This window comes from Pongo abelii, chromosome 21 (assembly GCF_028885655.2).
Source record: "Pongo abelii isolate AG06213 chromosome 21, NHGRI_mPonAbe1-v2.0_pri, whole genome shotgun sequence".
Classification (NCBI taxonomy): domain Eukaryota; kingdom Metazoa; phylum Chordata; class Mammalia; order Primates; family Hominidae; genus Pongo; species Pongo abelii.
In genome coordinates, this window is record NC_072006.2 from 39,274,072 (window position 1) to 39,401,161 (window position 127,090).

Below are 127,090 nucleotides of genomic sequence, written 5' to 3' on the forward strand. Positions count from 1 at the left end.
GGGAGGCTGAGGCAGGAGAACCACTTGAACCCGGGAGGCAGAGGTTGCAGTGAGCCGAGATTGTGCCACTGCATTCCAGCTTAGGCAACAAGAGTGAAACTCCATCTCAAAAAAGAAAAGAATATGTGTGTGTATAGAAAGAGGTTTATCATGAGGAATTGGCTCACACAGTTGCGGAGACTGGCAAGTCCAAATGTGCAGTGTGGGCTGGCAGGTTTGAAACCCAGGAGAGCCAGTGGCACAGATGAAGTCCCAGAGCGGGCTGCTGGAGAATTCCCTCTCATGTAAGGGAGAGGCCGTCTCTTTGTTCTCTTCAGGCTCCAGCTGATTGAATGAGGCCCACCCACATTATGGAGGGTAATCTTCACCAATTAAAATGTTCATCTCATCCAAAAACACCCCTGCAGAAATACTCAGAATAATGTTTGACCAAACATCGGCGTACCCAGTGGTCCAGCCAGGTTGACACATAAAATTAACCACCACCTGAAAATAAAAAGTTGTGTAGAGATGGGCACCTTGGGATAAAATGATACTTTTTTTTAATTATTGTACTTTAAGTTCTAGGGTACATGTGCACAACAGGCAGGTTTGTTACACATGTATACATGTGCCATGTTGGTTTGCTGCACCCATTAACTCGTCATTTACATTAGGTATTTATCTTAATGCTATCCCTCCCGCATCCCCCCACCCCACCACAGGCCCCGGTGTGTGATGTTCCCCGCCCTGTGTCCAAGTGTTCTCATTGTTCAATTCCCACCTATGAGTGAGAACATGCAGTGTTTGGTTTTCTGTCCTTGCGATAATTTGCTCAGAATGATGGTTCCAACTTCATCCATGTCCCTACAAAGGACATGAACTCATCAAAAGGATATTCTTTTTATATACATATATAGAGAGATAGGGTCTCACTATGTTGCCCAGGCTGGTCTTGAACTCCTGGGCTCAAGCAATCCTCCCATCTCTGCCTCCCAGAGTGCTGGGATTACAGGTATGAGCCACCATGCCCAGTCAGAAATGATACCTTTCGATTGAGAGATGTAGCCAGCCTGAAGCAAACCCTGCAAGAAGGGAGCCAGAGGGATAAACGCCCTTGAACTCACTCCACTCCCTTTCACCAATCTCCTGTCTGGGCTCCCCATTGGATGGACCAACTGCAAGCCAGGAAGAACGAGCCCATTAATGTAGCTCATACTGGACCACAAGAACAGAGGATAATGAATTTCTTGGGGCAAAGAATAGGGTGAAAAAGGGTGAAAAGTACATCCACAGGGGGAAATGGAAGATATCCTACACACAAGATTATGCCACAGTAATAAGCAATTCCAGCAGACTCAAAGAAAGTAGAAGGAAGGAAATAAGATCAAAGCAGAAATTAGCACAATAGACAAACATACACTTGACAGCAACAAGTCAGTCCCAAGTTTGTTCTTCAAAAAAGAGAAATAAAATAAGAAATATCTGGCAAGACTAATCAAGAAAAAGAGAAGGCATAGATAATTAATATTAAAAAACAGGCCAGGCATGGTGGCTCACACCTGTAATCCCAGCACTTTGGGAGGCTAAGTCAGGAGGATCATTTGGATGCCAGGAGTTTGAGACCGCTCTGGGCAACATGGCAAAACCATGTCTCCACAAAAAATTTTTTTAATTAGCCAGGTGTGATGGTGCATACCTGGAGTTCCAGCTACTTGGAAGGCTGAGGCAGGAGGATTACTTGAGTGTGGAAGGTCAAGGCTGCAGTGAGTCGTAATCACGCCACTGCACTCCAGAAAAGGCAACAGAGCGAGACCTTTTCTCAAAAAAAAAAAAAAAAAAAAAAAAAAAAAAGAACAAAACAGATAGGACAACTTCGTGCCAATGAATTCATAGAAAAGTACAACTTTCTAAGTTAGGGAAGAGCAGGGTTTAGGAAAGGACTTTCTTTCATCTCTCTGATCTGGCCTGGAATCCAGGGTGTTGACTGATGATCAAGGGTATCGCTGGGTGTGGGGATGAGCTGAATAATGAAGCCTGAATAATGGACTGTGGTTCTAAGAGTAATCATAGCTAATAGTAGCTGTTAGCTAGTAGATGATGTAATTTCCTTCCATTATGCCTCAGTTTTCAGTCAAGACTTCTTCAAAGTTATAGCAGTTCTCGTCTATGTTATGGGGAATTATGTGTAGGCCTGAGTCTCTATTTGAGGCAAAGTAATAGAAGAGAGGGCAGGAGGTATATCCCTGCCTATCAAGGTAGCCAGAGGTTTGCCATGGTACTGAAGAAAATGATCAGCAGCTGAATTAGCCAGGGTTCATGGGCAAAGATGAGGTTGGCAAATAAAGCCAGACAAATTCCTGGTTAAAAGTCACCTCCTGAGCTATTTAGAGAAACAGTTGATTCAGGGCTGGGATAGGAACGGGATCAGCTGAGCTTGGAACATCTTGTAATACCAGAAAGCAGGACACTATCAAAGACTATTGGGGTTGTGTTGACAGGACTCAGGGCTAACTTGAAGAGAGGCTTCCTCTGGCCAGAAATGGGACAATTTGAGCTTTGATAAGAAAAATAATTTCAATGAACTGAAAACCATCAAATGAGTTTAAATCCAAGAGTTCACAATACTTAAAAAACAAAACTTCATTGTCACCATTGGAAGATGCTAGGAAAATGATGCATTATTCTGGAAAATAAAAAACAAAAGTTAAGAATTAAATGTTTATCCTGGCTTTCCTGAATGAACTCTGCCCCAAGGAACCCAAATAGTTGACAAAAGAAAGTCTTTCTTTAGAGAAGTAGTGTAGCCTTGGCTGGGCATGGTGACTCACACCTGTAATCCCAGCACTTTGGGAGGCCAAGGCAGGTGTATCATCTGAGGTCAGGAGGTCGAGACCAGCCTGACTAACATGGTGAAACCTTGTCTCTACTAAAAATACAAAATTAGCTGGGTGTGGTGGTGCATGCCTGTAATCCCAGCTACTTGGGAGGCTGAGGCAGAAGAACTGCTTGAACCCAGGAGGCAGAGGTTGCAGTAAGCCGAGATCAAGCCATTGCACTCCAGCCTGGGCAACAAAAGCATAACTTCATCTCAAAAAAAAAAAAAAAAAAGAGAAGTAGTCTAGACTAATTAAAATCTCACTATTTTGAAATCCCTGTTGAAATAATGGATCCAAGCAATGACCAACAAATGGCTGTTAGTAATAGACAAGCAGACATCATGTGTCTCTTGACCAAAAGAAACAACAGTGCTTATTCTTGAAAAATAAAAACACCAGCCTAGACAACATAGCGAGACCCCATCTAAACAAAAAATTTAAAAATTAGCCAGGCGTGGTGGTGTGGGCCTGTAGTCCCAGCTATTCGGGAGGCTGAGGTGGGAGAATCACTTGTGCCCGTGAGGCTGCAGTGAACTGTGATCACCCCACTGGGTGACAGGGTGAGACACTGTCTCAAAATACATAAATACACAAATAAAAATAAAAACAAAAGTAAAAATCCAAATCTGATGATGCCTCTAGATCTTAATATCAACTTTAAAAAACAGTTATATAATAAATACCTCAGAGATGCAATTAACAAAATCCATAATATGGGAAATCTACAGGACATACAACTGTTGTCTTCAATAAACAAACTGCAATGAAAATAGAGGAGTGGGAAAGGAGGGAGGGAGGGAGAGGGAAAGAATTCCTGTAAATTAAAAGATACTTGAGATATATCATCTAATTTCAAATATATAAATTAATGCTATGTGGGTCCTGATGCAAACAAACTATAATACAAAGTTATGAAACAAAACATTTTGAACATTGGAGAGGATATCAAGGAAAAATGATTTATTTTTATAGGCATGCTTTGGGGATGCATTCTGAAATACTTTTAGGAATAAAATGTTTGGAATCCTAAATAATCTAGTGTGGATATAAATGAAATAAGGTTGGCCATGAATTCATCATCTCTGAAGCTAGTTTGTTGAAATTGGGTGATGAGCACACAAGGGATGATGTCCTGTTCGCACCATTTTTGTTTATTTAAAATTTTACTTAGCCAGGCATGGTGGCATGCACCTGTGGTCCCAGCTACTTGGGAGGCTGGGGTGGGATGACCGCTTCAGCCTGGGAGGTGGAGGCTTCAGTGAGCTCAGATCACGCCACTGCATTCCAGCCAGGGCATGAGTGAGATCCTGTCTCCAAATAAATAAGAAAATAAATAAAAAACAAAACAAAACAAAAAATAAAATAAAATAAATAAAATAAAAATAAAATAAAAAATAATAATAATAAAAAATAATAAATAAATAAATAATAAAAAACAAAACAAAATAAAATAAAATAGTACATCCTGGCCAGAAATGGTGGCTCACGCCTCCCAGCACTTTGGGAGGCCAAGGCAGGAAGACTGCTTGAGCTCAGGAGTTTGAGACCAGCCTGAGCAACGTGGCAAAACCCCATCTCAACAAAAAATACAAAATTAGGAAAATTAGCCAGGCATGGTGGCATGCTCCTGTTGTTCCAGCTACTCGGGAGGCTAAGGTGGGAGGATGGCTTGAGCCCAGGAGGTCAGGGATTGCAAGGCTTGCAGGGCTTGCAGTGAGCCGTGATTGCGCCACTGCACTCCAGGCTGGGCAACAGGGTGAGACCCTGTCTCAAAAAAAAAAAAAACTTTGTGGCCAGGCACCGTGGCTCATGCCTGTAATCCCAGCACTTTGGGAGGCTGAGGTGGGAGGATTGCTTGAGCCCAGGAATTCGAGACCACCCTGGGCAACAAAGCAAGACCCCATCTCTAATGTTTATAAAAATGTAAAAAGAAAAATTAAAGTTACAAGAAAATAAAATTTAAAAAGCAATAAAATTTTACATAATTAAAAGCTCACCTCCTCAGGGAGGCTTTTTCCACCCACCCTATCGAAAGCAGCTTATCTTTCCCCATTATTTTCTAGCACAGCCCCATTTTCTTCATGGAACTGATCACAATGTTACTTTATCTATTTACTAAGTTATTTCTTTCTGCTAGAAATTTAGTTTCACAAGAATAAAAACTGTTTGCCGTTTTGGTTACTGTAGCCTTGTAGTATAGTTTGAAGTCAGGTAGTGTGATGCCTCCAGCTTTGTTCTTTTGGCTTAGGATTGACTTGGCGATGCGGGCTCTTTTTTGGTTCCATATGAACTTTAAAGTAGTTTTTTCCAATTCTGTGAAGAAAGTCATTGGTAACTTGATGGGGATGGCATTGAATCTGTAAATTACCTTGGGAAGGATGGCCATTTTCACGATATTGATTCTTCCTACCGATGAGCATGGAATGTTCTTCCATTTGTTTGTATCCTCTTTTATTTCCTTGAGCAGTGGTTTGTAGTTCTCCTTGAAGAGGTCCTTCACATCCCTTGTAAGTTGGATTCCTAGGTATTTTATTCTCTTTGAAGCAATTGTGAATGGGAGTTCACTCATGATTTGGCTCTCTGTTTGAAAAAATGCTCACCATCACTGGCCATCAGAGACATGCAAATCAAAACCACAATGAGATACCATCTCACACCAGTTAGAATGGCAATCATTAAAAAGTCAGGAAACAACAGGTGCTGGAGAGGATGTGGAGAAATAGGAACACTTTTACACTGTTGGTGGGAATGTAAACTAGTTCAACCCTTGTGGAAGTCAGTGTGGCGATTCCTCAGGGATCTAGAACTAGAAATTCCATTCGACCCAGCCATCCCATTACTGGGTATATACCCAAAGGACTATAAATCATGCTGCTATAAAGACACATGCACACGTATGTTTATTGCGGCAGTATTCACAATAGCAAAGACTTGGAACCAACCCAAATGTCCAACAATGATAGACTGCATTAAGAAAATGTGGCACATATACACCATGGAATACTATGCAGCCATAAAAAATGATGAGTTCATGTCCTTTGTAGGGACATGGATGAAATTGGAAATCATCATTCTCAGTAAACTATCACAAGAACAAAAAACCAAACACCGCATATTCTCACTCATAGGTGGGAATTGAACAATGAGAACACATGGACACAGGAAGGGGAACATCACACTTCGGGGACTGTTGTGGGATGGGGGGAGGGGGGAGGGATAGCATTGGGAGATATACCTAATGCTAGATGACGAGTTAGTGGGTGCAGCGCACCAGCATGGCACATGTATACATATGTAACTTACCTGCACATTGCGCACATGTACCATAAAACCTAAAGTATAATAATAATAATAATAATAATAATAAACAAAAAAAAACTCTTTGCCTTGTTTGCTGCTGAACCTCTGGGGCTGGGGCTGGCACACAAAGATGCCTGCCCAGCCCCATGGCTCACACCTGAAATCCCAATTACTCAGGAGGCTGAGGCAGGGGATTGTTTGAGCCCAGGAGTTTGAGATCAGACTGGGCAACATAGGGAGACACTGTCTCTACAAAAAAATTTTTAAAAATCAGGCAAATTATAGTGGTGTGTGCCTGTGGTCCCAGCTACTCCAGAGGCTGAGATGGGAGGATCACTCGAGCCTGGGAGGTCAAGGCTGCAGTGAGCCGTGATCATGCCACTACATTCCAACCTGGGTGACAGAGGGAGACCCTGTCTCAAAAGAAAAAAGATGCTTAATAAATCTTTGTTGCTTGGAAGGACAAGTGGATAGATGGGTCAACTAAACAGTAAGAAGCAGCCGGGCATGGTGGTTCACGCCCATAATCCCAGTACTTTGGGAGGCTGAGGCGGGTGGATCACCTGACGTCAGAAGTTCGAGACCAGCCTAGGCAACATGGTGAAACCCCATCTCTACTAAAAATACAAAAAAAAAAAAAATTAGCCAGATGCGGTGGCGCACGCCTGTAGTCCCAGTTACTCAGGAGGCTGAGGCTGGAGAATCGCTTGAACCTGGGACGTGGAGGTTGCAGTGAGCCAAGATCACACCACTGCACTCCAGCCTGGGCGACTGAGTGAGACTCTGTCTCAAAAAAAAAAAAAAAAATAGAAGCACATGTTGGAGCAAGAACTAACAAATACATTTATGACAACACTTTCCGCAAAGACACCAGAAAAGGAACGGAGATTCAACTCTCGACCCCCAGGATCTTTGGAGCCAGCTAACTGCATTTAGCCGTCTCTCCAGTTGCATGAGAAAATTAACTAGATTCACAATTGCCCATAGCAACCAATCCTTTCTTTGAATGAAATCTCATAGCCCAATATGTAAAACATGATAACCAAAAGATGATAGCCAAAAGCAATTTATTATAGTTTAGCCTCAAAAAAATAAAAATAAAAAAATTATCCAGTGGTTATGAGGAGTCTAGGAAAACCTGTCCCAGTAATGCCAACTTGGAGGTGAAGGGCTGACTGGGGCAGCTGAGAAGTGGGACCTTCTGTTTGGCAGGCTTCCTCCCCCTTGCCTGGTCATGGTTTTCAGGTGAGAAGAGTGTTCCTGGCCTTGCTGGGGGTTCCCACGGCCCCGAACTCACAGTCTTTTTCTGAAATTTCGACCTGTTCCGTTTGAGAGAGTAGAATTCCCTCATCAAGTCCTCCACCTCCCACTGCTCTTCCTTCAGCCTCTGGCAGCAGTGCAGGGCAGCAGGGTCGATGGGGTGAGCTTCTGTGTTGAAGATGTACCCCCCAGCCCCCAGGATGCACTCCCCATAGGGGGTGATCACCGCGTCGAATGTGGACCCATTGTTGTGGATGAAGTTGGTTGGGTCAAACAGGAGGTAGAGGTATTTCACAGTCTCGGCCAGGAAGAACGACTCCATGCGGTTGTCCAGCTTGTGGTCTCGCAGATCTTTGATCTGACACGTGGGAGAAGGAAGCAAGTTGGAACACCATCACAATTTGGCAGTAAGGGTCAGGCAATCCCTTAAGAATGCCTGTTCTGCCACAAAGCAGCTGAGGGCCTGTGAGCAAATCACTGAACTTTTCAGAACTTCACTCTTTCCCAAGCCACCATCATCTCTCACCTGGATTATCACATCAGCTTCCAAATGGGCTTCCAGCTTCCATCCTTAGCCCTGCAGTTTACATATACACACTATTTTAAAAAGTAGGGACAGGGTCTCACACCATGTTGCCCAGGCTGGTCTCAAATCCCTGGGCTCAAGCAATTCCTCCTACCTTGGCCTCCCAAAGTGCCAGGATGACAGGCGTGAGACACACACCCAGCCCCTACGATATCTGTATAACATAAGTCTTCCTGTCAATTCTCTACTCACAACTTTCTGTGAACCCTCCATTTCATGCAGGATAAAAATGGAAGTCATGACCTGGCCCCTGCTCCCTCCCTGCCCTCACCTCTTACCACTCTAAGAGCTCCAGCTGCTGCCTTTCTGTCCTGAGCTAGCACAGCACCCTCCTGCCTCGGGCTTTTTGCATCTGTGGTTCTTTCAGCCTGGAGCACTCCGCCTCCAGTTTTCCTCATAGCTTGTTCCCTCCCTTCCTTCAGGTCTCTGCTCAAATGCTTCCTCACCAGAAAGGTCTCCTTGCTCTATGACATGACTTGCTAACCTTGCTCTATGATATGACAATCTCCTATCCCCTTTGTCCCACCTTTTTGTGACTATAAACATAGAGCTAATCATCCCTTTTAATGATGGCATAGTATTCCATCATGAAAATGGATCACCATTTACTTAGCTAATCCTCCTTGGAAGAGCATTCAGATGATTACCAAGTTTTTTTTTTTTTAGAGATGGAGTTTCGCTCTGTCGCCCAGGCTGGAGTGCAATGGCACGGTCTCGGCTCACTGCAACCTCTGCCTCCTGGGTTCAAGCAATTCTCCTGCCTCAGCCTCCAGAGTAGCTGGGACTACAGGCGCATGCCACCACACCCAGTTAATTTTTTTTGTATTTTTAGTAGAGACGGGGTTTCACCATGTTGGCCAGGCTGGTCTTGAACTCCTGATCTCGTGATCCGCCCGCCTTGGCCTCCCAAAGTGCTGGGATTACAGGCCTGAGCCACTGCGCCTGGCCAATTACCAAGTTTTTGTAAGCAACTAATAAGGGGTCTTTTTTTCTCCACTCAGACCCAAAGTATCGACACTTACTAGGTTCAACTGCTGTTGATGAAAACTATTGACATTGTTTTAGTAAGGAGTCTTATTTAGAGAATTTCAACTGAGTTTTCAGGCATGGATGACTAAGATTACTTGCTACAAACATTTATTTTAGCTTCTCAAAATTAGTAATACTTCTAAACAAAACATTCTCAGTGAACTCTATCTTACATTTAAAAATATGACTCAAATATGGTCTTGATGTATCAAGATTATTATTTCCTTGCCCTGTTTGACAAAGGTCAGATGCCTGTTCCCATCATTCACCATGGAAGACCTCCAAAGGGCTTCATGTTCATGGAAATGAGCCCAGCATTCCTAGGAAGGCCCCAGTAGGCTTATCATTTTGGTTTTTCACACAATACAGCATATTAGAAACCAAATCATATCAGGGGTTTTTTTCCTTCCACATGTAGGTCTTCTCTCTTCCCCTACACATATCTATATTTTACTTATAGAATATAATCACATTACAAAATTTTGCAAAATAATTATTTTGTTGTTGTTTTGAATTCCATACCCCAACACCAACTCTGTAGGCTTTTCGGGGAATTTTCTTTCAGACTGTTTTCTTCTACGTTCGTATTTATATCTTGCCTGCTTGGTTCCTGTATGGATGTGAGATGGCTCTCACCTTTGACCCTTTCAATCTATTCTCCACAGAGCAGCCAGAGCGATCTTTCTAAAATACAAATCAGATCATGTCACTACTCTGCTGTAAATCCTACCAAGGCTTCACATTCCAAGTAGAAAAAAAATCCAAACTCTTTCCTGTGGCTTACACAAAACCCTATGTGATCTAGCCCCTGCCTACCTCTGGGACCTTATCTCTTCCCACTTTTCTCCTTGCTTGCTCCGCTCCAGCCACACTGGCCTTCTGCCTACCAGATACACATTCATGGTTTTTTTTTTCATTAAAATGTAAGCTCCATGAGAGCAAAGCCACTGCTGTAACCCTTGGGCCTAGCAGAGTGCCTGGCATGTGAAAGACATTCAATAAATATCTGTAAGACTAAGCAGGACTGCTTTGTTAAGGAGTCCCAGGTTTAAATATAGGGCTATGGGACTCCGGATTCCCCTTAAAATCTATTTTAGGGTCTCACAAAACTTATTGCTAAACTCACCTTTTCAAAGTCACCTATTCAAACAGATCAAAGATCTCCACTGTGGGAGGAATGCCAAGGGCCTGGGTCAAGATCCCAAGGAACTAATCCTAGCTCTACCTCTACTAGCTGTAAGATCTTTAGCAAGGCACTTAGCTTCTCTGTTCTTTGGTCTCCCCATCTGTAAAATACGAGCATTATGTATATCTCCAAGGTCCCTTCCAGTGCTGATATGTCAGAACTCCCAAAGCTCTACCCTTAAAGAGGCTTTTTAGCAGCAAGGGAGACTCTTCCCAGTTCTTGGGGCCATGGAAACACTTACTGTTGCAAATCCGCACTCCACTTTGCTGATTTTTTCAATGGATTCCACGGCATCTCTTCCAAGTTCTAGGAGTGTGGGATCCCCCGTGGCACGGTAGAGGTACATTGCGCTTTCAATAAGTTCTGCAAAGTCCAAAGCAGACCCTCCTCACTCAGTGGCTGCACAGAGATGGCCTGGGGCCTCTTAGGGCAGTGAGGGACTACTCCTCTCCGTATCTTGTCCATAAGGCCCCAACTAGCAGGAACACAGGATACCTCACCCAATGCTGAGTTTCAGAGGCAGTATACCCAAAGCTTGAAGCTCAGTGGAGACCAGCATTAAGGCTGACCAGTGACTCCCACCCCAAGGGAGAGAAAGGTGGCCAGGTTCTGGGGTAGCGAAGGTGGCGGAGGTTGTTGCCTATTTCCCAATATCTGTTCCCCCCTTCCTCCTTAGTAGCAGGATTCCTAACTTTAGCTAAGCACAGGCTGCCTGACTGCCAACACTAACAACTATTCTAACAGCTAGGTGGGATTAAGGACACCATGGCGAGCCATATAAGCCCAGAACATGAGAAGGAAATACATTTCTATCCTAATTAAGCTACTAATTTTCTCCTGTCACTCAGAGTCTAACCTAATTCTAAAACTCAAAAGAAGAGTAAGAGCCTGGCATCATAAGGCTCGTTCTAAGATAGGATAGGCCAAAAGAAAAGGCTGAGATATCCAAGAGCAGGCCAGGCATGGTGGGTGGCTCACGCCTGTAATCCCAGCACTTTGGTAGGCCAAGGTGAGAGGATCGTTTGAGTCCAGGAGTTTGAGACCAGCCTGGGCAACATGGCGAGATCTTGTCTCTACAAAAATTAAAAATTATTAGCTGGGTGTGGCATGCACCTGTAGTCCTAGCTACTCAGGAGGCTGAGGTAGGAGGATCACTTGAGCCCAGGAGTTTGAGGCTGCAGTAAGCCATGATTAAGCCACTGCGGCACTCCAGCGTGGGTGACAAGAGTGAGACCTTATCTCAAAAAACAAAAATTAAAAAAATAAAATAAACCACCAAACCGTCAATCTAACAAAGATGTAGTCATCAGTTCACTGTGCCCAGAAAAAGTGATGTTTTGTCTTGCCCAATTCTGTGCCACAACTGGAACCTGATGTCAAGACATGAGCTCTACCTTAAGATGAATATTAGCCAACAGGAGTGGGTCCAGATGAGAATATTTATTCTAGAGAAAAGGAAATTCAAAAAAAAATGTGTTTATTGCTTTCAAATACCTGAAGAATTGTTGTAGAGTTGACTTCAAGGGTGGCCTCAGCTCAATATGTTTTTCTACTTCATCCATCTTTTCTAAGAGACAGAAGAACCCCTGTCCCCTTTCTATACCGTCATCTCCCCCTGACCTTCTCCTGTCCTGTTTCCTCCTGGGCTTGACCAGTGCTTCTGTCCCTTTTGGCTTATTGCTGCAAACTCTAGTTCTTATTTTATTTGGTTAATTATTTTTTTGTGACAGAGTCTCACTCTGTCACCCAGGCTGGAGTGCCATGGCGTGATCTCTGCTCACTGCAACTCTGCCTCCTGGGTTCAAGGTATTCTCATGCCTCAACCTCCCGAGTAGCTGGAATTACAGGCATGCGCCACCAGGCCTGACTAATTTTTGTATTTTTAGCGGAGACAGGGTTTCGCCATGTTGGCCAGGCTGGTCTCAAACTCCTGACCTCAAGTCATCCGCCCGCCTTGGCTTCCTGAAGTGTTGAGATAACAGGCGTGAGTCACTGCACCCAGCCTCTAGTTCTTATTTTAGAGAAAAGGTCTCTGCCTATCTCCCCAGTTTTCTCTTACTTCCTCCTCCTCTCTCCTCACAGGCCTCTAGACAATTGCTAATCTAATTGCTCATATTCTAAGGCACAGACTAGGGTACACTCATTACTAGATGAACACATTCTGTGTGTTCAAAGGCAGAAAAGACAGTGCTCTCATGGGAGGCCTCCTCTTCTGCTTCTTTTTTCGGCTGCTTCTTTTTTTTTTTTTTGAGAGGGAGTTTTGCTGTGTTACCCAGGCTAGAGTGCAATGGCATGATCTTGGCTCACTGCAACCTCTGCCTCCCAGGTTCAAGCAATTCTCTTGTCTCAGTCTCCTGAGTAGCTGGGACTACAGGCATATGCCACCATGCCCGGCTAATTTTTGTATTTTTAGTAGAGACAGGGTTTCGCCATATTGGTCAGGCTGGTCTCAAACTCCTGACCTCAGTTGATCCACTGCCTTGGCCTCCCAAAGTGTTGGGATTACAGGCGTGAGCCACCACACCCAGCCCTCTTCTGCTTCTAGCAGCTGGTGGGCCAGTGCCCTCATAACCAGCCATCGCGCTTCTCTCCTCACATGTGGGCCTCCTAAGCATGTTAGTTATTGCTTTACTTTCCTGTGCATCTGACCAACTCTGTCGAGCAGTGGTCCCCAACCGTTTTGGCACCAGGGACCAGTTTCGTGGAAGACAATTTTTCCATGAACTGGGGTTGTAGGAGATGGTTTTGGGATAATTCATGTGCATTACATTTATTGTGCACTTTATTTATGTTATTATTACATTGTAATATATAATGAAATAATTATACAATCCACCATAATGTAGAATCAGTGGGAGCCCTGAGTTTGTTTTCCTGCAACTAGACAGCCCTATCTGGGGTTGATGGGAGACAGTGACAGATCATCAGGCATCAGCTTCTCATAAGGAGCATACAACCTAGATCCCTCACATACGCAGTTCACAATAGGGTTTGTGCTCCTATGAACGTCTAATGCCACCACGGATAAGACAAGAGGCAGAGCTCAGGCAGCAATGTGAGCAATGAGGAGCAGCTATAAATACAGATGAAGCTTTGCTTGCTCACACGCCGCTCACCTCCTGCTGTGTGGCCTGGTTTCTAACAGGCCATGGACTTGTACCGGTCCATGGCCTTGGGGTTGGGGAATCCCTGCTCTAGAGGAAGGAGACAGCCCAAAGTTCAGATTTGGACTTAGAGGGAGGTAAAAGCCTGCAGAGGCCTTTAGGCTAGGCTCTGTGCTCCAACACTGCTGATCAGAGAGACATATACGAAAGTATAGGGCTCTGGCCAATTTAGTGAAAGAGTAGTCCTCATCTCCTATTTGCCAACGTTTTGGGGTAGGAAGGATGACTGGATTAACGCACTTCTGGATTCCTGACAGTGGTGCCTTATATATTTTTTTTTTTTTGGAGACAGGGTCTCACTCCATTGCCCAGGCTGGATTGCAGTGGCGCAATCATGGCTCACTGCAGCTATGACCTCCTGGGCTCAAGTGATCCTCCCAGGTAGCTGGGATGGGACTACAGGCATGCAACACCACTCCTGGCTAATTTATTTATATTTCTTACAGAGACAAGGTCTCGCTATGTTACCCGGGCTGATCTTGAACCCCTGGGCTTAAATGATCCTCCTGCCTCAGCCTTCCAGAGTGCTGGGATTACAGGCATGAGCCACTGCGTCTGGCCAGTAGTGTCTTACTTTCCATGAAGGCCTTCCTGCCAGCCTGTCCTGCAAATGGAACAGGTTGCCTCTGTTAAGTAGCAAGCTCCTTGTCACTCGTGGTAACTAAGCAAAAACTAGATAACCACTTGACAGGGCCATATTAGGAAAATTCCAATTAGAACACCTCTCAGGTTCCCTCTAACCCTAAGATTGCACAAGCCTATGTCTTACATTTAGTCCCAAACCCTAATCTTTACCTGTTGGTAACACTAGATACGATACCTTCTCAGAGCTTCTTATTTTTAAAATTTATTTATTTATTTTTTTGAGATGGAGTTTTGCTCTTTTTTGCCCAGGCTGGAGTGCAATGGCGTGATCTCAGCTCACTGCAACTTCTACCTCCCGGGTTCAAGCGATTCTCCTGTCTCAGCCTCCCAAGTAGCTGAGATTACAGGTGCGTGCCACCATGCCCAGCTAATTTTGTATTTTTAGTAGAGATGGGGTTTCACCATGTCGGCCAGGCTGGTCTCAAACTCCTGACTTCAGGTGATCCACCTGCCTTGGCCTCCCAAAGTGCTGGGATTACAGGTGTGAGCCACCATGCCCAGCCAAGTTTCCTGTTTTAAAAACATGCCATGAGAACAAATGCATGGGAAACATCAATAACAGTGGCCTCTAAGGAGTCAAAAGTTGACTAATTTGCTTTTTATTCCCTCTCCTGGTCCCCTCTACACCTCCTACGATAATCACTTGAGTTAGAAGAGGAAGGAAATGGGGTAGAGGAAGGCAGGATAACCAGAAGGCCTGTCCCATGGCTAAAAGGCAATTCAGGTGGGAAAGTGGGAAGTGTCTAAGACAATGGGCTCACAGCCTATTTTGGGGTGGGGGATGACTATGTGTGCTGACTAAGCTTCCTTCCTTTGTCTCCCTTTTTCTTCTGCTCCTCACAATTTTCAGCTTCCTTGAAGTGAATCAAATGACATCAGGGCTAGAAAGGAACCTATGAGAGTGTCTCAAATATAGTCCTTTGCTTGATTCTGAGCTGCAAATGGGGAGGTGGAAGAGACTAGGTAATTCCTAAGGTCCGTCCCAAAGTTCTAACATTCCATACACGTAAGCATAATTTATCTGACCCATGGACTTGGGAAGTTTGCCTACACTTCTGAAATCCTGATGGCAGGAGCTCAAAAGGAGTCAACCTTGGCCTTTTCCTTCTCACTCATTTCCTGATTTGAAAGAGCATATGGGGCCAGTCACGGTGGCTCATATCTGTAATCCCAGCACTTTGGGAGGCCAAGGTGGGCGGATCACCTGAGGCTGGGAGTTGAAGACCAGCCTGACCAACGTGGAGAAACCCCGTCTCTACTAAAAATACAAAATTAGCTGGGCATGGTGGCTCATGCCTGTAATCCCAGCTGCTTGGGAGGCTGAGGCAGAAGAATCGCTTGAACCCAGGAGGCGGCGGTTGCGGTGAGCTGAGATCATGCCATTGCACTTCAGTCTGGGCAACAATAGCAAAACCCCATCTCAAAAAAATAAAAATAAGAAAGAAAGAGCATGCAATTTAGTTAGGAGTCCTGGGTTCCAGGACTAGCTCCTGCACTTAAGAGCCAGAGGTGAGCCATTTCATCCCACTAGGCCTCAGTTTCCATATCTGAAAACATGAGGATAATTAACTCCTAGTAAGAAAACCACCCAGAGCCACTGAAAGGAACAGATGGAAAAAAATGAACTTGTGGGCAGTTGTGGAGAATGGAGGCTTGTAAAGGGGATTTGGGGTTTCAGGAACCAGAGCCTGCGGGCAGATGACAAGCCAGAGACGCTGCTCACCTGGCCGAAGTGGGTAGCCCTCTCGCTTCTCCACTGTGTATCCCTGAGGAATGTTGTAGAATTCCGGGAGCCCCCCAAACTGCTTCCATACAGTGTAGTAGTTGAGGAAGGTCCTCATGGCATTGTCAATGTCTCCAATGAGGCTCTGTGGGAGAAAGTGGCTGTCAGGCAGGTAGACACCAGGCATAAAACCCCACAGACAACCTTAAGAAAAGACAAAGTAAAATCTGTGGGGCCAAAAAGGCCTTGAGTCAATCCCTGAGTCTGCCAGTTACTCAGTGTGGTGCTGAGCCAGGCACTGGACTTCTCTGAGCCTCATCTATAAGATGTAAAATACACCACCTATCTCATACATTGTTGGAAGGAACAAAGATTGTATATTAGGTCCCTAAATCTTCAGAGTCAATGTCAGCTAACAGTTTTGGAATTCAGCCAGCCAGTTAAAAATTCTAAGAATAGAGAAAAGTTTGTGCTAAGGCTCACTCCCACACCACACCCCCAAAAGATAACCATTTTTGTTTTTGTTTTTGAGACAGGGTCTCGCTCTGTCACCCAGGCTGGAGTGCAGTGGCACAATCACGGTTCATTACGGCCTTGACCTCCTGGGCTCAAGAGATCCTCTCACCTCAGCCTCCCATGTAGCTGGGACCACAGGTGCACACCACAACTCCTGGCTAATTTTTTTATTTTCTGTAGAGATGGGCGTCTCATTTTGTTGCCCAGGCTGGTCTCAATCTCCTGGGCTCAAGTGATCCTCCTATCTCAGCCTCCCAAAGTGCTGGGATTACAACCACGACCCATCTTGCCTGGCCTCAGATAAACATTATTGGTTTCTTGTATAATCTTCCAGAGTTTCTTTATGCATGAGTATATGTTATTTTCCCCACACTAAAAAATAATCTTTGGTTCCTTATTAATAGGGATATTAATTATCTCCATATTTTCAGATACGGAAATTTGGCTTTCAGATATTTTTATTTGAATTGGTTCCAAAAACTAATGTGGCAATAAATAATTCTGTATATATGTCACATCAAATAGATGTAAAATGTAATGTGTAAGATACATTTTCAGAATTAGGATCACTGGGTCAAAGGATATATGCATTTATAATTTTACCAGCTATTGCTAAGTAGCCATTACTATTAACGTAATCTCACTGGGAAGCAGCTAACCCTGACATCTTCATTGGATGTCTCATGGACAGAACAAACTTGGCACTTCCTAAACAAAATTCTTGGTTCCCTTACTTTCCCACAAAATTGCCTCCCTACTCTGGCCTTTTTCCCTTCTTGGTAAATGACACAATGTCTACCTGGTTATTCTGGATAGAAACCCGGTGGTCATTTTTTTTTTTTTTTTTTTTTTTTTTTGGAGACAGAGTCTCACTCTGTCACCCAGGTTGCAGTGGCATGATCATGGCTCACTGCAGCCTTGATCTTCTGGGTTCAAGCAATCCTTCCACTGCAGTCTCCTGAGTAGCTGGGACTACAGGCATGTGCCACCGCACTCAGCTAATTTTTTATTTTTATTTTATTTATTTTTATTTTTTTTGAGACAGAGTCTTGCTCTGTCACCCAGGCTGGAGTGCGACGGCGTGATCTCAGCTCACTGCAAGCTCCACCTCCCGGGTTCATGCCATTCTCCTGCCTCAGCCTCCGCAGTAGCTGGGACGACAGGCGCGCGCCACCACGCCCAGCTAATTTTTTGTATTTTTAGTAGAGACGGGGTTTCACCGTGTTAGCCAGGATGGTCTCAATCTCCTAACCTTGTGATCCGCCTGCCTCGGCCTCCCAAAGTGCTGGGATTATAGGCGTGAGCCACCGTGCCAGACCTAATTTTTTATTTTTTGTAGAGATGAGGTCTCACTATGTTGCCCAGGTGGGACTACTTTTTCTTAAAACTTTTAAAAATGTAGATTATAAAAACATTTTGGTACATGCACTATTTTGGAACACCAAAGTGGGATAGATCAGATAAGCTCTAAGATCCTTCCAGCTGCAACTCTACCAGACCATGTAATGGAAAAAACAACGAGATGGCACAGCGGCACAAGCTGCTTCCTGCCCTTCCTGAGGCCCACTGTCAAGAATGAGATTGGACAGAAATGCCCAGTGGAGAAACAGCTGTTGCCAATGGCCATTCCTGCCCACACTGGAAATGCACTGTCGACTTTAAGTACTACAACATTCCATGGCAAACTGGGAGCTCAGTTCCTGACACTCAGTTTGGCAGAACTCTAAATCTATCTAATTCACTCTAGGTCTCTCTTCCATCTTCAACCTGTCCCTCCAAAAAAAGTACTCAAGCAACTAACAAAGTACCTTATTTGACTTATACATCAGAATGAGCTCGCTTTGCCAGACCCATAGAAAGATGATCACATTCTTTGATCATTCCTACCTGAAGACCAGGCCAGTAGGCCTCCAAGGACTGGAATACTGGCATGGACACAGTGCCCTTGTACATCTGCACCCACAGGTACCAGTCATCGAAGCGGGTGTAGTTCCGGATGGCTTTGTTATACTCTGCAGTGGGGGAGATGGGATAATGGACATATGAGTGATTAGGGAGAAAAAAGGCAGGCCTGGACAGCGGAAGCGAGGACTTACACTTTGGAAAGAGCACCAGGATGCAATGAGGCAAGGAGGCTAGACAAGAGCATGGATTCTGGAGTCAAACTTCCAGCTCAAATTCCAGCTCCAGCTCTACCACTTGCTAACCGTGACCTGGGGTGGGTTTTTCCCTTTTAAGCCTCAGCCTTATGATCTATAAAATGGGGAGGCCAGGTGCGGTGGCTCACACCTATAATTCCAGCACTTTGGGAGGCCGAGGTGGGCGGATCACCTGAGATTGGGAGTTCCAGACCAGCCTGACCAACATGGAGAAACCCTGTCTCTACTAAAAATACAAAATTAGCCGGGTATGGTGGTGTATGCCTGTAATCTCAGCTACTTGGGAGGCTGAGGCAGGAGAATTGCTTGAACCCAGGAGGCGGAGGTTGCCGTGAGCCGAGATCACACCACCGCACTCCAGCCTGGGCAACAAGAGTGAAACTCCATCTCAAAAAGAAAAAAGCAGAAAGTAATTGATATGGTTTGGCTGTGTCCCCACCTAAATCTCATCTTGAATTGTAGCTCCCATAATTCTCATGTGTTGTGGAAGGGACCTGGTGGGAGATAATTGAATCATGGGGGCCTTTTCCTCCATACTGTTCTCATGGTAGTGAGCAAGTCTCACAAGATCTGATGGTTTTCTAAGAGGTTTCCCCTTTCACTTGGTTCTCATTCTCTCTTGCCTGCACCGTGTAAGACGTGCCTTTCGCCGTCCGCCACGATTGTGAGGCCTCCCCAGCCATGTGGAACTGTGAGTCCATTAAACCTCTTTTTCTTTATAAATTACCCAGTCTTGAGTATGTCTTTATCAGCAGTGAAAATGGACTAATAATGTTACGTATCTGTGGAACTTTTCAGTCATTTATTTATACAACAAACATTTGCTGAGCACCTACCAGGTTCCAGGCTCCTATGAGTTTGTAAACAAGACAAAATCCAGCCTTCAGAGAACTTACATTCTAGTGGGAACTTGAATTTATCCCTCATATCTCTCCCCTAGATTGTAAATCCATGAGGTCTGGGACTTTGTTTTGTTTACTGCAGAATCCCCCACACTAGTACAACAAGCAATAAATATTTTCTGAATGAACAAAGTACCAAATATACATGCAAATAAATAAGATAATCTCAAACAGGAGTTGTAAGGATTATATGAAACAGTCCATGTTCAGAGCTTGGCACAATGCTTGGCACATCCATGGTATTCGATAAATATTTGTTGAATAAATGAGTACAGTAGCCCCCCCTTATTTGAGGAGAATACGTTCCAAGACCCTCAGTGGATGTCTGAAACCATGGATAGTACTAAATAAACTCTATATACAGTCATGTGCCATATAACAACATGTCGCTCAACACTGAACTGTAGAGACGGTGGTCCTATAAGATTATAATAGAGGTGAAAAATCACCACAGCCTAAAGATATCACAGCTGTTGTAATTTTATAATGCAATGCATTACTTACTTGTTTGTGGTGATACTGGTGTAAACACACCTACTGTGCTGCCAGTCATAAAAGTATAACACATACAATTATGTACAGTACATATTTAATAAACAACTATTTACACATTTATGTATTTACTATACTATTATCATTAGATAACTCCTTCCTCTTATATAAAAAAGGTCGGCTGGGTGTGGTGGCTCACACCTGTAATCCCAGCACTTTGGGAGGACAAGGCAGGCGGATCACGAGGTCAGGAGATGGAGACCATCCTACCTAACACGGTGAAACCCCATCTCTACTAAAAATACAAAAAAATTAGCTGGGTTTGGTGGCAGGCACCTGTAGTCCCAGCTACTCAGGAGGCTGAAGCAGGAGAATGGCGTGAATCCGGGAGGCGGAGCTTGTAGTGAGCCGAGATCACGCCACTGAACTCCAGTCTGGGCAACAGAGCAAGACTCCGTCTCCAAAAAAAAACAAAAACAAAAACAAAAACAAAAATTAGCCACGCGTAGTGGTGGGCACCTGTAATCCCAGCTGCTCAGGAGGCTGAGACAGGAAAATCACAGGAGAATTGAACCTGGGAGGCAGAGGTTGCAGTGAGCCGAGATGGCACCACTGCACTCCAAAGCGAAACTCTGTCTCAAAAAAAAAAAGTCAACCGTGAAACAGCTTCAGGCAGGTCCTTTGAGGAATTCCAGAAGGCACTGTTATCATCTGAGATAACAGCTCTGTGAGTGTTACTGCCCCCGAAGACCTTCTAGCAGGATAACATGGGGAAGTGGAAAACAGTGATATTGATGATCTTGATCCTAGGCCTAGGCTAACGTGTGTTTGTAGCTTAGTTTTTAACAAAAAAGTGTAAAGGTAAAAACAAAATAAAAAACTAAAAATAGAAAAAAGCTTAGAGAATAAGGATAAAAGAAAATATTTCTGTATAGCTGTACAATGTGTTTTAAGCTAAGCGTTATTACAAATGAGTCAAAAAGTTTTTTAAAATTTTAAAGTTTATAAAGTAAAAAAGTTACAGTAAGCTAACGTTAATTTATTATTGGAGCCCAGGCATGGTGGCTCATGCCTGTAATCCCAGCACTTTGGGAGGCCGAGGAGGGTGGAGATCACCTGAGGTCAGGAGTTTGAGACCAGCCTGGCCAGCATGGTGAAACCCCATCCGTCTCTACTAAAAATACAAAAATTAGGCCGGGCATGGTGGCTCACGCCTGTAATCCTAGCACTTTGGGAGGCCGAGGTGGGTAGATTGCCTGAGCTCAGGAGTTCAAGACCAGCCTGGGCAACACAGTGAAACCCCATCTCTACTAAAATACAAAAAATTAGCTGGGCATGGCAGCATGCCCCTGTAATCACAGCTACTCAGGAGGCTGAGGAAGGAGAATTGCTAGAACCCGGGAGGCAGAGATTGCAGTGAGCCGATATTGCACCACTGTACTCCAGCCTGAGCAACACAGTGAGACTCTGTCTCTAAAAGAAAAAAAAAATTAGCCAGGCATGGTGGTGGGCATCTGTAATCCCAGCTACTCAGGAGGCTGAGGCAGGAGAATCACTTGAACTGGGGAAGCAGAGGTTGCAGTAAACCAAGATCATGCCACTGCACTCCAGCCTGGGCAACAGAGCGAGACTCCATCTCAAAAAAAACAAAAAATTTATTATTGGAGAAAGAAAAAAAACTTAAATAAATTTAGTGTAGCCTAAGTGTACAGTATTTATAAAGTTTACAATAGTGTAATGTCCTAGACCCTGACATTCACTCACCACTCACTGACTCACCCAGAGCAACTTCCTGTCCTGTAAACTTCATTCATGGTAAGTGCCCTATACAGGTGTACCATTTTTTATCTTTTTACTGTATTTGTACTGTACTTCTTCTATGTTTAGATACATACTTACCATTCTATTACAATTGTCTATAATATTCAGTAGAGTAACATGCTGTACAGGTTTGTAGCCTGGGAGCAATAGGCTACACCATATAGCCTAGGTGTGTAGTTGGCTATACCATCTAGGTTTGCTTAAGTACACCCTATGATGTTTGCACAATGATGAAATCACCTAACGATGCAATTCTCAGAATATATCCCTGTCATTAAGCGATGCGTGACTACTGTTTTCCTATACATACACATCTATGAGAATGCTTAATTCATTAAATTTTTTAAAATTTTTATTTTTGAGACAGGGTCTTACTCTGTCACCCAGGCTGAAGTGCAGTGGTATGATCACGGCTCACTGCACCCTTGACTTCCCAGGGTCAAGCAATCCTTCACCTCAGCCTCCCAAGTAGCTGGGACTACAGGCACGCACCATCATGCCCAGCTAATTTTTTTTATTTTTTGTAGAGACGAGGTCTCACCATGTTGCCCAGGTTGATCTCGAACTTCTGGGGTCAAGCAATTCTCTCACCTCAGCCTCCCAAAACACTGGGATTAAAGGCATGAGCCACTGTGCCTAGCCGAAAAAGTTTAATTTATAAATTAGGCATGGGAAGAGATTAACAACAATAACTAATAATAAAACAGAACAAGTATAATAATATATTGTATAGAAGTTATGTGAATTTGTCTTTTTGGTAAGACAGAAAAAAAAGAAATTATGTAAACTTGGTGTCTCAAAATATCTTTTTTTTTTTTTTTTTTTTTTTTTAAGAGAGGGGGTCTTGCTATATTGCCCAGGCTGGTCTCAAACTCCTGGCCTCAAGCAATCCTCACTTCCAAAGAACTGGGACTACAGGCCTGAGCCACTGCACCCAGCCTCAAAATATCTTATCTGACTGTACTCACCTATTTTCAGACTGCAGTTGACCGTGGATAACTGAAACCATGGAAATGAAAACTGCGGATAACGGGGGACTATCGTAGCTATAATAATAATAATAGTAATTAGGTGCTCAACAATTCCTCAATATTGCTAGTGTCTAAGGGCCTGGAGGGTAAGATGTATTTATTCAACAGGCATTAATCTATTACCTACCACATGTAAAGCACTGTGGGAAACATAAGATGAATAAAGCATGGATTCTGCATTCAATTGGTAGAGCTGTAACTGTTGATAAGAGCTAACTGCAAGAAAGATGCTGAAGGTCCTAAATTCTGAAGAAGGGTCAAGCTACCTCCTGGGCAAGGCGACATTTAAGGTAGGCTTTGAAGGGTGAAAAGAATATGGACACAGGAAGACAGGAAAAAAGACATTCTAGGCCAAGAAGACGCCACGTGCAATGGCCAGGAGATAAGAAATCCAGGGCTACATACACAGAATGCAGCATGCTTCAGTTGGCTTTTGCAAGAAGGCACGAAGTGGAGTAGTGGGTATAAAGTGGGCAGTGTAAGTCCATAGTGACTCTGAATTCAGAACCGATTCTGCAGGCACTCAGGCCGGGCACGGTGGCTCACACCTGTAATCCCAGCACTTTGGGAGGCCAAGGCGGGCAGATCACCTGAGGTCTGGAGTTTGAGACCAGCCTGGCCAACATGGTGAAACACCATTTCTACTAAAAATACAAAAATTAGCTGGATGTGATGGTGTGCGCCTGTAGTCCACACCATCACATGCCCAGCTGCTCAGGAGGCTGAAGCATGAGAATCACTTGAACCTGGGAGGCAGAGGTTGCAGTGAGCCTAGATTGTGCCACTGCACTCCAGCCTGGGAGATGGAGCAAGACTCTGTCCCCCAAAAAAAAAAAAAAAAAAAAAAAGTTTTTAAACAACTCACACATCAACAAGAAAAATCAGGGGAAAAGCTCCCTTACTCTGCCCTTTTTACCTAGGAACATGGCCATGAGCTTCTTATCCTGAAGCAGGATGGCTCCTTTCACCAAGTACTCAAAGTAGGAGTCCACACCAGCCCCGATGCCTGCGTCCTGGGCCACCCACTTGCCAGTGAGCACATCAATGTGGTTGCCGACCTGAGAAAGAGAAAGACACACGGTCCCAACGGGAAGGCCAATGGCCAAAGAAAGATCTACTCACCGCCAACCCTGACTGCCCAGGGAGATGCAGGGCAGGCGCCCCAGTGCTTCTTGGGAAACATGCAGACCCTGAGAGGGAAGGGCAAGGCTGGATCACGGCCAGCCTTCCTGTACATCTGCATAGTAGAGATGCATCTCATGAACATTTATGAGGACTTAATTATACACATTGAGCAAAAAATGAAAAAGAAAAATGATTTGGAGTGTTTATGTCCTGCCTAGAGTGAGTGTGAGATGGGAGATGGGAATTTGCTGTTCCCACAATCTGCCTGATTTCTCAGCACTCAGCATGTGATTCCAGTATCTGAAGACACAGAAGTGCTTTACGTATTTCCATAAATTAACTCAAGAAGAACATCCACCAAGAAGCTGACAGAGTGGTTCTAAGGAAAGAAACCGAATAGCTGGAGACAGGGGCAAAAGGGGACTTCACCAATGTCACTGAGTACCCTTTTTTGTATCCTTTTACTTTTTTTTTTTTTAATTGTTCAGTCTCTGTAGAGACTGTTAAAAATTGCCAATGCTGGCCAGGCGCGGTGGCTCATGCCTATAATCCCAGCACTTTGGGAGGCTGAGGCGGGCAAAATCACTTGAGGTCAGAAGTCCGAGACCAACTTGGCCAACATGGTAAAACCCTGTCTCTAATAAAAACACACCAGGCATGGTGGTGTGCGCCTGTAATCCCAGCTACTCAGGAGGCAGAGGCACGAGAATCACTTGAACCCAAGAGGGGGAGGTTGCAGTGAGCCAAGATCGTGCCACTGCATTCCAGCCTGGGCAACAGGGGGAGACTGTCTCAAAAAAATAAACAAAGATACGTATTTTTCTATTTTATTGTATTTATTTTTTGTATTTTTAGTAGAGACATGGTTTCTCCATGTTGGTCAGGCTGGTCTCGAACTCCCGACCTCAGGTGATACGCCTGCCTCGGCCTCCCAAAGTGCTGGGATTACAGGCGTGAGCCACCGCGCCCAGCCAAAGATATGTATTTTTCATATGGCTTAGACCCTCATGGAAGCTGGTAACTTTATCTGTTACTCAAAGAAATAGCTAACTGTTCTGTGTTGGCTTGGGTCCCCCCAGCAGCACAACCTCATTCTGACTGAAAGTAGTTGATTTGGAAGGTAAGTCCTTGTAAACACCAGTAGAGGAGGGGGAAGTGAGGCAGGGCAAGGGAGGCAGCATTTAAGGGGTATGCCATCAGGCAGGTTTCCACCGTGGGAACTGGAGTTCAATCCTGCTGGGGAGCTCAGGAATTCAGTGTAGAGCTCGAGCTTCGGAGTGATCCCACCCAAGGGGCAGGGAACTGGAATGTTTATCCACCAACTCCCATCAGTATCAGTTACTGGCTTGAGAGCTACTCATGGGTAGCATTTAATCCTGATACCCTCAGCCAAAGGTAAGCAGAGTGGCTCCAGGCACCAGAGGAGACCCACAGGCAAAGAGGCGCAGGTGATAGCAGTTCGAAGACTGGCCTGTGTGCATGGAAATGGTAAGAGTTGAGAGGATATGGGCATGGCACCAACAGAATCTACTACAGTCCCACTGCTGGAGCAAAACCTGCCTGAGATGGACTAAGGGATTTACTACAGGTCTCCAGGGGGGCACCTTTATTTTTTTAAGATGAAGTCTCGCTCTTGTTGCCCAGGCTGGAGTGCAATGGCGTGATCTCGGCTCCTCGCAACCTCCGCCTCCCAGGTTCAGGCAATTCTCCTGCCTCAGCCTCCCAAGTAGCTGGGATTACAGGCATGCACCACCACGCCCGGCTAATTTTGTATTTTTTAGTAGAGATGGGGTTCTCCATGTTGGTCAGGCTGGTCTCGAACTCCCTATCTCAGGTGATCCACCCGCCTCAGTCTCCCAAAGTGCTGGAATTAACAGGCATGAGCCACTGCGCCCAGCCTTAGGGGGGGCACCTTCTTAAGGGATTTTCAAGGAGTCCTCACACAAGCTTTACTTTTCAAGCTGAATTAGCACCAGACTGCGTAAAATGTGCCTAGACCTGAACGCAGTCTTCCTAAGTCAGAGTGACTCAGCAAAGTTGGTATTAATATATTAACGTTACTGCTGAAGTAACTGAGGACCAGAGAGGTTGAGTGACTTGCTCAGGGTCACACAGTTTCAATGTAGCAAGGCCAGGGCCTGAATCCAGTTCTGACTAAATCCAGTGTTATGTCCTGGATGGCTTTGGCTCAATTACTGTTAATCTTATTGAATTATCCCATTTAGAAGCTGAAACTGACCTTAGAGATCATCTGGTCCAAAGTGTGTTCAATTTCCATGGGTTAATAGTACTGGAAGATAAAGGGAAGCTCTGGTGTTAAATAAGTTTGGGAAATGTTACATTAAACAAAGTTGAATAGATTTCTTTACTAGAGGACTTTTATTCTGCTCATGTGCATTCTGACTCTCAAAAAACGGGGGGGATATTATATATAATATTCCCCTAACTTAATTGGCCAAGACTTATTTTTTCACGCAACAGCCATTCAGTATGTCTCAGAACCGATGTCCTAAGAAACACAGCAAATACAGATAGACGCTAAAAATGAAGGCCGGACGAGCTGATGATCTGAAGTCATCAAGTGAGTCAGGGGCATGAAACATACGACCCTCTTCCTAGAAATCAGAGAATCTCAAGTGGTCAAAGCTTAATGCAGCCCCTGCTGCCTGCCAGAAATGTGCTTTCCCATTCTCCTCCCCATTCCAAGCCAAACTTGAATTGGAGGCTTGGTCTATTTTTGGTGTCCTGAGCCCAAATCCTGGACCACTCCCAAGGTCACCCTAAGTTTTCCTTGGCTTGACTGCAACTTATTGCTCAGAGCCCTGGGCCTCGTAAGCAGGGACTCAAACAGGAAGGGCAGCAGCGAACCTACCAGCCCGATATCTGACCGGCTCTCCCAGAGGCGCATCAAAGCCACTCTGGCCACATCTTCGAACACCGGGTCACCAGTGAGGCTGCTCAGGGTGGCAAATTCAACAATGAAGGTCCCAATCCCTGCCGTACAGGTGACAGGGGTCTCTCCTGGGTTCACGCCATGAAGTAAGTTCACCGTTCCATATGGCATGCCAGTGGGGGTCTGAAAGGCTGAACAATTGACAAATTATGACCCCGGACAGGAGCAGGGGGATAGGGATAGTTCTGATACACGCCCAAAGCCTGGGACCTTAGCCAGCACTTCCCTCTTTCTCCTGGGTGTCCTGCTAGAGTCTGAGCCAGAGAAAGATAAATGTCATAACTGGAGGGCCCTGAGCAGCCACCCAGCCCAGATGCTGTCAAACACTGCTCTGCACAACCCTTGGGTTCCTGCTCGTGATGAGGGGGCAGGGAGCAGGCTGTGCTCCACACACATTCGCTTTAGCTAGAGAGCTTTAGCTATTTTTATTTATTTTACACTACGCCTTCAAAGCCCAGGCAGGTAACTTATTGTGATGCAGGCAGGGTTTAAGCCACAGAAAGTGGTGGGGCTTGTGGCACAATGACAAGAGTAAGCCCCGTTCAAAGCCCTTCATAGACTTTTGGCTCACACCTATAATCCCAGCACTTTGGGTGGCCAAGGCAGGCAGATCACTTGAGGCCAGGAGTTCGAGACCAGCCTGGCCAACATGGTGAAACCCTGTTTCTACTAAAAATACAAAAATTAGACAAGCGTGGTGGTGCACGCCTGTAATTCTGGCTATCTGGGAGTTGAGGCACGAGAACTGTTGGAACCCAAGAGGCGTGGGCTGCAGTGAGCTGAGATTGCACCACTGCACTCCAGCCTGGGCGACAGAGCGAGACCCTGTCTCAAAATAATAATAATAATAAACAAAGCCATTCACAGGCTTTAAATAAAGATCTCTGCTTTAAATAAAGAGTATAGGGGCTAAATTATTTTTAAAGGGAAGCAAAATAGGATATAAACCACTAAACCACGGATATAGTATGACCCTCGATTTATAGGTAGGGAAAACCATGCCTGTAAAGAAGTGATTCAGCCACAGGTCACACAGAGAGAGTCAAACAGAGCTGGGATGGGAACGCCTCCCCTGTGCCCACCCCTAGCCCCAGTCCAGTTCTCTGCCCGCCCCACCCAAGTGCCTTCTGGTTCAAGATGAGAACTGGACAACCAGCCAGAGGCAGAGATTTCCTCTCCAGGCCTAAAGGTCAAACAACTCCAGAGCGGCCTATGTGTCACCAAACTGTGAACAAAGGTGTCGACACTTCCAAGAACCACAGGGTCTAGCAACTCTGTCTGCCACAGATAAGAAACTTGCTATCTGGCAGGCACCAGCGGGAGAGCAAGTCACAACTAGGAAGGGCTCTAAGCAATATTTCAGAAAAAGTCAGGCTGTATTAAAAAGGAGTGACAAAATCCTGTTTCTTGACCTTTTTTTATAAAATGACCAATGACCAAAAATAATTAAATTATAAAGGAGGAGCAGCTAGGCAGAGTTTCCAGAGTTTCCTCCAGGGACGAATCACACAGGACACAATGTCTGCAAGGAGACGCTCAAGCCATGAGCCATGAGCCATGAGTGAGACCTGAACCCAGGTCACCCACTATCCTCAGCTCTCCCTCAAAGGAAAGGCAACTGCTATGTGAGAAGGATAAAGAGGCCGGATGTGGTGGCTCACACCTGTAATCCCAACACTTTGGGAGGCCAAGGCAGGTGGATCACTTGATCCCGGGAGTTCAAGACCAGCCTGGGCAACATGGTGAAATCTCATCTCTACAGAAAAAAATTTAGCCATGCGCGGTGGCATCTGCCTGTAATCCCAGCTACTCAGGAGGCTGAGGTGGGAGAATCAACTGAGCCCAGAAGTACAAGAGGCTGCAGTAAGCCATGATCACGCCACTGCACTCTAGCCTGGGCAACAGAACGAGACCGTGTCTCAAAAAAAAAAAAAAAATTAAGAAAGAAAAGGGATAAATAAGTGAGATGGCCAAGAGGCTAATGGAAAGCATAGTGTGACGTGTCTGGGTGTGAACAGTCCTCAGAGCCTCCACCACACCCTGAAGGGAACACAGTGTACAGTTGATGCTACTGAGCCTGGTGTTACTGCCCCACTAGACAAAAACATGGAGGCTTGGCCTGCAGCCCTGGACACAGCTTAGCCACAAAACAAATCTCTCTCGTTTTAAAAGTATTGGAGGTTCTCTAAGCAGTTTCTCCTTCCTGACCTCATTTTAGCCTCCCCAAAACCCGATGTGGTAGGGAGGTGGAAATTATGATTCTCATTTGATAGATGGAGAAATTAAACTGTGGAGAGAGGCCAGACACAGTGGCTCATGCCTGTAATCCCAGCACTTTGGGAGGCCGAGGCAGGCAGATCACTTGAGGTCAGGAGTTTGAGACCAGCCTGATCAACATGATGAAACTTCATCTCTACTAAAAAATACAAAAATTAGCTGTGCATGGTGGCAGGCGCCTATAATCCCAGCTACTCAAAAGGCTGAGGCAAAAGAATTGCTTGAACCCAGGAGGCGGTGGTTACAGTGACCTGAGATTGCGCCACTGCACTCCAGCCTGGGCGACAGAGCAAGACTCCATCACAAACAAACAAACAGCAAACTGTGAAGAGAAAGAGTGGCTTGGTCAAGATGTTGGCTGGCAGAGCTGAGTCTAGAATCCAGGGCTGTTAATGCTCACACCAACACCCTTCCCTGGGCCCCTGTTACTCCAGCAGTGTGTGCAATAACTGTAGAACCTGGGAGGGGACAAATGGGCTCATTCAAAATAAGGGTAATGGCCTTCCCCCCACCAGCTGGCCACCTTCAACCATTCCCTGCAAACAATAATGAGGTCAACTCATCCATCTGGGTCAGGGCCCCAGCAGGCCCTTAAAATGCCCAGGACACTCCTGATTTCCATGGTGGGTGCCTGGTGGGTAGAAAGACCAAATACACCTGGTGAGAAATACCAGGAATTAATTCAGCACTGCCACTCTCATCTTCAGCAAGGGAAGCAGGACCTACTGGACTTCATCTCTGCCCCACCTCTGTGCGGGTCTTACCTGGGAGGAGTTTTCGGGCCGCCTCCTCAGCCATTCTCAGGAGAGGCCCAGAACAGGGCCATCCAGCCTCTACTTCCACCCCAGCCTTCTTGGAGAGCAGATGAGCAGACAGGAGTCCTCCTACGACTACAGATGGCACAGAAAGCAAATGGCACAGTCCAAAGGGAAAGACCGAGGGACCAAGGATCTTTCCCCTGTGCGAGTTAAACCTAAACACTCTATTGTGGGGCGCATGTTCTCAGGACCTCCTGAGGCTATTTCATGGGTAAAAACAAACAAACAAAAAACCTCACTCTATTGGGGTGGCTCACTGGGAAAGAGCTAGAGCCACCTAGCGAAAAAAGAGTCCCTTAATCCCACATATTTATATGGTGTTAAGTTTATGGGGTTTTCTTCTCTTGGTGCCTCACAGGAACAGTGGCTGTTTTTTGTAAGTCCCTATTGTGTACCAAGCACTAAGTACTACTGCCCCCTCTTCATATGAAGATACTGAGGTTCCATGAGATAAAGTGACTTGCCCCAGGTCACCCATCTAGTAGGTGGTAGGGCTGAGTATCTTTGATTCCAAAGCCCATGCTCATTCCATTTGTCACTCTGTCTGTCTCCCAGTCACATGTCATACCCGGGGGGAAGGGGTAATGGTGGTTATTACCTTTATTTAACTAATTTATCTATTTCAACTTATTATGCAATATTTAGAACTTTTTTTTTTTTTTTTTTTTTTTTTTTTTGAGACGGAGTCTCGCTGTGTCGCCCAGGCTGGAGTGCAGTGGCGCGATTTCGGCTCACTGCAAGCTCCACCTCCCAGGTTCATGCCATTCTCCTGCCTCAGCCTCCTGAGTAGCTGGGACTACAGGTGCTCACCACCATGCCCGGCTAATTTTTTTTGTATTTTTTTTTGTAGACACGGTGTTTCACTGTGCTAGCCAGGATGGTCTCAATCTCCTGACCTCATGATCCGCCTGTCTCAGCCTCCCAAAGTGCTGGGTTTACAGGCGTGAGCCACCACACCCGGCCTATTTAGAACTTTTAAAAAGACACAAAGGTTCTTGGAAATACAGCTAAATAGATATCCTGAGTGGCCCTCTCACTGAAAATAACTGGTGACCCTAAGCTTCAAAATTCCACTCTTCCCTGCAGAGAGGGAATAGGAGACCAAGGTCAGACCTGCCCCAAGTGGAAGTCTGATAAAAGTTCCCTATGTAGGCCAGGCATGGTGGCTCATGTCTGTAGTCCCAGCACTTTGGGAGCCGAGGTGGACAGATCACAGAAGTCAGGAGATGGAGACCATCCCGGCTAACATGGTGAAACCCTGGGAAAAGTCTGGGAATGGTGGCTCACGCCTGTAATCCCAGCACTTTGGGAGGCTGAGGCAGGTGGACTGCCTGAGCTCAGGAGTTCGTGACCAGCCTGGTAAACACGGTGAAACCCTGTCTCTATTAAAAATACAAAAAATGAGCCGGGCGTGGCGTTGTGCGCCTGTAGTCCCAGCTACTCGGGAGGCTGAGGCAGGAGAATTCCTTGAACCCAGGAGGCGGAGGTTGCAGTGAGCTAAAATCACGCCACTGCACTCCAGCCTGGGCGACAGAGCGAGACTCCAACTCAAAAAAAAAAAAAAAAAAGAAAAGAAATCTACATGTATGTACATTATCGTAAAACTGCAGAACACCAAAGGGAAAAATGATCTCGAATGCAGCCAGAATCCATGTAATAATAATTATTAATGCTGGGTGATGGGCACATCTGGTTCATTATACTATTTTCTCTACTTTTATGTTTGAAGTTTTCCATAATAAAAAGTTTTGAAAAGGAGGAGACAGCCAAAGTGAAAACCAAAACAAGATTCTCTACAAAGAAATAATAATTAAATTGACAGATTGCTTCTTAACAATAATGAAACCAGAAGATAATGGAAAAATTTTTCAACACAATAAGAGAAAGTAATCATCAACCTAGAACCATACGCCCAGCAAAAATATCACCGAAAGGCCAACCAAAGACAGTGGAATAAAGACATTTTTATATAAACAAAAGCTGGGAATGTTTACGAAGCACACACCTGCATTAAAGGAAATTCTAAAGGAAATACTTTAGAGAAAAGGTCTGAGACATGAAAAGAAAAAATAGTCAAAAAAGTGGTAAATAGGCCAGGCACAGTGGCTCACGCCTGTAATTCCAGCACTTTGGGAAGCCAACGCAGGTGGATCACTCAAGATCAGGAGTTTGAGACCAGCCTGGCCAATGTGGTGAAACACCATCTCTACTAAAAATACAAAAATTAGCCTGGCGTGGTGGTACACACCTGTAATCCCAGCTACTCTGGAGGCTGAGGCAGGAGAATCGTTTAAACCCAGGAGGTGGGGGTGAGCCAAGATCGTGCCACTGCACTCCAGCCTGGGTGACAGAGTGAGACTCTATTTCAAACCAACAACAACAAAAAAGTGGTAAATATATGTGTAAATGCAAAACTTCAACAGTATAGAATAAAAATTATAATGTATGGCAGGTTTAAAACAAATAACTAAAATATGTAACTATAGCATATAGGTCAGGATGTTCTCTAAGCCAGGTTTTGCATTATTCAGGAGAAGAACAAAGATTTTCATTAAATTTAGACTTTGATAAGTTATATTTGTTAAATTTGCTTGGAAAACTATGTAAAAAGCTAGGTATTGTGCATAATTTCCATATTAGTAAGAGGAAAATGGAATGGGGGGAAAAACAATCTAAAGAAGGCATGAAAAAGGACAAAATAAAGGAACATAAAGAAGATGGCACAGGGCCGGGTGCAGTGGCTCACACCTATAATCCCAGCACTTTGGGAGGCTGAGGCGGGCTGATCACCTGAGGTCAGGAGTTTGAGACTAGCCTGGCCAACATGGTGAAACCCCATCTCTACAAAAAATACAAAAATTAGCAGGGCGTGGTGGCGGGCACCTGCAATCCCAGCTACACGGGAGGCTGAGACAGGAGAATCACTTGAACCCGGGAGGCAGAGGTTGCAGTAAGCCGAGATCGCATCACTATACTCCCGCCTGGGCGACAGAGCGAGACTCCGTCTCAAAAAAAAAAAGAAGATGGCACAGAGGGCACAATACTGTAGAAATGAGTGCAAATATATCAGTAATTACAGTAAATGTAAATGGATTAAATGTGTCAGTTAAAGACTGTCAGAATGGATAAACAAAATATAATACTCTATTTGCAAAAGATGTATCTAATCATAAAACTACAGAAAGATGGAAAGGATAGAAAAAGATACATGGGAAAAGGTCAACCAAAAGAAAGCTGGTGTCAATTATATTCATATCAGAAATGAAGGTATAAGAATGACCTTCATTCACAGATGACAAACTGGGCTCAGAAGCTGGGAGACACAGCAACAAGCACAGCCTCAAACTCAGGCCGGATTCCTAAACCAGGATTTTAGACCATGTTGTCCGTCTGCTCTCTTCTCTTTTTTAAACTTTTATGGGTCATATGTCTGGAATATAAGTTTCATTGCAGAAAACATACAAAATAATGGGGAAAAACAGAACTCTGCCATCCAGAGGTGACAGCTGTTAAGTGGTTTAGAGGTTCGATGCAAATAAGGGCTGTGGTAGCTTCACAAGAATCACTGGAAGTCTGCTAAAAATACTGATTCTAGGACCCAACACAGAGATTCCAATTCATTAGGTTTAGGGTGGAGCCTCAACATTTGAATTTTTTAAAAGGTCCCAAGTGGTTCCTATGGGCTGCCAAGTTTGGAAGATTAATGCCCTGGATTTGCACTGTCCAATACAATAATCACTAACCACATGTGACTGCTTAAATTTAATATCATTACAATTAAATGAAATTAAAAATTCAGTTCCATAGTTGTAGTAGATACATTTCAAATGCTCAATAGCTCATGTGGTTCGTGGCTACCATACTGGACAAAACACAGATATAAAACGTTTCCTATCATTGCAGAAAATTGGATTGGACAGACAATAAGTTCCAAGAAGGCAAGGATCATATCTTTCTTGTTCATAGCTGTGTGCCTAGTATCAAATACATATTAAAGAGGTGAGTAATCTGGTGTATTTCTTTCCAGTCTTTTAGTCTCCTGCTCACTTTCACATCTGAAACTGATGGGGAAATCCTGAGACTTCCCCACCTCACCCTCCAGGAGGGAAGACGAGCTCTGTCGGTCAGAGGTTTTGGCCAAGGGTCCTGGCATGGTCAGTCCTGAAAATCCTATTTACCACTTCTTGGTTTACAGAGGCAACTTCACACTCTTTTTTCTTTTAAAGGTCCTAGAGAGCAGCACTCACCTCGAATGTTGGTTTCAAACACAGAGGCGTTCACATCAATATCAAAGTCCACGTTGTCCTGGAGCACTTCAACCACTCTTTGGAATTCTGAGACATTCCCCAAAATCTGGAAATAAAAAAGAGACCTGACAATGAGGCTCTTACATGCATGGAGGCAGATTCAGAGTCTGGGATCCTATGTTGACGTGGCCCTCACTAATTCCACTTAAGACCTCCAGTTTCTGTCCTAGGATTGTTGACAGCAGAAGAAAACACTGAGAGCTAGAAATCATCTAGAGACTTCATACCGAGAGACTGGTTAAGTAAATTCCTAGGTCCCAATTAAGAGTCACTATGTCGTCATTTAAATGGACACAATATAAAGAACGCAAACTACACATAGAAGTCTTAGGTTTTTTGTTTTGTTTTTTTGAGACAGAGTCTCGCTGTGTTGCCCAGGGTGGAGTGCAGTGGCGCGATCTCAGCTCACTTCAAACTCCGCCTCCCAGGCTCAAGCGATTCTCCTGCCTCAGCCCCCTGAGTAGCTGGGATTATGCACCACCATGCCCAGCTAATTTTTGTATTTTTAGTAGAGACGGGGTTTCACCATGTTGGCCAGGCTGGTCTCAAACTCCTGACCTCGTGATCCACCTGCCTTGGCCTCCGAAAGTGCTGAGATTACAGGTGTGAGCCACTGCACCTGGCCAAAAGTCTTAGTTTGACATTTGCAGTAGATATCAGTTGTCACTTTCAACCTTGTGGAAAACAGAACAGGTTGGTTGGCCCAAAACTAATTCATTCCTACTCTCTTTACCTCATGGCCTCCCACCAGAGGCTGGAAATGCAGAAGCTTTCTCAGCCTCCTTTGCTGCTGCAGTTGATTGTGTTACCCAGTGAATTCTGACCCTTGAGAGGTCTACTGGGGGCACTTCTGGGAAGGCTTCTGTTTTCTTAATACCAAGGGACAAACACAGCTAACATGGCTTTTAGTCTCTCTCTTTCTGCCTTGGACTCAGACTCTATTTCTGAAGCGATGGCAGCTATGTGAAACCATGAGGTACTAAGCATTAGAATAAAAGCCAAAACACTAACGATACTGGAATGCAAAGCTACAAAGACCCTGGTCTCTGACGACACAGTTGAGTAGCTGACCCAATGCTAGAAATTACCTCTAGACTTTCTTTTACTTGAGAAAATAAACCCTCTTTATTTAAACCGTTAGCCAAATGCAATCTCAATCTCTCTTCTTTTGATAGTAACATCTCAATTTACCCTTGAGGAATCACTCTTCCCCGGTAGTCACTCCTGTGGTTTGGGAGAGGCTGATCCCATCCCTCTAGCTGTGGAGTGGGTACTTGACCTGGACCAGTCCAAGTCTTTTTTTTTGAGACAGGGTCTTGCTCTGTTACACAGGTTGGAGTGCAGTGGTGTGATCATAGCTCATCACAGCCTCGAACTCTGGGGCTTGAGCAATGTTGGCCTCCCAAAGCGCTGGGATTACAGGCATGAGCCACCACACCTGGCCCTTTTTACCTTTCTAAGTATCAGGTTTCTTTTATATCTTTTTTTTGTTTGTCTGAGACAGGGTTTTACCCTGTTACCCAGACTGGAGTGCAGTGGCGATCTCGGCTCACTGCAACCTCTGCCTCCCTGACTCAAACAATCCTCCCACCTCACCCTCCTCCCTAACAGATGGAGCCACAGACATGTGCCATCATGCCTAATTTTTTATATTTTTGGTAGAGACGGGGTTTCACCATATTGCCCAGGCTGGTCTTGAACTCCTGTGCTCAAGTGATCCTCCTGCCTTGGCCTCCCAAAGTGCTGGGATTACAGGCGTGAGCCACTGCGCCCAGCCCTAAGCATCAGGTTTCTTAGCAATAAGAAGGAGTAAAGGTACTTACCTCAAGAAGTTGTTGGAAGAATTAATACATGTCTGTACTAAGCCCTACAGAAACATACTAACTAGTCACTATTTTTTTATAATTTTTTTTGAGATGAAGTTTCACTCTTGTCACCCAGGCTGTAGTGCAATGGTGCAATCTCGGCTCACTGCAACCTCCGCCTCCTGGGTTCAAGCAATTCTCCTGCCTCAGCCTCTCCAGTAGCTGGGATAACAGACATGTGCCACTGCGTGGGGCTAATTTTTTGTATTTTAATAGAGACGGGGTTTCACCATATTGGCCAGGCTGGTCTCGAACCCCTGACCTCAGGTGATCTGCCTGCCTCGGCCTTCCAAAGTGCTGGGATTACAGGTGTGAGCCACCGTGCTCAGCCTGATATCCTTTTATTATCATTGAACATGGCCCCTAGAATGTAAGCCTCTGAAACAGGAGATGTCAAAGTCTCTGTATCCCCCAGAGAGCTATGCAAGCCTATCACAATTCTCTGTACATAACAGATCCTCTATAAATGTTTGCTAAATAAATGAATCTGCATAAGTTGTAGTTCGTTTTTCCCTATCTAGCTAGGCAACCACAGCCGGACGCTTCAGAATCATGAGATGCAAATAAAAGGCCTAGGAGAGGAATTCATTTTTCACCCACAGTCACGCTGCCAAAAGAGGAAGGATGTTGGTTATGTAACAGTGGAAAGGAAAAGAAACAGACGAGATACTTACCAGCAAGGTGTCCAGTGCATCAATTAGAGTCAGAGAAAAACTGCAAAAGGACAGAAATCCCAGCCGCTTAGTAAGAAAATCAAATACCAGATATTGTGGCTGCCCTAGATCTGATCCCCCTAAAACTAAATGAGGCAAAGTAATGCCTCTGCCTGTCCCACTTACAGTCACAACAGAGAAATCACAGTGAAAATCGCAGGGATCCTCTGACCCACTTAATGCACCTGGGAGGGTTGGCTGATGTAGCTCAATTGTAATTAAATACATCACCTATAGTCTGGCATTCTCCTCTACCATTGGGAGGCAGTATAAGATTGTAGCTTAAAGCACAGGCCTTTTACCAATTTTCACGTCTAGGAATTTACCTCACAGTGAACAGCTGAGAGTGTTCATGGCCGTATTGCTTAGAACAGCAAGAGGCTGGAAAGAACCCAACTGTCCACCCATTAATGGGTGATTAAACTGTGTTATAAACAGTGCAAAACTATGAAGTTATCAAAAAGATTGTTATCAAGACTTCTATGTGCTGATGGAAAGACATTCGAATTGTTTTTAATGAAAAAGACAGGGTGGTTTACTATGTTTCCATCTATGCTTCAAAAAGACATACTGACAGAAAGCAGATCAGCAATTGTTAGGGTCAGTGGTGGTGCAGGGATGAACTATAAAGGGCCACAAGGGAACTTTTTAAAGTGACAGAAGTGTTTCATATCTTGACTGTGATGGTTGTCACTTCAAACGAGTGTAGGCTGGGCACGGTGGCTCATGCCTGTAATCCCCCAGCACTTTGAGAGGCCGAGGTGGGTGGATCACCCGAGGTCAGGAGTTCAAGACCAGCCTGGCCAAATGGCAAAACCCCTTCTCCACAAAAAAATTAGCTGGGTGTGGTGGTGGGTTCCTGTAATCCCAACTACTTGGGAGGCTGAGGCAGGAGAATCGCTTGAAGCCAGGAGGCAGAAGTTGTAGTGAGCCAAGATCACACCATTGCACTCCAGCCTGGGTAACAAGAGCGAAACTCCATCTCAAAAAAAAAAAAAAAAAAAGTGTATTTTATTATATGCAAATTACGCCTTTAAGAGGTTCATTTTAAAAAGATACACATACACACATCTATATATATATATATAATGGTATTAACCAAGAATATTTCTGGAGAGATACAAAGGAAAGTTAATAGTTGGAATTCTAGGGTATGGAAGATATTTATTGTATATAATTTTTTACCACTCGAATTTGCCATTTGCATTTACTTTGTTTCAACTTAAAAAAATAAAAACCATCACAAGTTTTGAGTTTACTTAATTTCTCCCGACCTTAGCACATTCGTGTGTAAAACAGGGATAATGGCACCTAACTCGGGGTATTAAGATACTGAGCTGAGATCTGAATGACAAGCAGCAGCCAGTGATGGGAGGAAAACGGGGAGAGTGTATTTCAGGCACAGGGAACACCAACTACAAAGACTTAAGTTTTAGAAGTGTCACACTCCTTCCTGGATCTGAATGCCCACCTACACAATGAAAGCGTTGGGTTTTCTAATTCTTGGAGCCCTTCCACGGTATCTTGTTACTCCAGAAATTGCCTATGTCCCCACAGCTGATGCCTGTTACTGCTGGGGCTGAGCCCAGCGATCCAGCCCACCCGGCTAATCCAGGACTTTTTTTCACTGCGAGAGGCTAAGTGGATCCTGGAGGTGATAGCAAGAATTGGGGGAAGCGCGGCTCTAGCTCAGCTGGGAGCTTTCTGGTGCCGGTGAGGAGACCATGAAGCCACCAGCCCCAGCTGACCCGCCCGCCTAGGCCCAGAGAGTCAGACCCTGGCCGCCCTTTGCCCCTCCGCTCGCACTACCTGCCCCAGGTGTCGTGCCCGTCACAGGTGAGAGGTCGCAGCTCATCGAAGGGAAAGGCATTCTCCAGGTAGCTGTCGTAGGCGTGGTAGAACATGGCCTTGACTCGCTCCCTGGGCGGGGGACGAGAAATCAGGCATGGGGCAAGAACACAAAAACAAGCAGGGGAAGAACAACATACAGGGCGGAAAGTGGGAATCACTAGCTGATTTCTGCCTGGGACCTAGCGGCTGGGTCGGAGCAAGTCGGGGTCTGGGATGGACGGAAAGGGAAAGGACCCGGTTCGCGCTTCCCATTCCCCAACTGCGAACGGGCGGGAACCTGGCCTCCTTCACCTGTAGTGGGCGGGATCTGGCGCGGAGCCGTCGGGACCTGGCGCACCATGGTGCAGAGGCAGCAGCGCGCACAGGAGGCCGAGCGGGATGAGCAGCCGGAAAGGCATAGAGCTCACGTCCTCTCAGCGCCCCCGCAGCAGCAGCAGCCACTGCAACCAGCTCATCCTGGGAGCTGCTGCGGGTTCTTCCGGGGATCCGCGCCACTGCGCCTGCGCGCTGGGAAATCAGCCTCTCACTTCCGGACTACAAGCCCCGGAATGCAATGGGCAGCTAAACGCGGCCGAAGAGCAACTTGGGATATACGGTTTCGGAAACACTAATCAACGTGTCTTAAAGACAGTGGCTGTTGTTACTACTGTTATTAATTAATGTTTTAATAATAGCAGCTAGCATATACTGAGCACTTGTTGTGTACTAGTACTGTACGGAGCATTTAAAATGCATTCTCTCATTCATTTTTTTCAACAACCTTATTAAGCATGAAGGCAGGGTAAGCATGAGAAATGTTCAGCCTTTACCATTATTATCTAGCAGGACCAGCCGCAGACAAAACTCCTCAGACACCGGGTTAAAGAAGGAAGGAGCTTTATTCAGCCGGGAGCGTCCGCTGACTCACGTCTCAAAAACCGAGCTTCCCGAGTGAGCAATTCCTGTCCCTTTTAAGAGCTTACAACTCTAAGGGGGTCCGCGTGAGAGGGTCGTGATTGATTGAGCAAGCAGCGGGTATGTGACTGGAGGCTGCATGCACCGGTAATCAGAACGGAACAGAACAGGACAGGGATTTTCACAGTGTTTTTCCATACAATGTCTGGAATCTATAGATAATATAACCGGTTAGGTCAGGGGTAGATCTTTAATTACCAGGCCTGGAATACAGCGCCGGGCTGTCTGACTACTGATTTCACTTCTGTCTTTCCTTTAACTCCTACTTTTTCTTTGAGGCAGAAATTGGGCATAAGACAATATGAGGGGTGGTCTGCTCCCTTATTTAGGGATATTGAGTTTCCCAAACCAGTTACTTATTGATTGTATAAGATACAACTCACATTTATTTGTCCAAAACTTACACTCTTTTTTTTCTAAACCTCTTGCATTTTCTGATGCTGTCACTCTTGAGGTTTCCTGAAATACCGTCAGTTCTAGGAATTCATGACATTTCTCTCCTCCCAATTTGAGATGTGGTTACACAATCATGGTCCCTTCAGTCTCCATCTCAAACCGGAAGCTTACCCCTATCAGCCCTGTAGAATGTCTTAGGTTAAGAATGAATACCCTGGTCGGGCGCGGTGGCTCACGCCTGTAATCCCAACACTTTGGGAGGCCAAGGTGGGTGGATCACCTGAGGTTAAGAGATAGAGACCAGCCTGGCCAACATGGTGAAACCCCGTCTTTACTAAAAATACAACAATTAGCCAGGGGTGGTGGCGGGTGCCTGTAATCCCAGCTACTCGGGAGGCTGCAGCCGGAGAATTGCTTGAAACCGGAAGGCGGAGGTTGCAGTGAGCCAGGATCGCGCCACTGCACTCCAGCCTGGGCAAAAGAGCAAAACTCCATATAAAAAAAAAAAAAAGATGAATGACTACGCAGGGGCACTATAGCTTTCAGGAGGTTTGTGATCCATTTCTCCATTTCCCTTATTCCCAAGTTTCTAAAATTTGGTCAGCACCTTAGACCATAGCAACACCCATGACTTTGGTCAGTGTGACATGTGATAGAACCAACCCTGGATTTGAAGTCAGATCTAGGATCCAGTTAATTACAACTCTGTCACTCATCTATAACCTGTGTTTGTGACCCTCTCCTTCTCTGGGGCTAGCATCCTTGTCTATAAATAATGAGGAGTTTGAACAAATGGATCTTTGAGATCCTTTTCGGTCGAGCTTTCTATGATTCTAGGATTGGCTATCTCCTATTTGCTGAAAAAGTCAGATGGAAGTGGTAGCTCAGTTTGTTGAGCCGGCGTGCAGCCAGGTTTGGTCTCCTTTGGTCCCACATCCCTGAGAACATCCCCCAAGTAAGTGTCTCAAAATGCTATCCGTTGATAGAATTAAATCCCTGACAACCCAGAGAGATTGAGGTGATACAGCCTAGAGGCTAAAAGTATGGGCTTTATATTAGGGCAGACCTGAGTTGGAGTACTAGCTTCATCACCTGTTAGGATGTGACGCTGCCAGTTTTTCTCTGAGCCTCAGTTACCTCATCCGTTTAATAGGAATAATATTAGTACCTACTTAATAGGATTGTGAGGATTTGGTGAGCTATTGCATGTAAAGTGCCTGGCATAGTGTCTGGCAGAAGAGACACTCAGTAAATATTAGGATGTTTTTATTTATTTATTTATTTCATTTTATTTTTGAGATGGAGTTTCATTCTTGTCACCCAGGCTGGAATGGTGCTATCTCAGCTCACTGCAACCTCCGCCTTCTGGGTTCAAGCAATTCTCCTGCCTCAGCTTCCCGAGTAGCTGGGATTACAGGCGCCTGCCACCGCACCCAGCTAATTTTTATATTTTTAGTAGAGACAGGGTTTCGTCATGTTGGCCAGGCTGGTCTCGAACTCCTGACCTCAGGTGATCCACCCACCTCGGCCTTCCAATGTGTTGGGATTACAGGCATGAGCCACCGTGCCCAGCCTGGGATGTTTTTAGAAACTCTTCTTGGGGCTTCCAAATGGAAGGGAAAGGAGATGACAGTAAGCTGAGACCTGGATAACAACACAGGAGCACTGTATTCGTTTCCTGTGATTCCTGCAACAAATTACCACAAACCAAGTGGCTTAAAGCAACAGAAATTTATTATCTCGCAGTTTGGGAGGTCAGGAGCCTGAAATCAATTTCACTGGGCTAAAATTAAGTTATTGACAGGGCCACACCCACTCCAAAGGCTCTAAGGGATAATCCGTTCCTTGCCTCTCTAGATTCTCCTGACTGCTGGCATTCCTTAGCTTATGGTTGTATCACTCCAGTATCTGCCCGTGTCTTCATATCGTCTTCTCTGTGGATGTGTCACATCTCCTTCTGCTTTTCTCTTATAAGGACATTTATGATTGCATTTAGGCCCCCCCCACCCCCCCCAACCCAGATAATACAGGATAAACTCCCATTCCAAGATTTTTAGCTTAATCACATCTGGAGAAAAAAAAACCAAAAAAACAAAAAACCACCATTTTTCCAAATAGAGAAACATTTACAGTTTCCAGAGATTAGGACCTGGACTTTAGGGGGCTGTTTCCAGCTTAGCACAGGGAATAAATATTTTTCAGACCTGGGCCTTTCCCTGTTATGAAACTCACCTTCTCCATTTATAAATCCTATAGCTTATCTTTTTGTCTCCCATTCAAAATTCTAGTGTGGACAAAACTTTTGCAGGAAGGGTGGGTTCAGGTTGCCTGGATTTGGTAACGATAGTTCTCTCTTTATAAGCAAGATTGAAACACTCATGATTTTCCTTTATATTCTTTTTCTAGCTTGATGTCATTTTCCACACTGTCACTGAACAAATAAAACCATGACTTACGTTTTCACAATTCATGTGACTAATTTCATAGTTCTCTAATGAGAATAAAAAAATTGTTTTACCCTCTGGAAAGTATCAGGACTCTTCTTTCTCTCACTCTGTGTTTATGATATTGGATTCTAGAAGGTTATGACCCACAAGTGAAATGTCACACTTGAGCATTTACTTGTGAAGAGACTCAGGGTAAGTTGCCTACTTCTCTGAGCCTCAATTTCCTATTGTAAAATATAGAAATTGATGACGCTATAAAGGAATTCTGGGAATTAAATGGGATAATGAAAGTGAACATTCTCAGCACAGTGACTGGTATATATTAAGTTCTTGATACATATTAATTCTCTTCCCTGCCTCCCCAACTCTTCTTTTTTTTTTTTTTTTTTTTTTTTAAGGCAGGGCAGTTGTTTCCATTTACTGAGCATCTGCCCCAAGTCATCCAAGGTGTTATAGGCAATAGTTCCTACCCTCAAAAGTTTGAGGCACAGTGCTGAGCATATAACTAAGATTCCAAAATAATCAAGTCATAGTCCTTTCCCTTGAAGTGCTTGCAATTTTGTTAGAAGGGAAAGATGTCAATTGGAGAATACTTGGAATCATAGGGTGTTCAAGTCTTCCCTGTGGGTGAATAGAGTTTGGAGGGAGCTCAGACCACATCAGTATCTGAGGCCAATGTCCTCGGACTCTGTGTTCAGTGGAACAAGACTTGGACTGGTTGTCAGAAACCCTTGGTCTTGTTACTTGTTTATCCACTATCTCTGTGTGATCTCGGGCAAGTCATTTTCCCTTTTGGGGACTCAGTTTCCATATCTGGAAGATGAAAGAGTGAGACTATCTCTCAGCACAAGGAAAATATTAACAGATCCATACAGAGTTATTGCAAAAAATCAGAAAACAGAATTCAACACACATCAACTGCACAAATTTCCCCCCAGAAACATCCATGAAGCAGAATAAAACAGTGGGACAGCATTCCAAACGGAATTTGACTATTTGCCAACTAAACAAGGAAGAGGAGGGGGATGGGGAGGGGGACAAGAAGAAGGAGGAGAAAATAGTCACAAGTATTGATAATAGCGAACATTTACATAGCAAGTAATGTTCTTTGTACTTTACATCCATCAACACCATTAATCCTTACCACAACCCTCTGAGAAAGTGTCATTATCACCATTTTATAAACCAAAAACCTGAAGCACAGATTCTAAGAATTGAAGAGAGATTTAGCAACTTAATCAATGTCTCACCCAAACAGCCTATACTCTAACGCATTAATAAAAATAATGACAAATATATAAATAAAAGGCCAATACAGAATTTAACAATGGAGATCTGGCGAACTGCTACAGTGTCCTCTAGCTTTAGCTTCATGTGGTTTTAGGGTCAACATTTCCTTCCCTTCTGCTGGAAAGTTAGAGGGAAAAGCTCAATTCCCTGAAGTTGGAAGCCAAGGCATTTTACATCCCCTTTGGCCAAGTACACTCGACCTCTTTTAGCAGGGAAGAATCCTTTTTCTAGCATCTGGAGGTCATTTGGTTCTCCCAAATCCCAAAGCAGGGCTTGCACACTACATACTTTTGACTTGCCAAAAAATAAGTTTATCCCTGGGAAATTTCCCATCTGTTGCTTTGTAGAAATGCTTGAACTTTTGCGGGCAGTATGTCCAAACATTTAGATTAACGACTCCCTGGTTAGAGTCTCAGACCTCGTTATTATTATTATTATTATTTTTTGAGATGAGAGTTTTACTCTCGTCACCCAGGCCGGGGTGCAGTGGCACGATCTTGGCTCACCGCAACCTCCGCTTCCTGGGTTCAAACAATTCTCCTGCCTCAGCCTCCTGAGTAGCTGGGAGTACAGGCATGCGCCACCATGCCCGGCTAATTTTTATATTTGTGGTAGAGACAGAGTTTCGCCATGTTGGCCAGGCTGGTCTCAAACTCCTGACCTCAGGTGATCCGCCCACCTCAGCCTCCCAAGGTGTTGGGATTACAGGCATGAGCCACCCCGCCTGAACTTACACTTTTATTCTTATTTTATTTTTCTTCTTTTTGAGATAGGGTCTCGCTCTGTCACCTAGGCACTATCACCACTCACTTCAGCCTCGACCTCCCAGGCTCAAGTGATCTTTCCACCTCAGCCTCCCAAGCAGCTGGGACCACAGATGCGTGACACTATGCCCAGCTAATTTTTAATTTTTAATTTTTTTGTAGAGACAAAGTCTCACTGTATTGCCCAAGCCGGTCTTGAACTCCTGGGCTCAAGCAATCCTACTGCCTTGGTCTCCCAAAGTGTAGAGATTACAGGCATGAGCCACCACACCTGGCCTCAGACCACGTTTTTATTATGCTCATGTTCTAAGTGAACTCAGACCTGTAGCTAAATCTGCCACAGAATTATGCACTTTAAAATGGTTAAGATGGTAAGTTGTGTCACATGTATTTTGTCACAATTTCTTAAAAATTAAAAAGTGAGGCTGGGCACAGTGCCTCAAGCCTGTAATTCCAGCACTTTGGAGGCTGAGGCGGGTGGATTGCTTGAGCCAAGGAATTTGAGACCAGCTTGGGTAACATGGCAAAACCCTGTCACTGCAAAAAAAAAAAAATTAGCAGGATGTGGTGGCGTGTGTCCATAATCCCAGCTACTCAGGAGGCTGAGGTGGGAGGGTGGAATAAATGGAATGTGATCCAACAAAATTATTATTATTATTATTTTTATGATGTCTACTGCCTTTTTGAAATACCCAATTCTGGCAGGGTGCAGTGGTTCACGCCTGTAATCCCAGCACTTTGGCAGGCCGAGGTGGGCAGATCACCTGAGGTCAGGAGTTTGAGAGCAGCCTGGCCAACAAACCCCATCTCTACTAAAAATACAAAAATTAGCCAGGTGTGTTAGCGAGCGCCTGTAATCCCAGCTACTTGGGAGGCTGAGGCATGAGAATTGCTTGAACCTGGGAGGTGGAGGTTGCAGTGAGCCGAGATCATGCCACTGCACTCCAGCCTGGGCGACAGAGCGAGACTCTGTCTCAAAAAAAAAAAAAAAGAAATACCCAATTCTTTCATAGAAAATATGTTCTTATTGGCTGGCGGGGAGAGGGGTGGTTGGTAGATGGGAAAAGGGTGCTTCCTTTGCTGATATCCAAAGCAGATACTTTCTCTGCCTATTTGATGATACAAAACTAGCCCTACCACACCAGGCTAAGGGAGAGAAGAGGATCCGTGTCCTACAGAATTCCCCCTATTAGCCTACCTTCCCCATAGCCCCCAAACTCTGCTGCTAATCAATTGTGCCAGGTCAGGAGGAGAGAAACTGGAGGGAAAGAATAAGCCTAATAGATTGAAAATCCCTTCAGCAAACATTTATTGAGAGCCTTATAACTGTTAGTGTCTACTGAATTAAACTTATTAGTGTTAAGAAAAATTATCTGAAATGTGTTACTAAGGTAAAAAGATGATTGTGTGACTTTTTGCTGTCATGATAAAGCATTGACTAGCAAATCTACTTGTCATCTGTCCCTGAAAAGAAACATGACACTATTTTCATATTAATTAGGGCCCAGACATTGTACAATTCTGTAAAGTAATAAGATGTGACAATTTCCTTTCCTGTCTGGTAGAGAAGATAATCCCAAAGGTTATGATATTATTACTCTGTAGGACATTAACCCATTTAGTATTTAATTTAGCAATCTTACTTCAATATTTTTCTTTTCCATTGACTATAAAAACTCAAGTTCTTTTTTCTTTTTTTTTTGAGACAGGGTCTCACATTGTTGCCCAGGCTGGAGTGCAGTTCTGTTCAAACACGGCTCACTACAGTCTTGACCTCCCACATCCCAGGCTCAAGTGATCTTGCCTCAGTCCCTCAAGTAGCTGGGACTACAGGCATGTGCCACCATGCCCAGCTAATTTTTGTATCTTTTCGTATAGACGGGGTTTTGCCATGTTGCGCAGGCTCATCTTGAACTCCTGGCTAAGCAATCCACCCACTTTGGCCTCCCAAAGTGCTGGGATTACAGATGTAATCCCACCATGCCCAGCCAAAGCTCTAGTTCTTATATTCTATTTTGAACTGGCTTTGTCGTCCTGCTTGTCCCTTCATTAATGAGTTAAATGAAACTCTGACCCATGCTCACTGTCTATTTCAATGAGAATTATGGTTGGTTTTGTTTGTTCGTTCGTTTGTTTGTTTGTTTTGAGACAGAGTCTCGCTCCGTTGCCCAGGCTGGAGTGCAGTGGTGTGATCTTGGCTCACTGCAACCCCCACCTCCCAGATTCAAATGATTCTTTTGCCTCAGCCTCCCAAGTAGCCGGGATTACAGGCACCTGCCACCACTCCCAGCTAATTTTTGTATTTTTAGTAGAGACGGGGTTTCATCATGTTGGCTAGACTGGTCTCGAACTCCTGACTTCAAGTGATCCATCCACTTCGGCCTCCCAAACTGCTGGGATTTACAGGAGTGAGCCACTGCTCCTGGCCAAGAATTACGTTTTTAACATGCTGACAATTATCGTTGACACTAAGTGTCAGACCCTTGATTAAGTAATTTATAGACCCATGATACTCCTTTGAGATAGCTTTTTTGTCCCCATTTGCCAGATGAGAAAGTGAAGGCACAAAAAGATAAAAGAATTTTTCTCAGTGCCAGTTTTGTGCCAGGAGCTTTACTAAGTTACAGTTTTTTTCTCCTTCCCTGGAAGTCCTGTTTATCTATTCATTGATTTAAAAAAAAAAAAATCTATTGAGTACTTACGATGTGCCAAATACTCTGCTAAGCTGGTAATACAGAACTTTAAAACACATTCTCTGCCCTCTTATGGCTTTTGGTGTGGAAGACAGATGCATAAATAGACAATTATCATTTAAAGAAGTAAAGGAGGAAAACTCTCTGAACTTATTCTGGTTTGGGGGCTGCCTGCAAAAAATTAATTAATTAATTAATTAATTTAAAAATTTAAAAAAAATAAAAAGAACTAAGGGAAAGAGAGGGCTCCAGTAGAACAGAGGGAGCATCTAACCCTGGCTTGTGGACATGAAGTCAGTGAAGGCTTCCTGTAGTAGGTGACACCTGAGTATTCTAATAGGAATTAGTAGGGCTGAAGAAGGTGGTGGGAAGCACCTCAATTCAAAATTTTGATTCCTTTGTGTATTATGAAAGGCTCTTCTTCTGACTCCTGCTTACCTCCTCATATCACTTCTTCCTTCCTATCACCTACTCCTATTTGGCCATACTTAAGTATTACTGGTTTCTCAAGTATGTTATATTCTTTCTCCTTTCCTATTATATTCTTTTGTACCTTCTTCACCCTGTACTTGAAACAACTTTTTCCTCACCCCTACTTGCCCCTTAGGCATTATCGGGGTTTTTTGTTTTTGTTTTTTTGTTTGTTTGTTTTTGAGACAGGGTCTTGCTCTGTCACCCAGCTGGAGTACAGTGGTGCGATCTCAGCTTACTGCAGCCTCAGCCTCCTGGGCTCAAGTGATCCTCCCACCTCAGCCTCCCGAGTTGCTAGGACTACAGGCATGCATCACCATGCCTGGCTAATTTTTGTATTTTTTGCAGAGCCCAGACGAACTCCTGGGCTCAAGCAATCCTCCCGCCTCAGCCTCCCAAAGTGCTGGGATTACAGGTATGAGCCACCGCACTCGGCCTGGAAAGCATTCCTTTTTAAACCAGGAAAATGGCAAGAATATTCTCTTATATTCTCTATCACTTTTTTTTTTTTGGAGACAGAGTCTTGCTCTGTTGCCCAGGCTGGAGTGCAGTGGCACGATCTTGGCTCACTGCAGCCTCCGCCTCCCGGGTTCAAGTGATTCTCCTGCCTCAGCCTCCTGAGTAGCTGGGATTACAGGCATGCACCACCACACCCGGCTAATTTTTGTATTTTTAGTAGAGACGGGGTTTCACCATATTGGCCAGGCTGGTTTCAGACTCCTGGCCTCAAGTGATCCACCCACCTCGGCCTCCCAAAATGCTGGGATTACAGGCGTGAGCCACTGTGCCTGGCCTTCTATTACTATCTCTGTTAAACATTGTACTAGAGGTTAATAAGTTGAAACAACCATTATAAAAATTAAAAAAGAGGAAATAATCTGTCGTTATCAATTGGTGCTATGATTATGCATGTAGAAAATCCAAAAGAGTCTAAAAATAATTATTATAACAAACAAAAGAATTTATTAAGGTTGCTAGACACAAAAGTAATGCAACAAAATCATCAGTACTTCTATATGCTGAGAATAAGCAGACCATTAGATATTAAAAAAATTATTTGCAATAATATTTTAAAAATATGAAGAACTTGACTGGGTGCAGTGGCTCATGCCTGTAGTCCCAGCACTTTGGGAGGCCAAGGTGGGCAGATCACTTGAGGTCAGAGTTCGAGACCAGCCTGGCCAACATGGTAAAACCCTGTCTCTACTAAAAATACAATTAGCCTGGTATGGTGGTGTGTGCCTGTAACCCCAGCTACTCTGGAGGCTGAGGCAGGAAAATCGCTTGAATCTGGGAGGTGGAGGTTGCAGTGAGCCAAGATTGTGCCATTGCACTCCAGCCTGGGCAACAGAGCAAGACTCTGTCTCAAAAAATATATATACATATGTATATATGAAGAACTTATAGGGGAAAATTTAACAGAGGATGAGCCATATGTTCAGAGAGAAAATTATAAAACTCTGAGAGATACCAAAGAAGATGTAAACAAATGAAAAAAAATACACCCCATCATGCACTGGATGATTCAATATTGTGAAGATGTCAATTCTTCCCAGTCATTTACATGCTAAATGCAATACCAACCAAAATTTGATCAACGTGATAAAAAAGATTCCAAAATTTAGGTGCAGACGTTCAAATATTCAAAAATAGCTAAGACACTCTTGAAGAACAAAGAGGGAAGACTTGATCTACAAGATATAAATACATTATGAAATAATATTAATTGAGGGCCAGGCACTGTGGCTCACGCCTGTAATCCCAGCACTTTGGAAGGCCAAGGCAGGCGGATCACCTGAGGTCAGGAGTTCGCGACCAGCCTGACCAATATGGAGAAACCCCGTCTCTACTAAAAACACAAAATTAGCCGGGTGGGGTGGCCCGTGCCTGTAATCCCAGCTACTCAGGAGGCTGAGGCGGGAGAATCGCTTGAACCTGGGAGGCAGAGGTTGCGGTGAGCTGAGATCCTGCCATTGCACTCCAGCCTGGGCAACAAGAGTGAAACTCCGTCTCGAAAAAAAAATTTTAAAAAGAAGAAATAATACTAATTGAGATAATGAGCATTGGTGCCAGGTGAGACAACCAGGCCACTGAAGCAGAATAGACATATTTACTGTAAGTCAGAGATGCCACTGCAGATCAGTAAGGAAAGGCCAACTTTTAATAACTGGTTCTGTCTGCGACAGTGGATATCCACTAAAAGAAACTAATCTTGACCTCTACTTCATACCATACATACCTCAAGGTGAAAGACAAAACCAAAAAGCTTTGAACATAAACAGAATATCTTAATGACCTTGGGGTTTAGGGAAGGGTTGCTTAAATAAGGCACAAGAAGTACAAACTGTAAAGGAATAGGTTGATAAATATAACCACCTTAAAATTAGGAACTTTTGTTTATCTAAAGACATGACAAAAAAAGTGCAAAGCGGCTGAGTGCTGTGGCTCATGCCTGTAATCCCAACACTTTGGGAGGCTAAAGTGGGAGGATCACTTGAGCCCAGAAGTTTGAGACCAGCCTGGGCAGCATAGCAAGACCTCATCTCTACAAAAATAAGGGTTTTTTTGTCTGTTTGTTTGTTTTTTGAGACGGAGTCTCGCTCTGTCGCCCAGGCTAGAGTGCAGTGGTGCGATCTCGGCTCACTGCAAGCTCCGCCCGCTGGGTTCACGCCATTCTCCTGCTTCAGCCTCCCGAGTAGCTGGGAATACAGGCGCCCGCCACTACGCCCAGCTAATTTTTTGTATATTTAGTAGAGATGGGGTTTCACCATGTTAGCCAGGATGGTGTCGATCTCCTGACCTCGCGATCCGCCTGCCTCGGCCTCCCAAAGTGCTGGGATTACAGGCGTGAGCCACCGCGCCCGGCATAATAAGGTGTTGTTTTTTTTTTTTTTTTTTTAAACCTGTGAGGGTAAAACCACCTACTCAAGACTCAGCAATGGCTGATGCCCTACGACACCTAGGTGGCGTAGCCTACTACACCCCTAGGCTCCTTGGTATAGCCTATTGCTCCTAGGCTACAAACCTGTAGAACATGTTATGATACTGAATACTTTAGGCAATTGTAACACAACGGAAGTATTTGTGTACCTTAAGAAATGTAGGATTTGCTGGCAAGATGGCCGAATAAGAAGAGCTCCGGTCTGCAGCTCCCAGTGAGATCAACGCAGAAGGCGGGTGATTTCTGCATTTCCAACTGAGGTACCCGGTTTATCTCATTGGGACTGGATGGGCAGTGGGTGCAGCCCACGGAGGGCAAGCCGAAGCAGGGTGGGGCGTCACCTCACCCAGGAAGCGCAAGGGGTCAGGGGATATCCCCCCTAGCCAAGGGAAGTGATGAGGGACTGTGCCCTGGGGAACGGTGCACTACGGCCCAGATACTGTGCTTTTCCCAAGGTCTTCGCAACCTGTAGACCAGGAGATTCCCTCCGGTGCCTATGCCACCAGGGCCCTGGGTTTCAAGCACAAAACTGGGGGGCCATTTGGGCAGACACTGAGCTAGCTGCAGGAGTTTTTTTTGTTTGTTTTTTCATACCCCGGTGATGCCAGGAACGCCAGTGAGACAGAATTGTTCACTCTGCAGGCCGGGCGCGGTGGCTCCTGCCTGTAATCCCAGCACTTTAGGAGGCCGAGGTGGGCGGATCACGAGGTCAGAAGTTCGAGACCAGCCTGGCCAACATGATGAAACCCCGTCTATACTCAAAATACAAAAATTAGCTGGGCGTGGTGGTGGGCGCCTGTAATCCCAGCTACTCAGGAGGCTGGGGCAGGAGAATCACTTGAACCCGGGAGGCGGAGGTTGCAGTGAGCGGAGATCGCACCACTGCACTCCAGCCAGGGTGACAGGGCGAGACTCCATCTCAAAAAATACAGGATTGTTCACTCCGCTGGAAAGGGGGCTGAAGCCAGGGAGCCAAGTGGTCTGGCTCCATGGGTCCCACCCCGACAGAGCTCAGCAAGCTAAGATCCACTGGCTTGAAATTCTCTCTGCCAGCACAGCAGTCTGAGGTCGACCTGGGAAGCTTGAGCTTGGTGGTGGGAGGGGTATCCGCCATTGCTGAGGCTTGAGTAGGTGGTTTTACCCTCACAGTGTAAACAAAGCCACAGGAAAGTTTAAACTGGGCAGAGCCCACCGCAGCTCAGCAAGGCTGCTATGGCCAGACTGCCTCTCTAGATTCCTCTTCTCTGGGCAGGGCATCTCTGAAAAAAAGGCAGCAGCCCCAGTCAGGGACTTATAGATAAAACCCCTGGCCAGCACGGTGGCTCATGCCTGTAATCCCAGCACTTTGGGAGGCCGAGACGGGTGGATCATTTGAGGTCAGGAGTGCAAGACTAGCCTGACTAACATGGTGAAACCCCATCTCTACTAAAATACAAAAAAAATTAGCCAGGCGTGGTGGCAGGGGCCTGTAATTCCAGCTACTCGGGAGGCTGAGGCTGAGGCAGGAGAATTGCTTGTACCCAGGAGGTGGAGGTTGCAGTGAGCTGAGATTGTGCCACTGCACTCTCTAGCCTGGGTGACAGAGTGAGACTCTATCTCAAAAACAAAAAAAAACTCCCTGGGACACAGCACCTGGGGGAAGGGGTGGCTTGGGCACAGCTTCAGCAGACTTAAACGTCCCTGCCTGATGGCTCTGAAGAGAACTCCCAGGACAACATTTGAGCTCTGATAAGGGTCAGACTGCCTCCTCAAGTGGGTCCCTGACCCCTATGTATCCTGACTGGGAGACACCTCCCATAGGGGCCAACAGACACCTCATACAGGAGAGCTCTGGCTGGCATCTGGTGGGTGCCCCTCTGGGACAAAGCTTCCAGAGGAACAGGCAGCAATCTTTGCTGTTCTGCAGCCTCCAGTGGTGATACCCAGGCAAACAGGGTCTGGAGTGGACCTCCAGCAAACTCCAGGAGACCTGGAGCAGAGAGGCCTGACTGTTAGAAGGAAAGCTAACAAACAGAAAGGAATAGCATCAACATCAACAAAAAGGACGTCCACTCAGAGACCCCATCCGAAGGTCACCAGCATCAGAGACCAAAGGTAGATAAATCCATGAAGATGGGGAGAAACCAGCACAAAAAGTCTGAAAATTCCAAAAACCAGAATGCCTCTTCTCCTCCAAAGGATCACAACCCCTTGCCAGCAAGGGAACAAAACTGGAAACAGAATGAGTTTGAAGAATTGACAGAAGTAGACTTCAGAAGGTGGGTAATAACAAATTCCTCCGAGCTAAAGGAGCATGTTCTAACCCAATGCAAGGAAGCTAAGAACCTTGAAAAAAGATTAGATGAATTGCTGACTAGAATAACAGTTTAGAGAAGAACATAAATGACCCGATGGAGCCAAAAAACACAGCATGAGAACTTCGTGAAGCATACACAAGTATCAATAGCTGAATTATCAAGCAGAAGAAAGGATAACAGAGATTGAAGATCAGCTTAATGAAATAAAGTGAGAAGACAAGATTAGAGAAAAAAGAATGAAAAGAAACAAAGCCTCCAAGAAATATGGGACTATGTGAAAAGACCAAATCTACATTTGATTGGTGTACCTGAAAGTGACAGGGAGAATGGAACCAAGTTGGAAAACACTCTTCAGGATATTATCTAGGAGAACTTCCCCAACCTAGCAAGACAGGCCAACAATCAAATTCAGGAAATACAGAGAACACCACAAAATCAATGTGCAAAAATCACAAGCATTCCTATACACCAATAACAGACAGAGCCAAATCATGAGTGAACTCCCATTCACAATTGCTACAAAGAGAATAAAATACCTAGGAATACAACTTACAACGGATATGAAGGACCTCTTCAAGGAGAACTACAAACCACTGCTCAAGGAAATAAGAGGACACAAATAAATGGAAAAACATTCCATGCTTATGTATAGGAAGAATCAATATCATGAAAATGGCCATACTGCCCAAAGTAATTTATAGATTCAGTGCTATTCCCATCAAGCTACCATTGACTTCCTTCACAGAATTGGAAAAAACTACTTTAAATTTCATATGGAACAAAAAAGAGCCTGCATATCCAGGACAATCCTAAGCAAAAAGAACAAAGCTGGAGGCATCACGCTACCTGACTTCAAACTCTACTACAAGGCTACAGTATACAAAACAGCATGATACTGATACCAAAACAGATATATAGACCAATGGAACAGAACAAAGACCTCAGAAGTAACACCACACATCTACAACCATCTGATCTTTGACAAATCCAACAAAAACAAGCAATGGGGAAAGGATTCCCTATTTAATAAATGGTGTTGGTAAAACTAGCTAGCCATATGTAGAAAACTGAAACTGGACCCCTTCCTTACATCTTATACAAAAATTAACTCCAGATGGATTAAAGACTTAAACATAAGACCTAAAACCATAAAAACCCTAGAAGAAAACCTAGGCAATACCATTCAGGACATAGGAATAGGCAAAGATTTCATGACTAAAACATCAAAAGCAATGGCAACAAAAGCCAAAATTGGCAAATGGGATCTAATTAAACTAAAGAGCTTCTGCACAGCAAAAGAAACTATCATCAGAGTGAACAGGCAACCTACAGAATGGGAGAAAATTTTTGCAATCTGTCCACCTGACAAAGGGCTAATATCCAGAATCTACAAAGAACTTAAACAAATTTACAAGAAAAAAAAAACAACGCCATCAAAAAGTGAGCAAAGGATATGAACAGACACTTCTCAAAAGAAGACATTTATGTGGCCAAAAAATATATGAAAAACAGCTCATCATCACTGGTCATTAGAGAAATGCAAATCAAAACCACAATGAGATACTATCTCATGCCAGTTAGAATGATGATCATTAAAAAGGAAACAACAGATGCTGGAGAGGATGTGGAGAAACAGGAACACTTTTACACTGTTGGTGGGAGAGTAAATTAGTTCAAACATTGTGGAAGACAGTGTGGCGATTCCTCAAGGATCTAGAACCAGAAATACCATTTGACCCAGCAGTCCCATTACTGAGTATATACCCAAAGGATTATAAATCATTCTACTATAAAGAATACATGCAGAGGTATGTTTATTGTGGCACTGTTCACAACAGCAAAGACTTAGAACCAACCCAAATGCCCATCAGTGATAGACTGGATAAAGAAAATGTGGCACATATATACCATGGAATACTATGCAGCCATAAAAAAGGATGAGTTCATGTCCTTTGCAGAGACATGGATGAAGCTGAAAACCATCATTCTCAGCAAACTAACACAAAAACAGAAAACCAAACACTGCATGTTCTCACTCATCAGTGGGAGTTGAGCAATCAGAACACATGGACACAGGGAGGGGAACATCACACACTGGGGCCTGTCAGGGGGTGGGGGGCTAGGGGAGGGATAGCATTAGGAGAAATACCTAATGTAGATGACGGGTTGATGGGTGCAGCAAACCACCATGACAAGTGTATACCTGCATAACAAACCTGCACATTCTGCACATGTACCCCAGAACTTAAAGTATAATAAAAATTTAAAAAGGAAATCTAAACATAGAAAAGGTACAGTAAAAATATGGTATAGTTGATTTTAAAAGGTACACCTGTAGAGTGTGTACTTCATGAATGGAGCTTGAAGGACTTGGTGTTGCTCTGAGTGGGTCAGTGAGTGAGTGGTGAGCAAACGTGACGGCCTAGGACATTACTGTACACTACCGTAGAATTTATCAACACTGTTCACTTAGGCTGCACTAAATTTATGCAAAAATATTTTTCTTTCTTCAATAATAAATTAACCTTAGCTTACTGTAAAAAAAAAAAAGTGAAAAGGTAATATTTATGTGTTCTGTGTTCAGGAAACCAGGAGGAATGGATTTGGCTGAAACTGGAATACATGGATAGATAAGGCTAGAGAGATAGGCAGGAGCCAAGCCAACAATACTAGGCTCCCACCAATTGCTGGGGTAGGCAAGAGCAGGCATCATCCTGAGTGTTTGAAGCTTCTTTTCATGTTCCCTAAGTTGGGGTGTGTTGGGGGGATGATACAGGGGAAATTCTGATTAAGACTTAACATCTATTCCTTTGCCTTCTCTTCAAGAAGTCATACTTGATGTCCATCCCTCCTGGACAGGGTCCGTTCTGTTTGCTGCTAAGCTCCTTTCTTATCTCTTCCACCTACTGAACATGTACTGTGTTCTGGGAGCTTTGAACGCATCATCTTGTTTATCCTCATGAGATGGTCTAATAATGAAGAAAGCATGTTTTGGCATCCAACTCACCTGGGTTTGAGTCCCAACTCTGCCTTTTACTAGCTGGATGTCTTTGAGCAGCTCAGTTCACTGTTCTGTCCTTCTGTGTCCTCATCTGTAAAATGGGAATGACAGCTATTTCTTCAGACTGCCCTCCCTCCCTTTTTTTCTCTCTCCCTCCCTCCCTCCCTTCCTTCTTTCTTCCTCCCCTTCTTTTCTTTTCTTTTCTTTCTTTCTCTCTCTTTCTTTTCTTCTTTCCTTCTTTTTTCTTTCTCCCTCCTTCCTTCCTTCCTTCCTTCCTCCCTTCCTTCCTTCCTCTCTCTCTCTATTTCTGTCTGTCTGTCTTTCAACAGGGTCTTGCTATATTACTCAGGCTGGTCTCAAACTCGTGGACTCAAGCAATCCTCCCAGCTTGGCCTCCCAAAGTGCTAGGATTACAGGCCCGAGCACCTGGCCTGGACTTTCTTCAGACTTTTTCACAGGGTACTAGTGAGAAAAAATACATGGAATCTGCTTACTTAATACTGTGCCTGGCACATTGTAAGCTCTTCGCACATGTTATTTTTATTATTCCTCATCCTAAGGGGGAAGTGCCTTTGAAGGGTCCACACTCCTTTGTTACCCAAATTGGGCCAGGTTGCTTAAACTGCCGTTCTTCAGTAGCTAACAACAGGGGTGGGAGAGCCTGGTCCTCTGAAGTCCAGCTGGGCACAGGGCCAGTCCCTGGCCCGTCCCTGCTCCTGCTGCCCTGGCAAGGCCTCCCTCACCCACTGGGGCTGCACCAGCTCTGGCCCCAGCTCAGCTTCCTGTCTCCCTTATCTTCCTCCAGCATGTGCTCTCTGGAGTAGGAAACACCACTGCTTGCTTCCTTCATTTCCCTTTGCTCAACGGGACCCTCATTCTTTAGGTCTCAGTCAAATCCCAGCTGCTGGCCTGGTGCCCACTCTGTGATTTTCTACACCTCAGCCACCCAGGCCAGATGCAGTGTAGGCCATGGCTCCAACAACAGCATTTCTCTTTTCTTCCCCACCCCCATCCCTGGGTTTAGAATGAGAAAATGCTCAAGTTGCCCCCCTCCAACTTCCCTACCCCCAACACTCTTTTTATTTTCTCTGTTCCCAGCTCCATACTTCCATGCTTGTTTTTTTGTTGTTGTTTTTTTTTTGAGACGGAGTCTTGCTCTGTTGCCCAGGCTGGAGTGCAGTGGCAGGATCTCGGCTTACTGCAACCTCCACCTCCCGGGTTCAAGTGATTCTCCCACCTCAACCTCCTGAGTAGCTGGGATTACAGGCACGCCACCATGCCCAGCTAATTTTTGTATTTTTAGTAGAGACGGGGTTTTACCATGTTGCCCAGGCTGGTCTCAAACTCCTGATATCAGGTGATCCATCCACCTTGGCCTCCCAGAGTGCTGGGATTACAGGCATGCCCAGCCCCAGACTTTCTGAGTTCAAATCCTCGCTCTGCACTTCCAAGCTGTGTGACCTTGGGCAAGTTACTTAACTATTTTTCTGGGCTTTGATTTTTTTTTTTTTTTTTTTTTTTTTGTACAGAGGAGCAGAGGAGGTTTCATCGGGTTGTCCAGGTTAGTCCAAACTCCTGGGCTCAAGGGACCCTTCTGCCTGGGCCTCCCAAAATGCTGGGATTACAGGCATGAGCCGCCGTGCCCAGTTTTTTTGGTTGTTGTTTTGTTTTGTTTGAGACATGGTCTCTTTCTGTCACACAGGCTGGGGTGCAGAGGCACAGACATAGCTCACTGCAGCCTTGACCTTTTGACATCCTGGGCTCAAGCCATACTCCTGCCTCAGCCTCCCAAGTAGATGGGACCACAGGTGTGTACCACCAAGCCTGGCTAATTTAAAAAAATTTTTTTTGTAGAGATGGAGTCTCATATATTGCCATGCTGGTCACTGATTTACAGGCATGAGCCACTACACCCAGCCAGCTTTATTTTATTTATTTATTTTTTTGTCTGTAGCATGGAAACAATGAGCATGGTCTGCCCCAGAGAAAGTGATTAAAGGCGTAGCACATAGTATGAATTTAAAGAATGTTTTATAACATATATATTAAACATTCAAGCATGTTGGAGGTATGTGTTAAAAAATGTATTGATGGAAAGTGATCAAAATAATTTTTGAGTCACTGTGTGGGAGTTAAATTCACAAACTTTGGCACCAGAGAGGGAGAAAGTTTCAAATTATAGCTTTTGCTGTGTGACCTTAGGTAAGTCACTTAACCTCTCTGAGCCTCACTTTCTTTATTAGTAAAATGGTGATGCTAGTGAAACCCATTTCACAGGGCTAGCATAAGAATAAAGTAAGATTATTTATGTAAAGAGCCGAACACTGTTTCTGGCCTACAATAAGTGTTACCTATAATAATGGTATTATTGTCTCACTGTTCAATTTTCAGGGCTCTAGTATATGAGAGGGGTGCTTGGGAAATAGCTGTTGCTGCTGCTGTCTGTCCATGATGGATCTTAACCTGATTAGAAAGGCCTCGATGTGGCTGGGCGCGGGGGCTCATGCCTGTAATCCCAGCACTTTGGGAGGCCAAAGCGGATGGATCACTTGAGGTCAGGAATTCGAGACCAGCCTGGCCAACATGATGAAACCCTATCTCTACTAAAAATGTAAAAATTAGCCAGGCGTGGTGGCATCCGCCTGTAATCCCAGCTACTTGGGAGGCTGAGGCAGGAGAATTGCTTGAATCCAGGAGGTGGAGGTTGCAGAGGAGCAGAGGAGCAGAGATCATACCATTGCACTCCAGTCTGGGCAACAGAGCGAGACTCCATCTCAAAAAAAAAAAAAAAAGAAAAAAAGAAAGAAAAGGAAAGAAAGCCCTTGATGTAATGAGCTCTGTGTAAGATAGTGTGGGTGAAAGTGGACCCAGACCCTAACCGCTTAGATGGAAGGCTCACAGCATTCAATTCCAAATTGGTTCAATCATACACTCTCTTACCCTCTCTTACCCATCCCAAAGCACCCTTTGAGCCTTCAAGGGAGAAAAAAGGCAAAGCAAAAATATGCACAACCTCACTAAGAATCAGAAAAATACAAACTAAAACCAAAGAGAAATGCCATTTTACACCCAACCATCTGATAATGCCAAGGGCTGGCAAGGATGTGAAGCGAGGGAATTCTCATACACTGCTGGGAACGTAAATTGGCACAACCTTTCTGTAAAACAGTTTGGCAATATCTAGTAAAGCTGAAGATGCATGTACTTTATTACTCAGAAATTCCACTCTCAAGTTTGCACCTACAAAAACTCCCACATATGCACAAGGATTCGCGTATGAGAATGTTCATACCAGCACTGTTTGTAATAGCAAAAAACTGGAAAAAAACTTAAATGTTCAGCAACAAGAGAATGGATACATAAATAATGATTTATTCCCAAAATTGATTTTTTTTTTTTTTTGAGACAGGGTCTCGCTCTGTTGCCCAGGCTGGAGTGCAGTGGCATGATCATGGCTCACTGCAGTCTCAACCTCCTGGGCTCAAGCAATCCTCCTACCTCAGCCTCCTGAGTAGCTGAGACCACAGGCACACCCCACCACGCCCAGCTAATTTTTTTTTTTTTGTAGAGATGGGGGTCTCACTATGTTGCCCAGGCTGGTCTTGAACTGGGCTCAAATGATCCACCCACCTCGGCCTCCCAAAATGCTGGGATAATACCTCCCCAGCCGGAATATTTTAAAGCAGTGAAAATGAATGGTCTACACATAGCCACATGAATGAATCTTATTAATACATTAAGTGAAAAAAGCAAAAGGTACAGAGGAATACATACATTTTAATACCATTTATATAAAGCTCAAAATATGTGAAATACCACTATCTATTGTTTAGAGATATATATATAAGTAGTGTAAGTATACAGAAATATAAGGAAATGAAAAATATCAAATCTTCATTTTCATCTGAAGTGGTTACTTCAGGGGCTGTGGCAGGGAGAGAGAGATGCAACTGAGGAAGAGTCCATGGGGGCTTCAACTATATTAGCAATATTATATTTCTTATGCTGGGTGGTGGGGATAGGTATGTTTGAAATGTAATCCTTTAAGCATGAAATAACTCTTCAAAAATGAAATATTTCAGGCTGTGCACAGTGGCTCATGCTTGTAATCCCAGCATGTTTGGAGGCTGAAGTGGGCAGATCACCTAAGGTCAGGAGTTTGAGACCAACCTGGCCAACGTGGTAAAATCCCATCTCTACTAAAAATACAAAAATTAGCCAGGTGTGGTGACAGGTGCCTGTAATCCCAGCTACTCGGGAGGCTGAGGCAGGAGAATCGCTTGAATCCAGGAGGCGGAGTTTGCAGTGAGCCGAGATCACGCCACTGCATTACAGCAAGACTCCGTCTCAAAAAAAAGAAAAAAAAAAGAAAAAAGAAATGTTTCATAATTTTTAATAAAAGGCAAGACAATACAAATTGGTAGTGATTTAAGTCATTCTACTTTTCCTGAGGCCCAGTGCAGGAAAACAAGGTTCGTATCCTTGTTCCAACTAGACCATTTTGATAAGCTGCAAAAAGAAAAGACTTTGATGCTATTTCTTAGCCAGTTTGCAACAGCTGAAAGGTGAGCATGGAAGCTCTTGCATATATTCAGTTCAGAGAATGGGTACTTAGTTTATGTCCAGAGTTTGTCCCAGATTTCACTATGACGTCAACTCTCCAGGGAGAAGTATATAAAATAAAAAGTTAAAATCCCCCTCAGTCCTTTACCCAATCCTGTTCCCCAGAGGTAATCGCTATTGACAGTACCCCTCCAGACATTTTCCTATATATATACAAATACACAGATACACACTGAAAGTTAATTTTGGCCAGGTGCAGTGGCTCCTGCCTATACCAGAGGATTGCTTGAGTGCAGGAGTTCAAGACCAGCCTGGGCAACATAGCGAGACCACGTCTCTAGCAGTAAAAATAAAAAAAATTAGCTAGGTGTGGTGGCACAGTGGCATGTACCTTTAGTCTCAGCTACTTGGGTTGTTGAGGTGGGAGAATCACTTGAGCCTGGGAGGTCAAGGCTACAATTAGCTGTGATTGCTTCACTGCACTACAGCCTGGGCAACAGAGCTAGACCCTGTCTCAAAAAAAAATAATAAATTATATATATATATATATATGAGGATGAAATTATATATGTATTATTTGAACAGAAGTGAAATCTTTTCTTTTTTTTTTTTTCAGACAGAATCTTGCTGCATCACCCAGGCTGGAGTGCAGTGGTGTGATCTCGGCCCTCTGCAACCTCCACCTCCCAGGTTCAAGCGATTCTCATGCCTCAGTCTCCCAAGTAGCTGGGATTACAGGCATGCACCACCATGCCCGGCTAATTTTTGTATTTTTAGTAGAGATATTCGCCATGTTGGCCAGGCTAGTCTCAAACTCCTGGCCTCAAGTGATCTGCCCACCTTAGCCTCCCAAAGTGCCAGGAGCATGCTCCAGGGAGTGACTTTAAAACTTTTCTACTTGCTTCCTAGAGTAAGGAACGCATTTTACACTGCTATCCAAAACTCATCATAGAAACATACACACACAAAACCAAAGCACACATATACAACTGAACAAATATTTCATGACATAACACTTTCTCTTACTAAGGGTGACGCACTGAAATTTTGTATTCTGTTCTATTTCATTTTTTAAAAATGGTAACCATGACCTGCTAAATTGATTTCATTGTCCACTAATAAATTATGACCTCAGTTTCAAAAATATTGCTTTAGGTAACCAATCATCTTCTGAGATTTATACAGATTGCTCATAATTCTCTCCTATTTTTAAAAAAATTGCTGCAGTGAACTGCTTTACACTCATTTTATGACTACTTCTGAGACCAAGATCCCTGATTATGTAATTGATATTTACTTAAAATTCTGGTAAAATGTAGCCATTATACTGGAAAACTAAATTTTAATCTTGGATCTGTCACCACCATGATATATAAACTTTGGGCAAGTCCCTGCACCTCTCTGGACCTCAATTTCCCCATCAGCAACCTGCTGATCCTACACCGAGGAGTGTGCTCTAAGTTGAAAGTAGATGCCCCACCCTCTGAGTCAGCGCCGGCAGGACTTCTCACCAAGCTCTTCTCCCCCTTTTCCGCTCCCTGTTCCTGGTTCCTAGGAAGCAGCCCAAGGAGAAGGGAAAAGGCAGGTCTGGGCAGGAGGGCGCAATGAAGGGCGGGGCAGAGGGAGGGCAGGAGGGAGGCCGGCCCCCTAGTAGGAAATGAGACACAGTAGGAATAACACTTTATAAGCCTCTTCCTCCTCACATCTCCTGGCCTCCTTCCATCCTCCTCTGCCCAGACTCCACCCCTCCCAGACGGTACTCACTTCTCTTTTCCCTAGACTGCCGCCAGCGGAGCCCGCAGCCAGCCTGAGCCAGGAACCCAGGTCCAGAGCTTCAACTTCAGGATGTTGACAACATTGCTGCCGGTACTGCTGCTGTCTGGCTGGGCCTTTTGTAGCCAAGACGCCTCAGATGGTAAGTCGGGGGCACATCTCCTGCCTCAGGATGGTTCTGGAGAATCTCAATCTATCTGGGTACGTGGCAACACCACAGGAGAGCTTATCTCACAGCATCTGTGTCTGCAGCTGGCTAGATCTCTCTACAGGGCAGGCAGAGTCTTGGGGACTGGTTCATGTCCCAAAACCAAGGTGAGTTATTACATTTAAGCCCCTGAAAAGGGGGAGATGAAAGAGGCTAGGGGAAACAGGATGACTGGAAACATGAGAAAGAAACCAGCAGAGAGGGTAGGAGAATCAGCCCCAGGGAGAGGGGAGAAAGGGGAACTGAGGGTGATGGGGTACATCTAGGGGAGATAGGGGTACATCTAGAGGAGACGGGAAGAGGCTCAGAAGAGAAGAGAAATGGAGGGAATGGGAAGACATTGGGAAAACTGATGGAAGAACTGGGGGAAGACTGGGGCAGAGAGAGGTGAGGGGAGGCTAGGGAAAGTGGAAGGAGACTGGGTGCAGCTGGTGGAACTGGGGAGAAAGAGATGCTCTGCCTAATAGAATTTATGGGCGATCAGGCTGCTGAAGTGGCCCTGTTTAAGCAGAAAAGGGAGTTATTACCCTCCCTTATAATTGCACAGGGGCCTCCTTTCCCCTCTCTCACAATCCCCATAGTTTCAGTCTCCCCCTCAGAGAGGCAGCAAATAATTACCAGTATTCAATGACTACTCACTATGGTTAATACATGTATTGACCCATTTAACTTGCACAAACCCCTAAAGGTGGGTAATATTATTACTATCTCCATTTTATGAGGAGGAAACTGGGTCACAGAGTAGTTAAGGACCATGTCTAGGGTTATCCATAAATATACTTATTCACATCTGCAGATACAAAGCACAGCTTCTCAAATGCAAATAGACAGGACCCACTCACACACACAGATTTACAACCCCAGACTCATCCAGATGTGCTTTGGGCATCAACTCTGTGCTAGCTTCTTTTCTGGGTGTAGGAAGCAGAGATTACCAAGCATGGTTCCATAGCCTAGAGGAGTCCAGTGTGGCCTGTGTGTGTTTGGAGACAGTCAGTTAGAATCCAGTGAGATATACACTAATATATAGTGGTCTTGGATCACTGAAACAGATCCACTGTGTCTCGTGGGGCATCAGAAAAAATTTTCCAAGAAGAGGGCAACTGAGCTGGATCTTTTTTTCTTTTTTCTTTTTGAGATGGAGTCTTGCGCTGTCACCCAGGCTGGAATGCAGTGGCACAATCTCAGCTAACTGCAACCTCCAACTCCCAGGTTCAGGCCATTCTCCTGCCTCAGCCTCCTGAGTAGCTGGGACTACAGGCATGTGCCACCACGCCTGGCTAATATTTGTACTTTTAGTACAGATGGGGTTTCGCCATGTTGGCCAGGCTGGTCTTGAATCCCTGACCTCAAGTGATCCACCCGCCTCGGCCTCCCAAAGTGCTGGGATTACAGGCATAAGCCACCGCGCCCAGTCTCTGAGCTGGGTCTTAAATCATGAATAAACTTCGCCAGGCAGAAAAAGGGAGGCAGAGCAATCCTGACACGCTATTCATGTGTCAGCCAAAGGCAGCATGAGGAACCCCAACTAGTTTGATATATAAGCAGCGGGAAGCGGCCAGAAAAGGCAGCTGGGGCCAGGTCTCTAGCAGCCTTGAATGCCAGGCTAAAGACTCTGGACATGATCCTGTGGGGAGGCAGTGTAGCAGAATGGCTAAGAGTGCTGAACTTGACTGCCTACGTGCAAATCTTGGCTCTGCTACACCATCTCTGCCTCAGTTTCCCATGTAGACTAGGGTTAATAATAGTAGCTACTGCATTAAGCCATTGGGGAAAGGCACAAAGATAATAATGTATGTAAAGCCCATTGCCCAGGTTATAATAAGCACTTAGTCGACACTGGCTATGATTATTTTTGATTAATGAAGGGGAGAGGGTTATGGCACTGGAAGATTTTAAGTAGGAAAAGGACATGATCTCATCCCTGGGTCAGGTGGAGTTCGGAATAGAGAACGGGGAGATGAAGTAGAAAGTTACTACCCCAGTCCAGATGAGACGGATGAATCCTGAATCAGGGCAGTGGAAGAGGAGATGGAGAACAGGCGATGGAGTTGGGATTTTATTCAGGTCAGGATTTGTTAACCATTTGTTTCCGTTGGTTAACAGGAAACAGGGGGAGGGAGAGCCGAGGGTGAAAAGGGAGGCAGAAAGGAGTGTCTCTTCCACTGCAGGCCTCAGTTTCCTCATCTGTAAACGGAGATAATAATCCCTGTCCTGTCCTCCTGGCAGAGTTACTGTGAGCGTCAAATGGGAGAAGCGGTGGGAGGGCACATTATAGTTTTTGAAGAGTCGAGAAGGCGGGCGGCCAGCCTCGAGGTAGGGGGTTATTATCTTCCGCTGCCCGCCGCCCCCTCCCACGCCGGCCCAGGCTGACGCTGACTTTGCCCGCAGGCCTCCAAAGCCTTCACATGCTCCAGATCTCCTACTTCCGCGACCCCTATCACGTGTGGTACCAGGGCAACGCGTCGCTGGGGGGACACCTAACGCACGTGCTGGAAGGCCCAGACACCAACACCACGATCATCCAGCTGCAGCCCTTGCAGGAGCCCGAGAGCTGGGCGCGCACGCAGAGTGCCCTGCAGTCCTACCTGCTCCAGTTCCACGGCCTCGTGCGCCTGGTGCACCAGGAGCGGACCTTGGCCTGTGAGTAGGCGCGCAGCGGGGACGGGGTCTGGGCGGGGCTAGTGGGGGCGGGGCCTGGCGGGTGGAGGCGGGCTGGGGCTTGCAGGGACCCGGCAGCCACTGGAGCTCGGTGGCGCCTGGGCCTTTGAAGATTGCTGGGTAGGGGCTGGAGAGAGGCAGTTGTCCCCGCTAAGAAAGCCCCGACTCAGGCGGTCGTCCTGCTGGCATAACCTCTTGGGGCAGACCCTGTTGGAAGGCCCTGACACCGTGACGTCGAAGGTCCCCAGAAAACTCCTCACCCCTCGCCTTACAGTCCTCCAACTCCTTTTCTTCATAGATCTCCGTCCTTCCCTTCCCACACCCCCCAGCACTTCACCCTCCACCCTCCAGCCACCTCTCCTCATACAAGCTGATGACTTCGCTCTTAGCTCCACTCATGACCCCAACTCTTCCCCCAAAGACCCCAAGTTCCTCTCTCAAAGCCCCACTGCTTCCCCGTCACAAGCCTAACTCCTTCTTCTCAAAGACCGCAGTTTCTTTTCTCAAAGCCCCACTCCGTCCCCCTTCCCCCGCATCATGGCCTTTAACTCCTTTCTCTCCTAGTCCCCCACCCCACCCACTTTTTTTTTTTTTTTTTTTTTTTTTGAGACGGAGTCTTGCTCTGTCGTCCAGGCTGGAATGCAGTGGCGAGATCTCGGCTCACTGCAACTTCCGCCTCCCGGGTTCAAGCGATTCTCCTGCCTCAGCCTCCCAAGTAGCTGGTATTACAGGCGCTCGCCACCACGCCCGGCTAATTTTTTGTATTTTTAGTAGAGACAGGGTTTCACCATGTTGGCCAGGCTGGTCTCGAACTCCTGACCTCAGGCGATCCACCAGCCTGGCCTCCCAAAGTGCTGGGATTACAGGCTTGAGCTACCGCCCCTGCCCCAGCCTCACCCCGTTTTTTTTTTTCTATCACCAGTTGAACAAGGCCTGACAATTCCCTTTTTTCATCATAGTCCCTGGCCCCTTCTTTCTTAGCCTCTAACAGTCTAACCCCAAACCCCTCCTCACAGCCCCAGGCCCTTCTCCCCATAGTTCCCTGACCTAGACTCCCCTCTCCTCACAGCACTGACTCTTGCCTTCCCATGTTCTTTTCCCCTTGCTGGGCCTCGCCCCACACCTGGCACCCTCTCTGCACAGTCCCCTGACCCTGACTCTCTATCCACAGTTCCTCTGACCATCCGCTGCTTCCTGGGCTGTGAGCTGCCTCCCGAGGGCTCTAGAGCCCATGTCTTCTTCGAAGTGGCTGTGAATGGGAGCTCCTTTGTGAGTTTCCGGCCGGAGAGAGCCTTGTGGCAGGCAGACACCCAGGTCACCTCTGGAGTGGTCACCTTCGCCCTGCAGCAGCTCAATGCCTACAACCGCACTCGGTATGAACTGCGGGAATTCCTGGAGGACACCTGTGTGCAGTATGTGCAGAAACATATTTCCGCGGAAAACACGAAAGGTATGATGGGACGGGGCCCAGGCCTGCAAGCTGGGGAGAGGGCGGGTTCCAGACAAATGGATGGACCTGAAGGATGGATGCCTAGAGCAACAAGAGGCCCACAGCTGGGGGTTTGGGACAGAACACACGCAGCTTCAGTCAGTTGGTAAACGGGTCCCTTTCCTCTGGGGAAGAAACGCTTTGGGGTTTGACTCAAATCATGGACTCCTTGGGGCCTATTCTTCGGGCTAACTCTCTGCATGTTCTGCAGGGAGCCAAACAAGCCGCTCCTACACTTCGCTGGTCCTGGGCGTCCTGGTGGGCAGTTTCATCATTGCTGGTGTGGCTGTAGGCATCTTCCTGTGCACAGGTGGACGGCGATGTTAATGACTCTCCAGCCCCCTCAGAAGGGGCTGGATTGATGGAGGCTGGCAAGGGAAAGTTTCAGCTCACTGTGAAGCCAGACTCCCCAACTGAAACACCAGAAGGTTTGGAGTGACAGCTCCTTTCTTCTCCCACATCTGCCCACTGAAGATTTGAGGGAGGGGAGATGGACAGGAGAGGTGGACAAAGTACTTGGTTTGCTAAGAACCTAAGAACGTGTATGCTTTGCTGAATTAGTCTGATAAGTGAATGTTTATCTATCGTTGTGGAAAACAGATAATGGAGTTGGGGCAGGGAGCCTATGGCCCATCCTCCAAAGACAGACAGAATCACCTGAGGCATTCAAAAGATATAACCAAATAAACAAGTCATCCACAATCAAAATACAACATTCAATGCTTCCAGGTGTGTCAGACTTGGGATGGGACACTGGTATAATAGGGTAGAAAGAAGTAACACGAAGAAGTGGTGGAAATGTAAAATCCAAGTCATACAGCAGTGATCAATTATTAATCAATTAATAATATTAATAAATTTCTTATATTTAAGGCATTGTTATCTCCTCCACTTTGCAAAATTTCTGGAAAAGTAACCTATACCCATTTCTTCTGCTTCCTTATTTCTCACTCATTCTTTTTTTTTTTTTTTTTTTTTTTTGAGACAGAGTCTTGCTCTGTTGCCCAGGCTGGAGTGCAATGGAGTGATCTCAGCTCACTGCACCCTCTGCCTCCCAGGTTCAAGCAATTCTCCTGCCTCAGCCTCCCAAGCAGCTGGGATTACAGATGCATGCCACCACCCCCAGCTAATTTTTGTATTTTTAGTAGAGATGGGGTTTCACCATGTTAGCCAGGCTGGTCTTGAACTCCTGACCTCATGATCCGCCTACCTCGGCCTCCCCAAGTGCTGGTATTAGACGTGAGCCACCACGCCTGGTCTTCTCACTCATTCTTAGACCCAGTGCCATCTGACTTCTCTATAAACTACTCTAAGATCACCAGTAACCTCTAATTGTCAAACCATCACCCTACATGGTATTTGCAAATTTGCAGACTAGAACTCTCTTTTTGCCTTAACTTCTGAGATACCATACTTCAATTTTTAAAACTGTTCTTTCTACTTTTTTTCAATCCCTTTGACTATGTCATCTTACTCGATTCACCCTGGAAATGTTGGCTTCCTTAGAATTCCATTTTTGGTTCCTTTTGTTCCTGTTTGAACTATACCCTTTTTAGGTGACCTACTGACCTTCATGGCTGCAAATACTATCTACCTGTGGTTTCCATGGAGAAGCAATGTAATTTTATCTTTAAGAGCATGTGTTTTGTTGGCCAGGCGCAGTGGCTCACGCCTGTAATCCCAGCACTTTGGGAGGCCGAGGCGAGAGGGAGGCCGAGGCGAGAGGATCACTTGAGGTCAGGAGTTCAAGACAAGCCTGGCCAACACAGTGAAACCCTATCTCTACTAAAAATACAAAAATTAGCCAAGTGTGGTGGCATGCACCTGTAATCCCAGCTACTTGGGAGGCTGAGGCAGGAGAATCACTTGAACCCGGGAGGCAGAGGTTGCAGTGAGCTGAGATCACACCACTGCACTCCAGCCTGGGCAACAGAGCGAGATTCTTTTTATTTTTTATTCTAAAAAAAAAAAAAAAAAGAGTATGTGTTTTGGCATCAGACTTAAGTTTTACTTCTTTGAGCCAGAAATTTAACTTCTTCAAGTCTCAGTTTTTTTGTTCCCAAATGGTATTAATAAAATATACCAAAGGGTATAAGAAAAACAATACCTAATTCATGAAGGCATGAAGAGTATTAAATAAAAGTATATACGTAAAATAATATGCCAAGCGCAAGCTGGGCACGGTGGCTTATGCCTGTAATCCCAGCACTTTGGGAGGCCGAGGCGGGCAGATCACGAGGTCAGGAGATCGAGACCATCCTGACTAACACAGTGAAACCCTGTCTCTACTAAACAAAAACAAAAAATTAGCCGGGCATGGTGGTGGGCGCCTGTAGTCCCAGCTCCTTGGGAGGCTGAGGCAGGAGAATGGCGTGAACCTGGGAGGCAGAGCTTGCAGTGAGCCGAGATCACGCCACTGCACTCCAGCCTTGGCGACAGAGTGAGACTCCGTCTAAAAAAAAAAAAAAAATGCCAAATGCAATGACTGGCTCACACCTGTAATCCCAACACTTTGGGAGGCAGAAGCAGGAGCATTGCTTGAGCTCAGGGGTTTGAGACCAGCCTAGACAACATAGTGAGACCCTGTCTCTACAAAAAAATAGAAAAAATTAGCTGGGCGTGGTGGTGTGGGCCTGTAGTTACAGTTACTCAAGAGGCTGAGGTAAGAGGATTGCTTGAGCCCAGAAGGTTGAGGCTACATTGAGCCATGATCATGCCACCACACTCCAGCCTGGCAACAGACCAAGAAAAAAAAAAAAAAGATAGTATATGTATAGTCAGTAAATACAGCAGTGGCTTCTGATCTCCGGACCTCTCATTTGCATTGATTCTTTAAAATCATCTCTACCTTAATGTTCTGCAGACATTTCAACATCAACATGTTCAAAATCAAATTTATTATCTATCTCCCCAAATCTGTTCTGTTTACTTCTGATGTTTACTGTTCATTAATGGATAACAGAATAACCATCAAATCATGTAAGTGGAGAGAACTCAGTGTTAACCTTTATTTACTCCCTTTTATTTATCCCCATCTACCAAATACAGTATCTATAAAACACATTCACTCCTTTCTACCCCATAGCTTTTGTTCAAGATATCATAATTCCTCTCTTTCTTTGTGGTAAACATGAAGGTGTACCATCCAGTTCTACCTCCAAAGAAAGACTTCCTGTTGGCCGGGCATGACAGTTCACGCTTGTATCCTAGCACTTTGGGAGGCCGAGGTTGGGGGATCACCTGAAGTCAGGAGTTGGAGACCAGCCTGGCCAACATGGCGAAACCCTGTCTCTACTAAAAATACAAAAATTAGCCGGGCGTGGTGGTGGGCACCCGTAATCCCAGATACTAGCAGGGGCTGAGGCAGGAGAATCTCTTGAACCCAAGAGGCAGAGGTTGCAATGAGCTGAGATCTCGCCACTGCACTCCAGCCTGGGCAACAAGAGCAAAACTCCATCTCAAATAAATAAATAAATAAATAAGAAAAAAAAGACTTGCCGTTCAGCTATACGGGGAATAGCCAGCAGATAGCTTCCACCTGCTTCAGTTCTTTCAATGTCTGCCTCAGCTGTAGAGGACAGTCCTGCACAAGATCATGCCCATCCCATGGCTGCCCTCACTCGGTGCCTAAGCAAGGCGGGGGTATAAAAGTTCGGTCATTTTGGCCAACTGCAGGACAACTCTGAGAATAGGTTGGATTGACAAGGGCTGGCCAGGGCTGGAAATACTCACTCCAGAGCTCCCTGCCAGGGAGGCTGGGTCTTTGTCAGATCTGCATTGCCGTTTGACTTCTCTCTTAGCTCAGCCCTGCTTCTTCCCCCTAGTAAGCATCTTGCACCTCAAACTCTGTCTCAGCCTCTGCTTCCAGATAACCCAACTTGTGTGTGTGTGTCTCTCTCTCTTTCAAAATTGAGAAATTTTCTCAATCTTGTCTGGACCATGGCAGTAGCTTCCTCCTAAGAAATTTTCTCTAATTTCTCCATATTTTAATTCATTTTCTACATGGCAGTAAGAAACACAGATCTAATTGTGTCATTATTCTGTTTTTTGTTGTTGTTTTGTTTTGTTTGTTTTGAGACAGAGTCTCTCTCTGTCGCCCAGGCTGGAGTGCAGTAGTGTGATCTCAGCTCACTGCAACCTCTGCCTCACAGGTTCAAGCAATTCTCCTGCCTCAACCTCTCAAGTAGCTGGGATTGCAGGCATGTGCCACCATGCCCGGCTAATTTTTTGTATTTTTAGTAGAGTCGGGGTTTCACCATGTTGGTCTGGCTGGTCTTGAGCTCCTGACCTCAAGTGATCCACCCGCCTTGGCCTCACAAAGTGTTGGGATTACAGGCGTGAGCCACCGCGCCTGGACTGTTTTATAATTTCTCATTGAGTTAAATTCAGAATCTTCAAAATGACATTCAAGGCCTTGCACAATGTGGCCCCAACCTAATTTTCTAATTTTATTTTATTTTATTTTCAGATGGAGTCTCGCTCTGTCGCCCAGGCTGGAGTAAAGTGATGCGATCTCTGCTCACTGCAACCTCCACCTTCTGGGTTCAAGCTATTCTCCTACCTCAGCCTCCTGAGTAGCTGGGATTGCAGGCATGTGCCACCACGCTCGGCTAATTTTTGTATTTTTAGTAGTGACGGGGTTTCACCATGTTGGTCTGGCTGGTCTTGAACTCCTGACTTCATGATCTGCCCTCCTTGGCCTCCCAAAGTGCTGGGATTGCAGGCGTGAGCCATTGTGCCCGGCCCCTCAAATTTTATTTTCTACCATTTCTCTTTAGCCACTGTGCCCTAGGTTATTTATTTTAAAAGCATATTTTTAAATGACAGAAGTGGTACAACAACAGCAATAACACAGAAGTTTACAAAGAAATTTCATAAAGGAAAAACGGAACGCCTCCTGCTTTCTCATTCTCCCCAAATCCTTACTCCAGAGGTATGCTAAGATTATTAGTTGCAAGCAACAGAAACCAATTCTGCCAACTTAAGGGGAAAATAAGTATATTGGAAGGTTATTAAGTAATCCTCAGAGTTGATAGGAAAGCCAGATAATCAAGCTCAGAAAGTAGAACCAGGGACCACAGCCAAAGTCACACCACAGGAATGGTATTAAGGATACCACAGCTGGAAGCACTACCTCCATCACCAATGCATGCTGCCATATTAAATGAATTCTCCTCTGACCCCTGTGTCTTTACATCATTTGTTCAAGAGTCAGTGTCCTCAGTGGAAGCAGCCAAATGACCAAGCCTTGATCATGTTGCTTTTGCCTTAGCTGCAAGTGCAGGGGGGAAAAGGAAAACTTTAGATACCTTTGACTTCTCTTGTGGGAGGTGAGAACCTGTCTCCCATTAAGACTCACACAGAGGAAGAGATTTCAGATGGTGGGCAACCAAAACAGGTACAGGTGATTTTAAAGAATTGATGCAACTGAGAAGCCTGGAGATCAGTAGCCACTGCTGTATTTACTGACTACATATATTATCTTTTTTTTGAGACAGACTCTTGGTCTGTTGCCCAGGCTGGAATTGGTGGCACAATCATGGCTCACTGCAGCTTCAACCTCCTGGGCTCAAAAAACAGAACAAAAGAAAAATAAAATAGAAAAGCAAAAACAACAAAAACCCATAAATGTTCACTATATCTCACATCATTAATTTATTTACTCATTTAATAAATGTTTGTCAGAAACTTCCATATAGAAGGCTTTGTGCTGTGTACTTTGGAAGACACAAAATGATTAGGATATGATCCTTCTCAAGGAGCCCAGTCTTTTCTTGGGAAGATAAAACATACAAAAAAGAACAACACAAGGCAAGATGCTTTGTATAACTAGAAGAAACACACAAATAAAAATGTTATGTTATGTGGCTGGGCATGGTGGCTCACGCCTGTAATCCCAGCACTTTGGGAAGCTGAGGTGGGCAGTTCACCTGAGGTCAGGTGTTCGAGATCAGCCTGGCCAACATGGTGAAACCCTGTCTCTAATAAATATACAAAAATTAGCCAGGCATGGTGGTGCGTGCCTATAGTTCCAGCTACTCAGGAGGCTAAGGAAGGAGAATTGCTTGAACCCAGGAGGCAGAGGTTGCAGTGAGTTGAGATCGTGCCACTGCACTCCAGCCTGGGCAGTGGAGTGAGACTCCACCTCAAAAAAAAAAAAAAAGGAAAGAAAGAAAGAAAAATGTTATGCTCTGATTTACTCTTGTAGCTATCATTTACATATTGCTATATAGTTTTTGGAATTCTGTAACTTGCGTTTATCATTTAATACTCTCTTTGGTCTTGTAAGATAGATATTCTCATTTTAGATTAGGAAACATGTTTAGGGAAAATAAAGTTAATAACTGATATGGTTTGGATGTTTTGTCCCTCCAAATCTCATGTTGGAATGTGACCTCCATTGTTAGAGATGGGCATAATGGGAGGTGTTTGGGTCATGGGGGAAGATCCCTCATGAATGGCTTAACACCATCCTTTAGTGATGAGTGAGTTCTTGTTCAGTTAGATTACACATGAGATCTCGTTGTTTAAAAGGATCTGAGACCTCCCCTCCTCTTTCTTGCTTCCTTCTGTCTCATCTTATATGCCTGCTCCCCCTTTGCCTTCCAACATGATTGAAAGCTTCCTGAGGTTTCACCAGAAGAAGATGCTGGTGCCATGCTTCCTGTACATCCTGCAGAAGTGTGAGTCAAAATAAACCTCTTTTCTTTTATAAATTAGCCACTTGCAGGTATTCCAGTATAGCAACACAAGAATGGACTAATACAGTATCAGAGCTAGGATTCAAACCCATGCCTTTGTGTTCTAGGATTTATGCTTTCTCTCCTCTACTAAAACTGAAGGAATCAGAGGAATCTGGGGGAGAAACACGGTATTTGTGAATGGGGGAGATATGACCATGCCCAGATAGGAAAGATAGACAGAACAGATTCAATAATGAAAATAGGAAAAAGCAGAGTAAATTTTAGACATTTCTTAAAGAAGATACACCAGTGGCCAATAAGTACATGAAAAGATGCCCAACATCATTATAGTCATTATGGAAATGCAAATCAAAACCATGAGATACCAATTCATACCATCGAGAATGGCTATAGGAGGATGGATAGAATCAATATTGTGAAAATGACCATACTGCCAAAAGCAATCTACAAATTCACGCAATCCCCATCAAAATACCACCATCATTCTTCACAGAGTTAGAAAAAACAATTCTAAAATTCATATGGAATCAAAAAAGAGCCCACATAGCCAAAGCAAGAGTAAGCAAAAAGAACAAATCCAGAGGCATCACACTACCTGATTTCAAATTACACTATAAGGCCATAGTCACCAAAACAGCACGATACTGGTATAAAAATAGGCACATAGACCAATGGAACAGAATAGAGAACCCAGAAATAAACCCAAATACTTATAGCCAACTGATCTTTGACAAAGCAAACAAAAACATAAAGTGGGGAGAGGACACCCTTTTCAACAAATGGTGCTGGGATAATTGGTTAGCCACATGTAGAAGAACGAAACTGGATCCTCATCTTTTACCTTATACAAAAATCAACTCAAGATGGATTAAGGGGCTGGGCGTGGTGGCTCACACCTGTAATCCTAGCACTTTGGGAGGCCAAGGCGGGCAGATCATGAGGTCAGGAGGTTGAGACCATCCTGGCTAACATGGTGAAACCCATCTCTACTAAAAATACAAAAAATTAGCTGGGCATGGTGGCAGGTGCCTGTAGTCCCAGCTACTCAGGAGGCTGAGGCAGGAGAATGGCATGAACCTGGGAGGTGGAGCTTGCAGTGAGCTGAGATCACGCCACTGCACTCCAGCCTGGGTGACAAGAGCGAGACTGCGAGACTCTGTCACAAAAAAGAAAAAAACACAAGATGGATTAAGGACCTAAACCTAAGACCTGAAACTATAAAATTTCTAGAAGATAACATTGGAAAAACCCTTCTAGACATTGGCTTAGCCAAAGATTTCATGACAAAAAAACCAAAAGCAGTTGCAATATAAATAAAGGTAAAAGCTGGGACCTAATTAAACCAAAGAGCTTTTGCACAGCAAAAGGAACAGTCAGCAGAGTAAACAGACAACACACAGAGTGGGAGAAAATCTTCACAATCTATACATCTGACAAAGGACTAATATCCAGAATCTACAATGAACTCAAACAAATCAGTAAGACAAAAAAAAATCAATCCCAACAAAAAGTGGGCTAAGGAGATGAATAGACAATTCTCAAAAGAAGATATACAAATGCCAACAAACATGAAAAAATGCTCAACATCACTAATGATCAGGAAAATGCAAATCAAAACCACAAAGCGATACCACCTTACTCCCATAAGAATGGCCATAATCAAATAATAAAAAAATAGTAGATGTTGAATTGACGTGGATGCAGCAATCAGGGAACACTTCTACACTGCTGGTGGGAATGTAAACTAGTACAGCTGCTATGGAAAACAGCATGGAGATTCCTTAAAAAACTAAAAGTAGAGCTACCATTTGATCCAGCAATCCCACTACTGGGTATCTACCCCGAGGAAAAGAAGTCATTATTTGAAAAAGATACTTGCACATGCATGTTTATAGCAGCACAATTCACCATTGCAAAATCGTGGAACCAACCCAAATGCTCATCAATCAATGAGTGGATAAAGAAACTCTTGTATATATATATATATGATGGAGTACTACTCAGCCATAAAAGGAATGAATTAACAGCATTTGCAATGACCTGGAGGAGATTAGAGACTATTATTCTAAGTGAAGTAACTCAGGAATGGAAAGCCAAACATCATATGTTCTCACTGATATGTGGGAGCTCAGCGATGAGGATGCAAAGGTATAAGAATGATACAATGGACTTTGGGGACTTGGGGAAAAGAGTGGGAGGGGGGTGACGGATAAAAGACTACAAATATGGTGCATTGTATACTGCTTGGGTGATGGGTGCCACAAATCTCCACCAAACAACTTACTCATGTAACCAAATGTCACCTGTACCTTGATAACTTATGGAAAAATAAAATTAAAAAAAAGAATGGCTATAGGAAAAAAGACAGACAATAACAAGTGTTGGCAAGAATGTGAAGAAATTGGAACCCTCATACATTGCTGGTGGCAATGGTATAGCACTTTGGAAAACAATTTGACAGTTCTTCAAAAAGTTAAACAGAGTTATTGTGTGGCCCAGCAAGTCCACTCCTAGTATATACCCAAGAAGATTGAAACATACATCCATGCAAATACTTGTACATGAATGTTCACAGCAGCATTATTCCTAATAGCCAAAAATGGTAATAATCCAAATGTCTGTTAATTGATGGAGAAACAAAATGTAGTATTTTAATACAATGGAATATTATCTAGCCATGAAAATGAGGTAGTGACACATGTTACACATGGATGAGCCTTAAAAACATGATAAGTAGTCTGGGAGCAGTGGCTCTCGCCTGTAGTCACAACACTTTGGGAGGCCGAGGCGGGTGGATCACTAGATCCGGAGTTCGAGACCAGCTTGACCAACATGGAGAAACCCTGCCTCTACTAAACATAGAAAATTAGCCAGGCATGGTCGCGCATGCCTGTAATCCCAGCTACTTGGGAGGCTGAGGCAGGAGAATCACTTGAGCCCAGGAAGCGGAGGTTGCGGTGAGCCAAGATTGCGCCATTGCACTCCAGCCTGGGCAACAAGAGTGAAACTCCGTCTCAAAAAAAAAAAAAAAAAAATGATAAGTAAGAGAAGCCAGTCACAAAGAACCAGGTATTATATGATTCAACACATGTGAAACATCCAGAATAGGCAATCTGACCAGGCACAGTGGCTCATTCCTGTAATCCCAGCACTTTGGGAGGCCAAGGCAGGTGGATCACAAGGTCAGGAGATCGAGACCATCCTCGCTAACACAGTGAAACCCTGTCTCTACTAAAAAAAAAGTACAAAAAATAGCTGGGCGTGGTGGCACGTGCCTATAATCCCAGTTACTCGAGAGGCTGAGGCAGGAGAATGGCGTGAACCTGGGAGGCGGAGGTTGCAGTGAGTGGAGATCGCGCCACTGCACTCCAGCCTGGGCAACAAAGCAAGACTCTGTCTCAAAAAAAAAAAAGAAAGAAAGAAAAAAATAGCAAAAGCTGTTTAAGTCAGTGGCCTGCAAAACATGTTAACAATTAGGTCAATTCCTTCTTTGCGCTTCCTCAATCCATAGTTTGATCTATCTTCCTCCAAATCTGCTCTGTCACTCAGGCTGGAGTGCAGTGGTGTGATCACAGTTCACTGCAGTCTCCACCTCGCAGGCTTAAACGATCCTCCCACCTCAGCTTCCTGAGTAGCTGGGACTACAGGCTTGAACCGCCAAGCCTGCCTAAATTTGTTTTGTTTGTTTGTTTGTTTGTTTGTTTTGTAGAGTCAGGGTTTCGCCATGTTGCCCAGGCTCGAATTCCTGAGCTGAAGTGATCCACCTACCTGGGCCTGCCAAAGTTCTGGGATTACAGGCATGAGCCACCACACCTGGCCTGAACACGCTTATACTAATGGTGAAATAATGTTGGGTAGCTGTAAGTGGCTTGCCCAAAGTTCCACAGTGAGGTGGTACAAGAACTGGCACTAAAACTTGGGACTTCTGACTTCTGATCCTGAGCTATTGCTGCTACATCATTCCATGAGAGGCATTAGGAATCATAGGTTAAAGAGGTAAGGTATTACTTGGAGGGATTCTCTGAAAATTTATGCCCATGTCCAAAAGCAGGAGAGGTAAATAATCAGGGAAACAGTGGGATGAATAACTGACCTTTTAGGGAGAAGATATGATCCTCATTTCCAGGAGTTTCTACACAGGGTGAAGAGTGAATGGAAGGTTCATCTGCTTATGCTTATGTATGTGAATACGTGTTCATAGCTACATGACCTTAGATAAGTCAGTGCCCGTCTCTGAGAGGGAGTTTGTAATCTCTGAGATATCTAAGGTATCTCCCAGCTCTGAAAACTAGGATTCTACATTCCTAAGTCCAGATGGCTGACAGGACAACTGTAAAGGTCCTAGAAGTTCTATTCCTCTTTTTGGGAATGACCTTAGAATGTTTGGCTTGGGTCTGTTATGTGGCAGCCAGACTATTAGAGCTCCAGTTGGAGTTTACAAGAGAAATAAACAAATCTGAAATAAAGGTAAACAAATGACTCCCTGGCATATTCTAAAAGTATCCTTCTGGGTGGCTTGGCTTACTGGATTCCCCATCTTTTAATTCAGTTCAACACGTGTGCCTTGATTTTATATCTCTGCCAGGTGGCCTGAGGTTTAGGTTTTGGACCGCATTCTTTTTCCAACTCAGTCAACTGTTGCTGAGGACTGTTTTATGCAAAGAATTGTGCTAACTGCGAGCAGGGATGCAAAAGTGGGTAAAACATGATCTCTGCCCAGGAACTGATAGTCTAGAAGGAGAAGCATACAAAGCAGTTTATTTTAACACAGAAGGAATGAAAAGATTCAAAGTAATTATAAGCTATGTACTGAAAGAAAGAGATCTGGGAAGGCTACACAGAGGCCATAGATTTCATCTGGGGCTTGAAGAAGAGAATTACAGTAGGTGAAAAGGGGAAAGATGTTTCTCCTTTCCTAGGCTAAGATCTTTGAGGGCAGAGATTATATCTTATTTACCTCTGTGTTCCTGATACCCAACATAGTGCCTGGCACAAGGAAAGAGTCCAATACATGTATTTTGAATCAATGAATAATGAGTGGATTCTGGACTGATATAATAGCACAAAGACAAAGTAGATAAAAGTGCACCTTATGTTTGGGGAATGCTAAATGGTCTGATGTGGTTGCTCTGAATATTGGTTATATATGGAAATGTTATGGGAAATCAAATTTTAGTACCAGATTAAGAATGCCATGCTAAGAAGTTATACTTAGTCTATAGGCAATAGTTAACTATTTACTCCTCTAGGGCAAAATACCCTTGTGTTGCGGGAAGTCAGGGACCCTGAATGGAGGGACCTGCTGAAGCTGTGACAGAAGAACATAAATTGTAACGATTTCATGGACATTTATCACTTCCCCAACCAATACTCTTATAATTTCCTATGCCTGTCTTTACTTTAATCTCTTAATCCCATCATCTTCATAAGCTAAGGATGTATGTCACCTCAGGACCCTGTGATGATTGCGTTAACTGCACAAGTTGTTCATAAAGCATGTGTGTTTGAACAATATGAAATCTGGGCACCTTGAAAAAAGAACAGGATAACAGCGATGTTCAGGGAACAAGGGAGATAACCATTAGGTCTGACTGCCTGGGAGCCAGGCAGGACAGAGCCATATTTCTCTTATTACCAAAAATGAGTAAGAGAAATATAGCTGAATTCTTTCCCCAGTAAGGAATATTAATAATTAACAGCCCTGGGAAAAGAATGCATTCCCAGGGGGGCCTCTAAAATGGCCACTGTGGGGGTGTCTGTCCTTCTTATACAGTTGCAGATAAGGGATGAAACACACCCTGGCCTCCTGCAGCGTCCCCAGACTTGCTAGGATTAGGAAATTCCAGCCTGGCGAATTCTAGTCAGACCGGTTCTCTGCTCTTGAACCCTATTGTTTATCAATGACAATGCATGCACAGTGGGACATGGAACTTCATTAGTAATTCTAGTTTTGCCCTGACCTTGTGATCTCGCCCTGACCTTCTGCCTTGTGATCTTTTGTTGCCCTTGAAGCAAGTGATCTCTGTGACCCACGCCCTATTCGTACACTCCCTCCCCTTTGAAAATCGCTAATAAAAACTTGCTGGTTTTACGGCTCGGGGGGCATCACGGAACCTGCCGACAAGTGATGTCTCCCCTGGACACCCAGCTTTAAAATTTCTCTCTTTTGTACTCTTTCCCTTTATTTCTCAGACCAGCCGACACTTAGGGAAAATAGAAAAGAACCTACGTTGAAATATCGGGGGCTGGTTCCCCCATACCCTTGTTCATCTTTGTATCCTTAGTATCTACAACAGTGCCAGGAATTTAGAAGTTAGTCAATAAATGGCTGGATGAATGAATTAATTGAAGAGTTTTGAGGAAGGAAATTATTTCATCCAATCTGCACCTTACTTTACTGATAATAATCCCTCACTTTTTTGTACAATTTTGTAGTCACAGAAACATTTTATTTTATTATGTCATGAAAAATTTTATTGATATGCTCAAAAAGCTTATTAGGAAAGAAGGGCAGATATTATTATCATTTCCTATAGATGTTATTATTCTCATTTCCTGGCAACGTTATTATTCTTACACCCAGTAAAAAGAAACCAAAACTCTATTTCTTCTAATATCCCTTGGTATATCTGAAGGGCTGTTGTATGTGTACTGGCATATAACAGGGTTCTCATGGGTAGCCTTAATCTTGCATCACACTCACTATAATCAGGATTTCTACGTATCCCAAAAAATAGATCCAACTTGCAATGCAGGGATATTGTACTGATTACTTCATGGGGATCCTGGCTCTACCATACCCCACACAGCAGAAGCTTAATCAATTCTTAGACATTTCTGTTCTTTTTCTTAAGCTTGATCTCCCTAAACATCAACAAACTTATCTCTCTTCCTTCTCTTTCCTCTCACAAACTTGCCCCCTTCTCCCACCCAAACAACAAAACCCATTATTTTATTAAGCCTTTCATTTTTCAGTATGTTTATTTTTCTCAGCAAAACAAAAGTCCTGTAGTTTTTCTTATTTCCTTAAACATCGTGTTTTATTTCATCCAAATGCAAGTGAAGAGGAGATTAGATTTGGTCTGTGGAACTCCAGGGAACAGATTAATGAATGAGAGGAAGTCAAAGAGAAATAAATGTTAGTTTAATGTAACTTTCTGACCCAGCAATTCAATAATGGAACTGGCTATTTCACGAAGTAGTGAACTCCCTGTTACTGGAAGTATTTGGCATGTCAAGTCCAACTTCTGACCTCTAAAACCACATGTGACAGTCCTACATATGTTCAAAGATGATGGTCCTGTTCTCCTAAATCTTTTCTTTTTATTTTGAGATGGAGTCTTGCTCTGTCGCCAGGCTGGAGTGCAGTGGTGTGATCTCGGCCCACTGCAATGTCTGCCTCCTCGGTTAAAGTGATTCTCCTGCCTCAGCCTCCTGAGTAGCTGGGACTACAGGCACGTACCACCATGCCCAACTAATTTTCATATTTTTAGTAGAGACAGGGTTTCACCATGTTGGCCAGGATGGTCTCGATCTCTTGACCTCATGATCCACCCGCCTCAGCATCCCAAAGTGCTGGGATTACAGGCGTGAGCCACTGCGCCCGGCAATCTTTTCTTCTCTAGATTAAACATCCTACTTTCTTCAAGGGTTCCTTATTTGATGTGGCAGTTCAGTAACCTGCTATTGTTCTTCTGGACTTGTTATAATTTGTCAATTTCTCATGCATTTATTTAAAAAAAATTTATTGTCGGGTCACTAGAATTAGTAAATAAGAAAAAAAATTATTGAGTGACTTCTATGGTTCAGACGCTGTTTTAGGACGTGGGAATAGAGCAATATAGCAGAGAACAAAACAAAGTCTGTCTTAGAAGCTACAGTTTACTGGGAGGGACAGACCCTAAACAAATAATTTTTTTTTAATGTCAGAGATAATAAGTAGGAAATAGGTAGAAAAATAAGGAAGGTCAAAGGGAGAATAACTGAGTTGCTGTTTTAGACAGCATAATCAGGGCAGGCCTCTGGAATAAGATGACAGTTGAGCGGAGATATGAAGGAAGTGCAAGAGTGGCCAGGGGAAGAACAAGCCAATTTAGATAGACAGAACAAGTGCAAAAGCTCTGAGGAGTAAGCTTGGTTTATTTCATGAACAAGGAGGCCAGTTTATCTGAAGTGGTACAGGCAAAGAGGAGAGAAAGAGCAGGAGGCAAATAACCGAGGGCCTAATAAGCCAATTATCTGTACTTTGCTATTTGTTCTGAGTGAGATGGAAAGCCATTGGAGGCTTTCAAGAAGAGGACGACATGATTTGACTTGCATTTGAAAAGCATCACTGTGGCTACCATGGGGGGAAACAAAGTTTAAAAGGCAAAGAAATACTCAGGGAGCTCCAAGGATACTTGTACATTCCTGTTAGGAGGCAATAATATGGGTGAAAAATGATGGTGGCAAGGACCAGGGTGATACCACTACTTACCCATCAGAATAGTTAGAAAGAAAAAGACAAACAAGGAAGGAAAGAAAAGACAGTATTGGCAAGGATACAGGCCAATTAGAACTTTCCTACATTGCTGTTGGTAAGGTAAATTGGTATGAAACTACTACAGTTTGGAAAACTGCAGTATCTACTAAAGTTGAACATCTGCCTCCTAGGCATATGCCTAACAGAAACGTTTACCTATGTTCACTGAAAGACATATACAAGATTAGTCATAGCTGTAAGAATTAAAGAAAGGGGAGAGAAACACGAAGGGCGGCTCGACAGTCAACAGGGACATGTTTATTTTGAATAAACTTGAGTGGGGCAGCTGGCCAAGTGAGGTCAGAGCCACACTCTCTTACAGACTGTTTTTAAGGATTCAGTCTGGGAGAATTTATCAGAGGCTTGGACTGCTTCTGTGTTTCTTTGTTGTGCTTATCTGGGAGGGAGAGTTGTGTGTCTGTTCCCATACATCTTTCTGCAGCTGTAGGCAAATCCTCCAGGGTTGCTTTTAGCTTCCCTATCTTAGTGCACCTGAAGGGAAAGGAATGTGCTTATTAGGGCCTACTGTTTTACTGGGGGCCATTATATGAGAGTGAAGTTTGGCATTTACCCAGGAGACTTTCCCCCCACCTCCCTCTGTACCCAAGCTGTCTTATCTGTGTTTTACTGTCTGCTCTTTCTGTCTATTTGTACTTAGAAGAGAGTGATTTCCTTGAAATGCATGAGGCTAGAAAGGGAGCTGGAACTTAAAGTGGTGATGTTCGTCCGAGATGACGGTGCTCCTGCTCTGTCAATAGCAGTATTCTTTGTAATATCCCCAATTAAATAGTAACCAAACACCATCAAGAATAGAATAATGAAACAAATTATACTATATTTACATAATGGAATATGCAACAATGAGAATGGAAGAACTTAAACTACACATCTTAATATAAGTGAATGTCACAAATATAATATTGATCAAAAGAAGCCAAACACAAAAAAGTATCAACTATATGATTACATTTATATAAATTTCAAAGACACACAGAACTAACCTGTGGTGTTAGAATCCAGGATATTGGTTACCTTTGAGAAGCTAATGATTAGAAGGGAGACATGAGGGCTTCTGAGGCAATGCCCTGTTTCTTTTTTTTTTTGAGACATGCAACAATGAGAATGGAAGAACTTAAACTACACATCTTAATATAAGTGAATGTCACAAATATAATATTGATCAAAAGAAGCCAAACACAAAAAAGTATCAACTATATGATTACATTTATATAAATTTCAAAGACACACAGAACTAACCTGTGGTGTTAGAATCCAGGATATTGGTTACCTTTGAGAAGCTAATGATTAGAAGGGAGACATGAGGGCTTCTGAGGCAATGCCCTGTTTCTTTTTTTTTTTGAGACAGAGTCTCGCTCTGTCACCAGGCTGGAGTGTAGTGGCGCAATCTCGGCTCACTGCAACCTCCACCTCCCAGGTTCAAGCCATTCTCCTGCCTCAGCCTCCTGAGTAGCTGGGCCTACAGGCGCGTGCCACCATGCCCAGCTAATTTTTGTATTTTTAGTAGAGACGGGGTTTCACTGTGTTGGCTAGGATGGTCTTGATCTCTTGACCTCATGATCTGCCTGCCTCAGCCTCCCAGAGTGCTGGGATTACAGGCATGAGCCACCACACCTGGCCTGCCCTGTTTCTTAATCTGGATGCTGGTTATATCAATATGCTCATTTTGTGAACTTTCACTAAGTTGTACATTTATAATTTGAGCACTTTCCTGTGTCAGTGTTATGCCTCAGTAAAGTTTACATTACAAAGGAATGACTCAGAGGTTTTGATCTGTGCAACTGGAGGCTATAATTGACATTTATTGAAATGGGGAAGCTATAGAAGAAGCAGGTTTTGGTGGGAAATGCATTCATTATGTACATACTACATTTGATATTTATTAGACATCCAAGTTGAAATGCTGATAGAATGCAGTTGGCATACGAGTCTGCAGTTGAGGGAAACGTCTAGGCTGAAGACCTAAATTTGAGAGCTCACTATATAGATAACATGTAAACTCATAAAGCTGGATGGGATCACCTAAGGAATAGTGTAGACAGAGAAAACATTCAAGTACTAAACCCTGAGGACGCCCCAACATTTAAAGGCTGGAAATTGAGGAGAAACCAGTAAAGAAAACTGAGTAGCCAGTGAGGTATGATGAGAGCTGAGAGAGTGGAATCTCAGAAGCCAGGTGAAAAAAGTGTTCTAAGGAGGAAGTAACCACTGTAACAGATACAGCAGATAGTGGAATAAGGTAAGGACTGATAATCGGTTATTGATGGAGATCACTGGTGACCTTGATAAACAGCAGTTTTGGTGGTGTGGTAGGGACAAAAGCCTAATTAGAATGAGCTCAAGAAACAAACTAATTTGAGACAGTGACTATAAATAACTCTTTTGAGGAGTTTGGTTTGTTTTACAGAAGAACAGAGAAGTAAGATATTAAAAAGAATATTAATTAAGGATATTAAGAAGTGTTGGGTTAAGTAACTAAGGAGGCTTATGGGATCAAGAAAAGTTTTTTCTCTTAATAAGGTAGATAATATAGTATGTTTGTACACTTATAGGGATAATCAATAGAGAGGGAAAATTTGATGACACAGGAAAAAGACAGGGCAGTGGCTGGAGTGATGTCCTGGAGCAGGACATAAAAGAGGTTAGACTCCAAGGCACAAATGGAGAGACCGACTTAGCTAAGATCATGGACAGTTCCTCTAGGGAGGAAAGAGCTAGAGAAAGGGATCCCTTAAATCTGTACGTGAGCCAAGAGAAATTGCAAGCTCACTACCAAGTTGCACATGTGCTTGGTAAAAAGAAAGCTTGGTAATGGCTTTGATAACTCAACTGTAATATGAATCACCATCTGACTGTCAGAGTAACCCCAGAGTGGCATGGGGTAGATTCAAACAGCCTAGCAAAGACTCTGAAAATGAACTGACACTACAACCACCACTCACAGCAGGTGAGACAAAACTTGTAGTCTGAACCTAATTGAGTTATTTGCCTGCTAAAATAAACTAATCACCATCCAGATAATTTAAACAGGACTCAGAGTCCCACAATCTAACACTCAAGATGGGCAAGATACAATCCAAAATTACTTAACATACAAAGAACCAAGAAACTGATAAATGTTTAAGGGAAAAGAAAACAAATAGATGCTAATTCCCAAATTATTTAGATGTTAGAATTATCTGACAAAAACTTTAAAGTAGCTATTATAACCATCCCCCATGAGGTAAAAGTTAAACATCCTTGAAATAAATAGAAAGGTAGAAGTTCTTAGCAGAGAAATAGAAATTATGAAAAAGAACCAAATAGAAATTATGTGAAGTAAAAATATTTGCTGCAGAACTCAGTAGTAGAATGGAGATAACAGATGGATGAATGAATGAGTGAATTTGAAGACAGATCAATATAAATTATTCAATATAGAGATCATAGAGGAAAAAAATATTTTAAAAATGAACAGTCTACAGATATACCATCCTGAATGCACCTAATCTTGTCTAATTTTTGAAGCTAGGCAGGGTCAGGCCTGGTTAGGATTTGGAGGGAGACCACCTGGGAATACTGGGTAATGTAGGCTGTCAATTAAAACAATTTTTTAAAAATAATCAGACACCTACTATGTACCTATAAAAATTTTTAATAAAAAAATTCAAAAAGTAAATGAGAATAAATAAGAATAAAGAATGTGATGTTGGCCAGGAGTGGTGGCTCACACTTGTAATCTCAGCACTTTGGGAGGCCAAGGTGGGTAGATCACCTGAGGTCATGAGTTTGAGACCAGCCTGGTCAACATCATGAAACCCCATCTCTACTAAAAACACAAAAATTAGCCAGGTGTGGTGGTGCTCGCCTATAATCCCAGCTACTCAGGAGGCTGAGGCAGGAGAATCACTTGAACTGAGGAGGCAGAGATTGCAGTGAGCTGAGATTGCGCCATTGCACTCTAGCTTGGGTGACAGAGCAAGAGTCTGTCTCAAAAAAAATAAATAAAAGAAAGAAAAGAAAAAAGGAAGGAAGGAAGGAAGAAAGAAAGAAAGAAAGAAAGAAAGAGAAAGAAAGAAAGAAAGAATATGATGTTTTAGATATATATTAAAAATAGTCTGTGCACAGTGGCTCATACCTGTAAGCTCAGCACTTTAGGAGGCGGAGGTGAGCAGACTGCCTGAGCTCAGGAGTTCAAGACCAGCCTGGGCAACATGGTGAGACCCTATCTCTACTAAAAATACAAAAAATTAGCACGGTGTGGTAGCATGCACCTGTAGTCCCAGCTACTCAGGAGGCTGAGGCAGGAGAATCGCTTGAACCCAGGAGGCAGAGGTTGCAGTAAGCCAGGATTGGGCCACTGCACTCCAGCCTGGGCAACAGAGTGAGATTGCCTCCAAAAAAAAAAAAAAAAATTAACAGAGCCTCAGATACCTGTGGAAAAATATCAAAAGGTCTAATATTTGTGTCATCAATATTTCTGAAATAGAGGAGAAAGAGACTGATATGGAAAAGTATTTGAAGAAATGATGGCTGAAAACTTCATAAATTTGGTTAAAGATACAAATTTACAGAATTGTAAAGCTCAGTGAACCCCAAAAGGATAAAAGCAATGAAAACCCCACCCACCCTAATCAAACTTCTGAAAACCAAATATTAGGAAAAAAATTTTAAGAGTAGCCACCAAAAAATGACATGTTACATATGGGGGAACAATAATTCTTATGACTGCAGATTTTTCATCAGAGACCATGGAAGCCAGAAGAAAATGGAATAACACCTTTAAAGTGCTGAAAGAAAAGAACTGTCAACTTGAAATTTTCTATCTATTGAATATTCCCTTTGAGAATAAAAGTGAAATAAAAACATTCTCAGATAAAGAAAGCCTAAAAGAATTTGTCTCCAGAACACCTGTTCTGAAAGAAATGCTAATAGACGCCAAAGTGAAATAATACCAAAGGAAACTTGGAACTACAGAAATGAAGGAAGAGCAACGAATTGGTATATATCTGGATAAAGATAGGTTATTTTTCTTTCCTTACATAAAGTTATTTATGATCATTGAAAGAAAAAATTATAACACAGTCTAGGAGAGTTTCAATGTATGTAGATGTCATGGATAGGACAATTATAAATAACAGGGGGAAGGTAAAGGGACCCATATACAGGCATACCTCATTTTATTCATTTTATCGTGTTTTGTAGATATTGTGATTTTACAGATTGAAGGTTTGTGGGGCAAGTCTATCAGTGCCATTTTTCCAACAGTATATGTTCACTTCCTATCTCTTGTGTCACATTCTGGTAATTCTTGCAATATTTCAAACTTTTTTTCTTTTGTAGAGACAAGGTCTCACTATGTTGACCAGGCTGGTCTTGAACTCCTGGCCTCAAGTGATCCTCCGACCTTGGCCTCCCAAAGTGCTAGGATTACAGATGTGAGCCATTGAACTCAGCCCAAACTTTTTCATTGTTATTATATCTGATGCGGTGATCTGTGATCAGTGATCTTGGATGTTACTATTATAATTGTTTTGGGGTGTCACAAATCACACCTATATAAGATGGCAAACCTATAGTTGATAAATGTAGTATGTGTCTGGCTGCTCCACTGACCAGCTGTTCCCTCACTTTTCTCCCTCTTCTTGGCCCTCCCTATTCTGTGAGGCAAAATACATTGAAATTAGGCCAATGAATAACCCTACAATGGCCTCTAAATGTTCAGGTGAAAAGAAGAGTCATGGCTGGGTGCGGTGGCTCACGCCTGTAATCCCAGCACTTTGGGAGGCCAAGGTGGGTGGATCACAAGGTCAGGAGTTCAAGACCAGCCTGGCCAACATGGTGAAACCCCATCTCTACTAAAAATACAAAAATTAGCCTGGCATGGTGGTGGATGCCTGTAATCCCAGCTACTCAGGAGGCTGAGGCAGGAGAATTGCTTGAACCCAGGAGGCAGAGGTTACAGTGAGCCAAGATCACGCCACTGCACTCCAGCCTGGGGGACAGAGCAAGACTCTGTCTCAAAAAAAAAAAAAAAGAAAAAGAAAAGAAGAGTCACATATATCTCTCACTTTAAATCAAAACCATGATATGATTAAGCTTAGTGAGGAATGTATGTCAAAAGACTAGATAGGTCAAAAGCTAGGCCTCTCACACCAAATGGTTAGCCAAGTTGTAAATGCAAAGTAAAAGTTCTCAAAGAACATTAAGGCCAGGTGCGGTGGCTCACGCCTGTAATCCCAGCACTTTGGGATGCCGAGGCGGGTGGATCACTAGGTCAGGAGATTGAGACCATCCTGGCTAACGCGGTGAAACCCCATCTCTACTAAAAAAAAATACAAATAATTAGCCAGGCATAGTAGCGGGTGCCTGTAGTTCCAGCTACTCGGGAGGCTGAGGCAGGAGAATGGCGTGAACCAGGGAGGTGGAGCTTGCAGTGAGCCGAGATTGCGCCACTGCACTCCAGCCTGGGCGACAGAGTGAGACTCTGTCTCAAAAAAAAAGAAAATTAAAAGTGCTACTCCAGTGAACACATGAACGATAAAGTGAAACAGCCTTAATGCTTATATGGAGAAAGTTTTAGAGGTCTGGATAGAAGACTAAACAAGCCACAACATTTAAGCCAAAACCTAATCTAGAGCAAATCCCTAACTGTCTTTAATTTTATGAAGGCTGAGAGAGGTGAGAAAGTTGCAGAAGAAAAGTCTGAAGGTAGCATAAGTTGGTTCCTGAGGTTTAGGGAAAGAAGCCATCTCCAGAACATAAAAGTACATGAAGCTGCAAGTGCTGATGTAGAAGCTGTAGCAAGTTCTACAGAAGATCTAGCTAAGATCACTGATGAAGGTGGCTACACTAAACAACACATTTTCCATGTAGGCAAAACAGTCTTCTATTGGAAGAAGATGCCATTGAGGACTTTTTTTTTTTTTTGAGATGGAGTCTCACTCTGTCACCCAGGCTGGTGTGCAGTGGTGCAATCTCGGCTCACTGCAACCTCCACATGCTGGGTTCAAGCAATTTTCCTGCCTCAGCCTCCCAAGTAGTTGGGACTACAGGTGTACACCACCATGCCCGCCTAATTTTTTGTATTTTTAGTAGAGATGGAGTTTCACCATGCTGACCAGGCTGGTCTCGAACTCCTGACCTCATGATCTGCCTGCCTCATCCTCCCAAAGTGCTGGGATTACAGGCATGAGCCACGGTGCCCAGCCAGCCATCTAGGACTTTTATAGCTAAAGATAACTCATTGCCTGGATTCAAAGCTTCAAAGCACAGGCTAACTCTCTTATTAGGGGATAATGCAGCTGGTGATTTTAAGTTGAAGCCAATGTCCATGTACCATTATGAAAATCCTGGGGCCATTAAGAATGATGTGAATTCTCTGCCTATGCTCCATAAATGGAACAACAAAGCCTGGATGACAGCATATCTGTTTATAGCATGGTTTACTGGATATTTTAAGCCCACTGTTGAGACCTACTGCTCAGGAAAAAAGATTCCTTTCAAAATATTACTGCTCATTGGCAATGCACGTGGTCACCTAAGAGCCCTGATGGAGATGTACAAGGAGATTCAGGTTGTTTTCATGCTTGCTAACACATCATTCATTCTGCAGTCCATGGATCAAGGAGTAACTTCGATTTTCAAGTCTTATTTAAGAAATACAGGCTGGGTGCAGTGGCTCACGCCTGTAATCCCAGCACTTTGAGAGGCCGAGGTGGGTGGATCACAGGGTCGGGAGTTCAAGAGCAGCCTGGCCAGCATAGTGAAACCCCATCTCTAATAAAAATGCAGAAATTGGCCAGGCATGGTGGTATGCGCCTGTAGTCCCAGCTACTCGGGAGGCTGAGCAGGAGAATCGCTTGAACCTGGGAGTCAGAGGTTGCAGTGAGCTGAAATCACGCCACTGCACTCCAGCGTGGGCAACATAGTGAGACTCTGTCTCAAAAAAAAAAAAAAAATTCATAGGCTAGAGCTGCCATAGACAGTGATTTCTCTGGTTGATCTGGGCAAAGTAAATAAAAAGCCTTCTAGAAATGATTCACCATTCTAAATGTCATTAAGAACAGTTGTGATTCATGGGAGGAGGTTAAAAATATCAACATTAACAGAAATTTGGAAGAAGTTGATTCCAACCCTCATGAATGACTTTGAGAGGTTCAAGTCTTCAGTGGAGGAACTGCTGATGTAGTGGAAATAGCAAGATAACTAGAATTAAAAGTGAAGCCTGCAAATGTGACTGAATTCTGTAATCTCATGATAAGACTTTAATTAATGAGGAGTTGCTTCTTATGGATGAGCAAAGAAAGTGGTTTGTCAAGATAGAATCTACTCCCGTTGAAGATACTGTAAACATTGCTGAAATGACAACAAAGGATTTAAAATATTACATAAACGTAGTTGATAAAGAAGCATCCAGAATTGAGAGGATTGACTCCAATTTTGAAAGAAGTTCTACTGTGGGTGAAATGCTATCAAATACCATCACATGCTACAGAGAAATATTTTGTGGAAGGAAAAGTCAATTGATATGCAAACTTTATTGTTGTCTTATTTTAAGAAATTGCCACAGCCACTCCAATCTTCAGCAACCCACCCTTATTAGTCAGTAATCATCAACACTGAGGCAAGAACCTCCACCAGAGAAAAGATTATGACTCACTGAAGGCTCTGATGATTGTTCACATTTTTAAGCAACAAAGTACTTTTTAACTAAGGTATTTACATTTTAGACATAATGTCATTGCATAACATTGTATGCAATGTCTAATGTAATTAGACATAATGTTATTGCACATTTATTAGACTATAATATAGTATAAATATAACTTTTATTTATTACTGTTTTTCTTTTTAGACGAACTCTTTGCTCTGTCGCCCAGGTTGGAGTGCAGTGGCAATCTCAGCTCACTGCAATATGCACCTCCTAGGTTCCAGCGATTCTCCTGTCTCAGCCACTCAGGTAGCTGGGATTACAGGCATGTTGCCACCATGCCTGGCTAATTTTTGTATTTTTAGTAGAGACGGGGTTTCACCATGTTGGCCAAGTTGGTCTTGAACTCCCACCCTCAGGTGATCCGCCTGCCTCGGCCTCCCAAATTGCTAAGATTACAGGTGTGAGCCACTGCACCCAGCCTTAAACATAACTTATATATGCACTGGGAAACCTAAAACCTTGTGTGATTCACTTTATTGCAATATTCACTTTACTGAAGTGGTCTAGAACTGAACTTGCAATATTTCCAAGGTATGCCTGTAGTTGTGAGATGTCAGTGTTTTATTTGAAGTGTTAAAATATTGATTTTAAGTTAATTGTTAAAATTAGGTATGTGTATTATTATCCCTAGATCAACAGCTAAAAAAAAAAAAAAACACAAAAGATATAGACAACCAATATATTAAATTGGAATATAAAACATATTCAAATAGTCCAAAATATAACAGGAAAGGGGAAATTGAGAGGCGAAAAAATGGAGGAGACAAGCAGAAAAATAATAAATTGTAGACCAAAATCCACTCTTATCAATAATTACATTAAATGTAAATGGTCTTTAAAAATGTAAATGGTCTAAACACACCAATTAAAAGACAAAGATGGCTGGGTGCAGTGGCTCACGCCTGCAATCCCAGCACTTTGGGAGGCCGAGGTGGGCGGATCACCTGAGTTTAGGAGTTCAAGACCAGCCAACACCGTGAAACCCCACCTCTACTAAAAATACAAAAATTAGTCAGGCGAGGTGGTACATGCCTGTAATCCCAGCTACTCGGGAGGCTGAGGCAGGAGAATCGCTTGAACCTGGGAGGCGGAAGTTGCAGTGCGCTGAGATCATGCCATTGTATTCCAGCCTGGGCGGCAGAGCAAGATTCCATTTCGAAAAAAAAAAAAAAAAGATCATCCGATTGGAAAAAGAAAACAAGACCCAACTATATGCTATTATATTTTATTTTATTTTTACTTCACAAATGTTAAGGAAACCTATTTTAAATATAAAGATATAAATATAGGGAAATTACATAATGATAAAAGGGTCAATTCACCAAGAAGATAAACACTGAAATATAATATGCAACTAACAAAGATCCAAAATAAATGAAGCAAAAATTGATAGAACTAAAAGAGATATGGAAAAATCCACAGTCATAACTGGGAGACTCAATAACTCCGTTCTCAATAACTGATAAACAAATAGATGGAAATCAAAAAAGGTATATAAAACCTGGATAACATTATCAACTGGTTTAATATAATGGACATTTACAAAAAACACTCCACCCAAGAACAACAGAATACATATTCTTTCCAAGTGCCCACAGAACATATACCCAGATAGATCATATTCTGGGTCACAAAATAAACTTTAACAATTTTTAATAAAACCACATAAAGCATGTTCTCTGGCTATACCAAAATTAAACAAGAAATCAATAATAGAAAACTCAGGCCGGGCGCGGTGGCTCACGCCTGTAATCCCGGCACTTTGGGAGGCCGAGGCGGGCAGATCATGAGGTCAGGAGATCGAGACCATCCTGGCTAACACGGTGAAACCCCGTCTCTACTAAAAATACAAAAAATTAGCCAGGCGAGGTGGCGGGCGCTTGTAGTCCCAGCTACGCGGGAGGCTGAGGCAGAAGAATGGTGTGAACCCCGGGGGGCGGAGCCTGCAGTGAGCCGAGATCGCGCCACTGCACTCCAGCCTAGGCAACCGCGAGACTCCGTCTCAAAAAAAATAAAATAAAATAAAATAAAATAAAAAATAATAATAGAAAACTCCCCCAGCCTGACCAACATGGTGAAACCCCGTCTCTACTAACAATACAAAAATTAGCTGGGCATGGTGGCGGGTGCCTGTAATCCCAGCTACTCTGGAGGCTGAGGCAGGAGAATCGCTTGAACCTGGGAGGCGAAGGCTGCAGTGAGCCGAGATCACGCCATTGCATTCCAGCCGAGGTGGCAGAGCAAGATTCCATTTCAAAAAAAAAAAAAAAAAAGACAAAGATTATCGGATTGGAAAAAGAAAAAACAAGACCTGACTATATGCTATCAGCAAGAAAGCTATTTTATTTTATTTTTACTTCTCAAATGTCTTATGGTTTAATGAAACCTATTTTAAATATAAAGATATAAATATAGGGAAGTTACATAATGATAAAAGGGTCAATTCACCAAGAAGATAAACACTGAAATATAGTATGCAACTAACAAAGATCCAAAATAAATGAAGCAAAAATTGATAGAACTAAGAGACATGGAAAAATCCACAGTCATAACTGAGAGACTTCAATAACTCCATTCTCAATAACTGATAAACAAATAGATGGAAATCAAAAAGGATATATGAAACCTGGATAACATTATCAACTGGTTTAATATAATGGACATTTATAAAACACTCTATGCAAGAGCAACAGAATACATATTCTTTCCAAGTGCCTACAGAACATATACCCAGATAGATCATATTCTGGGTCATAAAGTAAACTTTAACAATTTTTAATAAATTAAAACCACATAAGGCCGGGCGTGGTGGCTCACGCTTGTAATCCCAGCACTTTGGGAGGCTGAGGTGGTGGATCACCTCAGGTCAGGAGTTCAAGACCAGCCTGACCAACATGGTGAAACCCCATCTCTACTAAAAATACAAAACTAGCCGTGCATGGTAGCACATGCCTGTAATCCCAGCTACTCGGGAGGCTGAGGCAGGAGAATTGCTTGAACCCAGGAGGCAGAGGTTGTGGTGAGCCGAGATCGTCCACATAAATGGTGTTCTCTGGCTATACCAAAATTAAATAAGAAATCGATAATAGAAAACTCCCCCAGACTGACCAACATGGCAAAACCCTGTCTCTACTAAAAATACAAAATGTCATTGCATAACATTGTATGCATTGTCTAATGTTATTAGACATAATGTTATTGCACATTTATTAGACTATAATATAGTATAAACATAACTTTTATTTATTATTGTTTTTCTTTTTAGACAAACTCTTGGGCATGATAGTGCGCGCCTGTAATCTCAGCTACTCAGGAGGCTGAGGCAGGAGAATCGCTTGAACCCAGGAGGTGGAGGCTGCAGTGAGCTGAGATCGCACCACTGCACTCCAGCCTGGGTAACAGAACAAGACTCTGTCTCAAAAAAAAAAGAAAACTCTCAAATATTTGGAAATTGTTAATATACTTCTAAATAACCCATGGGTCAGAGAAAAAATCTTAAAGTAAATCAGAAAATATTTGAACTGACTGAACATCAAAACAAAACATATCAAAATTTATGGGTTGCAGCTAAAGCAGTGTGTACAGGAACATTTATAGCTTTACATGCCTATGATAGAAAAAAGAAAGGCCTCAAATCATACTCTAAGCTTCTACCTTAAAAAACTAGAGAAAGAACAAATTAAACCTAAATCAAGCAGAAGAAAAAGAAATTAGAAAAGCAGAATTCAATGAAATTGAAAACAGAAAAAAACAGAGAACAATCAATAAAACCAAAAGCTTTGAAAAGGTGTACAGAATTCATAAACTTTTTGACAGACTTACCAAGGATAAGAAAGAGAGAAGACATAAATTACTAATATCAGGAATGAAAGAGGGGATGTCACTTCAGACACTCCAGCTATTAAAAGGATAATAAGAGAATATTACAAACAACTCTATGCTCATAAGTTTGACAACTTAGATGAAATGGACCAATTTCTTGAAAGACACAAATTACCTAAACTCACTCCAGAAGAAATAGATAAGAGAAATAGTCCTAAATGTACTAAAGAAAATTTAATTCATAGTTTAAAATCTTCCAATGTAGAGAAGAAAACTCCAGGCCCGGATGGTTTCTTTTCTTTTCCTTCCTTCCTTCCTTTCTTCTTTCCTTCCTTCCTTCCTTTCTTCTTTCCTTCCTTCCTTCCTTCCCTCCCTCCCTCCTTCTTTCCTTCCTTCTCTCTTTTCTTTCCTTTTCTCTTTTCTTTTCTTTCTTTTCTTTTTTGGCAGGGACTCACTCCTGTTATTCAGGCTGGAGTACAGTGGTGCAATCATAGCTCACTGCAGCCAAGACTTCCACACCCAGCTAAATTTTTTTGTATTTTTAGCAGAGATGGGTTTTCACCATGTTGCCCAGGCTGGTCTCGAACTCCTGGCTCAAGCAATCCACCTGCCTTAGCTGCCCAAAGTGCTGGGATTACAGGCATGCGCCACCATGCCTGGCCCCCAGATGGTTTCATTGGGAAATTCTACCAACGTTAAGGAAAGAAATAGTATCAATTCCACACAAACTCTTCCAGAAAATCAAAAAAACTTAGCTCATTTTATGAGGACAGCATGGTCCTGATGCCAAAATTTGAAAAAAATAACAAGAAAACTATAGAACAATACTTCACATGAACATATACCCCAAAACTTCAACAAACTATAAACTATTAGCAAATGGAATCCAGAAATATATATATATATATATATATATATATATATATATATATATATTTAAATAATACTTCACTACTATGTGGAGTTTATCCTAGGTAATTTAGTGCTGGTGTAACATTAAAAAATAGCCAGGCATGGTGGCTCACGCCTGTAATCCCAGCACTTTGGGAGGGTGAAGCGGGCAGATCACTGAGGTCAGGAGTTTGAGACCAGCCTGGCCAACATGGTGAAACCCCATCTCTACTAACAATACAAAAATTAGCCGGGTGTGGTGGTGTGCACTGGTAGTCCCAGCTACCTGGGAGGCTGAGGCAGGAGAATTGCTTGAACCCGGGAGGTGGAAGTTGCAGTGAGCTGAGATCGCACCACTGCACTCCAGCTTGGGGGACAGAGCAAGACTCCATCTCAATAACAATAATAATAATTAATAAATTAGCATAATTCACCATATTGGCAGACTAAGGAAGAAAAAAACACATGATAATCCTAACTGATGAAGAAAATGCATTAACAAAATTTAAAATCCATTCATGATAAAAAAAAAATCTCTCAGCAAACTAGAGAAGGAAACTTCGTTAATCTAAAAATATATATATATATATTGGCCAGGCGTGGTGGCTCACACCTATAATCTCAGCACTTTGGGAGGCCGAGGCAATCAGATCACCTGAGTTCGGGAGTTCAAGACCAGCCTTACCAACATGGAGAAACCCCGTCTCCACTAAAAATACAAAATTAGCCAGGTGTGGTGGTGCATGCCTGTAATCCCAGCTACTCGGGAGGCTGAGGCAGGAGAATTGCTTGAACCTGGGAGGTAGAGGTTGTGGTGAGCCAAGATCACGCCATTGCACTCCAGCCTGGGCAACGAGGACAAAACTCTGTCCATATATATATATATATATCTCTACATATACACACATATATATGTACATAGATACATATATCTACATAAACATATATACATATATGTATATGACCTCAGGTGATCCCCCCACCTCGGCCTCCCAAAGCGCTGGGATTACAGGTGTGAGCCACTGCACTTGACTACAAATCACATTTCTAACAAAGGACTTGAATCCAGAATTTATTTTTTAACATTTTTAAAAATTTTTATTTTATTTTATTTTTGGTAGAGACAGGATTTTTGTATGTTGCCCAGGCTGGTCTCAAACTTCTGATCTCAGGTAATCCGCCTGCTCAGCCTCCCAAAGCACTAGGACTACAGGCATGAGCCACTGTGCCTGGCCTAGAATTTATAAAGAACCCTCAGCAGAGCACGGTGGCTCATGCCTGTAATCCCAGCACTTTGGGAGGCTGAGGCAGGCGGATCACGAGGTCAGGAGTTCAAGACCAGCCTGGCCAACATAGTGAAACCTCGTCTCTACTAAAAATACAAAAAAATTAGCCAGGCATGGTGGCGGGTACCTGTAATCCCAGCTACTCAGGAGAATGAGGCAGGACAATCACTTGAACCTGGGAGGCGGAGGTTGCAGTGAGCCAAGATGGCATCACTGCAGTCCAGCCCGGGCAACAGTGTGAGACTCTGTCTCAAAAAAAAAAAAAAAAGAAACCTCTCAAAACTCAGAAATAAGAAAACAAACAATTTTTTAAAAAGGCAAAAGTTTTGAACAGGCACCTCACCAGAGAAGATATATGGATGGCAAATAAATATTTGAAAATATACTCAACATCATTTGTGGGTAGGGAATTGCAAATTAAAACCACAGTAAGGTATGTCTATACACCTATTGAAATTGAAAAAATCCCTGACAATACCAATTGTTGGTGAAAAGGCAGAACAACTGCCACTCTCATATATTGCTGGTGGGAATACAAAATGATACAGCCCCTCTACGTTTCTTATAAAGTTAAACACACACTTACCATAGGCTCCAACAATCCCTCCTAGAAATTAGCCCAAGTAAAATGAAAATTTATGTTCACACCAAAACCTGTATGTGAATGTTTACAGAAGCTTTATTCATAATTGCCAAAACTAGAAACAACCTAAATATTCCTCAACTGGGAAGTGCAGTAACAAACTGTGGTACATCCATACAATAGAATATTACTCAGCAATGAAAAGGAATTAACTATTGATACACACAACAACACAGATGAATCTTAAATCCATTATGCCAAGTGAAAGAAGCCAAATTCAAAATACGACATATTGTATGGTTCCATTTTATATGACAGTCTGGAAAAGAAAAATCCATAGGAATAGAGAACATATCAGTGCTGCCAGGGCTTAAGGGTAGGGAAGGCTTTGACTACAAAGGGGTAACAAAAGGGAATTTGGGAAGGTGATTAACTGTTTTATTTTTTTGTTTGTGTGTGGTGGTGTTTACATAATTCTTTGCATTTGTCAAAACTCACAGAACTCTACACCAAAATGTAAATTTTACTGAATGTAAATTACAATTAAATTATATGTATGCATATCTATTATGTGTATATGTCTGTGTGTATATATATATATATATATGAACATTTTTAAAAGCTTTTTCCCCTCATATTACTATCAAGTCACATCTCACAGATTTTGTATTTGTACAATTATTCTTTCTTGAGCCTGAAATTAGTTAGGACTGTTTTTTTTTTTTGAGATGGAGTCTCACTCTGTTGCCCAGGCTGGAGTACAGTGGTGTGATCTCGGCTCACTGCAACCTCTGCCTCCCAAGTTCAAGTGATTCTCTGGCCTCAACCTCCTGAGTAGCTGAGACTACAGGCGCTCACCACCACACCTGGCTAATTTTCATATTTTTAGTAGAGATGGGGTTTCTCCATGGTGGTCAGTCTGGTCTCGAACTCCTGACCTCAGGTGATCTGCCTGCCTTGGCATCCCAAAGTGCTGGGATTACAGGTGTGAGCCACCGCGCCCGGCCAAGTTAGGACTGTCTTCATTTCTGTTAACCTTCCATTTCCTCTCCTTCCACAAAACCTAAACTTTATTATTATTTGAAACATAATTTTTGAGTAAGTTATTCCTTCTGTCTCAAGAAGGTCCAATTCGTGTTATTGAGAGTGGTAAAATAATACACTACCTGCCCTGGGCACTTTAGTGAGAATCCATTTATTGGGTTAACCATTTATTGGACGGCAGTGAGCAGGCCTCGGAGTGGCCAGGACATAGGACAGATGCACTTTGATGGGAGAGAAGGGAAGGAAAAGCCGGCAGCATAGCGATGGGGAACTAGAGGCCAGAGGTAGAGGTAGAGGGCAATGATCAGGGAGCAGAGATTAGAGCATGCCAAGGACATCCTGTGCTGACTTCACAGCGCTGGCTCTGGGTATAGGCCAGTCTCCTCCTGGAGCTTTCATTTTCTCTCTTCGGAATCTGTCAACTCTCTACTGCAATCTGTTCCACAGTTGTATAGCCAAAATCCTCTTCCTCTGTGTCCATTTATTCAACAAATATTTATCTTAACTGACTCTAATCACATTCTCTCCTGTTTGTCCTGCAGTGAAGCCCTTTTACATCTGCTTATCTCTTTTGATCCAAGGGAAAGAGAATTAACCCTGACTTCCAGAGAAGGAAATAGTCTCAGAAAGGTTAAGTGATTTATCTGAAGTTGCCCTTTTAATACTGAGTGCTGGACTCTCTCAGTATCCGTGTACTCTGCTGCCCCCTACCGTGAACATAGCAATAGGTTTTAAATCACAAAAACACACAAAACACTACACAACACTGCAAAGACTACAAGACACTACAAATAGTGCTTACATTTGTTCATTTAGCAAATATTCAGCTGGGTGCGGTGGCTCACACCTGTAATCCCAGTACTTTGGGAGGCCAAGGCAGGTGGATCACTTGAGGCCAGGAGTTCAAGACCAGCCTGGCCAACATGGTGAAACCCCACCTCTAAAAATACTAAAATTAGCCGGGCATGGCAGCACACACCTGTAATCCCAGCTACTTGGGAGGCTGAGGCAGGAGAATTGCTTGAATCCGGAGGCGGAGGCTGTAGTGAGCCAAGATCACACCACCGCACTCCAGGCTGGGTGATAGAGCGAGACTCCATCCCCAAAAAATAAATAAACAAATATTCATTGACAGCCTACTATATGCCAGAAATAAGCAGGTGTTGTCCTTGTGTTCATGGAGCTTATGGTATAGAAGCGGAGATAGAATTACACAAAATAATTACTTAATTACAGTTTGAATAAATACAATGAAGTACAAGGTGCTATATGAGCGTATAGAATAAGGGTATGTAGCCTGGTCTGGAGGCTTAGGGAAATCTTACGTGAAGTAGAATTCATAGGAATAAATTATTGGTTGGCTATGGGGGAGGTTAAAAAGATATCAAGAATGCCTTCCAGGTCTCTGGCATGAACAACTGGGCAGATAGAGCACTGTTCCTAAGCAGGGGAAGCCTAGAGAAGGAAGACATTTTGAGTGGAAAGAATATGAACTTGGCTTTGGCTTTTTGCAGTTCAGGAATCCCATGAGACATTAAGGTATAGATGTGGAATAAGCAATTGGATTTAGGAGTCTGGGAGCAAGGTCTATGCTAGAAATAGAAAGTTGGGAGTTGTTGGGATACAGATTGTATTTGAAACTGTGGTCATGGATGACATTTCTTAGAAAATAATAGGAAGAGTAGAAGGCTTATAACTTCCCTGAGAAACTCCAGAATTTAAAAGGTCAACTGGAAGAGATGGAGCTAGCAAAAACTTAGGACAAGGGGCCAAGGAGGGGAAAATCAGGAATGTGCAATGATGCCAAAGTCAGGAGAAGTGTATTTCAAAAAGGAGACTGGTCAACCATGGCGGTAATTACGAAGAAATCAAGTGCAATGACTTTCTTGGTCTACAATGATTTTTTTGGTCTGCCTAGTGAAACTGAGATTCAGTTTCAGAGGACTAGAGGTGGAGAAGACTAGACCACTACCTCCTAGAACACTTCCTAAAGGCCACCATAGCCTATGGTCTTCAACCAGTAGTCTTCATAGTCTTTTGCTTACATACCACTTGAAATAATTTTGATAAATAATGTGAGCTGGGCACAGCGGCTCAAGCCTGTAATCCAAACGTTTTGGGAGGCTGAGTCTGGAGGATCACTGGAGCCCAGGAGTTTGAGACCAACCTGGGCAACATAGTGAAACTCCATCTCTACAAAAATTAAAAAATTAGCCAGGTGTGGTGGTGTGTGCCTGTAGTCCTAGCTATTTGGGAGGCTGAGGTGGGAGAATTGCTTGAGCCCAGGAGTTCAAGGCTGCAGTGAGCTATAATCATGCCACTATACTTCTATCTGGGCAACAGAGCAAGACGCCATCTCTAAGAAAATAAATAAATAAAATTTTTAAAAAACATTAGGCCAAGTGCAGTGACTCATACCTGTAATATCAACACTTTGGGAGGCCAAGATGAGAGAACTGTTTGAGCTTCGGAATTCAGGACCAGCCTGGGCAATATAGTATGACCTCATCTCTATGAAAAATTTTTAAAAATTAGGTGGGTGTGGTGGCACACGCCTGTAGTCTCAGCTACCTGGGAGGCTGAGGCGGGAGGATCACTTGAACTCAGGAGATCGAGGCTGCAGTAAGCTATGGTTGCGCCACTGCACTCCAGCCTGGGCAACAGAGCAAGGCCTTGTCTCAAAACAAACAAAAATATATACATATTTTTAAAAGATAATAGAAGGATATTTTCTGAATCTTGTATTTTTAACTGTCCCCAATTATGAGGTTTTTTTTATTGCCCAGTGCAATGTATCATTCAGGGTGGGCCAGATATATGCCTTTCTTTCTTTTCTTTTTTCCCTTTTCTTTTTTTTCTGAGATGGAGTCTCACTCTGTTGCCCAGGCTAGGGAGCAATGGTGTGATCTCGGCTCACTGCAACCTCCACCTCCAGGGTTCAAGCGATTCTCCTGCCTCAGCCTCCCCAGTAGCTGCGATTACTGGCACACGCCACCATGCCTGACTAATTTTTGTATTTTTAGTAGAGACGGGGTTTCACCATGTTGACCAGGCTGGTCTTGAACTCCTGACCTCAGGTGATCCGCTCACCTCAGCCTCCCAAAGTGCTGGGATTACAGGCGTGAGCCACCATGCCCGGCCTTTCTTATGAAGACTAGCAGAACTACAATTATGAAGAAAAAGTCAGCTTGGAGCCTCAACCCCAGGAACTTTCTCAGGTGGAGCACATCTGGAAGTTGAGGATCTGGAAATGAATTTCCTTAGAGATATCCATGCATGAGTACCCCTACCAAGCCTTCATGTACTTTACGGCTATTGCATACCCCATTTGAAAACCAGTGTTGCAAAGGATTGGGGGCAGTCTGAAACTACTGGGTTCCTGGAACCTGGCACTGATTAATGGGGCCAGTGGGCCCTAATGAGATTACACCTCCATTTTAAAAGCGTGAAAGGTATAAGGAGATTCAGAGATAGGTGTAAATGGCTGCAGGAGCCTCCAAAATTTTCAGGTCCAGGTATCTCCCACCCGTTCAAAGGACTGTCTGATACTATTCCATGGCTCCTGGAATGCAGAACCAGTCATCAGGACCTGCTGGCCTCTATGAAATTAAGAGTCCAGTCAGATTTAACAACCTGAAGATGAGGTGTAACTGTGAAGCAATATATGGCTGATTTTTTAACACACCCATCCAAACACATCCACTCCAGCTGATTCATTCTCTCAACTCCCATGTGCTAGGTAATGTATGAGATGCCAGAGTTAGCCAAAAAACAAACAAAGCATAGTCCATAGGCCAAGCCCTGCAGAAACTCTAGGAGAGAAACTTTTAAACAAATAATTATAAAAACACTGTGATCGGCTGGGCGTGGTGGCTCACGCCTATAATCCCACCACTTTGGGAGGCTGAGGCAGGAGGATCACCCGAGATCAGGAGTTTGAGACCAGCCTGGCCAACATGGTGAAACTCCATCTCTACTAAAAATATAAAAAAATTAGCTGGGTGTGGTGGTGCACAACTGTAATCCCAGCTACTCAGGAGACTGAAGGCAGGAGAACTGCTTGAACCTAGGAGGCGGGGGTTGTAGTGAGCCGAGATCATGCCACTGCACTCCAACCTGGGTTACAAGAGTGAAACTCTGTCTCAAGAAAAAAAAAAACAACGCTGTGATAAAGAGTTAATAAAACTATGTGCAAGAGCTGGGGGAGTACTGAAGAAAGAATGATTTGAGTAAGAACTTTGTAAGACTTTGGGAAAACTTCCCAAAGGAGGTCACATTAGAGTTATTTATTGACAGGCGTGTAGTACATCATAGAGAAAAAGATGGCGGTGGAAGGATGTTCCAGGCAGAGGACGCAGCATGTCACATGGGCAGCCAGCGTCCAAGTGACACTCAAGGGGCAAGACCTGCTTCATGGGCTTGTGACCTCTGTAGTCACACAGGGCCCCCCTCTTAGAAGGGCCCTGACGCTTGTTTTAATGTTCTGCTGTCATCATTTTGATGACATTTCCTATTTCCTCTGAATAGGAATTCAGAGGAAGGAGGAGAGAGGTCAAGGAGACTTCCTAAGCTGAACTGTGCTCTCCAGCCACCCTCTCATTTATATTTCCTTTCAGATCTCTACTAAGAATGTCACTGTGGCCGGGCACAGTGGCTCACTCCTGTAATCCCAGCACTTTGGGAGGCGGAGGCAGGAGGATCACTTGAGGTCGGGAGTTCGAGACCAGCATGACCAACATGGAAAAACCCGCTCTCTACTAAAAATACAAAATTAGCCAGGCGTGGTGGTGCATGCCTGTAATCCTAGCTACTCGGGAGGCTGAGGCAGGAGAATCACTTGAACCTGGGAGGCAGGGGTTGCGGTGAGCCAAGATCGTACCATTGCACTCCAGCCTGGGCAACAAGAGCGAAACTCTGTCTCAAATAAATAAATTAATTAAATTAAATAAAAAATAAAGAATGTCACTCTTCTTTGTTCCTGTATTTTCTTTTTATGTCTTTATCTTTTGGGTAAATTTGCCTGGCTTCAGGGCGAGGGCCCTCCAGCACCAAGAGCTGCCTAGTACTGCAGATTCTTATGACCACTCAAATATTTCTTTCCTTTATAAGAAACAAGCAACTCTACCCTATGGTTGAGCCAATATGTCAGTTTCTTCCTATCCAAATGGATGGCAACCTGACATCTGCAGTGAGAGGCCAATGTAATTTCGTAGGGGTAGGGGCAAGGGTGGGGGAGTTTTGCAGAGCATAAAGAGCACAGCATCTTGGATCTTCAGCAGCTTGAGTTCAGTTCTTAACTTTTCTTGCCTCATTACAACAGCCTCACAACCCATTTTCCTCATATATTGAGAACTGCTGCAGTCAGGCATGGTGACTGTTACATGGCTGTTATATTGGCCATGGGTGGCCAACATAGTGAGACCCCCATCTTTAAAAAAAATTAAAATTAGTCAGGCATGATGGCATGTACCTGTAGTCATAGCTACTCAGGAGACTGAGGTGGGAGGATCGCTTGAGCCCAGGAGTTTGAGGTTGCAGTGAGCTATGATCACACCAGTGCACTCCAGCCTGGGTGACAGAGTGAGATCCTGTCTCTAAAAAAATAAAAATAATTAGAAAGAATATGATTGGAAAAAAATAAAAATACAAGTAAAAATAAAAAAGAACTCTTGTGAGGAAAGCATCTAGCATAATGCTAGACAAAAAGTAAGTAACCAACAAATGCAAGTTCTCCCTTTAAGCTCTTCTCCACACTGGTACCAGATTTGTACTACTAAAAGTCCTCTTCTTTCCTCTTATTATGGAGGAATTATCCTAGCTCATAGCCAACCTCCTCACTCGTATACATGCTTACTCAAGGGCGTGGCTTCAGCAGTTCTCCTCTCTCTCCTGCATCATCAATTTTTCCCTCTCTCCTGGATCAGTCTCAATCAACATACAAATGTTATGTTTCCCATCTTAAAAACAAACAAAAAGTCTGTTTTGACTCCACTACCACCTACAGCTGCCACATTGTCTCCTTCTTCTTTGTAGTAAAACTCCTGGAAAAGCTATATCCTGTATGCTCAACATTTTCAATTCTTCTTGAACCTACTCCAATCAGATTTTTGTCCCCTACACTCCACCAAAACATCTCAAGATCACCAACAACCTCCACATTGGTGAATCTAATTACTATCTATTCATCTTCACATTATTTGATCTGTGTGACACAGTTGATTACTCTCTCTTCCTTAAAACATTTTATTCACTTGGCTTCCGGGAGTTCTCACTTTCCTGGTTTTCTTCTTTTTGGCTCTTCCTTCTCAGTGTCTTTGGCTGATTCCTCTTCATTTTCCCAACCTCTAAGTATTAGAGTTGCCCCAGGAGCCAGTCATTGGAACTCTTTGCTTTTCTGTCTACACTCATTTCCTAAGTAATTTCTTCAGTCCCTTGGGTTTTACATATTATATTGATTCTGAAAACCTCCAAATTCCTACTTAACTCTCAACCTTTTTCCTGAACTCAGGTCCAAATATCAAAATAGCCTACTTACCACATCCACTTGGGTGAGCTCTTCATATTTCTACTCAAACCTGTCCCTCCTGCAGTCTTCTTTGTGTCAAATAATGGCAACTCCATTCTTCTAGTTGCTCAGGTCAAAAAGTTTGGTAACTGGTGAACACGCCGTCCACGCGTGCCTTGCTGTCTCTCCGTTATCGCTTGAGATCTCCAGCCTCACCGCGGCTCGAAATGGACCCCAACTGCTCCTGCACCACTGGTGGCTCCTGCACGTGCGCTGGCTCCTGCAAGTGCAGAGTGCAAATGCACCTCCTGCAAGAAGAGCTGCTGCTCCTGCTGCCCCATGGGCTGTGCCAAGTGTGCCCCAGGGCTGTGTCTGCAAAGGGGCGTCGGAGAAGTGCAGCTGCTGTGTCTGATGTGGGGACAGCTCTTCTCCCAGATGTTAACAGAACAACATGCACAACCTGTTTTTTTTTTTTCTTAATACAATCCTGAGCCATTTGCTGCATTTCTTTTCATATTAAATATGTGAATGACAATAAAACAATTTTGACTTGAAAAAAAAAAGTTTGGTAATTGGTAATGCGACTCTCCGTTTTGTCTCATACCTCATATCCAATCCATTAACAAATTCTGCCAACTCTACTTTCAAAATCTATGATTCCAAAAAAATCCAAAAAAAGCATAAAGGGAAAAAATACAAAATACAAAAAACAAAAAATTAAACATCAAAATCTATGAGAATCCAACTACATCTCTCTATCTCTACTTGGACCCAGGTCTGAGCCGCCATCATCTTGTACTTGGATTATTGCAATAGCCTCCTAGCTGGACTTTCCGGTATGGCCTTTAAACCTTTTCTCAGCCCAGTAACCAAAGTAATTGTTAAAACATAAGCCAGAAGATGCCTCTTCCACTCTCAGAACCTCTCATCAGTTTTTGTTCAGAGACAGGGTCTCACTCTTGCTCAGACTAGAGTGCAAGGTAATGATGATCACATAGTTTACTACATTCTCAAAGTCCCATGCTCAAGCAATCCTCTCACCTCAGCCTCCCAAGTAGCCAGCTACAGGTGTACCCCACCATTCTGGCTAATTTTTTTTTTGTTTTTGGTAGAGATGGTGTCTTGAGCTCCTGGCCTCAAGTGATCAGTGAGAATATCAGGAGATGACAGATGATGATCAGGTGAGAGTATCAAGAGACTGTCCTACCTCAGCCTCCCAAAGTGCTGGGATTACAGGCATGAGCCACCATGCCCAGCCCCATCAGTTTTTTATCTTATGTAGACCACCCTTCCCTCCATAACCTTCATCTCCTGATACTCTCACTGTCTTCCACTCCAACCACAGTGATTCTTACCCTTTTCCTCAAACCTGCCAGGCACATTCTTGCCTCAAAACTTTTGCACTTGCTGTTCCATCTGCCTGGATTCATTTCTTTCAGGTATCTACATGGTTCACTCCCTTGTTCCTCCAGATATTTACAAAAAACTCACTTTTTTACTGAGGTCTTCCCTGGCCACTCCATCCAAAATTTCTCTCTCTCTCCCTCTCTCTCTCTCTCACACACACACACACACCATTCAGATTTCAAGTCCTAAATCCTGCTTTTCTCAACAGAAAAAAAATGCTATTTAACTACATATATATTTAAATCATTTTGTTCGTTGTCTGTTACCCCAGTTTTTTTTGTTTGTTTTGTTTTGTTTTTTCTTTTGAGACAGAGTCTCACTGTGTCACCCAAGCTGGAAGGTAGTGGTGCGATCTCAGCTCACTGCAACCTCCACTTCCCAGGTTCAAGTGATTCTCGTGCCTCGGCCTCCTGAGTACCTGGGATGACAGATGTGCACCACCATGGCCAGCTAATTTTTGTATTTTTTAGTAGAGATGGGGTTTCACCATGTTAGCCAGGCTGGTCTCGAACTCCCAACCTCAGGTGATCTGCCCACCTCGGCCTCCCAAAGTGCTGGGATTACAGGTATGAGCCACCACACCCGGCCTGCTCCATTACAATTTAAGTTCCATGAAAGCAGGAAGTGTTATTAGACTTGTTCAAAGCTCTATCATCCCAGCACCTAGAATATGTTCAACACAAAATAGGTGTTTCACATAAGTATTTGTTGAACTTATTTGTTGAGTGAAGTCAAATGTTATCATTTTGCTCCTCTGTTTTGGGTCGTTCTGCCAAGAACAGAGTACTCAAGCCTTTTGGTCTCAGCACCCTCTCTATTCTCAAAGTATTGAGGGCCAGACACAGTGGTTCATTCCTGTAGTCTCTGGTACTTGAAAGGCTGAGGTGGGAGGATCACCTGAGCTCAGGAGTTTGAGGTTGCAGTGAGCTATTATTGTGCCACTGCACTCTAGCCTGGGCGACAGGGTGAGACCCTATCTCAAAAAAAAAAAAAAAAATTCGGGCTGGGCTTGGTAGCTCATGCCTGTAATCTCAGCACTCTGGGAGGCCGAGGCAGGCAGATCATGAGGTCAGGAGTTCAAGACCAGCCTGGCCAACATAGTGAAACCCCGTCTCTACTAAAAATACAAATAATTAGCCAAGTGTGGTGGCGGGCACCTATTACATAATCCGGCTACTTAGGAGGCTGAGGCAGGAGAATCGCTTGAACCTGGGAGGCAGCGGTTGCAGTGAGCCGAGATTTTGCCATTGCACTCCAGCCCGGGAAATAGCGCGAGACTCTGTCTCAAAAAAAAAAATTTCAGAACTCCAAATAACTTTTGAAAATTCAGGACTCCAAATAACCTTTGTTCATGTGGATTCTATCTATTGATAATTATCACACTAGGGATCAAAACTGAGAAATTGTTAAATATTTACATATTAATTAATTTAAAATAACAATAATAAACATGTTAACATAACATTTTTATTTTAAAAAAATAATAAAAATTCAGCTGTTTTGTTCCAAAACAAAACCAAAAAAATAGTGAGAGGAATGCTACTGTTTTACTTTTTTGAAAATCTGTTTTATGTCCGGTTTAATAGAAGATAATTGTATTATCCTATTTACTTCTCATTCAATCTGTATAATGTGCCATGAAGCCCTGGAAAACTACCCAGTACTCTCATGAGAAAATGAGAGTTTAAAAAGAAAATAATGTCTTCGTATTATTATGTAAATAGTTTTTGTCTCCATATATATCTGTTGTCTTTGTACATAGGTTTCCCTCCCATTCTACATAGCAAACTCCTGCTGGTCACTCAAGGTCTGTCTCACCTGCCATCTCTAGACAGTCAGTTGTTCCCTCCTCTCTACTCCCATTTCTCTATTATAGCACATATTATGTTATCTTGTTGTTATCTGTATAATTGTCTATCTTCCCAACCGACTGTCTTCCCAAAGAAGGCAACTATAACTTGATCTTCTTTACATCCCTAGCCCCACTCACAGTATCTAGCACCAAAAAGATATTTAATAAATATTAGTTGAATAAAGAAATATGAGGCCAGGTGCAGTGGCTCATGCCTGTAGTTCCAGCACTTTGGGAGACCAAGGCAGGTGGATCACCTGACGTCAGGAGTTTGAGACCAGCCTGGCCAACATGGCAAAACCCCATCTCTACTAAAAATACAAAAATTAGCCGGGCGTGTTGGCGGGTGCCTATCATCCCAGCTGCTCAGGAGGCTGAGGCAGGAGAACCACTTGAACCCAGGAGACGGAGGTTGCAGTGAGCCGAGATCATGCCACTTCACTCCAGCCTGGGCAAAAGAGCAAAACTCCATCTCAAAATATATAAATAAATAAATATGAAAGGAGGTGAGGGGAAGAGGGGACCCAGTTTCTCTACAGTGAGCTCAGGCACTGATATAACATTTCTTTTTTTTCTTTTCTTGAGATAGGGTCTAGCTCTGTTGCCCGGACTGGAGTGCAGTGGCATAATCACAGCTCACTGTAATCTCTGCCTCCTGGTCTCAAGTGATCCTCTCTCCTCAGCCTCCCGAGTAGCTGGGACTACAGGCATGTGCCAATACTCCCAGCTAAATTTTTTTTATTTTTTGTAAAGACAGAGTTTCACCATGTTGCCCAGGCTGGTCTTGAACTCCCGGGCTCAAGTGATCCATCCTCCTTGGCCTCCCAAAGTGGTAGGATTACAGGTGTGAACAACTGTGCCCAGCCAATATCATAATTCTTTTCTTTTTTGAAACGGAGTCTCTTGTCGCCCACGCCAGGGTGCAGTGGCACAATCTTGGTTCACTGCAACCTCTGCCTCCCAGGTTCAAGCAATTCTCCTGCCTCAGCCCCCAAATATCTGGGATTACAGGTGTGCACTACCACGCCCAGCTAATTTTTGTATTTTTAGTAGAGATGGGGTTTCATCATGTTGGCCAGGCTGGTCTCGAACTCCAGACCGCAGGTGATCCACCTGCCTCAGCCTCCCAAAGTGCTGGGATTACAGGTTTGAGCCACTGCACCAGCCCCAATATAATATTTCTTAAGATTATCAATGTCAAAGGTTTTCCTAGCAGCTGGTCAGTTTACCATATAGTTCATTAAGTGAATTCCAACCACTCCTGTGGTCTTTCCAGTGAAGTGGAGAAGACAGAGGTCATTCATTTCATTTTATGAGGAAACTAAGGCCCAAATAAATGAAGTGACTTGCTGAAAGGCACACCAAAAGTCAGTGACAGAGCCAGTGCTTGAATCAGGTATCTGATGCTAAGTCAAGTGCTGTTTCCATTTTATCCCATGCTTATCATGGTGACTGGAGGATGAGAAGTCAGAGTTCCAGTGATTCTATCTTGGGGTGTTGCTCTGAAACCTTCTAAACCTCCTCTTGAACTGATTTCACAGCAGTCTCTGGACCGTCCTCTTACTAAGGACTATCTTAGGGATCCATTTTATAAGCAACCATTGACTTCTATCAGCCTCTTCTCTCCTTATCATCAATACCTACTGCCATTCACATCCACCACCCTTGGGAGCTGGTCAAGGTGGACCACCACAGCGCTATATCATCATTGGCAGTTCCACGAGCATTTGGTATTAGAGGAAAGGAGAAGAATAAGACAAAGCTCAGTCCAGTCTGTTCCCTTTCATTCCTTGAGTATACTATTTCCTCTTTCTGGAATATATCCACTCCCAAACCTTCCAACTTTGGCAGTTCATCGCTCTTTCCTCAATGTTTCCACAACACTTTGTTCTCATTCATGTCATAACTCATCATGTAACCACAATGATTTGTCTCTATCATCTCCCTGCCGGGACTGTGAGCTGTTCAACTCAATGGTGTTAATACAGTCATCAGTCTCTTTGATTTCCCTGAGACTGTCAACTCCTTCTCTCTCTCTTTTTTTTTAGACAGAGTCTCACTCTGTCACTGGGCTGGAGTGCAGTGGTGCAATCTCAGCTCTCTGCAACCTCTGCCTCCCAGGTTCAAGCGATTCTCAGGCCTCAGCCTCCTGAGTAGCTAGGATTACAGGTGTGCACCACTACGCCTGGCTCATTTTTGTATTTTTTGTAGAGACAGGGTTTCACCACGTTGGCCAGGCTGGTCTCAAACTCCTGGACTCATGTAATCCGCCTGCTTTGGCCTCCCAAAATGCTGGGATTACAGGTGTGAGTCACCATGCCCAGCCAACTCCTTCCTTTTCTTTGAACCTCTCTTCTTCTTTCCGGTGATACTCCATAATCCTGATTCTTCAGTCTTTTTGGATAATCTTTAGATTCACTTTTGGCTTGACTTTTCTCAGGCTCTGAATATGTATGTCTCAGGATGGAACGCTTGGCCTTTTGCTCTCTTCAACTCTTTGCTTTCAGCTTCAACTACCATACTTATCTGAAGGTGTCCAAAATATCCATTCTCCACCTTCTTCGAGAACTCATTCCCATACCCATCTCACAGATCTTGTGGTCACCCCAGTTTCAGCAAGTCTAAAACCGAGCTTCTTGTCACCTCCTTCAAGCCAGTTCCTCCACATGATGACTCCATTTCTGTGAAGATGTTACCATCCATGTTTCTCGATTTGCCATCACTCCAAACTCCTTTCCCTCTTCTTGTATGCCCATTGCCTCTTAAATCTGTCTCTTTTCTCACCCCCATCCTAGAAAAAAATGGGTTCTGAAGTCAAATCAATCCAGCTCTATCACTTATGAATCACGCAAGTTTGGCAAACTTATTCAGAGCCTTCCACTTCTTTATCCTAAATTAGGGGTAATAATAGCATCTATTTCATAGGGTTTATCTATGAAGATTAAATGAGATATCGTGCAGGAAAGTGCTTAGCCCAGTAACTAGTATGTATTAGGCACTCAATAAATGTTAATTATTATTGTTATCCTTATTTCCTTATACCTAGACTACTACACTAGTCTCCTAACCAATCTCTCTGCCTTCTCTGGTCATTATTCTCTCCACTGGGAGGGGAACTAACATGGAATATCTATTAAGTGTCAAGCACCTCATGCTGAAAGCAATCTTATACAGTAATAGTAGCATCATTTTATAAAAATGGAACACAGCCAAGATATGAACATAGGTCTGACGCTAAAGCCTGTGCCCTTTTTGCATCCCCAAATTACCAGGTAATCATAAAATACTATTTTTCACACATCATCCTGCTTAAACACACACACACACACACACACACACAACCTTTAATGACCACCCTCCCCATTTTCCTTCAGAACACAACCCAAATTTATTATCCTAGCATTCACTGTCTTGTACTATTTCCCTCACTTCCCAACACTTTCCTGTAGGAACCCTGTGCTCCAGAGAAACTTATCTGCCGCCTCAGGCACATCCTGTACACCCTCAACTTCCTCCCTGAAACGCCCTCTCCTCTCCCCTCCCCTGGTTTAAATCCAGCCTTTCCTTCAGGTCCTAGCTAGAGTCCCACCCTCCTCCATTACACCTTTTCCTAACTTCCCCAGCCCCTCATCAGGTCTCCCTTGACCCCGGAGCAGTCGCCTGTATCCTTGTTGACACGTGGTGTTTGCCATTCTGTTTTTCTTTGCGTTTATGTTTTCTCATCAAGCTGTAAACCTCTGCACTCCAGGAAATCGGCCTTCTCTTTTTTGTTTTTATTTTTGGGGTTTTTTTTTTTCTTTCAGTATCCCAAGTAGCCCAGAGCCCTACAAATAGAAAGTGCTTGATAAATATGGGTTGTTTTGGATGAAAGATGATCTTCCCAGCTGGATGAGCTCTTTCCTTCTAGGGGGTGAAGGACTGAGCTTCACCTCAACTTCACCTAATGTCTCCCAGGAATGCCCCCTCTTAAACGCTCCTCAGGTCTTCTCTACCCCTTTCCCCCACCACCCCGGCCCAGGAGAGCCGCTCAGAGCTCCCTCTCCGGAGTCACCCTCTCAGACCCAGCGCTATTTCTTTAGCTTGCTCTCGAACCCCGCCTTTACCCCAGGGCCGCTCCTCAGTCTCCTCCCCCAGGCTGTCTCTCAGACCCCCTCTCCTCCAATGCCACTCCCTAGGACCCTCTCCCCAGGGTTCCGGACCCCCAACCCCGGATATGCTCCCCCAGGGCCATCCAGTGGTTCTACCTCCAGGATTACTGATTTAGCCTCTTCCCCCTCCCGCTCAGGGCTGCCCCCAGACCCCGACCTCCAGTTCCACCCCTTCGGACCCTGCCTCTAGAACTGTTCTTTTAGCCTCTGCAACCCCCTCCCCAGCGCCGCTCCGCGGCCCCTGCCCTAGGTCCCGCCCGGGACCCGCCCGGGTGCTGCCCCCGCGCCCCCGGCCGCCCCCCACCGGGGCGGGGCGCGCGGAGGCGGGGGCGCGCTGGCGGCCGAGGCGGCGGCGGCGGCGGCGAAGGCAGGCGGGCGGGGCGCGTGTCCGCGGCGCCGTGACTCGGCGGCTCCGCAGCGGCTGCAGCGGGAGGACCCGGCCGGAGCCGCCGCCGCCGCCATCGCAGCCGGGCGGCCGGGCCCCGCCGCCGGGATGCCGAGGAGCCGGGGCGGCCGCGCCGCGCCGGGGCCGCCGCCGCCGCCGCCGCCGGGCCAGGCCCCGCGCTGGAGCCGCTGGCGGGTCCCCGGGCGGCTGCTGCTGCTGCTGCTGCTGCCCGCGCTCTGCTGCCTCCCGGGCGCCGCGCGGGCGGCGGCAGCGACGGCGGGGGCCGGGAACCGGGCGGCGGTGGCGGTGGCGGTGGCGGTGGCGGTGGCGCGGGCGGACGAGGCGGAGGCGCCCTTCGCCGGGCAGGTGGGGCTGGCGCGCGGGGCCGGGGCGCGGGCTCGGGGCATCCGGGCAGGGCGGGGGGCGGCACCGGGGACGGGCCTGGGCCGGGCCGCACCTGCTGCCGGGGTCGCGGAGACGGCGCGCCGGGGGTCTGCGCCTTGGGTCCAGGCTGGCGCGGCCCAGGGCTGGGGCTGGGGAGGGCCTCGCCAAGGGCCGCCGAGGCCGAGAGCTGCTTCAGCACCGCGGACAGGGGCAGCGGGCGGGGGCCGAGCACGAGGGTCGGGCTTGTTGTGTTGGCAGTGGGGTGTGTGGCCTGCATGACTATGTGTGAGGGAAACCGTACAACGCCTCGGAGTAAATAGTAAGCGCAGCCAGTCTGTTGTGGGTTGGGAGAAGAAACCGAGGATGTTCAAGCTGGAGAAGGGGGAGGGGGAGGGCGGAGGAAGGACTCGATCACTGTCTTCGTAGCTGAAAGGCTGTCAGGTGGAGGTAGGATAGACTTGCTCTAGCTTGGCCCCACAGGGCAGAACTAGGGCCAGCGGGAGTGGGGGTTGCAAGAAGACAAATTTAGGCTCGATACAGGAAGAAGTTTGTAACAATTGGAGCTGCTCAACCAGCTTAGGAGGCGGCGAGCTGCTCATCACTGGCATGTGCAAGTAAAAGCTCTCGGAGGGGATTGGATGGAGGCATGCATAATGCTTGCATGGATGCATACATCATCATCACAATAATGCCAGCTAGCATTTACTGAACACTCACTATGTGCCAGGCCTGGTGCTATGTTTTATACAAATTATCCAATTCAATCCTCATAACTACTCTATGAAATAGTTGCAATTATTATCCCCATTTTACAGATGGGGATACAGACTCAAAGAGCTTAAGTAACTTGCCCAAGGTCACACAGCTAGTGAGTGATGGAGTTGGAATTCTAACCTAGGCAGGCTGACTCTAGTCTCCCCTTATTTACCCATGACCTTATCCTATATCTCATGGGGGGTGCAGTTGGACTAATTTCTCTAGTATCTTCCAACCTAGAGGACTGCAATATTCTAATAAATGATGTTGGGACAATGGTATTTTGCTGAGGAAAATCAGAGTGATAGCCTCAGCCATCCTAAGAGATGGAGTGTATTTGTTGAAGCAGGCAGTCTGTTTGTTTAGAAGAATCTGCCTCAAGAGATATTCTTAATTGGGCATGGAGCTCAGAGGGTCATACGTGCACTGAAATTGTGTACAAATTTGTGTTTGTAAGTGCAAATGTGTGTATTTCTAGGCGAGGACCCCTAGATTTTTTCAGTCTCTCAAAGGGTTACAGGTTCCACAAAACAACAAAAATGATCTGGTGTGTAAAAGAACCTTTAGTGCCAGTTGGCAGTTGTCCTCCAAAGATTTTGTAATTGCTGGTTGACTTTTTGTGGAAACTTTCCTTAGCCTCTTTGTGTTTTCACATGTGTTTTATCACATGTTAAAGTAATACATTTCCTAAGTTTATACCCTAGAAGAAAGATTCCTTTAGACTGCCTGAGTGCACAGGATGAGGTGGAAAGACCCTGGCCTGGGATTAAGGAGGCCTGGGCTCTGATCTGACCTTGGCCCCCATTGGTTTGTGTGACCTTGAGCCATTTCCTTGCCCTCTCTAGGCTTGAATTTCACCATGTCTAACATAAAGAGATAGAGCTAGACAATCTCAACTCTGAAACTTTTTTATTCCTACAATATTTCAAGCATTAAGAGGAGGCTAGTCCTTACCCTCATCAGTTTTATAGGCTTTGATTATTCCACCTCTTAGCCTTTATCTTTTTAAACTTAAGTTTCCCCCTATGACATGAGACCCCTAGAATAGCCACATTCATTCTCTGGGTCATTTTAGTTGTCCTTTTCTAGATATCTTTTGGCCCTAATTTTCAATAGATGTCAACTTGACCATTGTCTCCAGATACAGGACCATATGGTTTTGCATAAAGAAAGGTTGGTTTCTTCTTTGCTCTCCTGGTCCCATCCTGCTTCCCCTTTCCCTCTGTCAGCTTTCCTGGTCTCAACACACTAGGCCACTGCCTTCAGGGAACAATCTATAGTAGCTCCCGGAGCCTTTTCCTGGGTCAAAACTGATAGCCTGGAACACAACACCCTGTATGTGGATTATTTTTATCGGAGTGCATTACCTTACATTTCTCCACCTTGACGTTTGTCTGCCATCTTGCATTGCACTCAGTAACTTCCTTCAAGCATTCGCTCACTCTCTCTCTCTCTGTCCCTTCCTCCACCCCTTCCTCCTTCCCTCTCTTTTGGCATAGCATTTCCCTGTCTGAAAGGGCTTAATATGCTCTGAAGTCTTGAAATTTTCACTTTATTCTATTTCTTCTGGATCACTTATAAAAAATTTAAGTGAGACAGGTCCCAGCATAGTCTCTTGGGGCCCCCTGCACTCTTAATCCCCTTTCATTCACAGAAGTGACCATTTATATCTATCTATTGTTTTCTAAGTGACAAAAACATCACCCTTAATTTGACAATGACTCCATTTTAAATGTCTAATACATTGTCTAAAACTTTCTGAAAGATAGACAAATTATATCCACTGCTTCTCTCAATAATTTGTGCCTAATTATCCTTTCACTGAACACTAGGGGATCACTTGATTGAAACCTTATAGAAATATTGTTGCTTTTAAGCCAGCAGATAATATTGCTTACTCCTCTTTCTGTCTTTTAAGCCCTCTGGAGTCTGACTCCACCCTAACCCTCCATTAGCAGGCCATATTTCCCACTGCTTATCGATAATGCATCCTTACTCCAGACAAGCTCATCTCTCCTTTACCCTTAGACAGGCTGCCCATGTTTCTCTGGACATTGTCACATACTTACTTCTGCACCCCTACCCGTTCATTTGAAACCTTTCCTTAAAGTTTCAGCTCAAGCCCTGCTTCTCCAATAAACTTTCCCTGATTTTTCTAGTTGTCATTTTCTTCTCTCTTCTCCAGGAAACATTTTTAAGGCAGCCCCAGCCAGTTTGTCATTTATTTATTTACTTATTTTTATTTATTTTATTTATTTATTTTTGACACGGAGTCTCACTCTGTTGCCCAGGCTGGGGCGCAGTGGGGTGATCTCGGCTCACTGCAACCTCCGCCTCCCGGGTTCAAGCGATTCTCCTGCCTCAGCCTCCTGAGTAACTGGGATTACAGGCATGCACCACCATGCCCGGTTAATTTTTGTATTTTTAGTAGAAAAGGGTTTTCGCCATATTGGCCAGGCTGGTCTTAAACTCCTGACCTCAAGTGATCTGCCTGCCTCAGCCTCCCAAAGTGCTGGGATTATAGGCGTGAGCCACCACGCCCAGCCCTATTTATTTTTTAATAGTTAAACATTATTTTTGGGGAGAGGAAGGTTGGTTCTTAGGCAGGGCTTTCTCAACCAAAATGTTTTATTTTTTTACATTGAACAAAATCCCTGATTCTCAATGCTCATCATTAAGTATTCAATGAGCAATCAATGATTCTACTCTTTATCCTTTATCTCAAAAAGTTACATGGACCTGAAATAGGCACTCATGGGCATGGGGGTCCAAGCTCCCTTCTAAAACCCTTCTTAGAGATGGGACTCATTGCCAACTTGTATTTCTTCGATAGAAATCAAGGTTATTTCTTTTGGCAGTGGTTCCACAAGCTCACCCTTGAGTTCTTTCAGAACTCTTTAGGTAGTCATCTAACGGTAGTGGCATCAATAGAAAGAAACTGAGAGATAACCGTGACCTTAGAGATCACCCAGTACCTACTACAACACTTACTAGATACTTCTTGAATTGAGTTGCCCAAGGGCACAGAACTTGATAGTAGATGATTCGGAACTACTGTAGAACTTCTCCTAGTTCTCCTGATTTCTAAGTTGAAAGCATTTTTCATTATCATTGATTTTTCATTTCATATCTATGATCTTTCATTACCAAGCCAAAAAAAATTTTTTTATTCAGTCTATCTTCTCCTTTGCTTTCTTTTTCTCCACACCCCCCCACCCCCGACCCCTTGAAGCTCAACGAACAGGATCCTATGCTTTCTTCAGTCTTTTTTTTTTTATCTTACACATCAGGAGGTCCCACTGATTCTCTAACTGGCTTCCTTCATTTGATTTATTAAAAGCACCACTTCTCTTATTTGCTGAGTAGAATGCTCCTCAAATACTTTTCTGGACTTCCTAGTTTCCAACTTGATTCTGAGGAAGATCAGAACAGGATGAAAGAGACAAGTCAATTATCACAGGCCACATGAATAAGTAACAGAGTGTGACTCCTAGACCCAGGACTTATGGATTCCTGCCCTTGAGACTGGTTTTGAGTGATTTGTGCTGAGGAGATGGAGAACAGTCTTTGGTTTGAAACTGTAGTCAAGGAAGATTGACCCCAAATGATTGGAGGGGTGGGGGAGTGACCTACTAAGAAGCACCAACATATTCCCAATTCAAAATATTCTTTCATTGTGATCATGGCCTCCAGTATATCGTCATTCTTTTCTGGAAAAAAAAAACCTCACCATTAGGAAGTTTTCCCTTTTACATAAGCTGGATCTAGTCTGCTGTATTTTTAATTCATTTTCTCTTATTTTTACTGTGGGGTTTCATATTACTTTAATAGCTGTTTATATTTGTAAGGTGCTTTGCACTTCCCATATGCCGTGTATATGGCCCTATTTGGTCCTGGCAACAATACCATGAGGTAGATAAGGAAGACATTGTCCTCATTTTATAGGTGAGTAAATGGAGACTCAAAGATGATGTGAATTGCCTATCATCTTGTCTAAGGACCCACACATAGCTCATAAACATTAAAGCAGGCTGGGCATGGTGGCTCACGCCTGTAATCCTAGCACTTTGGGAGGCCTAGGCAGGTGGATCACCTGAGGTCAGGAGTTTGAGACCAGCCTGGCCAACATGGTGAAACCCCATCTCTACTAAAAATACAAAAATTAGCTGAGCCTGGTGGTGCATGCCTGTAATCCCAGCTGCTGAGGCAGGAGAATTGCTTGAACCCGGGGGGCAGAGGTTGTAGTGAGCCAAGACTGTGCCACTTCACTCCAGCCTGGGCAAAAGACTGAGACTCCGTCTCAAAAGAAAAAAAAATTAAAGCAAAGAACAGAAGCTAGGTTTTCTGTTCTTGGGCTCAGCACTCTGCCCACTATACAAGTTTCCCGTTCTGGATTATTATTGTAGCCTTTTAGCCAGTCTTTTCTACTTTCAAGTATGTCCTACTCCAGTCCTTGAAAGGGGTATTTTTAGAACTAATAAAAGTAAATTATAATTGTACCCAAAAGACTAATCTTAGGAAATGCCTGTATTGTTTGAACTCAAAACAGGAAGAACAAACCACAGCCAATATCTCCTCAGTACCTAGCACAGTGCATGATACATTCTGGACATGTGATAAATATTTTAAAATTAATTTTGTTATCTAATCCCCATCAACTTCTTTGAATAGTGCTTGGCACACAAAAGTCGCTACCTTTGTGAAGAATAAATGAATGCATGCTAGAGGTATAACAAGGTGCCAGGAAGCACTGAAGAGGGAGGAGATGAGGTTCCCCAGTTGAGGTTCGGGAAGCCAGAGAATGCTTCAGGAAGAAGGTGGTATCTGAGATGAACCTTTGAGGGAGGAGAATGATGGAGAAGGGTGAGTGGGGCAGTCCAGACAGAACAAAAAACATGAACCATGGCTCCACAAAAATGCATGGCATGTTTAGGAAACAGTGGATAATTTGATGTGCCTGGAGCATCAAGTTACTTGCTGTTTCCAGTAAGAGCGTATAAGGAGAAGAGGCTGGAGAGGGAGGCTGAGAGCAGATTGTGCATTTGGCTTTTGTCCAAAGGCTGAGGGGAGTCATTAAAGGTTTCTGAGCAGAGGAGTGACCTGCTCAGAGCCATGTTGAGGAAGTGGAGGGACTGGAGTTTGTTCTTGAGTTGTTCTGGCTGCTGGCTCCTGCCCTGAATGCTCTTAAGCTTTCTTAGCACAACTTAGGGGCGAGTACTCATTTTAGGGCTCAAGTGACCCACCCACCTTGGCCTCCCAGAGGGCTTACAGGCATGAGCCCTGGCCTTGCCTGTTAGCAGTAATTTAAGACTCAGTTCTATGCCACAAACACTTATGAGGCATAAAGGGCACCAAAAGTACTTGGCCAGAAAGTCAGGAGTTGTTCTTTACTCCTTTCTCTCTTTATACATATGTATGTATAAAGATCATTTGAGGCCAGGAGTTCGAGACCAGCCTGGCCAACATGGTGAAACCCTATCTCTATTAAAAATACAAAAAAATTAGCTATGCGTGGTGGTATGTGCCAGTAGTTCCAGCTACTTGGGTGGCTGAGGCACAAGAATCACTTGAACCTGGGAGGTGGAGGTTACAGTGAGCCAAGATTGAACTACTGTACTCCAGCCAAAGCAAGACTCTGTCTCAAAAATCAATCAATGAATCAATCGATCAATCAATCCACTCAGGAGTCAGTTGTATCTGAAGCCTATATGGCAAAAACTAATGTTTGACAAAGCTGGCTGGTGATTTTCCAGTATATATTATTATTTTATGCCTTTCTGAATGATTGAAATATTGAATAATAAAAAAAATTAAAAACAAACCAAAATCTGCTCACCTTACTCCCACCCTCACCTTGCTTAAAATGACTCTTAGGACAAAGATTAAACTATTATTACTGTACAACTATCACTTCTTCCTTTTAGTTTTATTATGGAAAACTTTCAAATGCATATGAAAATGGAAAGAGCAATATTATAAACTCCTCTGGACGCAGCACCCACAAGGATCGCTTGAGCCCAGGAGTTTGAGACCAGCCTGTGCAACATGGCAAAACCCCATCTCCACAAAAAAATACAAAGAGTAGCTAGGTGTGGTGGCATGTGCCTGTAGTCACAGCTACTTGGGAGGCTGAGGCAAGAGGATTGCTTGAGCCCAGGAAGCTGAGGCTACAGTGAACAGAGATCACACCACTTCACTCAAGCCTGGGCCACAGCGCAAAACCCTGTCTAAAACAAAAACAAAAACATGCTTAATGAAGCCGATGAGGCCCTGCATGACTGAGTCCTTCCCATCTCTCTGACTTCCTTTTATACCACCCATTCTCCCCATTGGTCACTAGACTCCAGTCACCCTGCCTTCCCTCTCTTTTTCTAATATACAGGCGCCTTCCCATTCAGGAATTCAGTAAGATACTGTTTCCTGGAATGCTCATTCTCAGCCTTCACCTAGCCTCTTCTGTTCATTCACAGATGTCAGCTTGAGATGTCATGTCCTCAGGGAGGCCATCCCTGATATCACAGCCTATATCTCCTGCCACACACTTTTGTAGCTCCTGGTTCTTCTCTTTCATTCCACTTATCACCACTGTAATGAAATGTTTAGTATTTCCATGTCTATCTCTCCTACCGGCTGTAACTTCCATGGGGATGAGTTCAAATGGGACTACAGGCATGTAAACCATTATTTATAATGTAATACAAAATATGCTATAAGTGAGGATACATATAATGCCATTGGGAGCACAGAGAAAGTCCATTTAACCCTGGACAGATAGCCCTCCCTGATGAAGTGGCATTCAAGTTGCATTTTGAAGTAGCACACCATGGGGAGGCCAGAGTACATGTGGGAAAGGAATTCTAGGGAAAGGGAATGAAATAAAGGCACAGAGGCAGGACTCTGCAGGATATGCTCAGGCAATACAATTAGGTCAGTATAGCTAGAGGTTGGGGTACTTGAGGTGAGCAATAAAGGGTAGAAGGTACAGGACAGAACATGAGGCTGGTAGAGCCAGGCATAGTGGCTCACGCCTGTAATCCCAGCTTCTCAGAAGGCTGAGGCTGGAGGATTGCTTGAGACCAAGAATTTGAGGTCATAGTGAGCTATGATTGCGCCACTGCACTCTAGCCTGAGCAACAGCAGAACCCCATCTCTACAAAAGAAAACAGGGCTGGAAAGGTGCATTGGCATCACATTGTAAGGGTTGTTGTGTCATGCTAAAGAATTTGTACTTTAAGACTGGGAATGAGGAACCAGAAGATCGGCTTCACAGTCAATCCACTTAGGCTAAAATAATGGAACTTTTTAACATGACTTACAGGTTATTTAGTTCAACCTTCTCCCTGCTGCAGTTAAGAAGCTGAGCCTTGGTCTGGCTGTGGTGGCTCACATCTGCAACCCTAGCACTTTGGGAGGCCAAGCTGGGAGGATCACTTGAGTCCAGGAGTTTGAGACCAGCCTGGGCAACATGGCGAAACCCTATCTCTACAAAAAATATAAAGATTAGCTGGGTGTGGTGGCATACACCTACAGTCACAGCTACTTGGGAGGCTGAGGCAGGTGGATTGCTTGAGCCCAAGAAGTTGAGGCTACAGTGAGCAGAGATTGTACCACTGCACTGCAGCCTGGGCCATAGAGTGAAACCCTGTCTTAAAAAAATTAGGCCAGGCACAGTGGCCCACACCTGTAATCCCAGCACTTTGGGAGGCTGAGGTGGGTGGATCACCTGAGATCAGAAGTTTGAGACCAGCCTGGCCAATATGGTGAAACCCTGTCTTTACTAAAAAATACAAAGAATTAGCTGAGCGTGGTGGTGGGCGCCTGTAATCCCAGCTACTTAGGAGGCTGAGGCAGGAGAATCACTTGAACCCGAGAGGCAGAGGTTGCAGTGAGCTAAAATCGCACCATTGCACTCCAGCCTGGGTGACAAGAGCAAGACTATGTCTCAAGAAAAAATAATACTAATTAAAATTTAAATTTAAAAAACCCTGAGGCCTGGCCACTGGTCTTTGTCTTCACTTTTCCCTTTTCTTAACTCACCAAGAAGTCGAGCCTCAGGGGACAGAAAATTGGCAGATTTGCAGGAGGGCCTTGGATGGGGCGAGGAAGACTAAGGCCTCTCCTTTTCCAGAGAGTGAATGAGACTATGGCCACACTCCTGACTGTGGGCAGAGGCCTCCCCAGAATTGCAAAAGTTGGACATCCCAGTGCTGACCCAAAACCCCAAATGTGCCACCTCCCCGGGTATGGTGATCATCTGGCTTGTGGTGGCCTCCTGGGAGTGGGCCAAGGACATTCTGCAGAGCGCCAGGGAATTCCCGCTAGTGCACTTACCACCCACTCAAGAGCTGATGGCAGCCAACAGGCAATGCTGCGCCATTAAGGTGTTTGTCAAGAAGCTAAGCTGGGCATTGTGGGCGATCCTGAGGGCCCTTTTTAGATTGGCTGTAAGTGAAGAAAAAAAAAGAAAAAAACAGCATTTGGAGGCAAACTAGAGCTAGTGCAGAGGGTGTAGCATGACAGAAAACCCTCTGAGAGGCAGAGATGCTTGCCTCCATGTCTGGCTTCCTTACCAACTTGCTCTGTGATTTTGAATAAGTCATTTCCCCTCCCGGAGTTTTCTTTCTCTCTTCTGCAAAACAAGTATGTTAAATTAGATGATCTCTGAGTATCGTTGACCAGTGCATTTTCTAGATACCTGAATGGTTATGCCTTCAGTGTGAAATTTTACAAATTAGTCATATAACTCAGGTGGGCTCAGCAGCAAGGCTGGGACCTCAGTTATATGGGTAGAGGAGGAAGCAGGGTTTTGGTGGGACAAGAAGTGGAGTGAACTGACACAGTGATAGGACCGATCCATGAGGAGTCACCAGAGAGACCCAGTGATTTGGTATGGCAGCAATAACCAAACGTGGTGGTCAAAGAGGAGAAATGACTTATTAAAAATCACCAAGGGCCGGGTGAGGTGGCTCACACCTGTAATCCCAGCACTTTGGGAGGCCAAGGCGAGTGGACCACCTAAGATCAGGAGTTCGAGACCAGCCTGACTAACGTGGTGAAACCCTGTCTCTACTAAAAATACAAAAATTAGCCGGGCATGGTGGCATGCACCTGTAATTCCAACTACTCGGGAGGCTGAGGCAGGAGAATCACTTGAACCCAGAAGGCAGAGGTTGCAGTGAGCCAAGATTGCACCACTGCACTCCAGCCTGTGCAACAGAGCGAGACTCCATCTCAAAAAAAAAAAAAAAAAAAAAAAAAGATCACTAAGAGCAAGTTGGTGGGGGAGCCAGGAATGGAGCCAAGCGTCTCTGCCTTTCAGCGGGTTCTTTCCAAGGAGTATGGGAGCAGGAATAGACAATAACATTGTACGAACGCTTACTATGTGCCAGAATCTGTTAAATGCTTCTTGCTGCTGTAACAAATTACCACAAACTTATCTCTAAAAGCAAGACAGACTTGTTATCTTACATTTCTGGAGGTCAGAAGTCCAAAATGGGTCTTGCTGGACTGAAGTCAAGTTATTGGCAGGGCTGCATTCCTGCTGGAGTTTCTAGGAGAGGATCTCTTCCTTGCCTTTTCCAGTGTCTACAGAATGCCCACATTCCTTGGCTTGTGGCCCCTTCTAGCAGCAGCAGCACTGCTATAACCTATGTCTCCCAACACCTTCTCTGACTCAAACCCCCTGCCTTCCTCTTATAAGGATGCTTGTGATTTCAATAGACCCACCTGGATAATCCAGGATACTCTCCCCCCATCTGAAGATCCTTAACTTAATCATTTCTATAAAGTCTCTTTTACCATGTAAGGTACCATGTTCACAGGCTTTGGGGATTAGGATGTGGATGTCTTCGAAGAGTCATTATTTGACCTACCACAGTGCATCATCTCATTGAGTCCTCCTAACAACCCTTCTTTAAACATCTGTTTAACAGATGAGGAATGTGATGCTTAGAGAAGTTAGGTCATTTGCCCAAGGGCACTCTGCTGGAAAGAGAAAAGTTAGGTAATATTTGGTATGTGGTGGCATCTTGGTCCCAAGTGAGCTGTCTTTTTAGATAGGACCCCATTCAGCTCCCAGGTGTATTGAGAATAGAGTCTAACTCTCTGGAGGAGGCTGTCTAAGAACTAGGCAGGGAATCTGAGACCCTGAAAAACAGATTAGGGTCATAGCAGTCTCAGCTTAGAACGTGAATGCCAGAGAGGGAAACTGAGGGAAAAAACCCAGTTGTAAGCATTAAGCCAATATAGCAATGGATGAGGAAGAATGATCTTAGGCCACCATTCATGCCCGCATACAGTGATACAATAGTATCTTAGTGTTGGGGGTTGAAGCTGCTGATGGACCATTTGCTCAAGTTAGGACTGACCAAGGAGATGGGCAAAGTGAGGGACTCAGAGATAACTGCAGAGCCAAGGCACAGAGAGCAGAGGCTGGCTACTGAGCCAGTGGTAATAGAAGACTTTTCTAAATGGGTAACATACTCAATTATAAGTGACACTAAACAACATGTCCATTTTGTCATGGTTATGGCAGGCCCTGTGCTAGCTGTTGGGGTGACAATGATGAGGAGGACATATATGCATTTTAGAGTCCAGAGGAAGAGACAGATAATTCAACATGTGGTTACAATACAGTGTGATAAGAATTGCAATAAGGAAACAGATGGGGGACTGACAGGGATGTACAAGGACCTTCCGAAAAGATGTAAGGGGTCAAGGCTCCCCAAAGAGAGAGGAGGGGAGAGTGAATGAATAGAAGGAACAATACATGTAAGGCCCTGGGAGAACCGGAACTCACTGGAACACAGAGCACTAGGTGGGGAAAGATAAAAGGGGTTGCAGAGGGAGTCAGGGGCCAAATCATAAAGGCTCTTACTGCAGAGATGGAAAGCTCTTAGAGCCACCTCAGGGCATTCACACTTACTGTTCCCTCATCCTGGAACACTCTTTCCTAGTAGCCACAGGGCCCACTCCCTCACCTCCTTCAGATCTCTTGCTCAAATGTCACCTGCTCAAAGAGATTGTCCCTGATCACCCTCCATAAATAGCTGTCCCACTCTCCATCTCTCCAACCTGCTCTATTCTTCACAGCACTTATTCCCACATGGTTCTTCCACTAGACCGTAACTACTAGAAAGTAACTAGAATGCTGCTTTGGGATTTTGTTTTTGTTTCTGTTTTAGACATGGTCTCATTCTGTTGCCCACAGCCCACTGCAGCCTCCAACTCCTGGGCTCAAGGATCTTCCTGCCATAGTCTCCAGAGTAGCTAGGACTACAGGGGTGTGTCACCACGCCTGGCTACTTTTTTCAATTTTTTCAATTTTTTTTTTTTTTTTTAGACAGAGTCTTGCTGTGTCACCAGGCTGGGGTGCAGTGGCGTGATCTTGGCTCACTGCAACCTCCGCCTCCTGGGGTCAAGTGATTCTCCTGCCTCAGCCTCCCGAGTAGCTAGGATTTCAGGTGCACTCCTGGCTAATTTTTGTATTTTTAGTAGAGATGGGGTTTCACCATGTTGGCCAGGATGGTCTCGATCTCTTGACCTCATGACCTGCCCGCCTCGGCCTCCAAAAATGCTGGGATTACAGGCGTGAGCCACCACGCCTGGCCGTTTTTCAATTTTTTTTTTTTTTTTTTGGTAGAGAGGTGTCTTGCTATGTTGGCCAGGCTGGGACTAGAATGTTTTTGTTTGCTCTTTTAGCCCTAGCACACAGTACTTGGTACATAGTAGGTCCTCAATAAATATTTATTGAATGAAGGGACAGAAATAAACATTTGATATTTAGGAGGTAGGACCAATAGTTCTTTGGTAAAAGACTAGTGTGCTGTGGCTCACGCCTGTAATCCCAGCACTTTGTGAGACCAAGGCAGGTGTATCACTTGAGCCTAGGAGTTCAAGACCAGCCCTAGCAACACAGCGAGACTTCATCTCCACAAAAGATTAAAAAAGAAAAATTAGCCAGGCATGGTGGCAAAAGCCTGTAGTCCCAGCTACTCAGGAGGCTAAGGTGGGAGGATCACTTGAGCCCAGAAGTTCAAGGCTGCAGTGAGCCATGGCTGAGAGCGAGACCCTGTCTCAAAAAAAACCCAACCAAACAAACAAACAAACAAAAGAAACTGGATGTAGGCAGTGAAGGAGAGGGAAGAGTCACGGGTCATATGAGGTTTGGACAACTGGGTAGCTGGTTTGGACAACTGGGTAGCTGATGGTGCCATACCCTGACATAGCACAGGCATATTGAGCTCACTACTGTCTGAGATAAGACATTGCACTCCAGGAGTGTGAGGTATAGGAAGTCCTGGGAGGGGGAAGGGCTGCCTGTCCAACACTCTGACCATACGGAATATGCCTGAATTCTGCCATTTCTTAGCTTTAGGGCTCTGGATACAGTCATCCCTTGATATCCACGAGGGGTTGCTTCCTGGACCCTCTCAGATACCAAAATCCGTGGATGCTCAAGTCCCTTATAGCCTGCCATATCCGCAAGATATCCATGGATATGGAGGGCCAACTGTAATTACTTAACCTCTTTGAACGTGTTTCCTCATCTGCAAATTGGGGGTCATAATTCCTACCTCATGGAATTGTTGCATTCTAGGGTGCTTAGCACAATAGAGTGCCTGTGCCAGGTACTTAATAGGCATTCTAAAGATGGTAGTTAGCATCACTGTTATTACACTTGGAAGATCTCTGACTGTTAAAAAGTTGTTTCTTTTTTTTCTTTTCTTCCCCCTGCCAGGGAATAGACCTGTTTATGAGCCTCCAAAAAAAAAAAAAAAAAAAAGAAAAAAAGAAAAGTAAACAAAACTTTGAAAAACAGTGTTTAAAACTCAGGGATATCTTTGGGGTGACAGGGCCTGTAATTTCTTTTTTTATTATTATTATTTATTTTACTTTAAGTTGTGGGATACATGTGCTGAATGTGCAGGTTTATTACATAGGTATACATGTGCCATGGTGGTTTGCTGCACCTGTCAACCTGTCATCTAGGTTTTAAGCTCCACATGCATTAGGTATTTGTCCTAATGCTCTCCCTCCCCTGCTCCCCACCCCTCAATAGGCCCCAGTGTGTGATGTTCCCCTCCCTGTGTCCATGTGTTCTCATTGTTCAACTCCCACCTATGAGTGAGAATATGTGGTGGTTGATTTTCTGTCCCTGTGTTAGTTTGCTGAGGATGATGGTTTCCAGCTTCATCCATGTCCCTGCAAAGGACATGAACTCATTCTTTTTTATGGCTGCATAGTATTCCATGGTGTATACGTGCCACATTTTCTTTATCCAGTCTATCATTGATGGGCATTGGGGTTGGTTCCAAGTCTTTGCTATTGTAAATAGTGCTGCAGTAAACATACGTGTGTATGTGTCTTTATAGTAGAATGATAAAAAGTTGTTTCTTATAATGAGTCAAGATCTCTGTCCTATAATCTCTCATTCTGGTCTTAGTTTTGCCCTCTGTACCAACCAGAATGTTCTCCTTCATGTTCCTGTTCTCCTTAATACAGTCTCCCTTCTTCAGCCTAAACACCCCTCGTCTGTCCTCCCAGGACATGGTTCCTGGT

The 127,090-nt window shown here is 44.2% G+C and overlaps 2 protein-coding genes, 1 non-coding gene and 1 pseudogene across 6 annotated transcripts; 2 read left to right on the plus strand and 2 right to left on the minus strand.

Moving 5' to 3' along the window:
- Window positions 1–7,208: 7,208 nt before the first annotated feature.
- Window positions 7,209–39,112, minus strand: EDEM2 (ER degradation enhancing alpha-mannosidase like protein 2). 2 transcript variants are annotated; one of them, XM_024239010.3, is made up of 11 exons: window positions 38,873–39,112; window positions 38,540–38,650; window positions 36,692–36,731; window positions 34,093–34,198; window positions 29,792–29,917; window positions 26,670–26,881; window positions 23,589–23,730; window positions 18,155–18,279; window positions 15,752–15,896; window positions 10,461–10,582; window positions 7,209–7,776 (listed from the first exon to the last, which is right to left on the minus strand). In XM_024239010.3, the coding sequence occupies exons 1-11, from the start codon at window positions 38,977–38,979 to the stop codon at window positions 7,276–7,278; spliced, it is 1,737 nt and encodes a 578-aa protein (XP_024094778.1). In that variant the 5' UTR covers window positions 38,980–39,112; the 3' UTR covers window positions 7,209–7,275. The 2 variants fall into 2 exon arrangements, with proteins under 2 accessions (XP_024094778.1, XP_024094779.1); XM_024239011.3 differs by lacking the exons at window positions 36,692–36,731; window positions 38,540–38,650 and having other exon boundaries at window positions 38,873–39,080.
- Window positions 8,998–9,069, minus strand: LOC112130401 (small nucleolar RNA SNORD56). Its single transcript, XR_002912673.1, has one exon. It is a non-coding gene; the product is annotated as a small nucleolar RNA SNORD56 (small nucleolar RNA).
- A 95-nt stretch (window positions 39,113–39,207) lies between the features above and the next one.
- On the plus strand, window positions 39,208–103,074 carry PROCR (protein C receptor). Of its 3 annotated transcripts, none has more exons than XM_054542192.2 (5): window positions 39,208–39,511; window positions 62,178–62,313; window positions 64,771–65,022; window positions 66,212–66,490; window positions 66,741–67,405. In XM_054542192.2, exons 2-5 carry the CDS (start codon window positions 62,244–62,246, stop codon window positions 66,854–66,856), a joined length of 717 nt encoding a protein of 238 aa, XP_054398167.1. In that variant the 5' UTR covers window positions 39,208–39,511; window positions 62,178–62,243; the 3' UTR covers window positions 66,857–67,405. The 3 variants fall into 3 exon arrangements, with proteins under 3 accessions (XP_054398167.1, XP_024094781.1, XP_024094782.1); XM_024239013.3 differs by lacking the exon at window positions 39,208–39,511 and adding an exon at window positions 61,897–61,979; XM_024239014.3 differs by lacking the exons at window positions 39,208–39,511; window positions 66,741–67,405 and adding an exon at window positions 102,710–103,074 and having other exon boundaries at window positions 62,032–62,313.
- A 1,715-nt stretch (window positions 103,075–104,789) lies between these two features.
- On the plus strand, window positions 104,790–105,031 carry LOC112130319 (metallothionein-1E-like; annotated as a pseudogene).
- Window positions 105,032–127,090: the final 22,059 nt, after the last annotated feature.

Coding starts and splice junctions, on each gene's coding strand:
- EDEM2 (XM_024239010.3), bottom strand. CDS start 38,979: ATGCCTTTCCGGCTGCTCATCCCGCTCGGCCTCCTGTGCGCGCTGCTG. Junction 34,199..36,691: donor ATGCACTGGACACCTTGCTG/GTAAGTATCTCG, acceptor TTTTATTTCCAG/ATTTTGGGGAATGTCTCAGA. Junction 26,882..29,791: donor GGCCCGAAAACTCCTCCCAG/GTAAGACCCGCA, acceptor TCAATTGTTCAG/CCTTTCAGACCCCCACTGGC.
- PROCR (XM_054542192.2), top strand. CDS start 62,244: ATGTTGACAACATTGCTGCCGGTACTGCTGCTGTCTGGCTGGGCCTTT. Junction 62,314..64,770: donor TAGCCAAGACGCCTCAGATG/GTAAGTCGGGGG, acceptor CTTTGCCCGCAG/GCCTCCAAAGCCTTCACATG. Junction 66,491..66,740: donor TTCCGCGGAAAACACGAAAG/GTATGATGGGAC, acceptor CATGTTCTGCAG/GGAGCCAAACAAGCCGCTCC.